Below are 144,179 nucleotides of genomic sequence, written 5' to 3'. Positions count from 1 at the left end.
TAGCATACTTGCTTGACACAGTTGCTCAATCTCTTTTTAAACGATTTCTTCCCTTGCCTCCCAGGCTTCCATACTCTTTTGGGTTCTCTTCCACCTTACTGGTTGCTCCTTCTAATTCTGCCTTGCTTGCTCCTCCTCATCTTCTTGACCTTGTTGGTATGTCCCAGGGATCACCCTTTTAACTTCTATCCACACTCACTGTATAGATGATCTCATCTAGTCTCATACATGCTGGTAACTCCCAAAATCATATCTCCAGGTTGCATCTCGAAGTCTTCCCTGGACTTCAGATGCCTTCCTGACATCGCCCATCGATTTTCTATTAGGTATCTCAATTGCAACATGAGCAAAGCTAAGCCTACGGTATCTCTCCTACCCCAAGAACTCTGTTCCTCTCACACTATTCCTCAACTCAGTAAATAGCAACTCCACCTTTCTGATTGCTCAGATCAAAATTTTGATGTCATCCTTCATACTCTCCTTCTCTAACATCTCATATCTAAATTATGAGAAAATCCTGTTGTTCCTACCTTTAAAATAATTACAGACTCCAACCACATCTGACTATTCCTACTTTCTCTACCCAGGGCCAATCCGGGCTAATTATTCTGTTAGCCCATTAACTCCCATCAGTTTATCCCCAGAACTTGGATCCTATCAAGTTTGTCAGAATGATCCTGGTAAAACGTAAGTCAGATCATGTCACTTCTTTGTTCAAACTCCTCAAAAGTTTCCTCCTCTTACTCAAAATAAAAGGCAAATCCTCACTATGACCTATCAGGCCACATATAAATTGCCCCAAGACCATTTAATTCTCAGACGTCATCTCCTCATGACCATGTCAGTTTCTTACATGTAAGCTAAAACAGGCAATAATATTGCAGATTTTCATGTTATTCATCAGTAAATTAATAGTTGGAGAAGTTAAGCAACTTGCACAGGGTCACACAGTGGTGGAATCATGATTTAAATCTGGGTAGCAACTGCAGAAATTACAGGCATAGCTGCTATACAGTCTGCCTCCAAAATGTAGCAGTGAATTTGACGGCAAACTCCACACAGCCATCCAGTTCACAGGGGCTCCACAGACGAGAGCTATCTGTTGCTCATACCTGAGTAGACGCGATTGGACAGCATGTTCGGCATATTTGCATTTGGTAGAACAGAGGATCCAAATTGGGAAGGAACACAAAACTGTCTTGGGTCAGTTGGAGCTACAGTGGAAGGCAATAAATCTCTAGGGGAAAAAGATATAAAATAGGTAAAATGAGGATGGACTTGTACAAAATTTCCCTTGCATGGGCAGTGAGAATTTTTTTTATTACTGTGCAGGATTCTATCATCTCTTCCCAAATGAAGTACAAAATCCTGCAATCTCTTAAAACTGGTTTAAGTAGAAATATGGGAAGAAAGATTAGGAGGAAGGATTCTACTAAGGATGGATTGACCCAGCTGACAACACAACAGAGAAAACAGGAAAGGAAAGTTTCAGGGATATCTAGAAAAAAAGATCTAATCAAATCACATACTACTCTCTGATTTTCCATGACCAACATACTGTTCTGGCCACAATATTCTTTTCTCATTTAATGGAGATATTTGGCTTGGGTTTTGCCATCTAGAATCAATGTTTGACTACTTGGGTAGATACTTTATTTATTTTGCCAAACTTGATCTGTAGAAGTCCAAATTTATTGTTCACACTCCATGAACAAGGATAAATAATAGATTTTACTTTCTCCTCAAAATGTCAAACTATTCTAAAGAAAAGATAGGGAACTGTCAGAGGGTGCAAGCTAAATACTGATCATGTCACTTTTATTGAAAAGAAAGAATTGTTCTGTCACAGAAAATCCAGGATACCCAATTGTTATGAACAGAACTGTATTCCCCTGCACCCCCCCCCCCCAAATCCATATGTTGAAGTCCTAACCCACAATGTGACTATATTTAGAGATAAGGTCTTTAAGGGGTATTAAGGTTAAATGAGGACATAAGGGTGGAGCCCTAATCCAACAGCACTGGTGTCCTTGTAAGAAGAGGAAGAGACAACAGACATGTGCATGCACAGAGAAAAAGGCCATGTGAGGACATACCGTGTTTCCCCGGAAAATAAGACCTAGCCAGACAATCAGCTCTAATGCGTCTTTTGGAGCTGATTGACCCAGTCTTATTTTAATATAATGTAAGATGGGGTGTGATATGCTATGATATGATATATGATATGATGTGATATGATATGATATGATATGATATGATATGATATGATATGATATGATATGATATGATATGATATGATATGATATGATACTGGGTATAATATGATATAATATAACATCAGGTGTTATATTATACCTGATATTTTTGCTTCAAAAGACACATTAGAGCCAATGGTCCAGCTAGGTGTTATTTTCGGGGAAACTCGAGGGCAAGAAAGCAGCTGTCTGCAAGCTTAGGAGGGAGGTCTCAGCACAAATCAACCCTGACGACACTTGGATCTAGGACTTTCAGCCTCCAGAACTGTGAGAGAGAAATTGTTGTTTAAGCCAGCCAGTCCGTGGTATTTTCTTATGGCAGCCGTTCCAGACTATACCAATATTCGCACCTGCAGAATGCCGGTCACATAGTAAGTGCTCGTCAGCTATTTGCTGAATGAGCATGACCAGCAGGCCTCAAAGGGGAAGAATGATGGGCAGTGTGTTGAAGGTACACTCAACAGAGCATTTTAACGTGAATTACTGTACCACAGTTCGCTGAACAACAGTAGGCAATAAAATAACACTGGGGTTAACATCATTCAAAAATTTGATAATTATCCATGTTCTCCTTTGACCAGAATATTATGTTCGTGAGAAATACCTATCCACGGTTGGGGGTTCAAATGGTGAGGGAACCAGTGGGATTCTTTGCTGCCCTGATGCTGTCAGTAAAGGGTTCACGGCCATTGTCGGATTGATCATCAATACCTCTCGCCACTGACGGAGTTCTAAGAAAAACCAGATAGGTATGTTAACAAATAACTCTACTTTTTGGGAACCATTTGAATTCTTCTTAAACACAATGAATACTTTGTGTATTTTCCCAACACTTGGGAAGACTAGCTATACCAAGCTTTCAGTTACACAAAAATCTCTCCCTGGTAAGACCCAGAACACAGTGCTTTATTTACGTGCCCTTGAAATTTGTTGCAGAGTCCACAGTCTGTAGCATAACATACTACAAGCAATAATAACATTAAACCAGCCTTGCAAGATTCTAGAAATACTAACTTCCTTTCTTACAACATATTTTGATTTTTATGTTCCCACAGGTGCAAATGCATATATTCTTCCATAGGTTCAGTTTTTGGAAAAATATTCCTGTGTTGATAAGATTAAAACAGAAAAGAAGGGGAAAATCTGCTTAATGGCTAAAAATATATCTAATTAGAGAAGATACAGGGTGAAAGCATGAGACTGTATTTAATGAAAGAGGTAACCAAGTTATATTCAAACATACATAAATTCAAGAATTCATAACTTTATCTTCAGAACGTATTGATCAGAAAAAGAGACCATTCATTGTTAAAGGGATATTTTGTCTTACATTTTCTTGTTAATTATGAATGTGCTTTGAATAATTTTAAATATACAACCACTGGTCAAGCAGGTCATGTTAGCTTCTCCATTATCTTTGACTGTCACTTTAAAATAAAAAGAAACCAAGATACCTACAACTATGTATGAAGAAAAGGAAATTAGGAAGAAAATATTTTGCTTTTTGAAGTAGCAATCTTTCATTCATTCTTTTTTGTGTATATATTTGATTTAATTTTTAAATAATTAATACACTCTTCTAATTCAAAAACTAAAAATATAATGGTATTTAAACAAGCAATCACTTCTTTAGCTTCTTTTTCAGACCTAAACCTACTGATTAAATTGGAAATTAAAGTCCATGAATCACCTAACATTTGCTTTCACCATTTATATATATATATATATATATATATATATATATATATATATATATATATATATAAGCTCTTTATGTTGATTTGTTTTTTCAATTCATTTTTGTTAGGTCAGTTAATTTCCTCTCTATCAGAGGCCTCAGCGAGTCTAGTGACCAGTTAGGATTAGAATAAAAATATCTGCTAGGCGCCTGCCAGCCATGGTGAGAATGCCAACAAAGCACACAGGCTCTGTCTACATCAGACAGGAGCTTGCAGTTCTGGCAAGGACACTGTCCTGTGCCTGAAATCTCAGGTCTTCCACCTGAGATGTGATGCACAGCCAACTCCTTCCCCCTAGTCTATTATACCCCAGAACACTGTGAGACACAACTTGTTTCATTTTGAAATATTACTGAACTTTGATGTCTGCCATGAATTGACTGTCTTTGGCATAAGTTTGAACTAAGTTATGCATGAGCTAGGATCTTTGAAATTATAAAAGACAGTACTCATCTTGCACTTTATGTGATGCCTGAGACAAATCGGGAGGAAGGAGACAGAAGAAAGGGAGAAGCGCAGAATTCCTCCAGAGCAAGGATTGCCCAGACATTGACCACCCCTCTTCCTCACACGTGCCAACTTAGGGAAATGCCATGGAGATTGGTCACCAAAAGTAGATGAGATTCTTATTTTGGGATTCCCCTCAAGCACGCCTTGAGACAAGGGCTTAAGTGCAAGTCGTTAATTTGGGAGGTGATCCCAAGAAGCCCACATGAGAGAGTAAGGAAGTAAAATCAAGAAGGGAAAAGCCAATAAGGGGTGAGATAATGTGTGGGTTACCATCGTGGGCAACTGGGGCTCAGCTCTTCTGGGGACCCTCTAAGAAACCTTGTGGTACATGTGTCAGAATTGCCCCCAAGGAAAAACAAAGTGTTGGCTATTTATTCATCAATTTGTGGAGGGCACAATTCTCTCTTGCATCTGGGTTATGCCCGAGCTAGCTCCAACAAACTCCTATGGTGCGGGAATAAGCCTTCAAACTGAGAAGCTAAGAGATGCAGGTGCTTGAGATGGGAAATAACCTTCGTGTTGCCTGTGAACTCAGAAGTAGGCCAAGGGGTACGGGGTAGGACAGCAGCGGTGTCTAGTGTTGTTAAGGCAATGTGGTTACCTTCCAATGTCATTCCACCAGATAATCGGCAGGGAGGCCTTTCTTCCAGGCTGCCAGGTTTGCCGGGTACAGGCATTGTTCTACAAGGATCTGTAGGTTCCATTGTCTACAACAACACAACGGGATTTTTTTCAGTTAGTCATGTGTTCAGTGAAATAAGAGGGGAACTCAAGGCTATCAGGCCACTGGATATGAAAAAATGAGGCCTCAGAGACAAGTTTCTTATAATTGAACTCTAATTTAAAGCCCTTCTTGGTACCGTATCTGTTCTGGACTTCATGGTTCTTGGGTGTGGCTTTATTTTTGCAATGCCAAGGGGGTTGAACGCAATCTACAAAATTTTGTTACTCTTCTAGTACGGTAGTTTAATATCTTTTAATCAACCCACCAAGTTTTTACCTAAAATGTAAGCTATTTCTAACATGTAGGGAAATATCCTTACGTCACGGAGGTCCCTGGGAAGGACAGTGAGTCATTGACATCTGCCCTACCTCAGGGTTCTGGTTCTGGGCTTCACGTGGCTGCCTTAGTTTCTTTTCATCCTTGCACTTGTAAGCCAGTGCTTCTTTACTTACCACTCGCATATCTATTGCTGTCCAAATTTTCCTTAAAAAAATTTCTTGCCTGGTGCTATAGACTGAATGCTTATGTCCCCTCTGCCCCCGAATTCCTATGTTGTAACCTAACACCCAATGTGTTAGTGTTTGGAGGTGGAGTCTTTTGGAAGTGATTAGGTCATAAGGTGGAGTCCTCGTATATGGGATCAACACCCTTAGGAAAGAGATGCCAGAGATCTTCTTGACCTTTCTGCCACATGAGGACATAGCAAGAAGATGGCCATCTATGAACCAGGAAGAAGGTCCTCACCAGACACTGAATCTGCTGGTACCTTCACCTTGTACTTCCCAGCCTCCAGAATTGTGAGAAATTTCTGTCTTTAAAAGTTATCTAGACTATGGTATTCTGTTACAGCAGCCTGAATGGACTAGGAGGCCTTTTTTCTTTTTTTCATGCCTGTTATCTTTTGATTGTCCCAAATTATATATATGACTTTATATGTTGTTATGGACTTTATGTGAGAAAACAGTACAGAGAGTTGCTATATGAGTATACTTCTCCCCCACAAATGTATAGCCTCCCCCTCTATCAACATCCTGCACCAGAGAGAGGCATTTGTTAACAATCAATGAACCTACACGGACACATCATTATCACCCAAAGTCCATGGTTTACCTCAGGGTTCACACTTAGTGTTGTATATTCTATGGGTTTGGACAAATGTAAATGACATGTATGAATCATTATAGTTTCAAAAAGAATAGTATCACTGCCCTAAACCACAGTATGTTTTCAATCAAATCCTATCCGGACACTTCCAAGGAAGTATCTGGGGTTGACTAGATCTTTCCCTTCATCAGCCAGGTAAACACTTGAAGCTCCAAATCTATGTAGCTACAAACACACAGTCTTGGGGATAATGAGTCATAGGATCAATCCATGAATCTTCAAATACTAACTTTCATATTTTGGGGGTATCCTCTTCTATTTAAAATATGTGTAGGCAAATTGTGAACCAAGGTCACTTTGGTATGGCTGATGAAATGCTCTTGAGTCCAAGCGCAGACTGGGGTATCTGTTTTAAATGCAGGGCGTGTCTGGTAAGCCCAAATGCGTTAGGCATGGGTGCTTAGGTTTGCATTCAGGCTGGATTTCTCTGACCCAGAGCTCTAATCCTGGATGCCCAGCAATTTAAAAGGATGAGGACTCCTTAATCTCTGTCTTCAGATTCTTACCCTCAACAAACCCCTTCAGACAGCACACAGGCGACTTAACTAGTGCTAATTCTGTCTCAACTGATTAGGGCAGTGGTAGTAAGACATGAACTTCATGAACTAAAGCCCTTGCCACATCAGCAGATATTCGCCAAACACTTGGCCTGTGCACGGTAGCCAGGTGCCAGTTCAATTCTATTTCAGTCTCTTAGTGGCGATACCGTGACCATTCATTAAACTCAGTGCAATTTGAGTATGGCTAATCCTGAATTTGAGCAATTATATATGGAATATTTGTCGTATGTGTGATGCATGAATTCTGGAATTATGGTCATCAAAATAAATTAATTTTAAAATAACTGCTCGTATTTGATAAGTTTTTACATTTGGAAGGCAGATCAGTAAGTGTTTCTACAATTCTGAGAAAAATAAATATAAATTCTTAAATTAAAACTAGAAGGAGATATCATTAGAGGTCTTTTGTTTAGGTATAAAACAATCCACAGTATCTTTACATACTCACTATTCTAGGTGTCCTATATTAGTCTGAGTTCTGAAAAGCATATGAATGCTAATGCATAATTCACATTTCCTTAAGTATATTTTAGTTTCTTAAAATAATAAATGGGAAATGCTTTTAGCCTAAAAGAGCTTCCACAAAGCATTTCAACATCAAATACTTCTAACAGGAAAATTAACTGTGAGAAGTGAGATCGTGCTAATTTCTTATAACTGTAGTTGGAAGTGTGAAAAGTTTATTTTTATATACAATAAGAATAAAGTTTTTTAAAAATTACATAAAACATTATATAAAACACAAATTATTGTATTGATATTCAAAATACATTTGTTAATTGAAATAAAATTTAAGATAAGACTAGATCAATAAATTCACATAAAATATTTGACTGTTCTAATTATAGACATGCATATTTCCTGAGAAGATTACAAGGGAATTCTAAAATTATCCAAGTACTTATTTCAAGTGGAAGAAATAGTTACATTTAAAATATCTTCAACCCAATTGTGCTTCATGGTCAATTATAATAGGACAAATGATATTGCTCCTTAAAGTCTGATATTGCTCCTAAAGGCTGGTATAAAAATATGGATGGATCTTGAGATTATTATGCTGAGTGAAATAAATCACACAGAAAAAGTCAAGAACCATATGATTTCGCTCATATGTAGGATATAAAACTAAAAGCAACAAAGGAACAAGACAAAGAAAGAAATAAAAACTCATAGACACAGACAACAGCTTAGGGGTTACCAGAGGGTAAGGGGGGAGGAGGAGATTGAAGAGGGTAAAGGGCATCAAATATATATATGGTGATGGAAGGAGAACTGACTCGGTGGTGAGCACACAGTGTTATATATAGATAATGTATTATAGAATCGTACACCTGAAATCTATGGAACTTTACTAATCATTGTCACCCCAATAAATTTAATTTAAAAAAATCTGAGTGGCTGGTATCACTTTCAGCCCCCATCCCACATCTGCAAGGCTTCTGCCCATCCCAGGGAATTTCATCATCGTGAGCACTCTGGCTCTTAGTTTTTGCTCCTGTGGAGCTCCCAGTCAACCCCATGGATGTGGTTCACAATGCAGTCCATTTTCCTCAATTTCCACATGAAACCACTCATACAAGCCAAAGTGAGTGTAATTGACTTTAGTAAGGTCTTGGTCAATTGATGGGGAGGGGAGTGTCAAAAACAATTTAAAATTGAACATTAGACTTCTCCGTTTTAAAATATTCCTTTGGGCAATTTTGACAAGTCAGGTTCTGGCTTATTGTTGTTTTCCTTGACCTTCTTTCAGCTGGTATCCTGAGATTTCCAAACCAATTCCTTCCACTTTGCTTTGCAGAGATCTGTTCAGACCTTCTCCCAGACTCTGTTCTGAGTTTCTCCTCAATGGGTTTCTACTCTGGGTCTCTTGGTACTCCCTCCCTTAACCCATTTTTATCCATGATAGGGAAAAAGTTTAGAGAGTTCTGTTCTACTGGTTTGAATTATGCCACTGACCTCCTACTTTAGAAAGCAGCAACACTTACTTAATTTTGGTTTTAAATAACAATAAGCACTTTTTCTGTTACACTTAATTTTGGTTTTAAATAACAATAAGCACTTTTTGTGTTATGCAAGCATGTATAAAAGAGAATGAGTTAGCACTGTAGTACTGCCAACAAAGACAGTTAATACAGAAGCACTTGGCAGTGGCCATAAAATATACTTCACTTTTACTAAAGGCATATGCTTTAGCACTTTTCTAAACGTATCACGTCACGGCACATACCCTGGAAAGTGTTGTAGAAGACAGATGGTATGTGCATGATTCCCTCACTTCTTATTTCTTTTCACTCTAGAAGCTCATTGTCATTAGATCCATCCATGCCTTCGTGACATGTAAAGTTCTAGGAACATTTGCAAACATTGTAACACAAAGGGATAAACCTTTGACATCATTAAGCAAGTAGAAACTATGTAGTTTCTTTTCTACTTGAATCCAACATAATTTATGTGCTACTGCAGTTTGCACAAGTTATGTTCACTTTCTTCAAAAGACTGTGAAGTAAAACCTATCATATATAAATTTGTACATAGACTGAAGTGAAATTCTAGCAGTACTCATATAACTGAACTGAATATTAGGCATTTTAGATAGTTTTAGATAATGACTTAAGAAATATTAATATGAGATTTTTTTCATGATTATCATTGATTGTTCCTCTATGGTTTTTAAAAAAATTACTTATTTTTTTCAGTTACAGTTAACATTCAACATCATTTTATATTAGTTTCATGTGTACAGCGTAGTGGTTAGACATTTATATAATTTATGCAGTGATTGCCTTGACTAGTACCCATTTGGCACTACACGTACTTGTTACCATATCATTGACTATATTTCCTATGCTTTACTTTACATCCCCATGACTATTTTGTAACTACCAATTTGTACTTCTTAATCCCTTCTCCTTTTTCACCTCCATGTTTCTTTCTGAAATTTTCTATTCTGACATTTCATGGTCCATACATCATGATAATTTTTGGAATATAGTTATCTGCAGTAATGGGAGGCCATTAAAATAATAATGTGTAATAAATGTAGAGCTCTAACACATTGAGGCAGGTACTTAACTTATTTGAAGACAATACACCATTTAACAATAAATTTATATGCAACTTTGAACTGACTATCTTTAAAACAAATTCCCTTTTACTTTTACTTAAAAAAGCTAAGGCAAGGCAGTATTTATTTCTTTATTTGGCAGAAGCAGTATATTATCTTTAGTAACTTCAGCCAAGTAAGAATTTATTAGCTAACATACTGTTAGTAATGGAGCCAATAAAATTTATAGATAAATCTTTATAAAAATTAATTTTTCCAAAGTGCAGTGTGTTTTATTTTTATATTGTACCCACCCAGCGATTTTGGGAGGAATGCTGTTGATGGTATTTACACAAGATTATTTCCTTACTTCTGCATTTTTCATTAGACCCCTAGGACTGTATTCCTTTTAAGATAAAATTGTCCCTTTATTTTATTTGTGCAAATATTTTAGTAAGAGTAACTAGCCTCAGTTTGGACTCATCAATGTGTAGATGTGTGTACTTACAGCCTCTGTGAAGACGTGTTGGTTTTGACATTGCTCGTGGAAAAACCATCCAAAGACTTTCTGTCCTTCCGTTGCAGAAGCTTCTCTGGCTGCAGGTAGAAAAACACATTGATAATTGTTTTGGAAACTGTCTTAATTAATTCACCATGCCTTACATACGAACTTAACTAAGTTGATTAGTCCCATTTCATGACAGAGATGTTGCCCTCTGATAGCCTCTACAGAGAGACAAAAAGACGTTACGCCCCAGGAAATGCCCTCCACTGTACATATAAACCTGTCTCAGAGTTTAGCCTTTAGTTTAATCCTTTCTTAGCCTCTAAGATGCTTTGTGGGCATTCACTTAATGCCACTCTTCAATTTGACAGAAGGGTAAATACTACGTGAATAAGTCATAAGCTTTTCTTTTATAGAAATATAACCTATTTCATATTTCCAACAGGTTTTGAGTGGAAAAGTTCCTTCTGCAAGTAGAAAAAAAAATTAAGTTATTTTCCACAGAGCTACAAAATTAAACAAAAGATGGCAGTCTGTTTAAGGAAGAAGCTTCTAGAATTGACAACTGTACTTTAATTCTCAAAGACAGTGAGAAAAACCCTTCATAGTCCATGTGAGAGCTACAATCTGTATAAAAGAGAAAACATGGAACTTTGAAAATATGTCTGTTTTATTTACTAGAGAAATCATTTATAGCCTTGAAAAAAATGTCATTATTTTTTTATTCCTAGTAATTTACCAGTGGAAAGTACAAAATAAGAACTCAATATACAAAATTAAATTTGTGTTACGAGTATTGTTTTAGACTTCTACGGTAGTTTGAAGATAATTCGTTCCTTTGTTGACATACCTTTTTATTATTGGCTATTGAGGTCATTATAAGAAATGCTACATAGAACTTACTGATTTCACGCTGAGGTTGTTGTTCATAAAGCAGGGACTTCAATGACGAACAGACCCAGTCAAGTCCCAGGCCCACCATTTAGGAGCAGTACGACCTAGTCAAGTTATTGAGCTTCTCTGAGCCATGGTTTCCTCATCTCAGAAGAGCCTCATAGAGTTTTTCTGAGATGTGGGGGCAACAATGTAGACAAAGTACTTGGATAGTTCCCATTAAGTGTTAGGTGTTGTGTGAGATAACTACATTGCATGGAGTCCTCTCTTGAGGATCCATAGGGAAAATTTTTCTCTGCCTGCAGTACTAGGAGTAATTAGACGTTTTCCAGAGAAATCAGACTAAAACAAAATATCAGGAATCATATAACTAGTGAATTTCTTTCTTTGCATTGGCTAGTTGGAAGCTCAACCTGCCTTTAGGCATGCATTTTAAAACTAGAAACTATCTATGCTTTCATACTGTTTTTCCTAACATTATTTTCCCTTCACCATGATTTCTTTACTAAACTGTCTCTCTTATTGTATTATATGTACACTTTGAAGTTTCTGCTAATCAATTATAAACGCATGGAGATTTTCATCATTCTGGTAGTCCTCAAATTAGACGAGCTTGTGTCTGAAATGTTTGTTTATACATTGCTCAACGAGAACATATAAATTCATCGTTTTCATACAAGCAATATGCTAAAGGGTAATTAGTTTCCTGGCCAGCCCATAAGAACTCATCTAACAGTGTAACAGCGGTCCTCATTTCAATATGGAGCTACCATTTATCATTCTGTTCTTTTGGAAATGTGATTAGAGTACCATGGGGTTCATGAATGACATGGTTTCTCCTGATTCAACCCTGGATGAGTTTCTAGATCCCCACTTGCAGTTGTTACTTCTCTTACTCTCTTACACCAGCTCCTGCTATGAGCGTGGGGCTGAGACTGCATTAAAGAAAGAAGGGAGGCTAGGAGGCCTGACATGTGAGGAGTAGGAGAAACAATGGCTTCTGGAAAATCTGGGCTCTGATTGGAAGTGGCAGAGAAGACATAGAAGCTTCTGGTATCCTGGCTGTGTTGATTGTTAAAATACTGAAATTATCCCACTGTGGTTGGAAAAAGCCACTGCCCTGAGCCCCCAATCCAGTTGCTCCAGCATCAACTCTGAGACACTCCACCCCACAGTACAGCATCTAAAGAGATAGCTGCTGACACAGAAGGGGGCCTGCAGGTCCTCACTCCATCATCTCAGCCAAAATCCAATCAAACTGGTCCGTACTGGGAGTGACTGCCTCTGAATGAGAGAGAAAGATCACAGTGCTGAGAAGCAGTGGGTTCTCTGAAAGCGATGATTGCCAAAGGAGAATAAGTGGAGGGTTCACAGGCCCTCCCTATTTTGGGAATGGACGGAAGGAGCTCCACAGGAAGAGAAGAACAGGGAAGGATGAGAGACCAGCAATGGCCTTGGGTGTTATTTATTAATCATTCATCAGTGTTGTAAATTTGCAACTTACACTCAGCACAAGGAAATCTTTATTTTCTTGCAGCTGATCTAGTCTGCTTCAAAGATCCTACTCTCTGTATAAGAGGTGAGAAACTATGTTTCGTTCAATCTGGTAAGTTCACACCTATCCAACAATGTAAAGTATCAGTATTTCTCAGGTCACTCAGTCTACTCCGCGATTAAATGGCCTCCTTTGGGTTTTTTTGTCCATCTCCTTTCCTTCCTGGAGATGGCACGTAAGCTGAGGGGTGGACAACTTGTAGGGTCCTTGTGGGGGAGGAAGGAGGGAGGGGATCTTGGAGCATGTGGAGGAACCACGTACTGCCCTTCGGCTCTCCTTCCTGGTGCTGCCTCAGGCTGGGGGCTCTGCTGGCTTCCCATTGCGACATCACTGCATAGTCTGCTCGCAGGAGGCCCTTTCCTGTTGCCTCAGCATCTAACAGAGAAGAGCCCCTGAGGTTTGGTTATTCATTCCCTGGCTTATGTGGTCCTCCCTGTACCCCCTGACCACAGAGCTACTTTTTCCCTGGCATTGATGACCACCTTTAACAAGCAACCCAGGCAGATTTTCTGCTATTCTTTTCATCACCCAAGAGGATGCAGGCACTTTTAGGTCCTTCGTCCCCTACCTCTCAGGGTCACTCAAGAAAGCTCACTCAGATTCTCTCTCTGCCTGGCCTCTTGGCAATCCTAGGTTGTACCACAGCCCTCTGTTGGGAAGTCTTCTTCCAGGAAAACAAACGAGACGTGCAGCAAGAGTCCTTTTGTACTTAGCGTCCCTCTACTCATCTACACAGCACCCCTCTCCTGGACTCTGTGATACCCTGCATGCCCCCGGAATCACAGTGTAGGCCACCGCCTTCTTGACTTTCTGGGACTTTCCTGATGTACAACTGTGAGCAGGTCCTCCAGTCCTGGCCCCTGATATGCTGACCAATGGGGATGATCTGGAATTAGGTTACCCATTCTCTCTGCACAAAATCTAGTTTTAAGGACAAATGTCCCAACTAAGGAGGTGAAGAAAGGAAGTGTGAGACTCAAAGCCAGTCTACCCCAGCCTCGCGGATGACGAAAGTTCTCACCCCTCCCTTCCTGCTGCAATAGGCTTCATAGTCCCACCTCTGAGCCTACGAAGTGGCTCCTGCCTTTATATCTTCACATCTTTGTATCATCTCCATCTATTTAGAGAATATAAAGTTAGCTTTCAAATTTTGTTTATTACTAAAAAAAAAAGATTTGTTTATTACTGAAGTTCTTACTGACTGACATCAGTGCCTTCTCTGAGTGTGGCGAGGGTACACTGAAAAATAAAGGTTGCTTTCAGCTACTTTATGACATCATTTGTTTTTGATACTGACACACTTCTGATCCACCATGCACTTGAAATTATTTTCTCCTATAGTGTTGAGAGCTCTTTTTCTGGAAATATAAAAATGGAGTGTGATAGCATTTATTCTAAGTATACTTTTTTCATGTAAACAAAAGCCTTCCAAAGAAAGAACAGGGAATATTCCTTCCTCATCTGTCTTCCCTTCCTTTGCCCAGAATGTAGATGATAATTATTTCCTGGTCTAAGGAAATTGTAAAAAACTTGGGATCTCTAGCTTAATGCAATTATGATTCATTTGTTAAAAATATGGCAGCATTAAATACATTCTTCTAGTTGTTACATGTTATTTTAATGCTTCTAACAATTAACAGAAGACTGTGTTTGGTACAAGCCTTGTATGAATTAAAGTATTTGCTTCTACAAATAATTGAATTGGAAATGACAAACTTATTTTATTGCAAATTGTTGCATATATTTATATCTATGAAGTATATTACTATATTGTTAAAATGGCAATTCCATTGAATCAGTGATCTTTGGTTCATCTCTTGTTTATATGCAGTATACAAGTGGACAATAATTTAGAATAGTAAGATAAGAAAGACAATTAACAGAGATTTTTATTTCTTTAGACACTAGTTTTTTTTTTAGACACTAGTTTTAATAGTCGTTTTCCTTAATTTTCTTAATTTTAAAAAGTCTCACTTTCTTTAATGTTTTTATTCAACAGTAAGATTACTTATTATTTTATCACTTAAAATCTTACTAAGATTTAGAAAGCCATGAACCCTGAAAATAATAATATTTGAAATTATTTCTTGCATGGCAAAGTGCTTTTAAAACAACATTTGATTTTAATGGCCATAAAATGCTGAGCCCATGAGAACTAATTGCTGAAAACATGGGTCTGGCTTTTAATTTATAATCTGTGTATTTTTGTGTGTGTGTGCAAAAGACCCCTGTTTCTTTTACATGATTCCCCTGTTCCTCCCTCTTCACTACTGATACAGCATAAGAACTAAGCATGAAAAATAATTGATAAGCTATAGAAATAAATTAGACTGGGAAACAAAAAGACATGACGTTTTATCTTCAAACAGGAAAATTATTTTTAAAGGATCATTAAAACAATTGCACTTGTAAATTTCTAGGTGATTCTTTTTCTTTTTCTTTTTTTTTTTTGGTACAGGATAAAAATTCCTTCTGTGACCAAGTAGTCTAGAATTTGAACACATTTTTGTTATGTGGGTATTAATTATAATGGAATTTGATTCCCCAAAATTATTTGCATTTCTCCAAATTATAAAAATAATAAAAATGGGAAATACAGCTATCATGCTCTTATGGCTCTATAAAATCTTGAGCTCTTCTCCTGAGTGTCATTTTGATTCATGGGTAACATATTTTTACTGCCATTAGAACATTTGCAAAATTAAACTAGAGTTACCTCAGTTGACTGCCATTACCCAAAGCTCCAGGACCTAGTGCCAAAAATAAGTCCTTGTAATGATAGACTTCAACAGTTGTACAAAGCAGGCTTTTAAAGATTGGTTTCTGGAAACTGAATATTACTTGCTGTGACAAAGGGTCTATCATTAATAACTACCTAGCCCAGACCAGTCAAGTGGACAGATTTCCTTTGAACAATGTAACAATGTTTACAGAAGTAGCTTAATAATACTAACGATAATGTATTTTTTCTTTACTTAAAGTCTTCTTTTTGGTAAAGAGCCTCTATAGCTTTATAAATATTACCCCATCCATGCCTGAAACATCTACTTTTTCTTTTTTAGAAGGCAGTAATAGCATTTGATCAAGTCCTCAAAAGGTACAATAACTGCATTTCACACACGGTGGGTCATTGATGAGATCAGAAGTGGCCTCAGGTTCCCTCACCCCTCAGTGTAACGCTCTGACTCCTGGCATGAACAGTATCCTTTTTCAAAGCAATCTCAAATGTCAATATTTTATACTTAAATAATGAATCACTTTTATGAATACCACATGGCATGAAATATCTTTTCTTAAAAAATTGTGGTAAAATACCCATAACAAAAATTTACCACCTTAACCATTTTAAAGTGTACAGTTCAATAGCAAGTTCATTCACACTGTTATGCAAGCTCTAGTTCTTCTTTCATCTTGCAAAACTGAAACTCTATACCCATTAAACAACTCACCTTTCCCCATACCCCCCAACTCCTGGCAACTCCCATTCTACTTTCTGGTTCCATGATTTTGATTATTCTGGGCACTCTCATGTAAGTGGAATCAGAATATTTATTCTTTTATGACTGGCTTATTTCACTTAGCATAATGTCCTCAAGGCTCATCCATGCTGTGGCATGTGTCAGAATTTCTCCATTTTTAAGGCTGAGTAAAATTCCATTGATAGACATTTGGGTTCCTTATATCTCTTGGCTATTATGAATAATGCAACTATGAAAATGAGTGTGCAAATATCTCTTCAAGACCCTGCTTTCAATTCTTTTAGGTATATACCCAGAAGCGGAATTTCTGGGTCATATAATTCTATTTTTAATATTTTGAGGAACTGCCATATCGTTTTCCACAGCAGCTGTACCATTTTAGAGTCTCATCAGCGGTGCACAAGGATTCCAATTTCTCCACATCCTCGCCAACACTCGTTATTTTCTGGGTTTGTTGTTGTTGTTTTGATAACAGTGACCCTATTGGGTATAAGGTAGTATCTTATTATGGGTTTGATTTGCATTTCCCTCATGATTAGTGACGTTGAGCATCTTTTCATGTGCTTGTTGTCCATTTGCTTATCTTCCTTGGAGAAATGCCTATTCAAGTCCTTTGCTCACTTTTTAATTAGGTTGCTTTGTTTTTTGTTGTTGACTTGTAGGAGTTCTTTACATATTCTGAATATTAACCCCATATCAGATATATGATTTGTAAATATTTTCTCCCATACTGCATGGTATCACTTATTTGTGGAATCTTTAAAAATTCCACAGGAGCCGGCTTGGTGGCTCAGGCGGTTAGAGCTCCGTGCTCCTAATACCGAAGGCTGCCAGTTCGATTCCCACATGGGCCAGTGGGCTCTCAACCACAAGGTTGCCAGTTCAATTCCTCAAGTCCTGCAAGGGATGGTGGGCTGCACCCCCTGCAACTAGCAATGGCAACTGGACCTGGAGCTGAACTGCGCCCTCCACAACTAAGACTGAAAGGACAACAACTTGAAGCTGAGCAGCACCCTCCACAACTAAGATTGAAAGGACAACAACTTAACTTAGAAAAAAGTCCTGGAAGTACACACTGTTCCCCAATAAAGTCCTGTTCCCCTTCCCCAATTAAAAAAAAAAAAAGTCGAGCTCATAGAAATAGAAAGTAGAAGAGTGGTTACCAGGTGCTGGGGGTGGGGAAAATGGGGAGATGTTGGTCAAAGGGAACAAATTTTCAGCTATAAGAGGTCTGAAGATATAATATAAAGCATGGTGACTATAGTTGATTACACTGTGTTGCATAATTGAAATTTACTAAGAGAGTAGAACTTAAATATTTTCCCTAAACAAAGGCAAATATGTGAGATGATGGATAATTTGATAAGGGAATACGTTCACATTGCATACGTGCTCATATATCAAATAATCATGTTGTACACTTTAAGCACTTTATAATTTTGTTAATTATATCTCAATAAAGCTGAAAAACACTTATAAATATTGGAAGAATATTTCCTCAATTATTTTGTACTATTCTCTAAGTAACAGCTTAGAGACATGACACACTTTTAAAGTTTTCATCTAGATTATTAACATTTTTCTCCATTGCCTTCTTAAGTCCATAATCAACAAAACAATAAGTCAAGCTCTGATTCAAAGCATTTTCAGATTTCAGTGGTGTCCATTCTTCCACCACAGCTGATTTCACCATCACTAAAGAGACACATAGCAAGTAGCACAATGTTATACATCATTTCTACCCTTCTGATAAGTAGATGTAAATAACCTCAAAAGCATAAAAAGCAGTGAAATGTGGTAAAACAATTAGAAAGTGATGAGCTTTGAGTATACATTACCTTTATTTTTAATATAATTGATTCAATTGTGTGTCTATATAACTTGATTTTTAATAATGGCTTTGTTTACAACTGACTTGCAAAATTTCTAAAAGTTTAATCATCAGCTCTTGTGTGTTGGTACAAGCTGGCCTCAGCACATCACTGCTTAGACCACTTCTGCCCTCAGCCATCCACACCCTCAACAATGTAAGCACTTTGCTTGGGTTTCTAAAATAGTGTCTAACTTTGGCCTTCCTTTAAAATCTTTCACATGAGTCTCAACTAATTGGTATTTGAAGTCCTTCTAAACCTGAGCCCTGCACACCTAACCACAGAGTTCCCACATCTCCTTAGTGTGAACCTGGTTGCACTTCCAGTCAAGCCAGGTGCCTCACTGCCCCATTCCTCACACAGACCTCGCTCATACTTGATTCTGGGCCCTGCATCCTCCCAGTTTCTTGGGAAGCCTCCACCCCTTTCTCACCCAAGTTCAACCCTGTGTCATGCGGGAGACCCTGCTCGCTGCGCCATTTGTCATGCGGGGAGGCCTGCGGGGTCTCTGTTCCCACTCCCCATACAAGAATGCAGGACATGGTGAGGCCAAAAAGGAACACCCACGGAGCCATAGGTAGGGGAGTCATACCACTATATTCTCTCTGGCGGCACTATACTCTCACTGGAGGCTGGATCCACACTGTCCGCAAACCGCCATCCACGCTTGCCAGCCCAGCCGCCATCTTCTTGCTAGCCTCCATTCTTCCTCCTCTCTGCTAGCATAGCCACAGCAGTTATATTAGTGGCCAATGGCTCACTGGTTACAGCTGACGGCCAAGTAGCCACAGCTGATGGCCATCCCATCACAGTTGATGGCCATTTACTACCTGAGCCAGCACCTGTCTATGTGAGGCCGAGAGCCTGGAAACTACTTTCTGGGGCTCTGTCCCCACACCTTGCTTCAGTGTCTAGCTCCAATTCCAATGACTCTACAAAACCTTCTCTGAGTACCTCAGTAATCTCTCTTACCACATTATGACACATACTGCTTCTACCATAAGATGCACTCCTTAATGATGTATTATTATGTACTGATCTTTTGTTGTCACATCCTGTTCTTAATTTCCCAATTAGAATGTATTGGAAAGGCATGACATTTCCAATTAGAATGTAAGGGAAACATTCAGGTTTTATACTTCCTAAGTATCCTCCCTATGTGTATTTATACATTCAAAAATATTTATTGAGCATCTAGTATGTATCAGGGTCTGTACTAGGCATTGGGGATACATTTGTAAAAGTCTTCCTAAAGGAAGAAGACACAAGTTTATTGTTGCCTACCTCAATGACAAGGCACACACTAGGCATTAAAAATAATTAATTAGATTACGTTTGGGGGTGAAATATAGAAATAGAACCATGGAATGTCAGAGCCAGCAGGGATCTTAGACCAGAGAGTCTCACTGGAGACAGTAGTGCCTCCTCAGGGGCTTTTTGAACTCTGTGGAGGGTTTTTGGTTGCTCACTTGTTTAGAGAATGTTATGGGATGTATATGCATGGTTATAGGGGTAGGGGATATCCTACAATGTGTGCACCATCCTCCTGCTCAACAAAGAAGTGTATTGCCTCACATACAATTTTAAAGTGTTTCGTTGGGAAATCATGAAGATGAATTATAATTGGCAGAGCTTAGAACTGAACTTTACATGAAGCACAAAGCTTTCTTTTGTGTGGTTGTTGGCATATGCTGAATTTTCCAGGTATTCAACTACGATATAAATTGAAGAAAAATGTCTTTCTTATATTCCAAACTTTATTAAGAGCTGTTCATCATGACAAAAAAAAAAAAAATTACATCATGGACAACAAAGCCATTCATGTTATTTGAGTCACAAATCAACACACTGTATCATTCTGCATTCTTGGTCATTATATATATTTATCTATCTATTTATCTATATAAGATCTCACAGCATGTATAATATACTCATTTAGTCCTGATTTCAAATATTTTAAAAGTAAAAAATATTCCATTGACAGTAAATAACAACACATTACTATATTAAATACAATATAAATATTTTGATGTATAATAAATTAAATGTTAAATAAAGTAATATAAACACACATAAAAATTAAATATTTTCAATGTAGTAGGTACAAGCAGCTGATTTTTCATACATCTCAATATAGTTGTGTGGGGATATTTGCATATTAAAATACATATGACATTTTCTAGATCACTTTCCTTGCTTTTCTCCTTTATATTAGTTACGGCATTATACCTATTTTTTGAAGTGTGTAGACAGGTCATATTCCAGTAGTACCTCGGTTTTCGAACGTCTCCATTGATGAACATTTCGGTTTACGAACGCCGTAAACTGAGAAGTAAATGCTTCGGTTTTCGAATGTGCCTCGGAAGTTGAACATGTCACGTGGCTTCCACTGAGTGAAAAATCCTGAGGCCTTGCTGGCGGCTGTTTTCGAACGTTTCAGAACTCGAGTGGTCTTCCTGAATGGATTACATTCGAAAACCAAGGTACCACTGTATCTATAAATTCCACTTCAGGAAGTTAAGGGGGTGTTTCAAAACGTTTGTTATGAGAAAGAGCTTTGGGTCAGAGGAGAATGACAACTGCTCTGCTGGACTAAGGGGATCTGAAATCACTAAGAGGGTTTTTATCTCTATTTCAACCCTTGTTTCATTGCTGGGAGGTTTTTGCTTACCCTCCTGCCCTCCTTGAGAGCGTCTGTGCCCCTGGAGGGCCAGGGTCTGTGTTCTTTCGAATCTCAGAGTGCTGGCACACTGAAGTCAGGTACTAACATGTGAGGACATGGATGTCGAAACAATGGTGATTGCAAACTGCAGAGAAATATTGGGCAAATAAAGCGAGAGCTTGATTTACATGTCACTTAGAATGTCATTTTAAAGATGCTCATGGGGATGGTGTCTGGAAAGGACAATAATGACAAAAGGAAATCATATCTTGGTATTAGGTGTAGTTCTAAGAACTGGAGTGCTGACCTCAGGGGAATTAAGCTAAATTTTAGTGTTGCCTGTTGTCGTGCGGGAGACCCTGCTTGCTGCGCCATGTGTCATGCGAGGTGGCCTGTGGGGTCTCTTGTCCTGCTCCCCACACAAGAATGCAGGATGTGGCTAGGCCAAAAAGGGACACCCATGGAGCCATAGGTAGGGGAGTCATACTACTGTAGTCTCACTGGTGGCACTATAGTTTCACCAGAGGCTGGAGTCACACGACCTGCAACCTGCCATCCGCTTTTCTGCCTGCCAACCCACCGACTCCCCTCGACTCACCGACCAGCCCAGCTGTGGCAGTTACATCAGTGGCCAATGGCTCACTGGTTACAGCTGACGGCCAACTAGCCCCAGCTGATGGCCATCCAATCACAGTTGATGGCCATTTACTACCTGAGCCAGCACCTTTCTGTGTGAGGGCGAGAGCCTGGAAACTGCACTCCTGGCTCTGTCCCCACATAAGGTGTAAGCACAAAGGTAAAGCAAAGTCCCTGAAATGATCCATCTCACAGACTCTCCTTTCTTTAGGGGCAGGTACAAGGAGACAGATGGGTCGGCTGCTGCGTGGCAACACTTTGTAGTGTCTACCTCTTAGGTCTCTGGTCAAAACTGCAGTTGAGATTCACAAAAAATTAATAATCAAATATCCCCACTATTATTAGCTAATCTAACTAAACAAAATCACCCTTGACGTAAGAGGGACAAACCCTGATCAAAGATATGTGCTTTGTGCTACACCCTGAGGACTGTAAACCCAGGTTCTCTCAATTGGAAGAGCAAACAGGCTTCAGAGGGAAAGCATGCTGCAGCGGGTCACCACACTGATTAACCAAGGAGCACGATATCCCCCAGTTCACCCATGTAGGGAGTGTCCAAAAGAGAGGGGCAATCAGGGATCAGCCGTGTGAGCCCAAACCAGTTAGTCAACAAGAGAAGTTAATTGCAAATGCAAGCAACTGCTGGTATGTCAAGTGATTTTCTGGTAGGAATGATGAATATTTAGGCATAACAGAAACATAAGTCATGTTTCTCTTTTGTCCATAGGGTTAACACATTAGCTTTTCTTCTCACTAGTATGTCCTATTTTCTATTCACCTGCTGTTGCCCTTCTAAAGACACACTAAGAGTGAGATCTTATCTTTCCCATTAGTGCAAAAATGGTATTTCTGTCTCCACTCCTGTCTCAGAAACCATGGCGACAGCCTTTTGACCTGGGCAGCTGCAGCTAGAGTTTCACCCTTGTTATTCACTGAGGAAAAGGCTGCTCATGTCATAGCCTAAGTCAGAGAAAGCTTTGAATTCGAGTCCTTCCAGCCATGCCTTTTGGGACACAATTCTATTTGTATGGATGTTTATTTTATTTGGTGAGATTGACGAACTAGCCACATTCTATTGAATTGTTGAAGATGTGAAGAGAGGGTGATTATGAAATGTAATTTTGTAAGATGGAAAAATGAGGCTCCATCTTTAAAAAATGCCAAAGACATTCAGTAGTTCTGCCCTGGCCTTTGGGAGAAACGTGCCAGCATATTTTTTCATAGGGTAACACTGAGCTGAAGGTGCTAATGAGTTTAGAGAGTGGGAATTTTTCATCCATAAATGTGGTGGCTAAGGCCAACGGAGTTATCTTTGTTCCTTGAGCACAACAGAGCTTTAGAATGCAAGGGCACCTCAGACTTAATGTAATAACAATGACGACAGCTGACATTTACTGAGTGCTTACTCTGTATTAAGCCCTATGCTGTGTACTTCTTACATTGTATCTCACGTATTCATCACAACAGAACTGTGAGGCAAGTATTATTATTACTTACATTTTACAGATGAAGATTCTAAGGCAAAGATACAATTAGGCTCGCATTACTAGTAAGAGATGGAATTTGGGATTTGAACCCAAATCTGTCAGTTTCATAAGCTTCTCGCCCGCACCCACTGCCTTAGGTCAGAGTTTAATGGACTGGAATAGAACTTACTTCCTTCTACACTGCACCCCAGGTATGTGCCACTGGAATTTCTTGACCGTTTCTTGATTCTCCTGTTCCTGGTCCTGTCTCTCCAGGTTACTCACTTCTCCTTGCCACCGAGGTCTCAGCATACAATTATTACTCTTGTCTGGTGACCTGGGATATAACTGTCCACTTTTAGAAAACACAGAGAGAGCATAAGTGTCTTAAAGTCCTGTGTTAACGATGTCTGGCATTCTATAGCTAAGGGAACAGGAGCTGCTAATTTTCTAGCTCTAATTTTGGAATCGCCGTGATTAATAATCCAGTCTAGCTGGAAGTCTACTTTACATATCTGAAAGGGTAAGGCTTTCCTTTGTTTGCTTGTTCTGGGCACAGGTTTCAAAGCAAGTGAAGGTGTTTGTCATATAGTGAGAGCTAGACTGAGTCCTTTGCAGATTGGCCATGGGAAATCTTGAGTATCATGGCAGGCGACTAGAACTCCTATTTGCATAAGAGCGCCTCAAGGTCTTGGGAAAATGGGGTAGTGAATATTGGGAAGTTACAAACTCCTAGAACATCAAGACGAAGAATCTCAAACACCTGATGAAGGCTGCGCTTAATTTAGGGGTTCTGGAGTTCCCTGAAAAGCAGAGAATGTACAATATATTGCATGAGAGAAGGGAAACCGATCCCTGGAGAAAGGTTCAAGGGCATTAGGGAAGAAATACTCTACCATGTTTCCCCAAAAATAAGACCTAACCGGAAAATAAGCCCTAGCATGATTTTTCAGGAGGATATCCCCTGAACATAAGTCCTAATGCATCTTTTGGAGCAAAAATTAATATAAGACCTGGTCTTATTTTCAGGGAAACACAGTATTACCTGCTCACATTTCTTTAGATCTGAGAAATATATCCCAGTTTCTCCCATAGGAGCAGGCTACCTTTTGAAGAGGGCTCAAAGAATATAATAGCAGTAACAGGCCAGGCCAATGGAAATTTAGCCCCAAAAGCTGTTTGCTGGCAGGGAAGAAACTCTTCTTCAGCTTTAAGTATTATTGCAGTGAAAGAAGAGAGAGATGAGAACCATATTTCAGCGATAGGGAAGTAACAGCCATAAAACCAGGCCACCAAGAGCCAGAATAGACAACATCAACACAGCTATGTGGAGACAGCTCCAGGAGCAAGACCTGGATGGCTGCTTTGGAGCCAAGAGGAAATGGAGGAGAGCTTGGGACCTTGTAGCCCAGCAATTTCCTTGGAAAATTCAGAGTCCAAGGTAGTGCAATCATCCCCCAGGAAAAGGGAGGCCTCGGGAAATAAAGGTCACCCAATGTTATAGGTTGAATTGCATCCCCCCACCCCAGAATTGTAATGTTGACGTCCTAACCCCCAGTACCTCAGAAATGTGACCGTATTTGAAGATAGGGTCTTTATGGAAATAATCAAGTTAAAATGAGGTCATTAGGGTAGATCCTAATCCAATGACTGGAGTCTTTATAGAAAGGGAATTTTGGACACAGGCATGCACACAGGGAGAACACCATATGAACATGAAGGCAGAAATCAGAGTGATGTTCCTACAAGCCAAGGTCTGATAAAGATCGTCAGCAGACCCTCACAAGCTAGGGGAAAGGCATGGAACTTGTTCTCACAGCCCTCAGAAGAGACCAACCCTGCCAACACCTTGATCTCTGACTTCCAGCCTCCAGAACTGTGAGATGATAAAATTTTGTTGTTTAAGCCTCCCCATTTGTGATACTTTGTTATGGCAGCCCTAGCAAACTAATAACACCCAGTAAAGCCTTCAGAGCATCAGGTATTGGACCATTTTACTTATAATATCAGGGAACTGAAAGGATGGCCGCTCCCACTATCATGCTGAGGTTATGCCCCTTAAATCGTGCTCTCTGTCCAGGCTATGTTCTGGTGAATGACTAGAATGTCCTGTCTTAGTGTAAATCCTACGAAACACTATATGCACAAATGTTCATTCAATGAACACTTACAGGCAACTACTATATGCCCAGCAACCTTTCAGATTTAAAACATATGACAAATAAAAATTGGATTAAACAGTCATCTCCTTTTAAAAATACTTTAATGGACACATGCGTTGAAACGCATCTCCAGCACTGCTGCCTAAGTCAGTTCTACAGAGGTAAGGTGGGTGGAGAGGAGAACTGACTTAGCACAAGGGGCCATAAATCAAGGTTTCATTTATTTCAACAATGCTTTATGCTTCCTGTATGGAATATTTAATTGTGAGCACTAACCCCTACAGGATTTCCCTTTCTAGAGTGGAAATCCTGTGTGGAAAAATGATCGAGATAATCATGGCCTCGTTTTCTTGGCTTTTCCTTAGAGGTGCAATTGGATTTTGCTTGATTCCACTAGAGCATTTGAAATTTTTGTTTTTGAGGAACATTGTCCCTGGTGTGTAATTTAGGAAGACAAAGGAGCATGGTGGTTGGACAAAAGCCTTTTAAAAACTTTTTATTATGGGGGCTGGCCCGGTGGCTCAGGCGGTTAGAGCTCCGTGCTCCTAACTCCGAAGGCTGCCAGTTCGATTCCCACATGGGCCAGGGGGCTCTCAACCACAAGGTTGCCAGTTCAATTCCTGGAGTCCCACAAGGGATGTGGGCTGCGCCCCCTGCAACTAGCAACTGGCAACTGGACCTGGAGCTGAGCTGCGCCCTCCACAACTAAGACTGAAAGGACAACAACTTGACTTGGAAAAAAGGCCTGGAAGTACACACTGTTCCCCAATATAAGTCCTGTTCTCATTCCCCAATAAAATCTTTAAAAAATATAAAAATAATAAGCTTTTTATTATGAATAATTTCAAACTCACACTACAGGAGACACACTAGAACAATCAATCTGAATGTACCAATTATGTAGCTTCAACAATTATAAACCCATGCCTACTCTTGTTTTATTTTTGCCTTCTGCTTCTCCTTCCCTACACTGGATTATATTGAAGCAAATGCCAGCTATGATATCATCTCATCCACAAATATTTCAGTTTGTGTCTTTAAAAGAGTAAGATCTTTAAAAAAATTACTATGAAACTAGAAAGACAACCTAAAAGGTTAACAATTTTAAATGTCATCTATTGTCCAGTCAGTGTTCAAGTTGCCCTGATTCTGTCATAATTTTTTTAAAAGTTTGGTTGAAAAAGAAAAAAAAAAAAAAGAATCAGTATGACTTCATATAATACCACAAAAATAAATACATACATACATACCAGATTTGTTGTGGTGATAGATGGGAGTGGGTTTGGGGAGCAGGGTGAAGGAATTAAGAAGTACAAATCGGTAGTTACAAAATAGTCATGGGGATGTAAATACAGCACAGGGATTACAGTCAATAATATGGTAATAACTATGTGTAGTGCCAGGGGGGTATTAGACAAGTCAGGGGGATCACTTTTTAATTTATATAAATGTCTAAACACTATGCTGTACACCTGAAATTAATGTAAAATAATATTGACTGTCAACTGTAATTGTAAAATTTAAAAAGGGGGGAAAAGGTGAAGAGGAATAAGAAGTCCAAATTTCCAGGTATAAAATGTACAGCATGGAGAATATAGTCAATAATATTGTGATAGCATGGTACGGTGTCAGATGGCTGCTGGACTTATCAAGGTGGTCACTGCTTTAGGTACATAAGTGTTGAATAACTATGATGTACCCCTGAAACTAATGTAATATTGTACATTAGCTATATTTTAATAAAAATCTTAAGATAAATTTTTTAAAAGTTGAAATAAACAATGTTTTAAAAATGATAGCCACCTAGGAAGTCACTGGACACAGTTTTCTTACCCAACACACCAGAGGGTAGGGAAGAATCTCAGCAATGGCAGAGAGTTCCACCTTTGCCTGGAGAGAAGCCAGGCATCTTAAAAGAGACCAGGCTGCTGGCCTCCAGCACTGGGGCCTGGAGAGCTCAGCCCTGTGTCCTGCCAACAGTTTGGCCAGAAGAACTGCCGAGATTCCTAAAGTGTCCTGGCAACCCACCAGGCTTTTTCCACGTCCAACAATCTGGAGAGCAGGCCTGAGTTGGGTAAATGTTCTAGAGAGGAGACGGTAGGCTGGCTTTATAGATGTGGAGACAGAACCATCCTTCTCTCTGAGAAGGAAAGATCTGAAGTTAGAAAAGGGTGACTCCCTTTAAAAAGGGAATCAGCTTTAATTAAAAAGAATTGATAAAACAAGTTACTGTAAAAGTACTTTTCCATTGTCTTTCTATGCTGATAAATGAAGTCAGAGGATACACAAATATTTATGACTCAGGCTGCTAAGCGAAAGGACTTAAGTAACCTGGTTGAGACAAACTGTCCAGTGAAGACTCAAGTAAAGATTTTGGTCCAGCACCAGTAGCAGATTTCCTCGGTTGTGTTTTTATGACATTCATTTTAAAATGTAAGGATGCTCTTGCTGCCAAATTGTTTTGATTTCTATCTAAATTGCAAACCTTTGTGTTTGTCAGTAACTCTGAAACATGTTTAGAAAATCATGAAACATCAGAAAGAAAGGCTGGTGTTGGAAGTAATGGTGGTTTATGCAAGGAACCTGTTGTTATCCTTTCTGTGTATCTGAACATAAAACCAACTCTGATGTTTCCAACAAAAAAAACAATCTTTTGTTCTCCAAAACAATAAAGGAGTCAGAAAAGCATTTGGCTTTTGAAATGGTGTCCACAATTCACTGCCTCTCTTTTGCAAAATGTTTAAAAGCAAATCTGAATAAAATAAAAATTTCTCTTCTGACAGTTTCTAAATTTAAACATGACATTTTGTTAATAATTTGCAATTGTAGCAAAGAAAGTTAATAGTAGCAAGGACCTGAGAGAGTAGATAATCTTTAAAGGGAAATAGAAACTTCTAAATGGTTCATCATTTGGAAGTTTACTCTGAGGTGGTCATTCCAGTGAGTTCAGGACAGCTGACCCTAGAAAAACGTAAATATGCCTGGAAAGCAAAACATTGTGTTGCTAACATTTTGGGTGAATGAGTTGTGTTTTTCTATTGACTGGCGGGACTCAGGCAACTTTGCAACTTGGGGGTAACAGCCTCTTCAAATGAAGGGAAATTGTTCTGCCTACTGATTTTTCTTCGATATGAGCATTTAAGCCCTGTTTTTGCAATGCCACCCACCATTACTGAAAAATAAAATCTCACCAATTTTAGGATGTATAGTAGAGATTTATCCCAAATGTTCAGTTCTCAAAACTGGAAACAAAGCGCCAGAGCTGAAACCTGAAGAGCCTTTATTTTATCACCATCACCTTCACCTGAAAGAAGGGCTGGCTAGCTCTTCAATTATGTGGTGTTAACCCACCACGGTTGTGCTGCATTTATAAAATACCTTAGGATTCTAAATGATTTTTCTGCAAATGTTCAGCATCAGCAAACGATCCAAAAAAGGACACAAATAGATTACATCATCATGGAAAAATCTCCCATTCCCTTTGATTTCCCAGCTGGATTAAGTTCTTAAGAGGCCCTGTGGACTTGAAAAGATGACAGGGCTCTTGCTATCAGGTAAACAAGTAAAAACAATTCCAAATTATAAAACACTTGTAGAGAATCCAGCAAAGAATTTATATTTCTCATGATGACTACTTCAATTTTTTTTTTTTTCAAATACAATTTTTTTTTTTTTAAAGGTGTTTTTTTGTTTGGTGCTTGTCTTTTGCTGATCAGTTTGCGCCTGGCTGGTTTTCCTCTTGGCTGACAGTCCCACATTTTCATCAACAAAAGACAACTTGCTACATAAAGTTGGCTCAGTGCCAGGATTGCAGTCCCTTGGGAACAGGCTTACCAGTTAATAAACAAGTTATTATTAGGCATTTGCTAATGCCCAGTACTGTGCTAAGTACTGTAAGGAACTCCAAGACTTATAAGTATGAAGCGGGTATTTCATTCAAGGAGTTTATATTCTGGTAGAGAAAGATGAGTTACACAAAAATGAAACAGCAACCAACTGTCAGTTGATGGGCCACATGGATCTGGAACTGAGTAACTGGGAGGCACTTTGGAAAGAAATTGAACTAAAAGTTGGACTTGTGGGTTGTATTTTTATTACTTAAATTTTATTTTATATTTTGAGTAAATAATGTATTCACAAGGTTCAAAATTCCAAAGATCTTCCTTTCTCCCCTGTCCTTCAACTCCAACTTCCCTCCACAATGGTAATCAATGTTACCGCCTGTTTGTGTATTTTCTGAGATATTTTATGCATACATCAGTAAATGTGAATAGATATTTCCTCCCCCTTTAGAATTACAAATGGTAGCTGCTCTATGCCTTGACACATGGAGCCATCATAGTGTGGTAGAACTCTTAAAAGCTGAGACTCGGGAGCCTGTCTTGACTTTGTCATTTTTTATTAGTGTGACCTTGGGCAAAGGTCACTGAGGCTGTTTCCTGACCTCTAAAATGGAGGAAATTATGAGTACCTGCCTCTTAAGATTGTTGTGAGGATTAAATGAGCTAATGTATATTAAATGCTTAGAACAGTGCCTGGCCTGTAGAAATCACTGTAATATAGCTTAGATATTACTATTTTCACTTAGTATATCTTAGAGATTTTCCATATCAGCACCAATAGAGAATTTATTTGTTTGTTTGTTTGTTTATTTATTTATTTATTTATTTATTTATTTTAATATCTCTTTGAAGGCCATATCATATTGTTCTTGGCCTTGAATGATGAATAATATTTAGGAAATTAGGAAAACAGTGGTGTTATAGGGCTCTCAGGAGCTAGAGCAAAAGTAATAGGTTATCACTACATACCGTCCATTGGCTAAAATTGAAAAGACTGACCATACTGTGTGTTGCCAAGGACACACAACACCTGGAAATCTCACACGCTGCTGATAGGAATGTAGAATGTTGTGATCATGTTGGAAAACAGTTTGGCAATCTGACAACTTTTTATAAAGTTAAACACACACCTGCCGTATGATTGAATCATTGTACTGCCGAGTGTTCACCCAGGAGAAATAAAAACATATTTACTCACAGACTTGTACACAAACATACATAGCAGCTTTATTTGCAATAGCCAATGTTCAGCAACAAGTGAATGAATAAATAAGCTTTGGTAAATCTATGCAATAGAATACTACTCAGCAATAAAAACGGGCAAACTATAAACTAATAATAAATACAACACGAATGAATCTCAAAATAATGTTGCAAATGAGTATATACTATATGATTACATTTATATAAAACTCTAGAAAATGCAAACCATAGTGAAAAGAAAGTAGATTAATGTTTGTCTGAGGATGGAAGTAGGGGGTATAAGGGTGAATTACAAAAGGACATGAGGAAGTTTTGGGGGGAATGATAAATTTGTTTATTATCTTATGATAGTTTCACAGGTATATACATGTGTCAAAACTCATGAGACTATGCATTCTACATATGTACAGTTTAATATAATAAAATATACCTCAAAAATTGGAGAAGAAAAAAGAAAATAATTGTATGTATTCAAAACAAAAAGATTAAACCACCCATAAACTAATAGAAAATTTAAAAAATTTTTAATGTCCAAATATAGTTAATTTTGAGTATTCATGCAAATACAGCAAAAAAAACCAAAATAATCTAAAAATCATTTTCACTTAGTTCTTATCTTTGTGTTTTTCCTTCCTGCTCTCATATCCAAACTAAGTATGTTTGCAGGAGAGGAAAAGTCTTTCCTTCTACCCTTCTATGTTCTTGGCTGGAGCCCTGTAACAAAGACAGATTACTAAGACAAAAACACACATAAGTTTATTAATATGTTATCTCATACACACGTGGGAGACACTCAGGGAAAGAGAAAGAGTAACTAAAAAAGGTGGCTTAGAACTCCTGTTTATACATTTTCAACAAAGAACAGTGAATTTGTAGAGAAATGACAGGACAAAGGAAAGCAGTTTTAGGCTTCCAATGGCAGCAAACTGTGGGAAGGTAAATCTATGGGAGGGAACTAATGGAGTAAGGTTTGTTTGCAGGGTCCTCTGGTGCCATCTGGTAAGAGTCTAGAGTCATCTCCAGTAAATGAGAATTTGTGTCCTGTCTTTGTCCAGAAAAGGCAGAGAGCTTTTCCTGTGCTCGCTGCTTCTTAACTGCCTTTCAGCTCAATATGTGTAATTTTGTCAAAAAGTTATATTTTGGTGTGACACATTCTGGTTTCTTCCATCTTCATTATTCAGTTGGATAATTTTTTTCTTTTAATTGCCTTGTTGAGTCACTGAATACTTATTGAATTAAAATGGTTTCTTTTTCTTAAGTAGGACATGAGAAAGCTTGATTGTGTGTGTGTGTGTGTGTGTGTGTGTGTGTACGCGCTAGCTCTTTGAAGGGCAATGTGTGGAAAGGTGGCTAGTATGGCAAAAATGTCCCAATTCAAAGCCATTGCTGTTACCCTTACACTGATTCTCAAACATTTTTGGTCTCAAGCTCCATTTTGCTCTTCAACATGTATAGAATGTCTCAGAAAACTTTGGTTTAAATGGGTATGTCTACCAATGTTTACTGTACTAGAAATTAAAACACAGAATTTAAAAAATATCAATTATTTTTTAAAATAATAAATCCATTGCATGTTAATATAAATAACACATTTTGGGGGAAAATATATTTTCCAAAAAAATTTAATGAAAAGAATGGCATTGTTTTCCATTTTTGCCAATCCAAGCACTGGCTTAAAAGAAGACAGCTGGTTCTATTACCTGCTTCTTCATGTAATCTGCTGTGACATCAGATGTCATGTAGCCTCTGGAGAACGCCACTGTACAGTCATGACAGTGTGACAGTGGATAAAATAAATAACATCTTAGTATTGCTATGAAATTGTTTTCCCTTCAAGGAACTCAGTGAAAGGGTTTTAGTTGGCCCACAGTAGGACCGCACTTAAGTCACAGCACACAGCTGAACAGCTATCCTATTTTACGAGTACCATTGTGTGGAGACAGAGCCCCAGAGAGCAGTTTCCAGGCTCTCAGCCTCACATGGAAAGGTGCTGGCTCGGTTATTAGATGGCCATCAGCTGTAATCAGATGGCCATCTGCTGTGGCTGGGTGGCCATCAGCTGTTACCGGTTAGCCATTAGCCACTAATATAACTTCCGTGACTACGCTGGGGGGTTGGTTGGTTGGTTGGCAGAGAAGCGGACGGCGGATTGTGGCTAGCAAGTGCGGTTAGCAAGCAGATAGTGGATTGCAGATCATGTTGATCCTACTTCCTGTGTCTCAACCAGCCGCCAACGAGAATATAGTGGTATGACTCCCCTATCTATGGCTCCGTGGGTGTTCCTTTTTGGCCTCATCGTGTCCTGCATTCTTATGTGGGGAGCGGGAGCTGAGACCCTGCATGACACATTGAAAAAGAGTCAACAACTTTTGAGTTTTACAAACTATTTACCAGATACAGCAGCTGGAGTCTCCGAAATGATTGGCTGGAAAATAAATGGATATGAGGCCAAAGATTTCAAGGAATGTTTATATATCTAATTAATATTTGTCCCTAAAGCCTTAAACAATATATCTAAGACTGGATTTAAAAAATCTTTATTATGGCCAGACTGCTCTGAAAATTGACTCACGAAATAAAACACCTGGAGTTGCTTTAGCAATCAAGGGAGCAGTGCCCTGGCCACATTTTTCTTGGCTGGCAATAGTTTCCATTGTTTTCCTGGACAACAACAATTAGTCTTTAAGGGCTCTTTTTGGGCAGAACAGTTTTCCAGTCATGGCCAAACCAGTGGATTAATTTAATGTAATTATATAGCAAGAAACTCAGTATTGTGTGTAAATGATACTGCTCCCTAGCCACATAATTTGGGAACTGGTGATGATTATGCCTCCAGAAATGGTCCAACTTCATTGAATGTATAAATTACATAAAGTCTATTTAAGGAACAACAACAAAAAATGTCAGTAGGCGTTGGCTGTGCATTGGTCTTGAGGTTAATTGCATACTTTCTCAGTGGGGAAAGAATAAAATACATTTAAAAAGCAAAACAAACTCCCTATGGCAAAATCCTTCCTTTCCCACACTCTGGGAGTTCTTTCAGATTGTTTCTGTTTCCATCCAATCATGTGTAATTTCATCCTGTACGTGTGGTGCAGAAGACGTGGTTAATAGGTATAGAATGCTATTCCTGAGGGCTTTACTCAAACCAACAGTACAGGACTTTGGAACTAAAGGACTGAGCCCATTGCTGTCAAGGACACCATTTGCCATTGAGCAAATTGACAGTTATTCCCATTTTATTTGATTAAATAACTTTCTCAGGAAAGAAATAGGATATTATTAATTAGATGTTTCCCTAGAAAAATTGAACGGAATTGATTCTGGTTTTGGTGTTGTGTAGTGAAGAATCCAATGTTTATTACAAAAAGAGGTCTGGCCTTTGTCCTTGGCTTCCTGATAGGAGTGTCGTTGTTTGCCCAGGGGCTTTGTGACTAGTCGGACAGTTACAAAGTGATGTAGGTGGTGGTTTTGAGTCATGTGGTATCAGTTGACTTTCTGAGAGGCTAGAACCTGAGATCATCCTGGATGAGGCCCCAATAAAGACTCTGGACACCAAGGCTTGGGTAAACTTCCTTGGTTGGTGATACTCAATGCATATTGTCACACATCAATGTGAAGGAAGTGACAGTGTCAGGACTCCATAGGGAGAGGACAGCAGAAGCTCAGGATAGCATACTTCCTTGGACTCTGCCCTATGTTCTTCATTTGCCTGATTCTAATCTGTATTCTTCAGCTGTATTAAAGCATAACCATCACATAACACCTTCCCGTGAGTTCTGTGAGTTATTCTAGCAAATTATCAAAGCTGAGGGTGGTCTTGGGAAGCCTGAACTTGCAAGTGATGTCAGAAGTGAGGGTAGTGTCTTGTGTGGACTATTTATTCTAACTTCTCAGTTGGCTAAACTCTCACAGGTATAAATGCTCATCTGTATGTCCTGCGAAAGCCCCTACCAGCTCAGCTTTACTGCCTGGAGTCCATCAATCCTGGCCTATCCTGAAAAAGTGCAGGCTAGGATATTTCTCGCAACATTTTGGTCAGGAGAAATCACGTCAAAATGAAGGTTAAAGGCAGTTCGGAAAACAAGATACATATACACATAAAGATGGCCATTGTAGTATTTATCGTAAGAGAGGATAGAGAACTGATTATATAAATTACGATATTCCAGTCAGTGAATATTATTTTAAAACTCAGATAGATATGTGTGTGCTAATATGAAAAGATCACTAAAGTCGTTTATTAAATTACAAGGGTGTCAGACGGGACACAAAGTTGTCTGGTGGAGTGGGATGCTGATAATAATCCAAATGCTGAACTTCCTGAAAGACATAAATTTCTGGAATCCCAGGTACAATTATGACCTGAAGAAGACCTGGAAGTCAGAACTGAGATAACTGGAGCCAGGGGAGGCCGCCACTGAGCTAAGTTCCCAGCCTTCAGCCTTTCTGTCCTGCCACTCTGGCAGCACCCTCCCCACGTCCACTGATGCTCTCTCCTCCAACACTAGGGCTGATCATTTTCCTCTCACTCCTCACTCAGGCTCTCCCTAGAGCAGCCCAGGCCCAGGAGGGAGATCCACACTCCACTCCCTGACACCTACCAGTCCCTAAGCCCTGCTAACTCTTCACATCCTCCAGAGACCTGAACTACACCCCTCAGGAGGAGCTTTCTTGCCTCTGAAATTCTTTTATTGTCTGACCACTGATTCTGTATTTAAACATACACAGCCATGAATTTTGGTAATACTGGGGGGTTTACATCTTGTTTTCTCATCTGAAAGATTATTTCCTTGAAGACAAGAGCCATGAACTGTATTTCTTTGCACCTATCAATTCCCGGTAAAGAAAGTATAGGCAACAGACATTAAATAAATGTGTGGTTGAGTGTGGATGCAGGCCATTTCTGCAAAGCTTCAACTACAGCTAATTTCAAGGCAAATGGATGAGACCAACAGCATACCCAGGGTTCTCATGTAACAAAGGGACTAAATCTGCTTGTCCTCGTTAAGGCAATGAATAGATGACGAGCCAGCTTGGGTAAGCAAATTCTGCTGTTGACTTTCACAGGGACATTTCTGGTAAAGCCCTGAGCTTAGAACTGCCAAGGTAAGAATGCACATTAGCCAGTAAAGAACGTGACCATAAAAGTGAAATGGGAAAAATATTTCTTAGAGCCAAGAATACAATGTGCTTGCTTTGCGAAGTAAAACTCAAGTCACTTACAGAATAGTCAATACTTCCCTCTAACCCAACCTTAATGTTTAGGTCAGGTTCTTGGGTAGGGGGCTGCAGCAGGCCAGTGTTTGCAGTTCTCCTCCCTTTCCCAGATCACCCTTGGAATGTAGGTGCCCTCATGACAGGCTTTGGCCAACAAAAGGTTGGTGGATATGATATGTGTCACTCCTAAGCAGAAGCATTTCAGAACCGGTGGCCAGTTCTCCAAGTTCTCTTTCCTTGGGGCAATAATCATAGGAGTAGGTATTCAGATTGAGATGCAATAAAATTGGAGCAGGAAGATACAGTGCGTTCGTTCCAACCATATTTATTGGACACCAAGCATGTGCAAAGCACTGTTAGACATTGGAGATATGCGTGAACACAGGGCGAAGTCTTTGCTCTCATGGACTTCCTGTGTCTGCAAGGCAGACATCTGTTTTTAACTTACATAAGTAAGTATTTCATTATGGTTGTGACTCATATTATGAAGGGAGACAGGACACGTGAAGAGAACCCATAACGTGGACAGCCTGAGATCTGAGACTTGATGGGAGGGTTGATTTACGAACAAGTAGAAGTTACCAACTAAAGAATGTTCCAGGCTGGGTTTCTGAGGCATAAGAAGGGCAGAGTGCAGCTGAAGAAGAAAAGGCCAGCATGGCTGGACTAAAGAAAACTGGGGGACAGTCTATCAGCCTTGTGAAACATGTAGAAACCACATTGGACGGATCGTGTGGGTTTTGTTAAAGATTTCAAGCTCTTTTTCTAAAACTTATTAGTGCATTCTCGAAATGAACAATTCATTAATTAATGGCCACGTATCACCCTCCTATGACCCTCCTATCATACTTTACCCCAGCAGCCCTTGAGGAGTGGCACTGAATTCCTCCTTATTGGGAGAAACTTGAGCAAATGAGCACATAGCCCTGTCATGAGGTCACTGAGTGGTGTGTCTCCCACCTCTCCAAGGTTATCACCACCTGCTGCCATCCCAGGGTAAGAGGCATGGTTCCTCAGAAGAGCCCAGGGTCTGCTCTAGCCAGATTGACAGAAAGGGACTGGTTACAGGTATTAAATTGCTTATGGAATCTTGGAGACATGGATTCTAAGTGGTGTTTCCAGGAAGAACTCAAAGCCACCACACACATTTAGGCCACCAAGAAAGCAGCTGTCCTGTCACGATGAGGACACTGCCTGGTGAAACTGGAAGCAGCTGTCACAGCTGCTGGCTAGAAACCACACACATCAGGAAATTGGATGTCACATGACCTACCCCTCTCCCCGTGGACCTCAGTTGCAAATTCAAGGCTTGCACAAATGCAAGGGATCCGCGGGACCTAAATCACACCCAGAACGCAGCTTCAGGGGAGGCTGGGAAGTTCTTTTAACTTTGTAGTCTCTGCAGTAGGGAAAACAAGCGGGAAGAGGATGGAAAGAGATTTTGAGTGTATAATTCATGGTGTTCATCACACCACACGTCAGGAAATCAAAGTTAAGTGAGATCCTGCTTTTGAGAGTACTCAAATTCTCACTTCAGCTCTTTAAAACCCTACTCTCATCTACTGCCACTCTCCCTATCTTTCTGTTGCCTTTCCCCCTGTTAAGAATAAAACCACTATAAAAGTGTGTGTCTCCACATCTTTTGCAGGTGGCTAAGTATGTGCCTTTCTGTCTATCTGTTCCTTGCTTTAGGAACGTTAAAAGCTCTAAGAGGCAAGTTCTCCATCCCAGAGGAGCTTTATCAGAACCTAGCACTGTGTCATGTACATAAACATGCTGATTACACAGATGTTATTTGTCTTACTAAGTTCCTCTCTAAGGCCATTGCTCTACACTGTTTGGGGAAGGTTTAAAAGGTAGCGTAAGCAAAGCAATTGGGATGAGCTACATTGATCTTCCAGCTTAGGGACCAGAGGAGGGTAGATGTCTCAAACCATTACTTTCTGGGACTAATTGGACAGTGAGTTTATAGCTCTCTAATTTTCTTTATATTTTCTTTATCTTAGGCTGCTTTGGTGATCAGGATATGTCTGGATAGACCTTGCATTCTCAGGATTTGTGTGAGTCTCGATGTTCTCCTGGTGCTAGGCACATTTTCCATGTTAGGAAAATGTTCGGAGCATCTAAACCCATCAGGGACATTTGGACCTCAAATGGTTACATGTTCCTTATGTTATGATTTGTCAATAAAGAGATAAGTTCACTGCAGGAAAACAACTCAAGGCCTATAATATCCCCAAAACGGGAGTGAAGCTCCCATGGGCAGGCTTGTTATCACATCCTTGGTGATAACTCACTGCACAGTAAGGGATGCATGGCCGTATGGTGATGGGGGGCTGAGTGCTAAGGGCTGTGGAGAAGCCACACTCAAGATTATCCTGCCCTGAAGACTGGGTAATTCTGCCACCTGGGACCCTAGGGAGGCCGTGGGTATGAGGGTCCTGTGCTGTTCTTGTCTTCCCTGGCTGCCGGCCCTTCCCATTCTGCCCTGCAGTGGACTCATCTGCATAGAGAAACTGACAGGCCCTCACAAGCTGGGTGGGGTTTCACTTGGGTAAATTACCACATCCTGGAGCACCATCCAGCAGTGTTTTCTTAAGACTTGGGATTCAGAGTTAGGGCTTTTAGGGGAAAATGAAACCATTTACTGGGATGGCTCTCCAGAGAGTGGCTCTGTATAAATCTCCAAAAGGTGAAACTGAGTGAAAATGACCATGGAGGTAAGTCTCGGGTAGGGGCAAAGGGAGAAGGTCCTATGGGGGGTGGTGGAATCAGGATGGGCAGCCAGAGCTGCGGGTTGTGGCTGGATTCATGAACTAAAGGTCTTTCTTTCTTTGCCACCTAACCCACTGAGGTTCTGGTCAGCTGTGGCGCAGTGGTGTGGGGAAAATGTCCGGTTCTATTGCTGTCTTTTTCTGGGTAAATCTGAGCTGGACCCTGCTCTAATTTGAGAAGAAAATTAAGAAAAAAACAAAAGCGATGTCCGTTTGTAACTTCTAAAATAGTACTCTAGGTGTATAGAACATTCCATCCCCCAGGGGTGAAGGTGGGTTGTGAGGTCATTTTTAAGAGCCTCCATACAAAATGTTTCTGGAGCCATTCTAGAACATAATATGACAGAAAGATCTATTTTATACGAAGGAAGCCATGAAGATTGTAATTTGAAAAATACCTACTGGGCTCTGGCCCCAAGGACAGGATGTAAATTCTATTAACAGAATCTGAAATTCCATTTACAGTCTCATTTTTTCAGTTTAAATCTTTAACCCCCACTTAAAATGTAAGCAAATCCCAGGAAGGATAACAGACTGACCTTCGTGCATCTTTAGCCTTAAATCACACCAGAACCTTCCCTTACCTCCCCACCTCCCCCCACACATCCCTTTCTACAGGCAAACTAGAATTAACTCCTGGAGCCAACCACTAGGCTTTTTATGCCTGGAAATGTTTGAGCCTGCCGTTTTTTTCTGCCTGGAACACTTCCCCCTCTCTTTTCTTTTTAGCTAACTCCTAGTGCTTTAAAACACAGGCAATGTCACTCACTGCTCAAAGTCTGTTCTCCAAGGCAGGCTTAGTCTAACTGTGGGTTCCTGATGACTTCGTCCTCTCCTCCCTGATGGTCTTAGCCACGTGTAATCTTTGGCATATAGGTCTATCTTCCTATCAGGTTAAGACATGAGCTATATCTTGTTCTTGACTGAATCTCTTGCATCTAGAACAATATCTGGCCCATAAGAGGTTCTGTTTGGGGAATGAATGAATTCTTTACTGTTAATGTGTTTTTAATAGGGTGGTGGTGCAGGGCTGGAGTAGACAGTAGAAATGCCAAGAGAGAACAAAGCAGTATACAAAGAGAAGAGACTGGTATCACTGAAGGCAAACTCCTCTGGGTGACAGTTTTGCAAAGGTCCAGAGACCGCTGAAACGCATGCTAAATCCTCTTTTACTACCTCTCTTAGAAGAGAACTCTAATTGACTCCTGAAATTTAACAGGTGTGGACACATTTGAGGCACTTGCCATAGTGGTGTTTCATAACCTGTATCTCACACAATAAAATAGGGCAAAGTTAAAAACTCAAATTTGCCTCTGTTACCATCTGTTGGTTCCCGGATCCTGAGTTACATCATTCTTATTTTTACATTAAACATTACCAGTAATAAAAACAGAAGGATATGGGGAAATAAAAACTTGTGTAGGAAAGTTCTGACTTCACCCAGGCTTGACAGAGTCTTTTTTCCTTCTCAGAAATCCTAGAAAATGGAAAACAACAGGAACACATCTCATTCAGAAAGACCCCCTTTCAATTTGACCATGAGTCAAACAAGGAAGAAAACTTCCTCAAATGAAGAAACCAAACCCCAGACTTCGTTTGTCAACAAATTTCTCAGGGGCTCAAAACTCAGGTCCTCCAAAGCTGAAAGCAGGAAAGAGAGCAATGACCTTAAAACAACTGATTTCCAACCCAGTGATGCGACACAGAAGACTCCCACTGTAGACACCGGTAAACTTCTGACTGCTGTTATTTGTTTATTTTTTAGAATAAGGTTTTCCCCTAAAGAGATCATTGGGCTAAACTAAACCTAATATGAGTCTCTGTCTCAACATTTATTATGTTACATAAATACTTTAAGTACATGGTTAATTTTACTTTTAAATTATCAAAAGTACTATAATACTACAGAAAGGTGTAGCGAAAATATATAATTTCCTTTCTTTCTAACACAAATGATCATTTCTACAAGATTTCTGTTCAGTCTTTTGTCCATATGCATGTATTTACGTTCAGTTGACTGGTCCATAACCATTGACTGAGTGACTACTATGTTCCTGCCACTGTATTTTTGCATGTTCAAAACACAGCCATGAAAACCAGGATCTAATGTAAACAAAGAACCAAATGCAGGTCCAGTTGCAGTGTTGATAAGTGATATGAAGAAGCAAAGCGGGCTAAGTAGAGAATGATAAGATGGAGGGCCTATTTTAGATGGGGTTGAAGGAAAGGCGTCCCGTGTGGTGGCACTGGAGCAGAGATCTGAATAAAGTCACCCATGGAACGAATGAATAAAGCCAGTCACATAAGCATTTGTGGGAATAGCTTTCCAGACAAAGGGAACAGTACATGCAAAGGCCCAACATGAGACTGAGCCTGGAGTATCTGAGAGGGAGCCAGGAGGTCTGGGATGCTGAAGCACGGTGACAGATGAGGAGAAGAAGAGAGTAACAGGACACAAGTCAGCGACATCGCTGGAGGCCAGGACAGGCACCTTCTGTAGATACATTAACTTACAAATCCCTTTTGAGCTTACATAGAGCTGTGATCCTACTTCTGTGACATACTATTATGCTGTTCAATTCCCACATTGCTTCATGATGTTCCCAAGAATAGTTTTAACCGCTGCATAATATTCCATTGTATGTATATATCTTAATTATTTAATACATCTTTTTTTGTTTTTTGCCCCTCAATGAATATTTTTGGCTTTCTCTCTTCCTTATTCCCTGTTTCACGGTATTTCAGCTTTTCTTTTTAGTGTAAGTTCCCAGAACAGAGATTACAAATTCAAGGGTTATGAAAATAAAAAGTGCGAAATCTCCCTCCAAAGTTACATGCTATATACAAGGCCATTAAGTTAAATGTATTTTTAAAACATTTAAAACTTTTTATACGAACAGACAAAAGTAGATAGAATAGTATGAGTCCCCATGATGACATCTCTCTAACAATTATTAACCCATGGCCAATCTTGCTTCATTTATACCTACCCTCATTTCCATCAGATTATTTGCATTAAACACCAAAAATAATATCATGTTAGCTGTAAGTAGATTAAATGTACTTTAAATATATTTTTGTAAATAGAAAGTGAAAATGTACTTTAAAGGTAGACAATCTCTATAAGAAAATTGTTACTATTTGTTCTAAAGTCTGCTTTGGAGCATCAGGAATGTGGTTAATGAATACCTGTAATGATGATTGGATTAAAAGTGCAAGACCAGGCAGCAGGCTATCCCTGCTGGGCAACATTGGCTGCTCAAGCCATTACTGGCTTTTCTGTTTCCATTTCTCTCAAAAGTCAGTGGCTCCTGGTGTCCTGTTAATGCTGGGACCTGGTTCCTCCCCTCTGTTACTATTCTGGCTCTCATCTCGTGCCTGGACCACTGCCACATCTTCCTAACTGGTTTCTCCCCTTCTAGTCTTGTTCGCTTGCCAACCTGTCCTCCACACTGCCACCAGATGTGGTGTCTCTCACCTGCTTAAAATCCTTTACTGAGTCCCTCTTGCCTTGAAGAGAAAGTCTACACTCCCAAGCACGGTCTTCAGGGCATGCATGACCCATTGGGTATCTCTTCACGACTTTGGCTTTCCCGCAACCTCACGTTCATCCTCTACTGACATTCTGATTTACTTGCAGTTTCCTAAACTGGCCACGTTCTCCAAGTGGTTCCCGACGTCTAGAAAAACCTTCCTTTGTGTCACCATCCTCCCTTTGCACCCCTATCCCTCCTTCACATGCCCCCACGTGGCTAACTCTCACTCATTCTTTAAGCTGAAATTCATGCACCACTTTCTCTTGGAAGCTTGCCAAGACCCGCCCATCGGACCAGAGGAACTTCCTGTCAGTACGGTGTGCAGCCACGCACCCTCTGCACACCTCGACCATTGCACTTCTCCTCTGTGTCGTGACCGTGGCTTTCCTGTCTGTCTCTTCCATCAGACAGGCAGCTCCTTGCAAACAGGAACTTGATATCTTGGTTCCCCCTATAGCACCACCCAAGTTACAAACATGTAAGGATGTTTTATGAAAGCATTGGGATCCCTGGTCATAAACAACAGAAACCAATCCTTCCAGGTTTAAGATGGAAAAGAACTTAAGGAGAAGATACTGTTTAGTTCACAGAATTGCCTGGAGAAGCAAGAGCTTGGTTCAGTGATAGAGCAGCCAGGAAAAGGCCCAAATCACTCCACAGAACTGATCATGTGTGACCACAGTGCACCAGCCTTCCCACCTCAGCCAACCTGTACCAGCCCGTACTCATCGGTTTTATATACTGAGCTGTGACATAAAACATCCTTCAAAGAAAGGGTTTCATAGACTTATAAAAACTGAAATACATGGTCTGGGAGGAGATATCCCGGGGTCTCATAAATTGGTACCCATATTTATACATAGATTTTTTTTGATAAAGATTTATTATGTACGTTTATTTCAGTAATTAAAAAACTATAAAGTTAATATTTATTCATTCATTCAATTATTTGTTCATTCAACAAATATTTACCAAGCACCTGTCATGTAGACGACACTGTGGAGTCCCACCTCCCTGGATGGCCCCAGTAAATTTAAGTCACTATACTCCTGAGAAAGGAACCAGGCAGGAATTATAGTATCCATTTTATAGATTCGTAAACCAAGGCTCAGAGAATTAAGTGACTTGCTCACTTGAGGGACCCATGATTTCAACCAAGTCTTCCAATTGTGCTGTCTTGGACTTGCCAATCGTATCAAACATTACAGAGCACCCAAATAGAATGTAATTTGAGAAGAGATTTCTGAGTCTGTCAATTGGTAGGTGATTGTTGGTGACTTTTGAGATAAAATTTATCTGGATAGGTAAGTATGGCAACCAGAATGTGGAAGGTTAATTGGTAAATGTGATGAAGTGGGGGGGGAGCAAGTTCAAACAACTTTTTCCAAATACTTGACAGGAAAGAAAATGATTGATGACACAGAGGCTTAAGCAGAAAACAAAGAAAAAGTTTTGGTGGGGCTGGAATTTGAGCATGATTGTAGGCTGAACTTTTGGAGATAAAAAGCTTAAAAACAAAAGAGAAAACACAGTAAGATGTCATGCAGAGAAATTTTTTTAAACACAAAAATTTTAAAACCTACACATAAGGGGCTTTGGAGCATACTGTTCTGGGTTCAAATTCTGGCTCGGCGACTTAGTAATTAACAGGCTCTCTGAGTCTCTGTTTCCGAATCTATGCAGTAGTGTGATTGTGACTCCTTAAGTTTACACAAAATGTTCTGTACTCACTGGTGAGTAAGGGGCAGTCCCTCCTCATCTCCCACCCACGACACTCCCAAAATTAGGGTTGCCACATAAAATAAGTGAAATTTTTGGGACATAATTTAACTAAACAATTCCTTGTTTAAATTTAATTGGATGTGCTGTTCTTGTTTTTCCTACATCTGGCAACCCTACCCAAAATAAAATATCTTGTATTCAATGTGCCATGATAAAATTGAAGTCCAGAATGAAGAGGTAAAATGGGGGTGGTGTTGCCTCCTACTGGTGGAATGTGGCAACACCAATCATCCCAGTAAAGATGTACACCCTATGGATGGTTTTCATAAAAATAGCAAGTCACATGGCACCCTGTGGAGAAGAGGTGGAGTTTTTATTATCCTGCTAATATTTTAGTTTGAATTTATTACTACCGTCATTCCACTATCTTTTAATTTTCATGTATATAAATACATATATTAGCTATGTGGTTTTATACATTTTTGTCAAGGTACTAGGACATTATTGTACATTTATAACTTATGTTTTCCTATTGGATTCCAGCATACTCTTTGTATATTTAAAATTTTATGTTTCCACTTACAAAACCTCTTTAATGTCACTGTCAATACATGCATATATATTTTTTCTTACAAAAATATGGTGTGTTTTATGTGTCAAATGCTGGCACAAACATTAGGTAAAGGTCTGGTACATAACAGGTGCTCAAAAAAATGATAGGGGTTTTTAAAAATTATTTTAATGATATCATGTTAGTATAGTGTTACTACAGAGGAACTAGATGAGGGTGCCACACAAGTAGCTGCTAATAACAAGAGGACAAATGAGACTCTCTGAATGTATTCTCTGGCAGGCGTTGAGAGAACACAAAAGGTGCGCAGCCACTACTCTCTCGGGATTTGTCAATTGACTGAATAGCCCAGGAAATGAGCAGCAAGTGTTTCACCCGCTGTAGCTCATCCGCAGTGATTGCAATGCTTCCCCTTCTTCACCTATTTAGTTAGGAGGCAAACACCTGTGCTTCCACACACCTGCCCACAGGCCAGCAGTTGCATCCACCAGAGCCATCTCTGCTCCCTTCCAGCCACACTCCTCGTGTTAACCGCTGTGCTAACAAGTTTACCTCTTGGTCAGGAACACAAGGCCATCTCAACGCTGAGAAGCACAGGTCAGACCATGAAAGAAAAACCATCGAGTTCCTCAGGCTCCTTTGTAAGAAAAGGATCACGGGACTGGCCGGGGTAGAGCACCTGGAAGCTGGAACAGAGATTTTGTCCCTGGTAAATGCTTTCCTTTCTGAGTTGAGGTTTCCCAAGGGACCAGTTCAGGGTTGTTGTCAGTCTTCTTGTTTTTTGTTTGTTTGTTGTTTGTGATCATTATGCATCTTCAATACTATCTGTCATTAACAGCAAATTCTTCTTTGTTCTTATAATCTAGCTAAGCCTCTCACTTCAGAAATGGAATTGGGACCCAGGTTGGAGAAAAATGAGCAGTTCCTGCAGAAGCTGGGCAAAAAGGCTGTGGACAAGTGTCTCGATCTGAACAACAGCAGATTATCAACAGCAGATGTGCGGGAAGTGGGTGTGTTTGCAGTTGACTTCGCACTAAGGAACAACACAGGGCCGTAAGGTTGAGATGAGCAAGCAAAACACTCATTACTTATTTCATAACCCAAGGTTTGCAGGGTGGCCCCAGACAACTCAGGCACAGCAGCTGCACCAATAATATTTTTTAAACAAGTTTATTCATCCTTCCCCCACTTTCGAAGACTTGAGCTGAGGTTAGGAGGAACAGTCATTTGTTTGTTTTTCCTGAGCAATTTTACCTTCCTACTGATTGCTTCTTGCTCCCTGAAAAACATCTGTTCTTACATATGATATAAACTCATGAAACTCAGCCATAAAACTGAAGCTTCTTGGGAATTTTAAGGGTGTTGTGTTGTTTATCTGTGGAATGAATAATACAACTACCAGCAATGATTGCTTATACCTTTTTGTACACAAAAGTATCACTACCCTTTGTTACACCTAAGCAGGAGTTTAATTGTGAAGAACCTCCAGCCCACACCACCATGTCACTTTTCTGCCTCACTTTTTCTCAGATACTTTAAATTAAGCCTTTAAACAAATAAGATGTGTCTACCAACAGAAAGCAATAAAAAAACTGTATTTTGAATGAGGGGTACTTGACTATTTTCATTAAAATCCCTGCCATTATATTTTGGACAATTATCTGATGGGGAACTCTCAGCATGCCTGTGGTTCTCAAATCTGTGTGTCAGAATGACTTGTCGAGCTGATGGAAACACAGGTACTTGAGTCCAACCCAAATCCCTTGAATCGGAATCTGAGTGGGCCCCAGGAACCCTGGTGTTTTTCTTATTCCTTCTTAATGTATTCAATAGACTTATACTTTGTCAAGTTAGGATCGTGGTGAAAAGATGCAATTGCTAACATGCTTTGAATGCTAGTGAAAAGAAAACAATTTTTCACTCCTAAGCAAGGCCTCAGAATTTTGGAAGGCCGGGAGTTGCTGTGCCTGTAACTAACGAACTGCTGTTTTCTGACTGCTGTCACCATTTTAACATTCAAGATAGATATTTAAAAGCAAATACGCCTTATGCTCTCTATGTTGGCATTTCCACTCTTATGGTCTCGTTGCTGCAGGAGATAAAGATGGCCTTTGAGAATCTTTTTCACAGAGAAGAACTTCACTTGTTATGATCAATGGCAGAAACTCAGAGAAAGTTCCAATCAGGCTTTGTGCCTGTCTACACCTCCACATGTTGGTCCATTTAAGTATAATAGGAGCTTTTTAAGGTGGTGATACCCAAGTAATCCAGATTAAAGTAAAAGGTAACAGGCAGCCTCAATCTCAGCAATCCTGGCGCATCCAATAGGATGACAGGTAACGAACCTCAGAGGGTTTTGCAAAATAAAAGCACTAGATACACTTTACAGTGACAGTAATCATGGGGTTACCACTCCCATGACAATGAAGGAAGTCCCATGTAATCTTATGGAGATACCACTGCATTTTCAGAATGGAGTTCTTTGGCAGAAATGGAAAACCACCCCAAGAAATAGGAAATGGAACTGTCCCAGTCTCTCCAATTGCAAGGCTGAGAGATCCTTGCTTTGCTGAAAGTCCACATACCTATGGCCCCTCTATCCTCTTACAGTGCAAAACTGTATCTTGTGCATGTAGGCAATTAATCCTATTTACTACACATCACAAATTACATATGCAAATCTATTTTCTTTTGTTCGTGTCTAGTTGCTTTGCTGCCTTCTCTCCCAGACTTGGAAAAACTGGATATTTCCTGGAATGATTTCGTAGGTGGAACCCTCCAGTCAATCACCGAGCAAATACATCTTGTCTGCAAGTTAAAAAGCCTGAGGCTGGGTAGTTGCAGACTTACCACGGATGATGTTCGAGCACTGGGTATGATGAATGCTTCCCACGAAACACTTCACTTACAGCACCTTTGCAGCCTGACTCTCAAGGGCAAACCACTCTCAAGGGTCACCACCCCTTTGGGTGCTCATGGATGAGAGCACTGCACACAAGCAGTGCGGTGTGGAGCAGGAAGGAGCACAACTTCTCAAGAGCTTTGTAACCTGTACCCAGCACTGTGCTAAGCCCTGGGACAGAGAAGGGAACAGAACTGACTGGGAGCCTGCTCTCAGGAAGTTTAAATGGAGAGAGTGTAAAACTTGCTCACTCTGTTAACCTCTTTCGTAAAATAGAGGAGTTGAGGTAGATGATGATTAAGTTCTTTTCCAGTTCCAAAATCATCTCCTATGGTTTTCTACTCCCATGTAAAATAATGATCAAAACTATTTTTCAACTAAAAGGAATGGTTTAAATGGAAATAGAACCTCAATTAAGTTAGTTTATATGCCGAACATAAAATAACACAGAACATAGGATAAAATTTGTCATGCTACTAACCCAACTGCTTTACTAAAATGCTTGCTGGTTTTAGATGTCATTAATACTTTTTTGTTCTTTTGATCTGAAGTTTCTTTCGATGATGTATTTTGATCATTTATATCTCTGCAGAAATTTCTGTAAAAACAACATAATTCATACTAAATGTCTTCTCTATAATTGGCAAGTCCAAGATAGTACAATTGGAAGACTTGGTTGAAATCCAAATGACCTTCCATAGAAAATGGGGACCAGCGAACGACCCCAGGACCACCTTTCTTATAGCTGAGGAAAACATATATCTCAGAGCTGGCCAAATCCTGGTTCAAATCCTAGTCCCACTTCTAACTAGCTTTGTGACTGTGGACAACTTACTGAAACTTTCTGAGCCTCAGGTTTCTTACCTTTGAAATGGGGGTGATATCCACCTCCAAAAATTGTTGTGAGGATTAAATAATTTCTGTAAATCACCTACCACATACCTGGCACATAATAGGTGCTCAGTAATTGATAGTTGCTCCTTTCCCTATTCCCTCATCCAAAATGACCTTTCTGTGTTTTCACTTGAGCAATTTAGCTGGTTAACAGCTGGTTATTGTGTAGCAGAGTCACAAATTTAACACACTGTTACTCAGGCATGAAAAGAAAATGTAGTTTCTTTATTTTCTTTGATTAATCTTTTTCATGATCCTTTATCCTTAAGAAACCAGGAACTGGAATGTCTGCCCTGGGACACACTCCAAACCAATCTGGTCCAGAAGAGACTGTGCACCTTTGTCACTCTGATGTCTTGTGTCCTTTGCCCTCTCCCAGAGTCTTTTTGCCTCTCTGGAAGGATTTCTGCATCTTCTCATTTCAGAGCAGCTTTCTTTAGCCTTCACGGCGGATGGGGTACAGGGATAATAAATGGTATACTGATGGAGAACATCAATCAGGGGCATTTCCACATCATTACACTTGTTACAATTGCTTAGTGCATTACGGCAAATGCATAGCCCTCCAGTACCATGAGCACTGCAGACATAGCTAATCAGTCTTACACTCTTTCTCCCTGTTCCTGGGGGACACTTCAGGCCTATAGAAAGCCACCCCCAATTGACTGGCGATGAACACCTGTGCTGGGAGAATGCTTATATTAACAGGGGGCTCCTGGACTCCTAAAACCTTAATCCACACAATGAATAAGCACTGGTAGGAGTCCAAGCCCAGTAGCAGACAGTGTAAAGAGGCTTCTGGATGCAGGGGGCTGTCCAGCACTCTTGTTTGGTGTTAAGATTGACTCTGCACATTGGAAAGTATATTTTCTGTGTGTGGCTCCCCATCCTGTTCTCCCCAGGGCAGTGAAAATCATTCCTAAGGCTGATCTCCCCTGTCACCTCCCCTGTTTTGCCCAGCCTCCTTTCTATAGCCCGTGGATACTTTCCTGTGTGAAATGATTTCAGAAATGTCAAGTTTTCCTTCTTTCTCACTGCACCCTCCTCTACCCCCAAAGTCTTCATGGCTGTTACGAGCTGCTAGTGCCTGATGCTCTATTATTAGTTCTTTTCTGCACTGGTCAGTTCAGTTGTATGTGACATTCCTGATGTCAAAGTGAGCTTTACCCCCGTGGGGGCCAGGGCCTGGCTTTGCCTCGTTTCTACCTCTGGCTAAGCTTCTCAGCAATGCCACTTCCAGAGAGGGTAGATGAGAGAAAGTAGATGGACTAATCAAATGTTTACTACCACAAAAACTCAGTAAAACCACCCTACTGACAGGTGGATTATTTTTTACAATAAATTTTTACAATAATTTTACGTAAGCATAGCTTCAGACCTTTGGAGGGACTAGATATATTGTGGCTGTAAATACAAGGCTCCCCCTGCTGGGAGCGGGTGGAAACTGGGTCCTTTTCTTTGTTCCTTGGCAACTAACCAGTACCTGGCCAAGCTTCCATTCTCCATAAATAATGGTTGGACTGGTTTTGAAATGAACTCCCTGCTTGCGGACTAGTGATCAATCTTTGCGCCGTTTTGTAACAGGAGAAGCACTTAAAGCGATACCTGAACTTGAAGAGCTGAATTTGTCCTGGAACAGTAAGGTGGGAGGAAACTTGCCTCTGATCCTCCAGAATTTCCAAGAAGGGAGCAAGATACAAACGCTGGAACTTGTGGATTGTGCCCTCACAACAGAAGATGGGGTGTTTGTGGGTAAGTGAAGTTTGGAAGAGTCCTTTCCAGAAAAAAAAAATACAAAAATGCCCATGATTGGATAGCTTGAGAGTCAGAGTTGGCTATTTTCTCTTACCCTGAATTGAAAAAGTGACTCACTCACTCCATCCCAGGTCACACGAGGCTGCACTTCTCTCCTGCCTGCCCCAGCTTGCACACCCTGCATTTTTACTGAGTTGCTCTGTTTGTTCCGATTCTCTTCCTTCCAGGTCAGTTGCTACCTATGCTGCAAAGTCTTGAAGTACTTGATCTTTCCATTAACAGAAACATCGGTGGCAGTCTAAACAGTATTGCTCAGGGATTAAAAAGTACCTCAAATCTGAAAGTATTGAAGTTACATTCATGTGGATTATCACAAAAGAGTGTCAAAGTATTGGGTGAGTTAGCAATGACTGAAGTTTATGTATATATACATATATATACCGTGTTTCCCCGAAAATAAGACCTAGCTGGACCATCAGCTCTAATGTGTCTTTTGGAGCAAAAATTAATATAAGACCCGGTCTTATTTTACTATAATATAAGACCGGGTCTTATGATATGATATGATATGATATGATATGATATGATATGATATGATACTGGGTCTTATATTAATTTTTTCTCCAAAAGACGCATTAGAGCTAATTGTCTGGCTAGGCCTTATTTTCGGGGAAACATGGTATAAACTTATTTTATATATAATTTTATTTTATAATTGTATATACAATTTTATTTCATATTTAATTTTTTAAACTGTTAGGAAATACAATACAATGTAAATAGTAGTTATGTTGGGGAATAAGATTATAAGTAATTTATATCTTCTTTATGTGTTATTTTCTTTTACAGTGAGCATATACTTTCATTATTACAAAATAACCTTTTAAAATCGCTGAATTGGAAAAGACCAGGATATTTTAGGTCTGAGATAGATACTTGGCAAAATAAAAAGTTTGTGCTATTAACACTCTCCATTTTTCTCTTACTCTTGACAATATCAGCATTAGGTGATGCTCAGTAGTAGGAAGGACTTGTACTAATAAAAACAATGGCTTCAGTGGCATCTGTAGTTAAAACTTATTTCCCTATATAAAGCATCCACAGTAAGGGAGACTATGAAATGAAGTTGTGTTTTTTCCCTTCAATTTACAGGGCCTGTAATATCCTTCTCACTGGCAGTTTGAGTTAATCTAGAATTCTATGAAAACACCAAAGCTCAAGTGTAGTAAGAGAGCCATCAGTGGCTGGATACCTGTCAAAACTTTTATGTGTTTGAAGCCATGTCAGGTCCAAAGAGGTCTAGATGGTAGGAAGTCTACAGTTATTCCTCCCTCCTGGCTTTTGTAAACATGGCGTATTTTCTCAGCCTCCCTTCTGCACACCTGCCCCCTCCCCTGCTCCACACTTTCCTACCATCTTGTAATATGTCAGAGTGGGATTTTTACTTTCCTTGTAGATGCTGCTTTTAAATACTTGGGTGAGCTGAGGAACCTCGACCTTTCCTGCAACAAGGAGCTAGGTGGAGGTTTTGAAGACTCACCAGCTCAGTTGGCCACATTGGAGCATCTGGAAGTCCTGGATCTTCACCGGTGCTCACTAACGGCAGGCGATGTCATGTCGCTGAGTAGGTGCTGCAGGGCCAAGCAAAGAGTTTCGGAGCGTTGGCATATGTTTGGAAACGTGGCAAATTTAAGATGTGCCCTTAAACTTACTGTTTACGAAATTACTGGGAGGATCAGATCAGAAAAGTTCTGTGAATGCCCACAGTAGAGTATTTGGCATGTATTAAGTGCCCAGTACATGGAAGTGAGTTTGAATTCCTCCGGCACACATCTGTAAATGATCAGTGTGGCACTTGAAGGATAAATTTTTAAATTTATGCTGCTGTTCAGAAATGAATCTGTTGGTGTCACAAAGTTTATTACAAACAGGGATGTAGAGAGAAAGCCAGTATGAAGGGTGTTGAGGCTTTCTGACTAATAAGTGAAGTTGAGCCACTTAGATACAAATGAAGTTGCACAAGAAGTCAGTTGGGGTGGTGCTTAACCGGGGTACATTAAACCTTTAGGTAACTACACTTTCTACCCCAGATGTAGTCCTGTAATGACAATAACATGAGATGTATAAATGCAGTTTCCCGTAACAAACAGCAAGCATAGCCTTGAGATTAAGCGTTTTATTCCATCTGTAGCCACAATGAACCATCAAAATACATTCGGAATCTGATCACGGCTCACCATTTCGACCTCTACTACCCTGGCTCAGGCCATGGTCATTTTATGCCTAGATTATCGCGACAGTCCAAATGGGCACCCTCTTCCTCTATCACCCTGACGTCATTCTCTACCCGTTCCCCTCATTGACACCACTCTAGCCACACCTTCTGTGCCAATCCTCCCGCACACTAGCCCTGCTCTGTCCCTGAGGCCTTTGCTCTTGAGCTTTCTCCAGACCATGTGCTCCTTCCAGGTAGGGGTGCGTCTCCTTCAGCATCTCTCCTTTGCTCAAGCACAGGGGCTGGCACAGAGTTGGTACCCAGTAAGTAAATGGTTGTTGAATATGCTATTGAATGAATGACTCAATGGCCAAGAATAAAAAGAATTTTTAAGTTGTCTTTAGTACAGTTTGGGGAAGAAAACAGTAAAATATGTTTTTAGGTCTAACATCTGTCTATTACACCTGCTAAGTTATTTCTTAAGCTCTTATTCCTCAATTTGGGAAAATGAGAAGTGTTCAAGCTGTTCATGAAGATTTTAAAGTAACAAAACAATCCCTTTTTGAGCTCCAGGTAGAGTTTTATTGGGGTATCATTATCCCCTTTATTTATGTGTGTCATACCCAGGGGACACACTCCTGAGTCATCAGTCCACCAGATTCCAAATAATGAATTTTCCTTGGTACAACTGAATAACATGAATATCACATCTCATCTTGTTACTCAGAGGAACATTAAGCTGCTAGAGGACCTCAGTTGTTACCACTGGTGTAATGGGCGGAATTAGCCTCTCATCTCCATTCACAGCCACCAACATGGGTGAATGGTCCTGGAAAGCTAATGATTACTTAATAACTGTAGCAAATTGCACTGTTCTCCTTCTGCTTAATTTTGAAAAGATGGAAATGAAAATACATCCTGTTGATGTATTATGTATTAAGTACATAATGCCTTATAATGTCATGTAATTAAACATTCTTCTATCTGCTCATTCTACATAGTGAAAGGGCTGGTTTCTGTGGTGTGTAAGACTGTGTAAGGGAGGGCAGGGCTCAGGCCAGGGAGAGCTGGGCTTGCCAATCAAGTACATTGTGGGACCCAAACACCCAGAAGACTCTTTACGAGATGGTGCCTAAAACATGTCACTGTTAATATTTTAATAGCCCAGGTTATCCCTTTACTCTCGAATCTTCAAGAACTGGATTTGTCCACCAACAAAAACATGGGCAGCTCTTCTGAAAACCTACTCAGCAGGCTCCGATTTTTACCAGCATTGAAGTCATTACTAATCAACAACTGTGCTTTGGAAAGGGAGACTTTTACTGCCCTCGGTAAGAGAATTCCCCAGGAGGCCACAGTACAGTAACACCTGAGGTGGGGTTGAGGGGGCGGGGTCTCTCTTTCCCTACATGTCAATTTCTTTCCAAGACTCAGCCATAGGCAAAGGTGAGAAGTACTAATTTGTCTTCTTTTCCGGAAATATGCTTTTGTAAAAGTGACCTTCTGAAGGGCACATAAATGACTGGCATTTGCACATTGAGCATTTAAAATTTAAAGTGTATATAACCAACTCTGGAGAACCACGTCCATGGTAACTTGTAATTTCAATAAGGCACCAATATAAATTGGAATTGCTGTCTGATGGGAAAAGGGAGGCAATTACTAGTGTGTAAGCCTAGCATCGACTTCCCAACAGGATTTGTTGTTCTCTCAGGGCTCTGGGCATGCCTGAAGGTCATGGATACAGCCCAGCTTACCTCAAGGGTCTAATGAATTTGACATTTCTGCCTAGTCAGGGGCAAAAGCATCGCCAGCTAGTAGAGAGAGTCTTTTTGAGGCAAAGGGATATTGCAGTATTTCCTCAAATATACTATCCAGGCAGCCAGCACTTTGGGCACATGGTACCTTGTGATGGGGGGGGGGGTCCCCCTACTACGTTCAGTGATTCACTAGAAGAACTCACAGGTCTCTGCGTATAGTCATACCACTTTTGAGATTACAATGAAAAGATAAAAAGCAAAATCAGCAAAGGGAACGGTGCATGGGGCGAAGTCTGGGGGCAACCAAACACAAGTTTCCAAAAGTCCTCTCCCAGTAGAATCACACAGGACACACTCCATTCCTCCAGGAAGTTGTGATGATATGTGTGAAATACTGTCTACTGGGGAGACTTGCCTGAACCTTCAAGTCCAGGGTCTGTATTGGGGTTGGTCACACAGGCACCCTCTGCCTAGCACATACCAAAATTCCAGATTCACAGAAAGAAAGCTGACGTTCAGCATAAATTATTTGTACACAGACACTTAGGCACAGTGAACCACCCTTATTCAGGGAATGGTGGGAACACTTCCAAATTCCAATTTCCCAAATGTCACCGAAGGGCCAACCTTGCAAGTCAGCCTTTCTAGGGAGAGCAGTCTCAGGCCTGGTAGGTTCACTCTTTTTTACACATCTGCATAAGACTAGAGTGGTTGGATTCTGGTGCTTCCTGGATTATCATGAAAACAGTCCTTCCCTTTGACCTCCCGAAGTGTTGTCAGTTGACACTTCCTTAAAAATTGTACCATGGGCCAGACAAGGGCTGTTATTAATGAAATAAATGTATTCTATAATAAGTAGCTATTTATTAATATCTATTGATAGAAATAAATACATATAATTTATCCCAAATTCTAAGAGCTCTATATTTAAGGTACTCTTGTGCCCATTTTCAGCCCAAATATTTTTTTCAGCCCACAAAAACTTGGTCTTTGTCATGTACTGCTCCCAGCTTTGCTCATCTCATTGTCCACACGTCTGGATGACACAAAGTTGCAGATATGTACCTTTCAGATCAGGAGTTCTTAATGTGAAGACCATGGACCACCCCCCACCCAGGTCAATCTGTAGTTAATCTATAGTTATACTTGGGGAAGAGGGCTGTGAACTCCCTAAAATTGATTGCAATTATTTTATGGGGGGAGTGCATGGTACCTTTCCTGGCTCCAGTGTACGTGGAATCAGGTTGTCTGAAATCAAATCCTGGCACTGGCTCTTGAGACCTGAGGTACTGAACATCTCTGTGCTTTGGTTTCCTTGTCAGGAAAATGTAAAATGAAATACTAATATCCTACCTCATAGGGTGTATGGATTAAATAGGTTAATGCATGTAAAGTTCATGGAAAGATGCCTGGCACATAGTAAATGTCCAATAAGTGTTAGTTGTTGATATTATTATGGGGAGAGAGTCTATAAATTCCATTTAAAAAATATATTGGATCTTTTCACTACCCAATGGCTGCCCGTAACACCTCTGGTAAAATTCAAATTCCTTCATATGGTCTAAGAGGCCCAGATGATCTGGCCCCAGAAACTCTCAGCCGCTCTCCCCCTTGCTCCCTGAACTCAGCCTTAGTTGATTTCTCTCAGTTCCTTCATATCACCAAGCTCTTTCCTGCCTCTAACTACCCCAACCCCCATTCTTTCCTGAGGAGCGCTGACTTCAGGTCTCAGTGTAAACATCCCCTTCTAAAACACCTCCTTCTAAGACTTTAGAAGCCCCTGTATCTTCTTTACAGCCTTTATCAAAATTTATAATTATGTGTTTATTTGTGTGGTTTTTCAATGTCCATATTTCTCTCAGACTGTAACCTTCTTCAGGGCAAAGACTGTATTTATTCTTCACTGCAGATCCAGAGCACTTTTTAGGTATTTTGACATATTAGTTAAGTACATAAGTAGATGCATAGATAGACAGATTAATTTCTCAAAGGGGTCTGTAATCCTTAAAATGGTTAGGTAAACACACAAGCACACACCACCACCACCACCACCACCACCACCACCATACATTCCATTGCTCAGATTAACGTTCAGTTAGAAAAGTTCCACAAAAAATAAATTTGGGGACAATATAATGTTTCATAGATTTACTTCCCAGTTGGAAAATGTTTAATATTTTTTTAGAAAATTGGGATTTTAATTTTGTGTCTTCTATCATCAGAAGACACAGCTCTTTCCAATTATAGCTGTACAATCAATGGATCAATCATAATCAAGCAGGTATTACACTAAATTACATCATCTAACAAAAATCTATCATTCAATTTGAATTAAAAAGTAAGTCAAGTAAATATATATTTCTCTACATTACTTTTAGAAGGAAAAAAAAGTTCCATTTGTTATTGACAGGTCTCTGTACCAAATGACTGGAAGGGGTTTTCTTACTAGATATTATAAAAGAATATATATTTGCCCTTGAATGTATTTTATTCTTTAGAAAGAAGGCAGAGTAACTTAAAGTGTAATTAACTACTATACCTTGTGAATTAGTTGTTCTGATTAATTTTAATGTTAGGGGAAACTGAGAATTAAGCAGAAAAATATTTTAATTTCCTTTTAGACAACTTCCCAAACTATAATATTTCTTTTTGTCTCTGTAACTGCAGTTAAGTAAACATAAATATATTTTTGTGTTTTAGTCCTAGAGAGGTTTGGTCCTATCTCTGAATTACAGCCGTTGACCATACAGTGGAATATGTAAAAGTGGGACATACTCTGGAAATCTTGACTATCTGTCCAAACTCTTTTCCTCTTTCTCCTTCTTAAATGTGAAAGAAAGAAGTCCCAGTTGATAGTGAATTCCATTTCATCAAGTCTTAATTTTCTAAGGTTTCTGACATTTCTCCCAAATAGAAATATAAATTGAGGCAATGAATTTCAGGCAGGAGAAAAGGGTCCCTGCGACTTTCTCAGCCTGAGTTATGTCAGTACATTGCCCTAGCCTAGGTTCCCCAAATTCAAAGCTTATGACCTCTAACGAAGCCTAAATTATTGCTGTTCTCATTGCTATCATTTTAGCTGAAGCTTCCATTCACCTCCCTGCTCTGGAAGTAGTCAACCTTTCTTGGAATAAATGTGTTGGTGGCAACCTGGAGCTGCTTCTGGAAACACTCAAACTTTCAATGTCCCTTCAAGTGCTGGGGCTGAGCAGCTGTTCCCTGGTGACAGAGGATGTGGCTCTCCTGGGTTTGTATCTCTGGCTTCCAAAGCTGTCCTGGCAATCAGAGCCCAGTGTGCCTGCCCAGCAAGCCCAGGGGAGGGAGGTGGAGAAGGCAGCGAGGCCTGGAACTAAGCCCTCTGCTCAGCAGCTGCTTAGGAGAGATCTGGTTAAAACAAATCAGGGAAATTTTAAAACTGAAAAGACAGTGGAAAGTGTTTCATAAAAGAAGACAGACATAGATGTGATGGTGGGAGATTCCTGCGGGGCAATCCCATACATGAGAACCTTTGGTGTTCTCTAGCCAACTCAGTGTCAACCAAACTTTCGTCATCTACGAGGCCTGACAATTAAGTTCGCGAACTTGTTGCAATATGTTGCTAAACTTTTTTGATACCAGAGGGATTATTCATTATGAATTTGTACCAACTGGACAAACAGTCAACCAAGTTTACTATTTGGAAGTGCTGAAAAGGCTACATGAAAGTTAGATGGCCTGAACTTTTCACCAACAATTCATGGCTCTTGCATCACAACAATGCACCAGTTCACACAGCACTTGGCCTGTGAGGGAGTTTTTAGCCAGTAAACAAATAACTGTATTGGACACTTTCCCTACTCACCTGGTCTGGCCCCCAATGACTTCTTTATCTGAAGATAAAGAAAATATTGAAAGGAAGTTATTTTGATGATATTCAGGACATCAAGGGTAATACGACAGCTCTGATGGTCATTCCAGAAAGAGTTCCAAAATTGCTTTGAAGGGTGGACTAGGTGCTGGCATCAGTGCATAGCTTCCCCAGGGGAGTACTTTGAAGGTGACCGTAGTGATATTCAGCAATGAGGTATGTAGCACTTTTTCTAGGATGAGTTCGCGAACTTAATAGTCTGACCTCATAAGGTACTCGCATGATTGGAAAAGTCAAACTGTATAGAAAATGTAAAATGATGTCTGGGATTTGCTTTAAAATATTTAAAAAAGAAAAAGAAAAACAAGCAGAGAGGAGGGGACTGGAGGGGACTAGATGAGCCCAGACTGGTGTAATGAAGGTAACTGTTGAAGCTAATGTTGGGGACATGGGGGTTCACGCTCCTATTCTGTCAACATTTTGTGTGTTTGAAAATTCCCATAATAGAAAAGTTTCTAAAGAGAAAAAGTATGCATATGGTGTTTAACAGTTAGGTCTTGAGGATATGTTGCCAGACAGACAGAAAGAAACAGCCATCGATATGGACAGCTAGGGACCGAGTGCAGCTGTTGAGTATACATACTGCTAAGCTCTCAAGTGCACTGTAGAATCAAACTTGTTGCAAGTGACAGTGATGGGGATGGAGCATCCCAATGGGTCTGGAAGCCATGATATATGAAAAATGATTGAAAGACTAAGGCACATTTAATCCTAAAGGGGGAAAATCTGAGAGGACCAAACTTGTCCAACAGTGCAGGGCTGGCACGAGGCAGAAGCTGAGGTTTCCAGCAGGCTGAGGTGGGCAATGGGGGAAAGTCACCAGAGGGGCAGATGGGAGCCCAAAGGAAGGGCTTCCTCCTGCTGGAAGCTGCTTCACTCTGTTGGGGCAACCTGAAAGTGCGCTTCAGGCAGAATCAGGCTGGTCACCACAGAGAAACTGTGAAAGGAATTCTTCTTAGTCTGGAGGTTGAATGAAGAGATCTCCAGGGTCCCTTGCAACTCAGCTTCTGCACTAGTCATTTCAACTCTGTAATCCATTCTGACTTTTGGCTGAAAAGGAAAGCATGTGCTATTTGTCTTGCCTGTCTCCCCTACCTGCTCCTACAGAAGTTATCTTCCCTTAGCTTCATCGTTAATTATTATTTATTAAGTACCATTGTAGGTAATACTGTGTGATATGTGCTATTCTAAGGGAAAATTGTTCTGTGTATTAGAGCTATCTCAGTTGAATTAGAAATTATCTATGTATATTTTGCACATGGAGAGTGCTCAATTAAATAATCATTGACTAAAGAATGACAGAATGAATGAGCAATGAACAATTAAACAATATTAAGCAGCAAGAAGACTATTTATTAATGGTCTTCAGTTAAAGCCAATGAGCCATCACTTCTGACATTTAATTAGAGGTTAAATTAGAGCTGGGACCCCGGTGGAGTAAAGAGCAGAAGCTTGACCAAAAAGATATTCTCTGGGTTGAGATTTGGAAAGAGAAAAAAACCATTTTCAAGGTGTACGTGAGATGTACAGAGAGGAAATTTTTTACTAAAATCATTTCAGATGCCCTGAATGAAGCTGCTAGATACCGTGTCTCCCTGTAAATAAGACCTAACTGGAAAATAAACCCTAGCATGATTTTTCTGGATGACATCCCCTGAACATAAGCCCTAATGAGTCTTTTGGAGCAAAAATTAATATAAGACCCGGCCTTATTTTCCGTGAAACACGGTAATAACAAATCGTTACTAATTCCCAATCTTGTTATTACTAATCCTGGAGCTAGTGTTGTGTTATAGGAAGTGGGAACCGCCATGGTAGAAAGTATTCTTGTATTTTAGCATTTAGAGTGATTTTGTTTTTCAGCATTGGTAATACAGACCGGTCATTTGGCCAGGCTGCGGAAGCTGGACCTGAGCTATAATGACAGCATCTGTGATGCAGGATGGGCCCTCATCTGCCAAAACCTGGGGCTCCTCAAGGAGTTAACCGAGCTGGATATTAGCCTTCGGCCATCAACTTCTCGGGACTGTGGGCAATGGTTTAGACACTTGCTTTGTGCCGTGGCCAAACTCCCTGAGATCACTGAAATAGGAATGAAAAGATGGATCATCCCAGCTCCACTGGGGGAAGAACTAGAATGCTTTGGCCAAGATCACAGAAGCAACATTCACTTTAACCACAATGGCTTTCAGTAAGTTGATTTCCCAAGTTCACATATGTGACTCCATTTATATCACATTCTTGAAATGAAATTATAGAGATGGACAACAGCTTAGGGATTGGGGGAGGGGTAGGTGGTAGGTGTGTCTAAAAGGAATAACACAATAAAGATTTGTGATGATGGAATAATTCTGTATCTCGATAGTGGTGGCGACACAAAGCTACATGTGACAAAACTACATTGACCTACACACACACACACAAACACACAAATGAGTGTATATACAACTGATGGAATCTGAATAAGTTCTGTTGATGATACTAATGTAGATTTTCTGGTTTTGTCATTGTATTATAGTTATGCAAGATGTCAACACTAAGGGAGGATAAAGAGTACATGGACCTCTCTGTACATTTCCTTGGAACTTCCCGTGAATATGTAATTATATCAAAATTAAAAGTTTTTAAAGCAGACAGAATAGTATAAAGAGTCTCCACGTACCTATCGTCTGCTTCCGCAGTTATTAACTTATGGCCAGCCTTGTTTCATTTTGATCTCCCACACGGACTTCTCCCTGATTTATTCTGAAGCAATTCCCAGGCATCATATCATTTTATCCATAAATGTTTCAGTAAAAGAATCTTTATTTTTATACATAACCATAATTCTATGAATAATTTTAGTGTGGTAGGCATCTAACTCCTATGCATTTTGCCTTCTTAATCCATCAGGGTTCATTACCTCAAGTCATTCATTTATAGAATTATTTCTTCTTTCCCTTTACAGGTTTTTCTTTCACATCCTTCTTTCCTTTCTTATCTTTTGGAGAACCCTTTCCTTTCTTCCGCAATTTTGCCAGTTCTTCAAATCTCCCAAGTCCTTTCCGTACCATCATTGCACGCCACCATGCCTGAATCTGAAAATGAGATAAACCCAAACAGCATCAGCTGGTTTCACTATAGGCTGGGCTAGTTACATCTCTTTGTTCTGACATGTGGTTTTAAAGATGTGGAGAATGCAATATGATTAGAACTCTAAACCTTGGCTGTTTTTTTCCTCAATTGGCCAGTCATCCAGGCAAATTTTTTTTTTTTAAATTAAATTTATTGGGGTGAGGCAAATTTTTAAAAAAGTATTTAGTGCTTCTATGCAACGGTCACTGTTCTAGACCTTTGGGAAACAGCAGTTAACTACTGATATCACTGACTTTATAGAGTTCGCATTCCAGTGAGGGGAAGAAACAATAAACACATGAATGTATAATTTGATAGATGGTGTTACGTGCCCTGGAGATGACAGTACACAGGAAGGGGAATCAGGTGCCTCTACCCTGCCTTCCCTCGTGTCACTGGACGTTCTGTGCTCCTATCTACAGCCAGTCCTCACTGGTCCTTACCTGATCCTATTTCCTCCCACACACTCAGGAACATCCCTCCTCTAGTGGACATTTTGAACCTCTAAATCAGGGGTGTCCAAACTTTTTTCAACGTTTTTCACCAAGGGCCATATGCGGTAAAATACACAAACAGCCGGGCCACTCACTCGAGGTGGGGTACGTATTGCCTCACCTGGTTTATTTAAGTAAACTAAATATATTTTTGGAATTTGCTGCGGGCCAATTAAAAATGGATTGTGGGCCGCAGTTGGCCCACGGGCCGCAGTTTGGACACCCCTGCTCTAGAGCCTCCAGAACTGCGAGAAGATAAATTTCTGTTGTTTAAGTCAGTCTAAGGTATGTTGTTATGGTCTCATGAGCTAATAACTAAGGCAGTCATTTTTCCAATGAGCCCCACCTTGACCATCTCATTTAGAGTGAACTGCCCACAACACACACACACACACACACACACACACACACACACACAACCTCTGGCAATTTCTCTTCCCTTTAGCTTGAACTTTTTTCCAATACCACTTATCATTTTCTAATATAGTATATAATCTTATGTTTTATTTTTCATGTTTTTATTCCCATCACACTAGACTTTAAGTGATATGAGGAAATATTTTTCTCTTTTGTTCACTGCTATATTTCCAATGTCTAGAACAGTGCCTGGTACATAGTAGAAGTTCAATAAATATCTGTTGAATGAATGAATGAGTGAGTGAGTGAGTGAGTGAGTGAGTGAGTGAGTGAGTGAGGTTGCTGGGGGTATGCTGTTTTATATAAGGTAGATCAAGAGCCAATATGAGGATATTTGTGCAGAGACTGAACTAAGTGAGGGCAGAGTCTTGTCCATATCTGAGCAGACGGAGGAGCCAGTTTTAAGACTCTGAAGCAGGAGCATGCTTGGGCCTTGGAAAAACACCAAGGATCCTGTCTGTGACTCATGTAAAGTGAAAATGGGAAAGATGAGACGGGGAGTGAAAGCAGCAAATCAGTTAGGGTGATGATTTTCCAGGGGAGCACTATTGCCCTCTAGAGGTATTCTGGAAATTTACAGGGCTTTTTGTTTTAAGGTTTAGCAGTCTTCAATCACATGCCTGGTCCACAAAGGCTTTTCCAAGGCTGTGCAGGCTTGGACAGTTTGGAAGCAATCCATTTCCAGAGCTTCCACTTCCATATGTACCCCTTCCTAAAATGTATCTGCCTAGGAACACAGCTGCTAATTCTCCATTCCCGCTTCCCATTTCACAACTCTCCCTCTGGCACACCTCTCATCCACACCAATCTGACTGCAGTGTGTTGCCCTGGACTCCAAAAACTTCGGGGACACCAAAAGAGGGAACAATTCAAAATAGTATTACTGATGTTGGCTCTAAGGAAAGGGTAACCAATCCTTTTGCCTTCCAACTCCGCCTTCAAGAAAATTGAAGGAAAATTGATTTGTCCACTAAGAGCTTGTTATCTGTTTTGGGGGGTATACATCTAGAAAAAGTTCAAGAGATGTGTAAGGCATTGTCATTTAAAACAAAATATAGACAATGAAAACAAGGCTTCTGCCATTCTTATTAACTTATCTATGTGAACAAGGATTCTCAGCACTTCATCTATTAAACAAAAAACGGGAATAGAACTGATATCAAACCCTGTCCTTCTAGCAATAAGCAATATTTATGCAAGGATATGTAAACTGTGAAAAAGTCTCTCTCATTTGTATATGTAGTTCCCCCAAATCCTATAGGTCTAATAATTAAATATCAAAACTTACAATAGATTTTATATTGTTTTGGTCAATTTTATACTACTAATAATTGCAATATGATTAATAAAATGTAATAATCCAGAACATTAAAAACCCTGTGGTCACAGAAAAAAATTTCAATTTTAAAATGTTATTTATATAAATATTTTTGTTGCCTAGAAGTATGAAAGGTGATCTATAAATGACTTAGAATTATATATATACATAACACTAAGATTACCTGAAATTAATAATAAAATAAATTTAAAAAAAACATTAAGATCAATTCTGACAGGCAAATGAAACAGAAATACATATCAAAAAGAAAAAGATATGGCAACATTTCTGCCTGTAAAATAAGAGCTTGTTCAAGTATTTTGTAAATTGATGTTGACTGACATATCAAATAAAATGGTATTTAGATCCCATTGGATATATTTAAAATATTGATCTAATAACTCTGTTGGAAGCTGTCAATACTTAAAATTCACTGGAAAGTAAATCCTTTGCAATGATTTAAACTTCGTGGCAAAAAAATTTTAAATATCAACTTTAAAATGTGCAAGATACATGTTTTTTTCAAAATGCTTTTAAGAAATTTCCAAAAAGTATTATTTTCATTCTTCCAATGTAGTCATTCCTGAGTATATACATATTAAAATAAGTATTTTAATATAAGTTAGTGTCCTTTTCTTTTTCCTTTATGTTGCAGCGCAGGCATTATCTTCATTTGTTAAAATTATGTGGTTTTGGTAGGTATTGTCTATGAGTTTAATTTCAGAAAAGTAAAAGAGGTATCACATAATATTTATCATAAAAGGGAGGGCATTGAGTCTGATGCAGTTGAGCACCATCGATAGTGGGTCTTGCAGATAAAGACTATCCCTTACTCCAGGGAAAATGGAGAAAGTGTCGATTTTAGCACAGGAGCAACTGATGGACCTATGTTTTCACAGCCTCAGTCTGATTATCGAGTTGAAGGTACATTTTAGGGAGAGCAGGTGTGGAAGTAGGAACACCAGTGAGAAGACTCATGCAGTCATCTGGTGAAACGATATGTGAGACGATGCGGGGGCAGTGGGCCAACTGAGTAAAGAATAGTGACCATTTACTGAAATGGACCCATTCCCGGTAGGTGTAGGGTTTCCTCATGTCTCCATGGGCTTGCGGGGCAAGGAGGGCAGTGATAGGGTTCTTAGCCCTTTGATCCTAGTTAGTGGCGGAGCAGAGCTCTAGTCTTTAGACCACGGCTCTTTGTAAATGCTTTCATTTCTAATTTTTCAGCCTTTTCTTACTGACTTTGTTAATCTCAGCTCTTTACTCCAGTGAATAGCCCAAGAATTTTACATCGTTTTGGAATTTGAAGTTTTGGCTTCTCTTGTCTCTTTGTTTGCTTCTTATCTGACAAAGTGATAGGGAACAATAAAAGACAAAAATGCTAGGATGATGTTCAATAATTCTCTCTCTTCACCCTGGGGATATAAAAGTAAATAAGAGCCTCTACTTGCAAGGAAGAAAAGGTAGAGATGTGTAAAAAGCAGCCCCACTGGGTAACCTATAATGTGTTTAACACTAACCCCTCTCCAAAGCAACTGTGAATATATTATCCAGATTTTTAGCTGTTTTTACCTTTGTTGCCATTATTTTCATCTTTCTTTTCTCCTTGAGATATGTCAATATAGCCTCTCTGCCTTCAGTGCACACGTCTATTGGGGGGTCTTCCATGGGATTGTCCATCAGTGTCAGAACCTTTAGATTCACTAGATAATCTAAATTCTCCGGAAGATGGGTGAGCAAGTTGTCCTCAAGCAGTAATTCCTTCAAAGCTGAAAATTTTTTTTTTAAATGATGGGTTTATCTTAAAAACAGGCAAAATTAAAAACGTGCATTCATTAGTCCAATCACTTTGAAATGTTTGTTTCCTACTGTGCCATGTTACAAAAGATATCAGATTTAATGAGGCAAACCCAAGTTCTCTTCTTTATAACAACTCAAAGTTGTTGGAGCTGGTGTAAAGGCTAAGTATTAGGGACAGGAAAATAGTAAACACTAAAAAAATGTGAGAATGTTTCGTTCCTCCAGGGACCAAGGACAGGATAAAAATGTACGGTCAGGAGCATTACTGAGAAGCATGGCATACCCACTCCCCAGCCTCTCATCTTTGAATGTCTTATGGGTAGGCAACAGCTTCCAGTCATATTCTTGCATCTCCCTTTCATTAAAGAATAGTCCTAGTTTTAAAACACATCCATAAACCTGAAGATTCAGCATATTATGGCAAAAAAGTTGTTTTGTTCTGACCCAAGTAGGAGCTCAGAAAAAGCTTAAGTGACTGGATGGATTGATGGATGTACAAGAAAAGAATGATTTAGCCTCGTGGAAAATGTTTGCGTGTTTAAATATGAATCATGTATGACTTTTCATGTCAATGATGTAGCTCTAAAAGCCTCTCTCCCCTTGCTGATTTCACCACTCTGGTGAAAATATTTTTTCCTTTTATTCAAGTGACTTAGTGACCTAATACAAACGCACTGCCGGACCACCAAATCCAAATTCTGGCATGTAGTAGGTATTCAGTAACTTATTGTTGGTGGTGTGATGACTATGGATGAAAGCTAATTTCCTTAGGAGTGGCTATTTACTTTTCAATTCCTAATAAACAATCTAGCTGCCTTTGTGAGGCTCCTGGCTGTACCGGTCAGGTACCCAGCCTTCCCCACATCACTAACCCTGCAAGGCTCTTGGGGTAGGTCCAAGCTCTCTAAACAGCAGATTGGTCTTTAGTAAAGCAAGAAAGCCCTCATCATGGGAAATGCTGGCCTCAAACGACTAGGCTGCGGATCTACTAAAATTCCTTACCTTGTGCTTGGCAGATGGCATCTGGAAGCTGCTTAAGCAGATTATGGCGGCAATCAAGAATTTTCAGATTAGGCAATGCCCTTAAGGAAACTGGCAGATACTCCAGATGGTTGTTCTCTATGTACAGCTCTTTAAGATTCTGAAACAACATAGAGTATTCCATAATGATCCTTACAATACATGAATTATAATAACCAGAATCACCTGTGAGTTCCCATGCTCTTTCAATGAGGGTTAGTACGTATTGGAATAAAGGGGAAAACATTTTTAAAGACCATTATCAAAAACATAAAATTATTTTTGAGTTAGCTATTAGATGTGGTTCCCATTTATGCAGGGGGAAAAGAGAACATGGGACTCTAGTGTTTGTTTGTTTCACAAGAACTTTACGGAAAAATAATTTGGATCATTTAACTACACATACCCTTTGTTTCCTTTCAATAGCTAATTGACTGTGGCAGTTGCCATAGAAGTGTAATTTCCTCAAATATCAATCCAATAGCGCTCAAGGGGAGTAGCCAAAATGTACAAATAATTAACTATTTTCAAATTCACTGGGCAAAAATTTGTTTGCATTTTACCCTAAGATTTTGGAGTGTGGCATGATATATACAAGAAACACAATGATGAACAGAGTTATATGAACATAGGTCAAAGGAATGGAAAATTCGGAATAGGAACCATGTGTCATAGGTGAGAAGTTATCTGTGCTGTGCGTACGCACCATCACTCAGGTCCATGACTGGGGCTTACGCAGTGGCCCACACCTATTTTATCAGTATTAAGAGTGCAGTACCAGGAACATGAAAAAAGTAACAATTCCTTCAAGTATGTGTCTAGATAAAAACACACTGGTATGGCTACTTTGAATAAAGTTATTTTGTTGCTTTGCCAGCATTTAGGACAGTGCTGTGGACCCGTCTTCAGCGACCCTGGTACAAGAGTGAAATAAACCATGATGTGCCTTTCACCGTGCAGGGCGGGAGATCACACTGGCCCATCCAAAATGCAGGCTCCCAGGCATGTCACCTGTACGATACTTTAACTTCAAAATAGTACAGTTTTCAGGGGCTCCTTTTAGAGGATAGAAACTAAATGGAAAGCAGTATGGCTCAATTTCTGCAAATAAAACATGCCAAACCATACTATGGAAAGGACATAGCCAATAGCAATCACAGTAAAATTTTCTTTGGGTATAAGTCTGGGGTGGGTGTTCAGGAAAACAGTGGAAACCTCAAAGTGTAATAATGACTGCTTGTTTGGAGCTGGAAGTCTAGTATGGTTGATTCCATATGCAGCCTGTGGAGATACCGCCATGTTTTCTCAGGATCAGCCATCTTAAGGAATGAGTAGACAAGTATTTCTTTGCCTGCTCATTTGGGGAGGCTTACCTGTAGTCTCCAAATGTGTTCTGACACATGGGTGAACTTGGATCCCTGATCTTGCCCAATGTATAATTTCTCTAAAGACTCTAAAGAAAGGATTTCTTCTGGAAATGAAACAAACTGATTCCCGGTTAGTCCAAGTATCTTCAGTTTTGAAAGTGAGCCAAAGTCTGAAGGTAACTAGAAGTATTCCAAAAAGATAAGTTTCAGGTCAAGATTATTTTTAACAATAAGAAAATAAATTGGGCTTTTAGTTTTGAGGCAGATTGTTAAGTAATAGAGCAATTTAGCAATTCCTACTGATGACAAGTTTGCACATATATTTGCATATATAGTATTTATACATATAGATCTACTGTCTGAAGTTCCAGTTTTTCTGGGAGACTCTCTGCTCTTCACTTTTATGCACTGCTTTAAATTGGGGCGATTTTTTAACATACTTTATTGCAAATTTTTGAATTGTATTGCAGTAAATGCTTGACACTGCTGAAAGAAAAAGAACTAAAGTAATATTGCAATTACCCATAATTAATTCAGTCATTAGAACTGATCAATTTAATGACATGACCTCTCACCCTAAAAGGCTTTTTAACTCAGCAATTTTGAAACTTCTGTTGAAATCAAAGTTGGAAGCAAACAATGAAGACTATTAAATCTTGTCCTATTTCTTCCCTCCAGTGAATACCAAGGCTTATGTGCCCTGTGCAAGTTTTAGATGGGTATTTTACAGAGTCCCAGACTTTCAGTGTTGGAAGGCCTTAAAAAGGTTCTCTGTTCTAACCCTCTACTATGGTGGTTGAATATTTTCCAGAGCTAACCATCCAGTCCATAGTTAAATACCATCTCCTAGAATGAAAAGCTCATTACCTGAGATGGAGACCTCTAATCATCAGATTTCCTTTTTTTTTTTTTCAAGCCAAAATCTGTGTCACTGTTATGTCACCTATTGGTCTTTTTGGCCCTCTGGCCAAACTTTGTCCACTATAAAAGGAATTTCTTACATCAGTGATGGAATGGTTAGGGTTAGCGGAGGGCTTCTCAAGGAATGTCTAAAACCTCCAAGGCCAGTTGCTACCTAAGTAGACATTAAATCCTAGATTCTCTTCCTAAATCTTAAAGTTACCATCAAAATATTTACATCTTAAAAACAATTTTAAAACTCGATGGCAATTAGGAAAACAAAAGACTCCCCACAAAGTTCTAGAAGTTGAAAATCAAGTAAAAGATTTTAAAAAAATAATAAAAAATACCTTTCAGGCCTAGGACTTTTATAATGTATAGTGAACACATGAGACTGGTGTCTACTGCCAGAAAAGACAGCCCTATTATTTGGTTACTTTTCTCCTCTACAGTTGTCTTTTGCTTTTGACAGTAATCTGTTCTTTTTAACTTTCAAATATTAAAATGTAATAAATGCATGTGTACCCACTGCCCAAATCTTTGTTAATAAAATGAAATACTGCAATTAAAGTTGAGTTTCTCTACAATCCCCTCCTCATTTCCTTGACTACCTACCTCTTCTCAGAGTTAGCCATCATTAGGAATTTAGTGAGTTATTCTAGTTCATATTTTTATACTTTTATAACATATAAATATCCATAAAATATGTGTTGCGTATATATGTATGTTTGTGTGATTAAAAATTTACAAATGGTATCATAGGGTTTTGCAATTTGGTGTTTAGTTTTTAGGAAACGTCACAATTTTGAGATTTATCCACACTGGCACATATAGCTCCAGTTCACTTAGATTAGTGTATAATATTCCATTTTACAAATACACCACAACTTATTTGCTGATTCCTCTGACTGACGTTTAGATTGTCTCCCATACTTCATGATTACCAATAATGCTATGATGAACATTTCTGAACACGCCACCCTGAGCGCATGGGAGAAAGCTTCTCTAGGGATAAATCTGGTTTTGCAGTTTCCCATGAATGAAACATTAAGGCCTAAGGTTGTATGTGTCAGAAAAATCTGCTGTTTAAGGAAATCCTATTAGGAGGAGCTCTTTGTTAAGAATATAGATACTGGAGCCCAGCAGCTCTGGGAGGGAATTCTGGCCTTGACAAGTTAGTTAAGCTCCCTGTGCCTCATTTTCCTCATATGTCACTGAGGATAATATTACCCACGTCAAAAAGTCATTGTGAGGATTAAATGACATGTGTAAAACACTGGCCAATGAAATATTTATAAATAAACATTAGCTACTATTTGATTACTATTGTTATTTTAGGGGAAATAACATAAAAGATCATCTTGTTGGATATATTTGTTAACGCTGGATTTTCATCCATAAAGTCGGCTCGAATGTGCTGATGCTTCGATTCAGAACCACACCAACTTAGGAGACCTTGAGGAGAGCATAGTGACAGCCAGGAAGGGAATCAGTACCTGCCGTATTTTATTATCATCCAGTGCCAGGATTTCCAAGTTCTTCAGTGCACAGAGCTGCAACGGGCAGCTTTCCAGATAGTTCTGGCTGAGATCCAGGAAGCGCAGGTTGACCAGCCGTCTGAGCGATCGCCGCAGCCCCAGCAGGCCGGTGTTACGCAGGTAGAGCAGGTGCAGTGAGGTCCACTTGCAGACGAGACGTGGCATCTTCTCCAGGGGGTTCCCACTCAGCCCAACCTCCGTCATCTCCGAGAGCCCCTCCAGGGTGTGCGGGAGGGAGTGGAGGCGGTTGTCGGATAAATCCAGCACCGACAGTTTGCTACACTGGCACAGCGACTCGGGTAAGAAGTGCAGGCTGTTATGGGCCACGTAGAACTTCTGCAGCCCCCTTAGGTTCCCAATGTCTTCTGGGATGACCGTTAGTTTGTTCTCATCGAGGTCAATGACCTCCAGGTTGTAGAGAACACAGAGCTCCGGCGGGAAAACTTCAAACTGGTTCTGCTTTAGGTAGATCTCCCTCAATTTGGTCTGGTTCACAGTTTCCGTGGGCAGAGACTTCAGGTGGTTTTTGGACAGCCCGAGCAGCTCGAGATGGTGCAGGGATTTACAGATGACGGTGGGGATCTCCCCCAGGTGGACGTTGTAGAGGCGGAGCTCCCGCAGCTTCCGGTTGCAGCTGAGAACTTGAAGGGAGGAGGAGAGGAGAGGGTTGTCGCTCAGGTCCAGGCCCTCCAGATTGCTCAGATTCCCCAGCTCCGGGCACAGCTTGCTCAACTTGTTCTTGTTCAGGTAGAGGATTTTGACATTCTGTAAATGCTGAATATCCTGGGGGATTTCTTCAATCTGGTTATTTTCCAGATGCACTTCTTCTAATTCTTTTAATTCTAAGATCTTCAGTGGAATGGTAGTCAAACTCTGATTAGAAGCATCAATGAAAAATGTTCTATCAAAGGTTTGCTGTGGGTTGTTTTTCTGATGTGTTTTAGAATGTTCTACTAATTTTATGATGTCGTTTGACATTATTTTGATGGAAAATTCAAATATTCAAAACCTGAAATACAGTGAAAAGATAGAAGAAAAAATCAGTTTACCTGTCACCAGACTTGGTATCCTTAAGAGAGATAAAATTAAAATTTAGTTGATTTAGTGCTTCACATTATGACACAACAGAAAATGTAGGTTTTTTTGTTCCATGTTGGGAGAAGAATTAAAGTGTACATTCCACTTCCTCCTAATAGATTGACTAATATCCAAACAAAGATTGTCTAATTTCCATTTTTTTAAATGCCTATTTTGATTCTATTTCTAGGTAGAATGTAGACGTTTGCAAAAGATCATTGCTCTTACCGTAAACACTGAGAAAACACTAGGAAAAAACAATATTTTAAAATATTGTACTTTTCCTTAAAGCCACCAGAGTTATGGATGCAAAGAAGGCCAAGAGAATTAAATTTGAGAGCTACACTAGCCCTTCTTCCTAAATAAGTAGAGACCAGTGGGCACTTTGCGTGGTGGCATTTTCAAGTTTGGCGACTGGCAGATAGAGAAGCAAGCCTTCCAAAGTCATAGGCAAAGGACAAGGAGAAAGCAGCCAAACGTTTAACAGCCATGTGTGAGCCTGCATTGTGGATTAGAAACTGGGGGAGCCTCAAGTACATATAGAGTCAGTTCTCCCCACGAGCTGGTTGTCCTCCATTAGACTGCCACGACTCAGTGGTTTTGGGGAAGGTTACAGGCTGGACTAATAAGCAGAAAGAGATTTTGTTCACAAGAAGCCTGATTTTTATTAGAATCATTATTGGGTGAGAGATTTTTAGGCTTGACTGTCTTTCACAGCCTTCCAACAGAGTCGACTGGGGGAAATTCCTATGGACCAGCCATGCTGATTAGGGTTAGTTAACACAAGTGCATCTGGGCTTCCAGACACGTAAAAAAACTTATTTCTCCTAACGTTCATCTTGCTCCATGATGAGACCTACCTAGAATTTCTGAATATGTGTGTATATATATTATTTCACCTTAGCCAGATATTCCACATGTGTCTGGAACCAATTTGATGGCCCTCTGAAAGCTATGTACAGCGTATATCTGTTAGTGGGGTTAATAAAGGAGGTTGTACAGCCAGGATGGATTTGCAACAGCTTTGCCAGTAATTCAACCACTGTAAATAAGGCTGGGGAAGATTGATTCCTTATTGGCTATTTGTTTCCTAGAAAGTGCTACCTGAACATGGTCAATTTAATTTATTGCAATCCAATATTACTGTATAGTTTCTAAGTGGAATAACTTGTTGCGTCTTCATTTTAAGGAGCCAGAGTTGGACAGTTTAAGAATTAGACTTTTTTTTTTTTTTTTTAAGGAGGGCGCAGCTCACAGTGGCCCATGTTTAAGGAGGGTGCAGCAAACAGTGGCCCAAGTGGGGATCGAACCAGCAACCTTAGTGTTATCAGCACCACACTCTAACCAACTGAGCTAACCTAACCGGCCACCCCAAGCCCCTCTTTATATAACTTTAAAGCCTGACAAAACCATTTAGGAAAATGATCAACCCTCTCAAATTTACATTGATATTTTTGTTTCCATATCTAATTACACACAAACTGGATAGACAAGATTAGGATCCTGAGGTTAATATGGTGTGTGACTCTGATTACATTCTAGTTAAAATAATTTCAAGATTTTGCTTAACACTTTACCTTCTTTTCCCTCTAATACAGATCAAAGTAGCCTTAATTGACCTAGGACTGGAAAATCATGTAATGGTAACACTACCCTTTGCTTTGATAAAAATTTCTGGGAAACTGTATAATCCCTTGAAAAAATTTTGTCAAATAATACTGAAATGAAGTCCCATATAAACTTCAGACATCAGTGGAAAACTTTTTATAAGCAAGCAAATTTAGATTTTTGGCAGGGGCAAGGGAGAATCTAAACAGCTGAGTCAACAATAAAGGCAGATTCCGGGCATGAAAGACTACATATGTGGTCTTTGTTCCCAAATTCCTGACACAAGAGCTTCTTAAAACCCATGGAATTTTCTGATTGGAGTGATAGGAGCATCTTTTGTTATTCATAATAAGCCCCCTTTCGACCACACCCAAATTTATGCTAATGAGGTAATTCTTGTCAGTTTCCTGAGAGCTTCAGGATGGGGTATGATTGCCAGAGGAACCAGCCACTTAATTAGAGGGATTGAACTTTCAGCTCCAGCCTTCAACCTCTGGAGGAGAGAGGGGCTGGAGATAGAGTTGATCGCCAATGGCCAATGATTTAATTAGTCATGCCTACATAATGGAACCTACATAAAAACCCTAAACAATAGGGTTTGGAAAGATTCCAGGTTGGTGAGTACATCAAGGAGCTGGGAGGGTGGTGTGCCCAGAGAGAGCATGGAAGCTCTACACCCTTTCACCATACCTATCCCTATGCATCTCTTGCATTTGGATGTTCCTGAGTTGTATCCTTTGTAATAAGCAGGTACTAATAAGTAAAGTGTTTCCCTGAGTTCAGTGACCCATTAAAGCAAATTACGGAACCTGAAGAGGAAGTTATGGGAACCCCTGATTTATAGCCTATTGGTGGAAGTACAGGTGACAAACCTGGAATTTGTGACTGGCATCTGAATTGGGAAGAAGTTTTGTGGGACTGAGCAGTCAACCTGGGGGTTCTGTGCTAACTGGGTAGTGTCGGCATTAAATTGTAGGACGCCTCGTTGGCGTCTGGAGAGAACTGGAGAACGGCTTGTTCTGGAAAACCCATACATTTGGTGTTAAAAGTAGCCTGTGATTAGAAACTGATCATAGTTTGTACTGGGATATTGAGATGCTTGATTTGTTTTCTTAAGGGAAATGGTAGAAGGAAAAACAAAATCTATAATATGATAATGAGCTCTGAAAGTTTTGTAGAGTGAAGTGTTCTACCAAGCTGGGATCCAGTAACCCTGTCCTTTTGAGAATCTCCGACCAGTCATCTAAAGGTGAAAAGGGCCTTGAGCAGAACATCCTTTTGCCAGAATTGTTAGCTCACAATGTCACCAAATTACTGATCTGAAATAGATTCTCAGGACTCGTTTCCTTTAAATAGACTCAAGAGTCACATCTTATCCATTTAAAAATATGTTTTTACCCTCATTGCCTTACTTTCTACCACCAAATTTTAGATCTAGTAATTCGTTGACAAAGCTTTTTTTTCTTTTTTCTTCTTTTCTTAGAATTTGGTTATTCAAAATGTTACTTGCAGGAAGACTTCGGGGACTAGTCCAACATTAGTCCCTGCCATATTTTCTCATCAGAAAATAAGAATGTGAACTTTTTATGCAACTCACTCTTTTACCCATGGGCCAAAATCAGTTTTTTAAATAATAAAAACACTAATTTTCCCATCTGCCTATTCAGTACCTAAACATTCACACACGAAGAGCAGCAGAAATCAGCATTTCAGATACTTCTCAGAAAATCCAACCAGGAATTTACTGTTCCAGCACTTGCTAGCGCTTCAGTTAAGCCATTTGATAGTCATGAAAAAATAGCTAATGGATATGTTAAATATTAATTCCCCCAGATCCTTTAAGTTCTAGCTCCATATTATCAAGAAAAAATTACCAAGACCCTATTATCTTTGTTTCCTTAAGACATGACTTCCTTAAATCATACATAATTAAACACCATGCTGTTGGTTTTTTAAATAGTTACAATAAAAGAAACAATCATTTGAGTAGTATTTCGGGAGTTTCTACAAAACTACAGTCAAAGACATGTTCGTTAAATTACTTACATGAAGATACACCTACTAAACCTTCCTACAACAAGGTGCCAGATAAATATAAATGCTGCCTTTTATCTAAGCAAGGGGACTACATAACTTCGTATATTCTCTTTGGTTCTGACTTGTAGAAAGCTCAGATTCAAGTTAGACCTTTTCTCTGGGTTCTTGACACATAAGCACCCAGTGAATTCACTTTAAGCTTCCTTGAAGCCAGCTCAGCAATATCTACCCCCTCCCCTTGCCCCCATCCTCCAGGGTTCTCAAAGGGAGGGGTGCTTTCTAAACAACATCCCTCCATCTGGAAATCACTGGGGATAATGAGAAATATACTGATGGAAATGAGTTGTACATATGGACAGTCTTTTTGAGCATATATTTGATATGCATTTTGACATAACATGCTGTATTTCTGTGTAAATACTTTTTTGGTTTTGTTAAGGCAGATAGTGAATGAGAACAGTGCTGTAGGTGCTATTTGGTTAAAGCAGCTCATTTCTGTTTATTCTGTTCTGACCCTGTTTATTAGTCACTTTCTAAAACAAAAGTCTGATTTTGAACTCTTGCTCCCTTGGCTGACTATCCCTCCCTTGCCCTGGAGCAGTAATTAATTAACCCTCAACCTCTCTTTACTTTCTTCTATCTTCTCATGGTGGTAGAACATGGGGTAAATGAACACATAATTGTTTTCTATCTTCATAATGTTTAACCCGAAGAAATATTTCAAGTGATGCTTAAAATCTGTGGGCTACGCCGGGTGTCAAGAGACCCCTGCCTTACCTAGCACAATTTCTTGGCAGTGGGTTGCTGACTAGTGGGGTAGCATGAGGAAGACAGGATTCAGACATTTTTCACCTTTTGAGACAGGTTAGTGAGCATGTTGTTAGGCAGACAGAAAGGTCTATGGTGGAATAAACAAAAGACAGCCATATCCTGAAATTCTAGGTTCTGAAGTAGCCCTGAGGTTAATAAGTCATCTCATAAATTCCTTTTGGCCAAACGGAGCAGATCTGATACATAGGAATGGGTTATTTCGTTAATCCCTTCAAGGTGGGCAAACCAGGACAAACCTGATAGATGAATTCTATTAGAAGGGGCCAGTCCCCTTCACCAAACAAGCAAGGGAAGGTATAAAAGTAAGAACTTTTGCCTCAGTCACAGGGCATCACATTTGGAAACCCCTCCCGCTTGGGAGTTGTAACCCTTTACTTTTAATAAACTATCCTCTTTTACAACTCTGCCTCTCCTTGGTCCCTGCTTCCATTCTTCGGTTTCACAAGACACGATCCCGGCACTCATTCACAAAGAAAATATTCTACATCACTTTGAACTGTGTTAATAAACAACCTGGTTTCACATCGAGGGTGTCGGGCTGGCTCCAGAGTCCTCTGCAGGGCCCTTGACTTGCCTCTCTTGGGTCAATAGTAACCCCACACAGAAAGCCTCTCCTACACTCCTTCCTCTTCTCCTTCCCATGTCCAAGTACCAAATCCTGATCTTGTTATTCTGTAACTATGGGTTCTGTCCCCTTCTCGTTCCCCTAAGTTCAGCCTTAGCTAAAGCCTTATTCTCCCTTCCCGGCTGCTGCAGCTGCTTCAGCCCTCATTGCCCCAAGGGCTGTCAAATCCACTTTCTATCAGCTGTTCCTGATCTCTGGGCTCCTAGCATCCTACCCCATAACATCTGTGTTTCTCAGAGGATGCACTGGGCTCCACGTGGATTATGGCCCTGCCTGTCCCCCAACTCTGAATTCATCTGAGCAGACCCACGTACCTGCCTGTCTCCAAAAGGCACCAAGCAGTTCCACCCTCTGGCAAATTCACCCAATCAGGATGTCACTTCCTCCAAGAGGCCTTCCCTTATGCCCCTTCACCCCCAAGACTGATCTACATGCCCCTTTATGCTCCCTTAGCTATCTGTGCTAGTGCTGTCATCTGTTTTTGTATGTGGCCTCCGCAGCTGTGTGCACACTTTGGGAGGGGGCTGTGTCATAATCATCTTTGTAGTCCCGGCCCAGGCCCAACAGGGATGTGTCCTAAATCTGGAAAACTCCCTGCAAAGGAGCTGGTCGCCCACCCTCCGTGTGTCTTTAACACCGGGCAGGGTGATCTGGACCCAGACATGATGACTAAGGAACCGCCACAACAGGGGCAGTTACGTCCTGCCCACTCAGGCCTCAAGGCCCATGTGAGTAAGGGCAGGAATCCCACAGCCAACTGGATGCGACGCTCAGGAGACTGGGCCGGCGCATGCGCGTGGTCGTCATGACAACGCGGCCACTCGGCCGTAGCGTCAGAAGAGCATGTGGCGCAGCCGGGAGGGTGCCGCTCCAGCCAAGTCCTCAGCTCCCCCTCGCATCCCCACTCCGAGCCCTAGGCCGGCCTGGGTCCTAGCGAACCGTAGGGGTAAGAAAGGGTGACCTTCAGTGCTCGCCGGGCCTGGAAAAAACGCGCAAGGGGTGCCAGAGCCCGAGCTGCTGCGGGGTCTCACCAGCCGTTTCCTCCGAGTAGGCTGGGGGTCCGAGGCAGCGTGGCGGGAGGATGTCCTGTGAACCCCAGCAGTGGCCGGGACTTTGGGGTACCCCCCAAACGCAGGCAGAAAGAGAGCCCCAGGGCCCCACGAGGGATTCCCCTCCCTTAGGGTGGTAGATTGTCCTGAAGGAAGATGTGTCTGTCGCTTTGCTCTTACGGTCCGGTCTCTCGGAAGGATGACCGGGTGCTCTTCGCGGGCCCCCTTTTGTGGAGAGAGCAGGGCCCAGGTGGGCAAGAGGGTCTTGAGACCATTCTGACTTTGCACCTCTAGGCCACCTCCGTTTTAAATATTTCTGCACCCATGAATTATCAATAGCAGAGGAAACAGCCTGCACGCCCCTCTTCCCCCCACAGTTTACATTTTGGATGCTTGTTTTTTTTTTTTTTTTTATTAGTTTCAGGTACACAAGACAAAATAATACTTAGACGTTTATCATTTATATCCCTCACACTGTATGAACCCGCCTCCCCACATCCACTATCCCTCTGACATCGAGGATGCTTGTTTTAAAGTGTGTGCTTGTAGAAATGTAACTGTGCTAGAAGCCTTACGTCTGCCTCACTGCACCCGTGAGATGGGCTTTGTTATTCTCTGACTTTAGCATAAAGAGGAAATTTAAGCTCTGAAAATTGAAGTAACATGTTCAAAGTTACATAGGCACCCAAGTCTGACTTACTTTTGACCCTTGGATTTCCCAGTACTTGGCTGTTCCAGCATAGGAGGGCATAGGGAACCTCCCAATGAGCCCTGTCTCTAGAAATTATAAAACATGCTGCTAGGTGAAAAACTGTTTGGAATTCAAGGCTTAGGCGTGGAGGAAAAATGAAATTTGGGTTAGATTCTTGACATTTACCTGCATAGCTGGTTTTTCCTAGTTTTTGCTGTACAATTTGAAGACTGATTTATTATTTTACTTCTAAAGTATAGGAAATAAATTATTGGTGCCATAAAATCCTGAAACAATACATAGGTGAATTTTAAAAGGATAGCAGAAATATATAGTAGACTTTTAAACACTTGAAAGCCATGGCCAGGTAAATAAATATTCTTGTAATTGAAGATTCCTTCATTCCCAAAAATGTAAGTTGTGAGTCTGATACATTTCTTCACATCCTGGGTGTGGTACACCCAGCTGAGGGCAGGCACTGAACCTCAGAACTTCAGGGCAATCCTCTTCAATTTTTAATACCAAAGAAGGTAGTATCCAGAAGGGAGGAAAGAAGCCCAACTCCAACAAGTAAACTTGCTTTGTTTCCTGTCTGAGATGCTGAAGTAGCATTTTCTAGATTGCCTTCCATTTGAACCCTGGTCACATACTTGTATGTCTGGCAAATAGAGCATTTTTATCCTCCCTCCCCTCCAGGCTCAACAATTTGAAGAATCTTTGTTCCTGAGTTTTTTAAATGTCTTGAGAAGTGTTGTAGATAGGAATCTCTTTGACTTTGTTTAATTCAGCACTTCTCAAACTTATTTGACAATAAAACCCATTGTATTTAGAACATCTCTGATCATCTTGTTGAAGATGCAGATCGCAGTTGGGGAAATATTGTGCTAAGATATTATTTAAATACATGAAAATTTACTAAAATAAGTGAAGGATTTCTTATGTACATACATCCACGAGACAGAAATTATACTGACATTAAAATTTTTCAGAGAATATCTAATAACTAGGAAAAACTGCTCATGATATGTTAACTGAAAACAAAAAGGATACAGAGCTATACTTAAATATTCCAATTTTCTTTAAAAATACATATAAAAGAAAAACAATAAGGAAATATCCTCGGACCTCAACTCTGATGGTTCCTTGGTAGTGGGATTGCTTATGAATGTTTATTTGATTTTTGATACTGAAATTTGCCAGTTGTCTGGAATAAGTGTGGGTTATTTACTATTTTTTAAGCTTATTTTAAAAAACTAAGAAAAATTTATTTGCTGTCATTTTTAGTATAAATATTACTCACCTTAAATATTATTTTGCAAATTTGTTTAGCAAACTCTGGTTCATATAGTGCAGAATCCACTCAGCAAAGGACGTCTTTGAGATGTAGAGACTTAGAGAAGCTGGCTCCTAAAAATACCAGCCTAGTTGGGTAGTGAGATGTCTGAGCACAGATTTTTAAAGACACATACACAAAAGGTAGGACAAAACAAAGATAGTGGGAGGCAGCTTCCACCCCAGCAGGCCTGGGCATTGAAAAAAGATGCTTTTAAAGTAATATCCCAACAGTAAAACCATAAAGAGAGCTGCAGGTTGTAACAGAGGAAGGAGATCTCAACTCCTGCTTTCTTTCTGTCTTCTATGTTAAGGACTGAAAGGAAAAATCACCTATAGAAAGAGAAACTAGAAGGCAGGGTAGGTGAAGGGCGTCTGTGAACCAGGCCTCAGCTTAGTGTTAGAAAGAACCAATAGAACTGTATTCAAAGATGCCATCAGCCTACATGGTGCAAGTGTATTCAAGATGCCAAAGGAACTTAGTGATTTTTCAGCTTCCTTTTGAATTTAGATTCTCTGATAAAACTGTTATTATTTGAAGCCATCATAGAAAACTTGAGTCACCTTAATCCAATGTGGCAGAGTGGAAAGAAGCTTTGCAGTCAGTTTGTTTCTGTACTGTACCCTTATTAACTGCATAAGTTTGGACAAAATATTTAATTTCTCTGATATTTTCCTCAGCTGCCAGGCCTGTTACATATGGAGGTTAGTTCTTTTATGTCTCTTCCAAGTTAGTGTTTGTCACCCTCTGTGGGTGCTTCCATGGCTCTAGTTCTCCAAACAACATTTTTATTCTCTCCCATTCCTTCCGTTTATCTTTCTCCTCTTTGTTCTTAATTGTCTCCTTTTCTTCCCCACCCCCAACTCTATACACATACACACATTTATATCTTTGAAAGATGTGTAATTGAGGGAGGGGGGAAGTTCCTGGGGTAATTTATGTATGATGAAGGATAATGGTAATGCATTTATTTTTCAAAAGCTCCAGAACCTATTGGCAGTCTCCAGGAACATTATAATAATCTATGTAAGGAAAAGTCCAAGAAAATGAATCCTTTTATATTGCATATACTCCAAGAAGTGGATGAAGAAATTGAACAGGGGTAAGGAAGACAAATACTTGGTTATATCAGTAATGTTCACTGATGTTCATCTGTGTGAAAATCCGGGAACACTGAGTGATTTCAAAGCCATTTGCAGATGCTTAGTAAAATGGACATACCTTTTGATTCCGAGAAGTAGATGACTGACACTTGTTAGTAGGTCTTAGAGGTAGTGGAGTACACTGGGAAGGGCGTTAGACCCGCAGCCTTCAAACTGAACTCTGGATTTCTCCTTAACTCCTCCTATGAGCTGGGTTTATACAAATCACTGAAATCTTCAGTGTCATTATCTATCAAGTGGGGATACTTTTTGTGTGTGAGAGAGAAATTAGATAATATAGTATATGTTAAAGTGTTTTGCAAAATTTGCGATATACGTATTTAGTAGTTTAAAGTTACTCGATGTAACTGTATTGTGGTGCATGCTAACCGTGATGTTACTATTTACACATGAAGAAAAAAATACTTTTATTTCTTTACTTGGTTTCTTGTTCGTATTTTAACAGATTGGAAGGAATCACATTAAACGTTGCTGGTAACAATCAATTAATACCAATGGAAAGAGTAACGGGGGATGATTTTTGGATTCTTTCCAAAGTTTTGGAGAAGAATCCCTATATTAAGGGTATGTCTCCTTAAAAATCATTACTCCCGCTTTCATTTTCCTGATTTTAAGTATTCATTATAAGGAATATCAGCTTCTCCATCTGTGTTCTTCAGGTTTGGATGTTAGATATAACGTCCTACATGATGTTGGCGCATACTACGCTGCAAAACTGCTTCAGGTATTATTTTACTACAAAATGTTTTAGGTCATTTCATTTTTTTCCTCCCAGGAGCCAGTTAAGAGCCAGTCCATTCTTTGGAATGTGCAGGGTTTGAGTATACTAAGCCTAAGTTCACACTTTATTGCAGAGACACCCAAGCTGAAATGCTGCATTATAATTGCATTTTTTACGAAATAAAGTACACCAATCAGAGAAGGTGTACTTAAAGAAAAGGCCTTGTTTCAACCTCAGAAGATCAACAAATATGTGTTTGTATTTTCAGTTAAAATGTTGAACGCAGCATATGTCATTTTTCTTTTGAGTCCTCCCGTGCATTTGGCTTTTAATTTCCTGACTACTTGTCCAAATCTCTCCTACTAAAAGTGCTTCGAATGAGCTTAAAATGATCCTAAAATTCTCATATTCATGAAATGGTGCACAATGCAAGGGCGGAGTGAAGATAAAAAAATGAAGTAACCATGTTATTCTCAGCAAACAAGTAAAAATGCTGCAAAAATCATCATCAAAATGTTCTTAGTTCTGTTTACAGTGAAACCAACTAGTCTAATGGCGCACAGACAAAACACTAGTTTTGCAGAATGTCAAGGGTCCTGACTCTATGCTATATTTATACTTAAAATACTATACTGAAAATCCATTTGTGCATTTGGTCTCGGTGGAGCTGGTAACTAGAACTCCCGACGTATCTTTTGCAAACTTGTACATACTATGATTAAATACATAAAGCACAGCCATACTTTGAATCATTGGTCAAAACTAAACATAGTCTTTTTCTTTCATATAGATTGCAATTATATTTATTTTTAAATGGGAATAGTGATGTTTTTCCTTAATGGTAGTTTCTTTTGCTAAATTTGCAGATTTTCTGGTTTACAAAGATTTTTTTTTGGCGATAAATACTTAAATAAAGCAGTTCATATATTATTTATTGATTTCTAATACATATGTAATAGTTTCTTTTCTCTTCTTATAGAAACAATACAATCTCATTTACTTAAACCTTATGTTTAATGATATTGGGCCTGAAGGTGGAGACTTGATTGCGAAAGCACTATATGTAAGTAGTTATATACCTCAAACTAACATTGCATTTGGGAATTTTAACTTCTGATAGCTTGAAACCAACAGAATCAAATGTTAATGTGAACTTACTTTAATATTGTAGGAATGTATATTTTTATTACACTTCAATTTATTAAACTGGACATTACATGAGCACTTTTGAACTCCTTTTTAAAATGGTTTTGTTAAGACATAATTCACATATACAAAATTTAGCCTTTTAAATTCACCACTCGCAAAAATAAATAAATAAATGAATGAATTCACCCCTCGCAGCTTTTAGAACATTTTCATCCACGAGAGAAGTCATGTGCCCAATAGCAATCCCTCTCCATGCTTCTCTCCTTCACTCCTTCATTCCCCAGCCGCTAATCTACTTTTCATCTATGAATTTGCCTATTCTGGACATTTCATATAAGTGGAATCATACAAAATGTGGCCTTTGTGATTGGCTTAATGCTTCCAAGGTTTATCCTTTTTGTCGCCATTGTAGGGGTATAGCACATTTTGTTCATCCATCGTTAGTGGACATTTGGGTTTCCACTTTTTGTCTCTAATGAGCAATGCTACTATGAATATGTGCACACAAATGTGTGCACATTTTTTATTTTCTTGGGCATATACCTAAGAGAGGAATTGCTAGATCATTTGGTAACTATTTAATATATATATTTTTTATTAGTTTCAGGTATACAAAACAATGTAATAGTTACACATTTATACACTCCTCACAAAGTGATAATCTCCCCAATCTGCTACCCCTCTGACATTGTATGTAGCTGTTACAATTCCATTGACTATATTCCCTATGCTGTACTCCACATCCCATGAATGAATACACACACACACACACACATACACACACACACACACACACACACATATGTATTTAATTATAGTTGACATTCAATATTTTTCAACGTCAGCTTCAGGTTTATAGCACAGTGGACAGTGATCAGGCATCTACAGAGTCTATGATGTGATCCCCCTAATAAGTACAGTGCCCGTCTGGCACCTTACATAATCTTTACAACATTATTGACTATATTCCCCATACTGTATTTCATATCCCTGTGACTATATTGTGACTAATAATTTGTACTTTCTAATCCCTTTACCTTCTCCCCCATCCCCACCCCCCTCCCATCTAGCAGCCATCAATTTATTTTTTCCCTATATCTCTGAGTCTATTTCTGTTAAGTTTGTTTATTCTGTTCTTTAGATTCTACATATCAGTGAGATCATACAGTATTTGTCTTTCTCTGTCTGACTTATTTCACTTAGCATAATGTTCTCTAGATCCATCCAGTCATTGCAAATGGTAAGATTTCATTCTTCTTTATGGCTGCATAATACTCCATTGTATAAATGTACCACAGTTTCTTTATCCAGTCATCAATCGATGAGCATTTCGTTTGTTTCCATGTCTTGGTTATTGTGAATAGTGCTGCAATAAAAATAGGGGTGCATATATTTTTTTGAATTAGTGTTTTGGATTTCTTTGGATAAATACCCAGGAGTGGAATTGCTGGATCATAAGGTAGTTCCATTTTCAATTTTTTGAGGAACCTCCATACTGATTTCCATAGTGGCTGCACCAATCTGCAATCCCACCAACAGTGCATGAGGGTTCCCTTTCCTCCACATCCACACTAGCACTTGTTGATTTATTGATGACAGCCATTCTGATTGGAGTGAAGTGCTTGTTGTGGTTTTTATTTGCATTTCTCTAATGATTGGTGATGTTGAACATTTTTTCATATGTCTTTTTGTCATCTGTATGAGAAATGTCTCTTCGTGTCCTCTGCCCATTTTTTAATTGGGTTGTGTTTTTGGTGTTGAGTTGTATGAGTTTTTTTTATAAATTTTGGATATTAACCCTTTATCAGATGTATCATTGGCAAATATCTTCTCCCATTCAGTAGGCTGCCTTTTTGTTTTATTGATTGTTTCCTTTGGTGTGAAGGAAATCATCAGTATTTTTTCTTTTGCTTCCCTTGCCTTAGCATAATGTTCTCAGGGGATATATCAGGTAATGTCTGCAATTTACTTCCTGTATTTTCTTCTAGGAGTTTTATGGTTTCGGGTGTTACATTTAAGTCTTCAGTCCATTTTGAATTTATTCTTGTATATGGTGTAAGAAGGTGGTCCAGCTTCATTTTTTTGCATGTGTCTGTCCAGTTTTCCCAGCACCATTTATTAAATAGAGTGTCTTTACCCAATGTAAAATTTTGCTTCCTGTGTCATTGAGTAAATGACCATATAGGCATGGCTTTCTTCTATTTAATATTTTGAGGAGCTGCTAAACTATTTTCCAAAGTGGCTGTCCCTTTTTACCAACAATCTATGAATGTTTCGATTTCTCCACATCCTCACCAGCATGTTATCTTTTTTATTTTTAGCCATCCTAGTGGGTATGAAGAGGTTTTGTAGTTTTGATTTGCATTTCGCTAATAAATAGTGATATTGAGCATCTTTCCATGTGCTTTTTAGTCATTTATGTATCTTTGAGAAATGTCTATGCAAATGCTTTTCCCATTTTTACATTGGATTTGTCCTTTTGAGTTGTAAGAGTTCTTTATATATTCTGGATACAAGTATGTATTTTGCAAATATTTGCTCTCATTCTGTAGATTGCCTTTTCATTTCTTAATGGTGTCCTTTGAAGTACAAATTTTTATTTTTATTTTTTTAATTTTGATAAAGTTCAGGGTTTTTTGTTGTTGTTTGTGCTTTTGGTGTTATATCTAAGAATGCTTTGCCTATTCCAGTCACAAAGAGTTACACTTAAAGTTCCTTCTAACAGTTTCATAGTTTTAGCTTTTTCATTTAGTTCTTTGATCCATTTTTAGTTAATTTTTGTATAAGGTTTGAGCTAGGAGCCTAACTTCATTCTTTTGCCTGCGGATATATCCAGTTGTCCCAATGCCACTTACTAAGACTATTCTTCTTCCATTGAATTTTCTTGACACCCTTGATGAACATCAATTGATTATAAATGTGAGAGTTTATGTCTGGGCTCTCCATCCTGTTCTGTTAATCTATATGCCTGTCTCCCTGCCAGTCTCACACTGATTACTATAGTTCTGTAATTAGTTTTTCAAGATCATGTTGGCTCTTCTGGTTCTCTTGAATTTCCATATGAATTTTAAGATCATTTTATCAATTTCTGCAAGAAAAGAAGCTGATATTTTGAGGGGAATTGCTTTAAATCTTTAGATCAATTTGGAGAATATTGCCACCTTAATGATACTGTCCTCTGATCCATGAACATGGGATGTGTTTCCATTTATTTAGCTCTTTAATTTCTTTCATTGATGCTTTGTAGTTTTCAGTGTGCAATTCTTGCCCTTCTTTTGTTAAATTTATTCCTAATAGTTTATTCTTTTTGATAGTATTGTAAATGGAATTTTCTTAATTTCATTTTTGGATTGTTCATTACTACTGTATAGAAGAAATACAGTTGTTTTTACTCATATATATTGATCTTGTGTCCTGCTGAACTCGTTTATTAGTTCTAACAGCTTTTGTTTTCCTTAGTGGATTCCTTAGGATTTTCCACATGTAAGATCATGTCATATACAAACAGAGATAGTTTTACTTCTTTTCCAATCTAGATGCTGTTTTTCGTCTGTTTATTTTTCTTGCCTAATTGCCCTGTCTAGAACCACCAGTACAATGTTAAATAGAAGAGTTAAAGGGACATCCTTGCCTTCTTTCTGCTTTTAGAGGAGTTTGAATTAGTTTTAAAGATAATTATTTGCACTTACATGCCCTAATATTTATTCATTAGGACAATAAAATGTCTGTAATTTTCTTTGTGGAAGATTTATTCAAAGAGTGGAATAAGAGAAGGCGTTAAACTGCAAATGTCTCAGAAATATCTCCTTAAAAGTAATATAAAGGGAATAGGAAGTAACTGCTGAATTGGGTACAGGGTCTCCTTTGTGGGTGATGAAAATGTTTTGGAACCAGCTGGAGGTAATGGCTGCACAACATTGTGAATATGCTAAAAGCCAGTGAATTGTACACTTTAAAATGGTTAATTCTGTGTTATATGAATTTCATCTCAATAAAAAAACAGTGGTATAATTTTCTTAGAAGAGAAATTTATAGATTTCTCCAATGAAAGGAAATGTTATTAAAAATCTGCTTCATTGACTGTTCATTGTTTGGGCATGTTTCCTGGACATTCTTTCCACTAAACTATTAAACTAGATTTTTATCTATTTTGGGAAATTGAATGTTACCTTTGAGGAATATATCTTAGCTCCATGAAAAATTGATGAGTCTGCAAATAGTAATATAGTCGCCTAACTACTGTAATCTAAAGAGAATTCTGTGGATGAAAAATTTAGCCAATTTATGATTCTTTTCCTTTTCAGAAGAATGTAACTCTGAAACACCTAAGAATGACTGGAAACAAGATTGAAAATGAAGGAGGAATGTCTTTTGCTGCAATGCTACAAATTAATTCATCCTTAGAGAAGTTAGACCTGGGTGACTGTGATCTGGTGAGTAAATTGGTTATGAGAAAATCACCCAGATAGTGGATCATTCTCCCCAGAAACTATTACAGAGAATTGTTAGAGTCCAGCTAAATGACAGCCTTATGAATGATTTAGCTTGCCTCAAATGTCTAATATCAGAGGAAAAGTTTTTTTTTTAAACCTAGGCATAATAATGGTGACTGTTAATAAAATCAGATTATAGTAAATAATACTATAGACTATCCAACATAATAAAAATCTTTCTAAATGTCCATCCATAATGCTTCTTAACCTGTATGGGATTTTAAAAGGAAAAAGATTGTGTTCATTTTAATTAAACAAATACTACTTCATTAGTATAATATACATTTTGTTACTTTTGAAAACATTTTGGAGTAGTTATTGTAGCATACAAACCTAAAATTATGATGCTAAAGCTGCTCTGGGCTTTCATCTGGCCTGATAATGAGAAGTGTGTGTTTTTTGCATGTCTTTAAATTCCAGGCTTCAATTTCTCCAGCATGCTTTCAAACCTTGAGGCCAGTTGGGAACCTGTTGTATAGATTAATGCAAAATCAATGGGACATGCAAACAATAGGATGGACCAGGAGGCTCTTTGGGGTCATAGGTCCTGAAGCTTAAAATAGTAGTAGTTGGTGGCTGCAGGTTAGCTCAGTGGGATAGAGCTTGGTGCTCTTAACAACAAGGTTGCAGGTTCGATCCCCACATGGACCACTGTGAGCTGTGCCCTCCACAACTAGATTGAAACAACTACTTGACTTGGAGCTGATGGGTCCTGGAAAAACACACTTAAAATAAATAAGTTAAAAAATAAGATAGTAGTAGATGCATCCATGATGGTCTGGGAAAGCATTGATTCAATATGTATCGTCTATACATACCAGTCACAATCCTGGATTCTAGGGATATAGATTCTAGGGATACAGGAGTGCATCGGATGTGGTCTCTGCCCTTACAGAGCTTATATTTAGTTGGGAAAATGGTCAATAAACAAATAAAGTGCACAGAAGATGGCCAAGTACTCTGATAATGGGGAGAAGATAATTTGCATGATAGGATGGTTGCCTAAGACCTGAGGAAGTAATACCTAGGAATCATGAAGGATGAGAAAAAACTACATTGGAGAGGGTCCATGGCAGAACATTCTAGGCAAGGGGTCCAGGTACAGACTCTAAGACAGTGCTTCTCCAAGTGTGGTATGGATACCGTTACTGATACAGATTGACATGATTTTAATACTCCTGTAGTTGCTTTGTTTACTTCAAGAGATTGTGGTTTTCCATTTATGGTAGTGATACAGAGTTTTAAAATAAAGTGAGAAAGTAAATTGATTTAATGGAAAAGTATTAGGTAAATAGTAAAACTGATATTCAGATAGGCAAAAATCATGAGGGAGGGACATGAATAATATCAAGTCTGGGAGGTTTTAAGAACTGAAGAGCCAGGTGGCTGGACAGAGGAAGTTATAAAGAGTGTGTCACAGTGAAGGTGGAGAGGTTCACAGAGGCCAGATCCAGCAAGGCTGTGTGGGGTGTGGGTGTAGGTCATGGGCCAGGGGAAGAAGAGGGGATTTTGTTATAAACACAAATCATGGAAAGGCCTTAAGTTGAGGGGTGACATGATGAGATTGGTGCTTCTAAAACATCATTCTGGTTTCTTTGTGGGCAATTAGAGGGTTGCAAGAGGAAGCCCACTGACCACTTAGGAAGTTGCTGCAGTGGTTCATGTGGGCGATGAGAACTGGGGGTGGGGTGGTGACCATAGAGATGACTAATTTGAGACATCTTTTGGAGGCAGAGGCTGTGAGACTTACTGATCAACTGTATGGGAGGGTAAGTCGGAGGACTTGCGTGGTGAGAGGAGGCACAGGTTTTCTGGCGTAACAGGTGGGTGTGGTATCCATCACTGAGATGGGGGAAGGTTAGGCTCTTCCGGTGAGGTAGAGAAGGAGGTCTGTGGGAACTGTGAAAAATGTGACTAGTAACCCTTACCCGTCACACACACTTAAAGTACAAGTATGAATATAAGGATATGTGTTCTCAGTACTATAGAGCCCTAGCTGGGATCCACGTGTGTGGGTATCTGAGGTCTGCATCATATAAAACTCTGAGGGCTTAGGAGCAAACCTAGAAGCAAACACCCTAGGAAATGGATACTGAAACTTTAAGAAAAGTCCCCATGCATGCTGTAAATAGATGTTAGGGCAGGGAGACAAGAACACAGTAACAATTCATTTCTGAATTTGATCAACCTACATACAATTGAAAGAGCAGGAAATGCTTAAACTTTTTAAAAACACAATTTTGATTTATCAGATTCCAGATTACTAATCTTGAATATTTATGTAGGGAGATTAATTTATAGGATTTGCCGGTTTCCTTAATGAATTTACCTGTTTTTAGGGAATGCAAAGTGTGATAGCATTTGCTACAGTCCTAACTCAGAACCAAAAAATTAAAGGAATAAATCTGAACCGACCTATACTGTATGGTGAACAGGTATGTATTTAAAGTGATAGTAGTTAATATTACCACATGTGAATAAAACAAAGGTACTACTTAATGTTATGTCAAGATTCCCAAATGCATTGTAGTTTTAGAATTGTAAACTACTGTTTACAAAGAAAAACTTTGAAAGGAAAATTACTTCTTGATAAGAGTTTTATAACTAAATATGATTTTAGATGTTTACTTAAGCAGTAAACATGTCATTTTTTTCTCGTAAACTCAAATTCTCATTGAGTAAACCTGTGATGGGCAAAATAGTTACGACGAAAACATAAAGTTTTACAGGCTGGATAATAAACATGGTATGAACTGTTTTCTTGTGTCTGTTATATTGATGTGACTGAACCATTGTATCTTTGAAATGATTTTTACTTTTAAGGCTTCTCCTTGCTCCTTAACATTAAGTAGCTTTTCTCTTATGAGTTGTAAAAAGCTAAGGAATAAGATCTCATTTTATTGATTTAAAGAAAAACAGAGTTATCTACTATTTTAAAAAAGGTTCAAAGTACTTTATATAATCTTTAAACTATCTACCTCACTATTCCCTAGTAGTAATTGAGAATTAACCATATTTTTAAAGTAGTTTTCATATTCACAAGTGTTTTGCATGCTTTGCCCACATAGATCTCTCCCTTTGAATTATCTCTGCACTTTTCTGTATCAAAATTTTTGGAATTTTACATTATGTTAATTGTTTCATGCACATAAATCTAATCTGTTCAACAAGACACCCAGAATCCTCGAATACAATAGCCCTACTTTAAAGACCAGCAAAATGCCTGGCTCAAAGTAAGCGTTCAGTGATTGCCCCATTCATGATTCACTCACTTAATTCATACTTGAATGCAGCCCTAGACCAGACGCAATGCTGCGTGCTAGAGATGAGTCACAGAAAGCACATGGCCCTTGTCTTCAAGGAGCTGTCAGTCCACTTGGAGGGAGATCAACAAGTTTGGAGGGTGATATGCTCAGGGAGCCTTGGGGGCATGAGGAAGGGCATTGCAATCGATGCAGGGGCCGGTAAGGTTCTCAGATTGAGGATCACAGGAGATGTGAAGGCTAAAATAAACATTTTCCGGGTTAAATGAGGAAGCATGTTCAGCTATATGAAATTACACTAGAAGCACGATTCCTCTCTTCAATATGTTGAGTGGTGTCATTATTCCCAAATCCGCCTGAGAATAGTTATTAAAAGCCCAGGCTCTTTCTCAGGCCCAGGCCCTCGTTCTCAGCCGTGTGCTCTAGGCAGTCAGCTAAACTCCAGCCGGCTTTCTCTTCCTCCCCCAGGTGGCCCCCACCCTCTATCACTGAGTACCATTCTCTTCAGTAGCCGTGGACAGGAATCCTGTGTGCTTTCTCATACTTTGCTGTCCTCAGATGTGGCCCTGCACACTGATTCCATTTAAGGGTTTTACTGTTCATTATCTGGGGAGCTTGGAAACGTAACGATGCCAGATAAATTAAGTCATAAACTCCATAAGTGAATGGAGCTAAAAAATAAAAAAAAAAGTCCCTTCACTATTTGACACTAGTTCTCTCCCTTAATAAGCATGGTCCCTCTTTCAAACTTCTTGACCTAAAACTGTCATCCATGTAAAACACAAATATGTATTGAGTATGTTCTCTGTTCCAGGCGCCATGCAGAGCAATACTGGTCTCCTTTTGTGATCAGTTTGCATTTGTTAAGATCGCACACTAGTTTCCTTTTGGGTATACATTTCATTGCCAAAGCAATAATTTAAACATATCAGATACAGGATTATAGAATACTGAACTACAATAAATGCTTTTTAGTTTTCCATAGGACACTTATTTTGTGCCAGGTACTTTTTTATTTAATTCTCTGAGGGAAGTGTAATTTCACCTATTTTACAGTGAAAAATAACTGAGACTCAGATGAAATAATATGCCCAAAGTCATATAGCTAGTAAAAGGCAAAGTTAGCATTTGGACAGTTTAATTATAAAGCTCATCTACTATCTGCTATTGCTGTGTGGTTCCACTGAACTTTTATTAGTTTTTCTCAAAGTACTTGTACAGTATTTTGACATTTTACATCACTTAGGCCTTTTACAAGTGCCTGTTGCCTGTTTCTAAGACAGTAAAGATATCATTTATGGCAAAAATGATATTTTTTTAAAAGCCAGGCCAAACAAATGCAAATTGTAGACTAATCATCTTAACCGATATAATCTTTTTAAAAAGCTAATTTAAACAACTTAGCATGTTTGGAATGTACTGCTTCAAAGTTATATTTTAGAAAAAATATTTTATTTTTAGGAAGAATCCACAGTTCATCTAAGCCACATGTTAAAAGAAAATCACTGCCTTGTTGAACTACACATGAGTAAGCATGGCGTGAGAAATGGTGGTATAAAACAGTTATGTGACGCTCTGTATCTGAACAAAAGCCTGCGCTACCTTGATGTCAGCTGGTAAGTGATAATTTGGACATAAAGTAATTCAGAAGTTAAATCATAGGAATAATCTACATAAATATTCATAGTACATAGGATGTTTTGTTAGAGACTAATTCCAAAGATTAGAAAACGCAACCACTGTTGTCAACTTTTTATCCTCAGCCTTATAATTTATTTAGTTTATACTGATACTAATCTTGTATTAACTTGAATGAGCAATTTAATTATGTAAACCAGAATGGAAACAACATTTTATGGCAAATTTTCACTAACTTTTTTGGAAACTGAATGATTAAAATAAGTCTTTACTAAAATAGAAAGTACTGTTTATTACTATATAACAGTTTTAAGCATGCTAGCTCTCTGAATAAAATAATGCTACATATTTTCAAATATAACTACATATTTTTCCTTTCCCAGCAATAAAATCACTCGTGATGGAATGGTGTTTTTGGCTGATGTACTGAAAAACAATACTACCCTGGAAGTAATAGATCTTTCTTTTAACAGAATAGAAACTGCAGGAGCAAAGTGTCTCAGTGAAACTCTCACTTCACACAACAGGAGTCTCAAAGCGTTAGTATGGTTTTACATTTAACCAAAATAACAGAAAAACTTACATTTTTAGAATACTAACCTCACGCCCCTTAACTCTTAAGATTTGTGATGAAATATAAAAACTCAGTTTCTAAACTGACATAATATTAAGTTTACAGTAAACATTTCCCTTTTCTTTTTCAAAAGTAGTATCTTTTAAAAATTAGATTGATGCTAGCTGATTGCTTAGGATTAATGAGAAAATTCTTTTTCTTATATTACTTATCCTGAATTCTAATAGAAAAATCATAATCATTCAGTGTGACCGACTTAAAAATAAAAATGAATCGAAGAAAATATTAGTAGGATGGCTTTATCTTGACAAATGTATGTGTAATACACCCCCAAATATTTACTGAATATAAAATGAAAATCTATTTAAGTGTAGGTATATGACGCATGTAATTCGAAAACTGTTATGTGGATATTAGGAATTACATGGTCGATATTTTGAGTACTACATTAAATATATTTAAGAAGAACGCAAAGACTTTACACAATAAAATGTAATAAATGTTGTTGCTAACTTATGCATTTTCTCTTTGTGGAAGTATTGGTTTCCAGGGTTATTACTTTTCCTTTTTCCATAGTTTGTCCGTAGTCAGCAACAACATAGAGGGAGAAGGACTTGTTGCCCTTTCACAGTCAGTGAAAACAAATCTCACTCTCTCTAACATCTACATTTGGGGAAACAAATTGGACGAAGCTACATGTGTGGTAAGTTTTTTTCTTCACTGAACGTATTTTCTGGGATCTTCTCCATAACGTCAGACATTGTTTACAATCATTGACAAGTGCCTTAGGAATGATTAGCGCATAGTGAAACACGACAGTTTTGATAAATCTTCACATTAAGTCCTGAAAATTAGCTACTGGAAAGTTTTATGTTTGAAATAGCAAAAGATACCAAATACTATATATGATTATAAACATCACACACTGGAAGCTGTGTAAGTTGAGTGTAGAACTAATATGACAAGCTAAAGCAGAAAGCAACTAGACTTTTAAATCTTTTATTGTTTAAATTTTTGCCTTTCTCTATAATTGCAACCTTACTGACAAACAAGTATAACATGTTTGTATGACACATAGGTACCAATGATCCATAAAACATAGACAAAGAAATGTCTACAATGAAGAAATAATTAGGTAGCCAGCCAAGATAGTATCAAATACTATGGGATTGTCTCTGAGCCTAAATCTGTAGGTCAGCTTCAGGGGGTTCATGAACTCCATACAGTTGTCTGCAAAATCTGTGGTTGTTTACTCTTCTGAGAAGTGGGTCCCTGGCTATCATCAGATCTTCAAGAGCATGTACAATAGTCCTCCCCCGTCATTTAAGAACCTCTGTGGGACTTGAAAATTTTGACCTTGGGACCTTTGGTTTACAAAATTGGTAATACAGAGAATTGTTAATTCTGGGAGTCATTAAAAAAAAAAAGAAAAACATGCCTAATATATTAGAAATAAGTTTTACAAGATGATAATTTCATTGTGTGAAATTAAATGAATAAAAACCTAACCACAATACTTGGAAAATATTTAAAAAATTCAGCAATGTTATTCAGAATATTTTATTTTAGACTGCAAATTAGCACAGCTAATTTGTTTAAGCACTGTAAAATGAATATTTTCTTAATGATATAGTTTCTTTTCTTAAAAATCTTAGGCATATTCAGAGTTAATTCAAATGGGCTGTCTAAAACCAGACAATACAGATGTGGAACCATATGTGGTGGATGGACGTGTGTATCTTGCAGAAGTCTCCAATGGCCTTAAAAAGCACTATTACTGGACACCAACTTATGGAGAAGCTTGCATGCACTCAGCTAATGCAGGTTTTAATCTTGTACCAGTAGGTGAACATCTATGAAAAACAAGCTGTAAAATAATTTTTACATATTTGTTTTACTACGTTCACATAGATTAATATTTTATTGCCTATTTTTTCTTTCATAAATTAGAACAAGTTATTTTAGTCAAATGCATAATATATGAAATTTTGTATAAACTGTCCAGTATGAAAAACTGAGTAGTGTAAGTTTTTAGAAGAAATTTTACAAAACAAAGACTAAAATTTGAACCCTGGAGAAAGAAATCAAGAAACTAATTTATTTTTATAAAGAAAATATAGCCAAGTAGTAAAATAGTATACAAGGAAAGGTCATTACAGATATACTGACTGAAAGTTGTCATGAACTGGTAAAAAGGTTTCAGGTGGCAGATTCCCAGGGAATTCCAAGGGGTTTAGAGGTTGAAATTTTTATGTCTTATTTATGTATTACAGATGGGTATTGATACACTCTCACAAATACAGGCAAATACATATAAAATAGACATATACAAATAAATATAAAAGTATACTTTCCAAACAAGTCAGTGCTGCCAGGGGACTTTGTAAGATCTCTCTTTTGGAAGATGCCAGTAACACTTCAATGATTTGATGACAAATGACTGTTGCCTGCAGCCAATCGTGTTTGCAAATAAAGATTTCTAAGAGGCAATTGACACTATGACACTTCGATTATACACCTATATTCACAAATTAATGAATTCATACATACCAAGAAGAGGCTGCTTATCTGAATGACTTATTACTGCTCAAGTCAGGCCAAGTGTGAAAAATAATATGTGAACAGTTTGAAAAAGGTACTTTAAAAATTAAGCTGAGGTTCTGCAGTCTAAAATACCATCTATCTCTAAATGTTGAGAAAAGAGGTGAAATCAAGGTGATCAGCTTTATAGTTGTCAAAATACTGACCTTCACTTAAAGGATTGTGAATTCCTCGGATAGCAGCTGTATTTATTCTAAAAATTTAACATTAAAAAATACAAACATCTGCCATTGCCCATTCCTTTATCAAACAATTAAGACAAGTATCCCCTATTATTTCATTATTTTTAAAGTTTTAACAGGTCTTTCCTTATATTTAGCACCTAATACCACTTTTCCATACTCCCTGGGAAGGGGGCAGGGGGCGGGTATAAAATGGGAAAAACATTTGAATAAATTATGTAAGGCATTATTTTCATTTAATTGTTAGAGTCACTGAGCTAGGAAAGACCTAAATGCCTTCCCAACTCCATTCTCATGCTTTCAGAGATGTATTTGAATCATCCAGGACAGATGGTTGAGTCTATCAGGTTGAGTCTGTGCTGAAAAGCAAAATCTTAAAACATCTGGGATTGGTTGAAAAATACTCAGTAGTTTGTTTAATAACAAATATGTGAAAAGGTGGTGGTTTTGTTTTTGTTTTTTTTTAAGATATTGTTTATATGTTATTTTAAAGAAAACTACCATAATCTGGTAATGGAATTTTAGAAATAACATGACCTTCCATTGATGTAAGAAAAACTTATTGAAGATTTGCTATCAACGAATGTTTACAATGGAATCAACAAAACTGTAGAGACCACAGAATTCTATAAATGACTTTATGTATCCTGACACTTAAGTTGACTGATTTTACTAGCTGTTGATTTTACTCTTCGTTATTAGGTTTTATCAAACCTTATGTGACAGTGTTCTCCTCTACATGTTTTAAAGCTTATTTTCTCTCCATTTTAAGATCTCTCCTCTGCAGATATAGACTAGTTGGTTTTTTACTAAGTTCTTTTACATTACTACATGTTATATATATCTAAATATCTATCTAAAAAGCTGCATGTCCCAGAAAAGTCAATGTCTCTGTAATATTAAAAATGCAACAGGAAATGAATAAAATTTTGTTTTTTAATTAAATCTGAAAAACTGCAGAATCCAATGGATGCAATAAAACCATGCTATAGAAAAAAATATAAACATTTAAAAAAACTGTCATTACATTTGGAAAAACATTAAGCTAGTGAGGAAACGCTACTCCTAGCAATTAAAGATCTACGTAGTAAATGCAAGCTTGAATAACAATATGACAAACTTCTTATATCTGAACCAGAGTTAGGATAGTTTGTCAGAACTACAGATGCTCAATCAGCACTTTTTAAGTGTGGAGTATCAGAATCACCTGGGGCAAATGTTAAAAATACAGATTCTTAAGAGTCAGACCTACTGAATCAAAATTTCTAAGCACAGTCTGGGGAATCTGCATTTTTACAATCCAGGCCATCTTTAATCTCATTAATGTTTAAGAACCAGTGCTCTGTTTTTCTCATTGTTCAAACTTTTGGTTTTTTAAATATACACATGTACTTGTTTTAAATGGAAGTATAGCCATCATACAGAAAAGAACACAAATCTTAAGTGAACAGCTAGATGAATTATCACAAAGCTACCCACCTACGACGAGTATAACACAGAGAGAGTAAATACCACACGCTTCCCAAAAGCTCCTCCAACCCTCTTCCAATGGACAACCACTATCCTGACTTCTAAAACCAAAGTAGTTCTGCCTGTTTTCGTATTTTATATAAATGAAATCAAACAGTATATATGTTTTGTATCTGACTTCTTTTGCGCAACATTATATGAGTATGATTCATTTGTCAGACCAATGTAAAGCTTAGTAATGCAGCTGGCTTTTCCAGGCTACTTTCTGGTCCTGTGTGCTGTGGAGGGGACCCACAAATTTTCCCATTCTCCAAGAGGAGACTCGGAAGATCAGGAAGCAAGTAGGTTTGCCTCCAGCCTGCAGTGGGGTGGTGTGGGGACTAAGTCCCAGAGAGTGGTTTCCAGGCTCTTGGCCTCATGTGGAAAGGTTCTCGCTCAATTATTGGATGGCCATCAGCTGTGATCAGATGGCCATCCGCTGTGGCTAGGTGGGCACCAGCTGTTACCGGTTAGCCATTAGCCACTAATATAACAGCCAAGGCTACGTTGGTGGGTTGGTTGGTTGGCAGAGAAGCAGACAGCGGGTTGCAATTAACAAGTGGGGGTTGTGGATTGCAGACCATGTTGATCCTACTTCCTGTGTCTCGCCAGGCCACCAGCAAGACGGGGGTGCAGGAAGACCCCTCGTTGGGGAACTGGCGGATGTTTGGATTTGTGTCTCAACCAGCCGCCATCGAGAATATAGTGGTATGACTCCCCTATCTATGGCTCCACTGTTGTTCCTTTTTGGCCTCACCATATTGTGTCCACTGCCGGGAGCGGGACCAGAGACCCTGCATGTGCTAAACCTGTAACCTGACCTACATTGGACTGCTTGAGACAGAGTTGCAGAAGTCTGAGTTTTCTACACCTAAGAGAACCATGAGGCCAATAGGATGCCCAGAGAATGAAAGAGCTGAAGACAGACTTCCCTGGTGCCATTATCAGGTAAGCCCCCTCCACATAGCTGGACACCATTTTAGAAGACAAAGCACAGGAATATGAGCAACACTCCAAGAGTTTAAGCATTACCTTACAATATTATAAATTATGTCTCCTATGTATCAGGCTGGGTTTTAAAGTGGTTAGGACTAAAAGTTAATTTTTCCCAGACTTCCCATTGGTGGGAGCTCAAGAAGCAAAACTCCGTTTCCTTTGTACATTTGAACTGTAATGAGTAAATATGCAACTATATATGTTGTTTCCTTCCATTTTCCTCTTAGCAATCATCCTTTAAGAACCAAGTGTCGTATTGCAGTGCTGCAGATCACATTATGCTCAATTTACAGTGTTTCAAATTTGAAAGCAAAAAAGCAAGATATAGAGTGGTTTATACTTTTTAGATATTTGATAAAATAATCTTGTTCGCACCACACACTCTGCTTTTCAAACTAAATAGTACACATTATGTCTTATCTACTACTCAAACCATACCCACTTAGCTTCTACTCCCCATTACCCAACACAATGTTGTCTTTGATTGGCGTCTATTTCTCTGTACCATGTGACGAGTACAAAACCACTTGTCTTCACGAAACTTGCACCACCCTGTTTTTTTCCTGTTATCACTTTCCATCGCCTTTTCTCTTTTGCTTTTCTTTAAATGCATTTCCCCCAAGATTTTGTTCTCATCATTTTATTTTCTTCTGTACCAGCTCCCAGGCCTGCCTTAATAATTCTTCTCACAATACTTATTAGCCTTATGCTGCAAGATCTGTATCTCGTGTTAACCTCTCCTGGGTTTCAGGCCCGTTTCCAACTTCTGCTAGACTATTTTCATGTGGCTATCTCACCACCAAATTCAGTCCATTCTAGTCTTCTCTTCCATTAACCTCCTCCTCATCTTCCTATCACAGTAATGGCATCATTTCAGTAAGAATCAAAACTTAGGTGTCTAAGTTGGGGCTGTCTAACTGCAAGGAACAGAAACTGACTCAAGCCTGTTTTGGAAAAAGGGGATTTACTCTAAGGATTTAACAGGCAATAAATAAATAAATACATAAAAATAAAAATCAGTGGCATCCAGGGACAAAGAAATGAAGCATAGCTGTGCCACCTCAAGGACTGCAAAACTAGAAACCCAGGCCACAGGGCCTCAATTTGAAATAGGTTTGGTTCTGCAAACCTATTTCATCTCCTTGCTCTATAGATCAGTTTTCTCTAATTCATAATTTCCTTTAGACTTTGTCTTGCTTCACTGACTCTGGGCCAGTTCTAAATTATCTTTTCACTTACGTGTATACCTAAGTGTCAGAATTTCATAGTTCAAATTCTGGAGAAAGAACCTAACTAGCTCACGGTGGGTGTGTGCGAACATAAGTTATAAACTTGGCTATCTAATCCCATTCCTTCAGCATGGGCTAAGGGTAGAGTACAATTTCAAGTATGATGGGATAGAGAGCTGGGCATGCCTTGGGCTTCCTTCTCCTTCCCGTTTCATACTTTCCATTCTGCCTGTCTCAGTCAGCTGTGTGCAAATTGCTTCCATCAGCCATCTGGTTCGCCTATCCACGAGAACGATGGTCCTTTCTTTGTCCATTCTACTCCCTTTGACTGCTCAGCATTTCCTTTCTGCCTTCTTTCCCTATAACTGAACATTCTGACTTGTTTTATTCCAAGTTACATTCAGGCTTGTCTTTCCCATTTGACTGTAAACTTACAGGTGAAATTTGTTGTATTTATCTTTGTAGCTTTATGTATTATTACAATAACTTCCTAGCATTTGAAATACCAGGTATTTTAATCCAAGTATCTGTTCACAACGATGGTGTTTATTGTAATATATTCTTCTTGAAACTGAATACCATATTTCTGGATGTTTACTATATTTATATAATTACCTAATTCCTTAAATAAATACACCAAATCTCTCTCGAATGAATGCATGTAGGGGATGCCGAAGACAGAAGATCAGACCATTTTACTGTCTCAAGTAGTTAATGATCCAATAACAAAATCCCAATATTGTTCATAAGTAATGAGTAAAAATGTAGAATTTACAGAAACTGCATTAAAACATATCTCTTTTTTACTTAGTGGTATTTCTAGCTAAGTTCTAAAGACTTAAAATCTCTGAGTAAAGATGGAAAATTTTATCAAGATCTTCATTTTATAAATGCTTGGCAAAGGAAGAACATCAAGAAATGTTTAGGATAATAGTTCTCAATGTGTGGCATACATTAAAATTGGCCGTGGGGCTTTGCCAGCATATATACCATGTTTCCCTGAAAATAACAGAAACTGCATTAAAACATTAGACTTTTTAAAAAGTCTAATCTCTAACAAATACAGTAGGAAAAATATACAAGTATAAAACAAAATTTAGAAAACAATTTGTTTCTCAGTAAGATCTTCAGCATCCTAAACACTAAAAAAACTTAGGTCGATTCTTAATTATTTATCACTTTCTCAAAACACTGCATTATAACAAATGTATTTAATGAGGGCCTTAACTAAAATGATAAGTATGAATGTTAGAATGATACCAGATACAACTAAAATATATGCATATTATGATAAAGAATAGGATGGCATTATGAGAAGAATGACAAGATATGATATTCAGTCTTCAGTCTTTCTTTACCTGTCATTCTGGAAGAGCATCAAGCCATGTTAATTTAAAAATGAAATTATTGTAGTTAAGAAGCAGGTGTGATGAAGAAAAGCACAGTAAATCAACCTTAGGCACTCCAATACAATAATACTAAAAATAGATTTGAAGGCTAATCTATACAAAGGCAAAATGCTAATTACCATCATATTAGAGGAAATTTGGTAACTACTGCTCTCATAGAATTATGGCATCACTGTAGTAGTTTTAAAAAGAAATTTTGTTCATTAGATGCTTGGATTAATGAAGATGTGAATTAAATATAACCTCTCCATTTCAGCAGTCTTCTTAAAGAGGCTGAGTCTTTAGTTTTCTTTAATTTCTTCACATTCCAATAAGTTGCTATTAAATTTAAGCCAGAATAGATTAGTTGAACATTTTATAACTATAAATTGTATTTAAACCCAGTGTATTAATACACATGCATAATTAGATTTCTTATATGAATAATACTGTTTGATGGAAATATAAGGCAATATTTCAAAGTATTCAATTAAGTCTATCCCACTGGTGGCAATTTATTGTGAAAATGTTGAGTGTGCTGTGATATGGTGACGATTTCTCTAGTTTGTAAGAATTATGTAGTTTTATTATGTCCTCTAGTTGGCTCCTATGACTAGGACCTCAGAGAAAATACAATTAAAGAAATCAATACCAATAGAAAATACATTAACTTTATTACAGGTGTAGTTTAAAACAAAAAACAAGTCATAACTAATGCATGGCAGAAATAAGAGTCACCATGGAGTTTGATCAGCAGTAGAAATGACTTTGTGGAACTGATAATTTAATGTCCAAAGATCAGGCAGTAAAATAAATCAGTCTGTGGGAAAAATGGGATGGGGAAATACCAGAACAATACTGAATTTTCTACGTTCATTAGGAAGGAAAAGGACTACTGTGAAACTACAACAACAACAAAATGTGGTATAATTTATAAAATTTTAAAACTCAAAACTTATAGAAAACATAAATATAAAATGTTTAATAAATTGGCTTTCTGATAACTCAAATGTTTACTTGTAATTGAAATTAATTTCTTAAATCTATGTAATGTGTCAAATTCAGAAGCCAAGTGATTCATGGTATGCATTAAATTTATATTTAGAATATACTTATATTTAAAATATTAAATTTTTAGAATTTAATATTTTAAAAAGTGCATGACAGGTATGAGAGGCTTATGAAAATTTTTAGAAACTTAGTATATTTTCCTCATCTTCCGTAATCTAGAAAACTGATCAAATTTTGAAACTGTCTTTTAACAAGGTAAAAACACCAAATATCTATTTAAATTCATGTAAAATGTAGTTTCAGATAACCCAAATCAAAAGTACTGACCACTGGTTTTCTCCAGAATATTGAGTTCTAAATTTTTATATACTTTTTTTACCTTGTAAGAGAAACACATATTTTTGTTTCATTAGAAAAGTTACCTTCAATGAAGTATATTAATAGCGAAATAGCACAATTCTTACTCAGTACCTAAATTTTCTTAGGCAGAAATATGAAATTTTATATTTTCCCTCATAGTTTACATTATTGGTCTATGGGGCTTGGTAACAGCAACACTCTTGGACTGATACCATCATGGATTTTGCTTCAATTTTGAGGGGAAGAAAAATTTTAAATGCCACAGGTCAAAACTGAATTGTATCAACTGACAGGTTCCACTTTTAATAAATGAAAGGCAATTGTAAAACGCAAAATAAAAATGGAATTAAGGCAGCTCTAAGAGAAAATCAAACGTAACCACCTAAAATAGTGCTACTGTAGTATAATTCAGTCCTTAAGAAGCTGTGTGTATAAGCTAGACATAAAAGCCAAAAATCAAAACAGGCATTGCACAGTTATGATGCAGCATCAGGTACTTTTACTTCAGTGAATGAAAAATAATGGTCACAACTCAAATGAAAGGTAATTTGAGTATATGCACTTTACCAGAAATATTTGTTTACTACCAGAGATGTCTTAGCAAGTCCATAAATCCTCACAAAGTCAGTACAATTGCTGTAAAAAAATCAACTGTGGTTCTGAATATCCATTCACTGTTGACCTCAACAATGTATCCGATGTAGGAGACTGGTTATCTGTGACAGGCAGAAGCACGTGGTGATCCTCAGTCCCAAGCGGAAGAGCTAGTGGTAAAGTCATATCAGAAGGCTTCACATCCAAAGTTTCTGATAAAGGGCTTTTTTGTATGGAATCTTGTTCACTCAAGGGATGATCCTCTACACTAGAATCTAGAATTTTATCTGCCCCTGAAATGGAAGGGGAAAAAAATCTGTATTATCTTTAAAAACAAAACAAAAACCTTGAGGTAGAATCTTACCATTCCCAGAACTTGCACTCCAACCACCAGACCTTTTACTCATGCTGTTTCTCTTTGCTGATTTGCCCTCCTCATTACCTATACAAATCCAACATGGACCTCCAGACTAGGTTCAAGCACCAGCTCCATTATAAAAATGGACTTAATATTCTAGACCAGGGTGAACTGTTTCTCATCTGTTTTGTCACACATTTGTCAATGTTTCATATAGTGCCTTGTGATATCTTCCCCCCCACCTTTCTTCTGTCTCCCCTCCACTCTGGTTCAAGCCCTTGTTTCTCAGTCTAGCTGTGTAGGACACAGCTCCCTGGCCCACGCTGGTATTATGAGCCTTGCGCTCCCCCAGGCTGAGGCAGTTGGTCGCCAGTCGTCAGTCATCAGCTCACGGCAGTTCTCGCCGGCTGCTGGCCACTCATGCTGGCCACTGGCCGCTCATGGCAGCACACAGCAGCCCAACTCCAGGGAGAGCCGTTGTTCACAGTCTTAGCTGTAGAGGGCACAGCTCACTGGCCCATGTGAGAATCGAACTGGTGACCTCGGCGTTAGGAGCACAGCTCTCCAACCACCTGAGCCACAGGGCTGGTCCTCTCTCTCTCTCATCGCTCTTTAACACTCAGGTATGCCCTGAATTTACGGTTACTAGACTGTAAATTCCTTGAGGGTAAATGTCAAGTTACACTTCTCTAATTTCTTCAAAGCACCCAAGAGTGCTATACACTTAATAAATACTCTATTTGTTCACTGACTGTATTAATGAGTTGTTCATACTATTCTCTAAGTTCAAGTTCAGAGGTATGGCACTTTCATATGTTTTCAGAGGTAACAAATTCTGCTCTACTTAAAGGAATAGTTATCACACTGACTAAAGGTACAACCTTCAAATTTTCCACTAGCTTTACTATACTCCTGACACTGCAAAGTACTGACATTTCAATCTCACTGTCCTCATTAGACAAAACTGTGATTTGCTTTCATAAAATTGTAATTCTCTCTGTTCTTGCAGACTTTTCAGTTTAACCAGCCAAGAATATAGCCTGTGCTTTCTCATCCCAGTGATTCTCTTCACAATGTCCTTTTTGCTTGGAAGGAACCCTTCCTTTCCTATTTCCATGCTCTGAACTCTTTTCCGTCCTGCAAATTCTCCAGGATTAAGACTTTCAATACTCGTCTCAGAAGTACTTAATCTCTTCTTCAGCACTTCTGTGTCTCTATTATATCCTACATTTTGTCTTGTAATCATATTTATGTAGATTTCTGTTCTCCCACACTAGATTATAAATTCTTGGAGGATTAGGACTATGCCTTATTCAACTTCATATACCCTGCAGTTATGTGTACACTAGAGGTGTTTAATAAATGTTTGTTGAATTAATGATTCAATACAATTTTCAGATGTTACTAATTAAATCTTTATATTTATATTTACTATCAAAGACTTACTATCCTCTCTTCACACTAAAGAAGTGTGTTCCTAATCATGATGAAAGAAAATGGTAAACACAATGAAACTTTTTCAAGGATTCATTTTAAGCAACAGACTTAAAATTTTGTAGTCTGGCTTTCTATTTTTATATATTACAACATTTTGGGACTACCCGTTTCCTTATTTCCTCTGATATATTTCTGGACTAGTGTTCACGATGCCCTTCTTCATATAACCACAGTAAACTCTAGGCAACCCAGACTCTGGTGTGGGGAACGTGATACACAGTTTGCCTATACAGTCCTTCATTTTTGAAACTGTTCATAAATCAGATATTTAAAGGACAAAATATTTCCTTATTTTAATATTATTTATTAGAAGGTCAATAAGAAAAGAAATTCAGAGTGAACTTATGTGCAAATTATAAAACTACCTTCCTCATATGTATATCTAGTTTTTAAAAAATCTAATTTAAACTGTTATAATGTGCATCTCAACATTTTAAGAAATAGCACCAACATGAGAGCCCCAAATGTTTTAAGAAACATAAGCATTTACCAGAATGGACTTTTGTTTTGTGCTTCTTTAAATTTTTAATATCTGTGTAAGAATTTCCACATAATTCACAGATAAATGGTCTTTCTCCTGAAAAACAAGTTAAAAAGTTTAAAACCTCAGTATTTTGGAAGTTAACTAAGACAAAAATATCAACGTTTATGAACACATTGCAAACCTTACTATACTGTTTAGATTTAGTTTCATATTACCATTTTAATCACTTGGTTTTAATATAGTGAAATGAAAACTTCTACATACACTGGTACTCCTTTACTTTACATAAAGTACATAAAGTATCGCCATTTCAGGGAAAACCGAGCATTTTTATTAACAGAAATTTTAAACTAAAAGAATAATATTTTATTTCTATCAGACATTTAGTGAGTGCCAATTATATGCCAGACCCGGATGAGAGATACACTGTGTTTCCCCGAAAATAAGACCTAACCAGAAAATAAGCCCTAGCATGATTGTTCAGGATGACATCCCCTGAACATAAGGCCTAATGCGTCTTTTGGAGCAAAAATTAACGTAAGACCCAGTCTTATTTTTGGGGAAACACAGTACCTGGGGGGGAGAAGGGGAGCATAATTACGGTTTCTGCTCTCAGGAGGATTACAAATTAGAAAATCCTTAAAAAATACTGACAGAATAAAATGCTACAACATAATTCTGTTGAAATAAGAACAATGCTTTATAATGCAAACTAAAGAGCATGAGAATACAGAAGTTGCCAATAAATTTATCAAATGTCTCCTAGGTGCTCACACTATTCTAGATAGGAATTATGAGGAATAATTTTTAAAAAGAAAAGTCAAAACAACGTATTTTCAAAGTGGCATTTTCCTGTTTAAAATTTTTTTTACCTTCAATATTTTCTTCATACTACTTATTACCTTATAATAAACATGTCACTATTAAAATTTATTCCTAAAACTTGCATACTGAACACTGTTAAAAATATCTAATATTATCTTATTATCTTTTCCTTTTCATTTCTTCCTATATCTGTGCAATTTAATCCAAATCATTTTTAAAAACTACTGATAATCTGGCATATTTCTTAGAAAATCTACAAAATTCTCAACCAAATTTAATTCACACTCTAAACAACTAAAAAAACTAAAGAAGCAAATAGAAAGTTGATATTATACATTAAAATATTGATATAGATAGAGTGTGACTAGATACCATATAGTCCAAAATGGTTTAAAAGTCAAGGTTTACATAAAAAGAAATTAGAGAGAACAAAAAATAATACGTTCTCCCTAAACACAGACCTGTATGGGATCGAAAGTGTTTGTTGAGTTCTCCTGAGGAAATAAAACTTTTCCCACAAATACCACATATGTATGGTTTTTCACCTAGATGGAAAATAAAAGATAGCGAAGTGGTGTACTATACCAATATAATATTTATCAATTACAATATCTAAGTAAGCTGTTCTAAAATATTAAATTAAAACCTCTTTATATTGTACTTCAGAGGTATTTTCAGTGTGATCCAACCTAAATGAATATTAGTAATTATTTTACCCTGTTCATGTAATCTGATGCTTTTAATATAATAAAACTTTATTTCTGCAAATGTCCTTCTAGTTGGGCAAGAAGTTTGATTTTTATATGATTAAAAACACATACATTCATCGATCCGTATTTCAATTCTTGCTGTCTATTATATTACTAAAAGATGAATAAACTCATTTAGAATAGATCTATTAAAAATGTACCTTACAAAAAGCTAGAATCTTTGAACAGAATTTTTCAAAACTGATACTTAGCATTTGAAGTATCTGTTTAATTTGCAAATCTTAGAATGTCTGTATGAAAAGTCCTAAGAAGTTATAACAAAATCAGTGTTCTACCCAAACCCACCCCCACCCCTTAATTTCATCCCATAGTTTTATCTAAGGAAAATGAAACTTCAAGAGGCTAAGAGTTTGTCTAAGGTCATAAAATATCTCAAATTTATACACTATCAAAATTAAGTTATATGATAAAAAATTTCACCCACCATGTATTTCACCTACTAGAAATAAGTCTGTTTTTTAATCTAATATATATCTGAAAATCATAAACATAAAAAGATTCAAGAAGTGCAAACACAACAGATATGTAACTACAAAGTCTGCAATATACTTTCTATAAAGGCTTAACTTCTTTTTCTTACAACTTTCCTTATTTTAAGCAGTCTCTCCATGTCAAATTCTTACCTGTGTGTTTTCGAGAATGAGTGATAAGAGAACTAGAGACAGCAAATGCCTTCCCACAAGTATCACATACATAAGGCTTCTCTCCAGTATGCCTACGCACGTGATAGGTCAGTGTGCTGGCCTGGGCAAATCTCTGTCCACACCTATCACAAACATATGGCTTCTCTCCACTATGCTTCCTGTTAGTAGGTAAATATAAAGTTTTATGTTGGTAAGTAAAACAATTTGGAGGTCAGTCTATATAGCAAGCATTTTTCATACAATATTTTATTTCATTTCATCTTAACAGATCTAGCATATGTATTTAAAACCAAGTTTCGATGTATACAGTCAAAAATAAATGTTTTGGTTGTTATAAAAACGTTAGCTCTGAGACCAGTTCCAAAAGTTTTGCCATCATCTTTATATGGTTGTCAAGTGCATCCCTAATACTGCAGGCAATTATTTTTGCTTGTGCATTCACTGACTCTTCACAACTCTTCCCTCAAACTTCCAGCACCTCCTCACCCATCTTCTCTTAGCTGATGTCCTTGCTTCCGGTTTCACTGAGAAAAATTTCAAGCAATCAGAAAATTCCTATCACCACAACTTTCTATCTAGACATCTGTACCTATAGATTTTACTTTCCTTCTTGCTAATTCTGAGGGTGACAGTTCATCTGAATCCACTACTCCCATTTTGTATACTTAAGACACTATCCCCTTGCCTACTCAGTGATATCACTCCTGCAATTTCCTCCATTCTCCATCACCCATTTTTCCCACCCCATTGGATTGTAGCATACAAATATACTGATGTTTCCCACCTTAAAAAAACAACACAATACAGACCCTTGACTTCACTTGCTCCTTCATTTTTCTGTTCCTGCTTACCAAAACCTTGAATTTTCAACTGTTCTACTTTCACTTCTTCTCTCTTCTCGCCTCTGCTAAAACACTGCTTTCATCAAGAGCACTGCCGACCTCTCACTTTGCTAAATCCAAGTCAATTCTCAGTCTTCATCTCCCTGGCATCAGGATTTGACACAGCTGATCATTCCCTTCGGGAGTCATTTCCTTCACTTGGATTCCAAGGCAACCCACTCTTTTGGATTTTCTCCTGTATTGGCTGCTCCTTCCTAGTCACCTCTGCTGGTTCTTGCCCATCTCCCAGAACTCTTAATTAGAATGCCCATGACTCAGTCCTTTGATCTCTTTTTCTATCCACAATCACTCTCTTGGTGACCTCATCCAGTGTGACGGCTTTGAATATTATCTGTATGTTGATGACCCCCAAATTTATATCTTTAGCTCAAAGCAGCCCCCTTAACTCCAGATGTACAGAACCAACCGTCTATTGTATATCTCCACTGAGATCTCCACCAGTCATCTCAAATTTAACATTCAGAACTCCAACGACTCCTGTACTCCTGCTTAAACTGCTCTATCCACAAAATTTCTCCATTTCAGTTCATGGCAATACCATCTTTTCAGGTGGCCAGGCTCAAAACCTCAAAATTATCTTTGATTTTACTCTTTCATACGCCCCATCCAATCTGCAGGAAATTCTGTTTGTCCTTCATTTAACAATATGTCCAGAATCCGACTAATACTTATCTTTTCCATTGCTACCTCTCTGGCTGAACCATCACTTTTACTTGTGTTTTATCTAGAACTTCCTAACTGGTAACTTTACTTCCACTCTGTGACCCTATAATCTTTCCCTAATATAGCAGCCAGAGTCATCCTCTGAAGAGGCAAGCAAGATCACATCACTCATTTCTCAGTCTCACGAGTGAAAGCTTTATAATGGCCTACAAAACCCTACACCATCTGGACGCCTTATCACCATTCTGATCTTATTTCCCTCACTCACTCATTCCCCTCCAGCCCCCACGGACTCCCTCCTTGTGGTTCCTTGACTGTGCTGAGAATATTGGCTGGTGGAACCACAATTGGAACGCTACTGCCCTGAATTCTAATACAGTAGTCTATTCATAAGACTATGATGAATGCCAGACTCAGAGATCAAACAGTTCTTGTTTTTGTTTTTTACCTTGCATGAATCTTGAGATTGCTAGAAGTTGCAAATTGTAAGTTGCATACATCACATTTATAGGGTTTTTCCTCACCATGATGCATGCGACTATGGAAGACTAGCTGGCATTTCTGAGCAAATCCTTTATCACACAATTCACATTTGTATGGCTTCTCACCTAAAAGAAGTAGTAAATAAAATCTATGTTTAGAAACAAATATTCTGTTTTATTTGCATAAGCCATATAAGCTTTCACAAGAGTTCCTCAACAGTACTAGTTTCGGTGTTCAGAAAATGTCAATTGCTAGAAAAAAGCAAATAGGATCGCTTCTTCCTGATTGACTATTGAAAACACTGGTGGAGTTAAAAGAAACGAGTGTTTCTCAGTTTGTAACAGTGAAAAGTCATCAAGGAAAGAATACACATTGCATCTTAAAAAGTACAAACGTAAGTACACCAATAAAGGTAAATGTAGAAGCTGAGGAAGGAATGTATGTGTAATGCTAACAAACATGTTCTAGAAGTCAACAAAGTCTAGGAAGCAGGTGGTGAGATACGTTGGCAAAAGCTGAGAATTGGCCTGGGTTGTAACTACTTTTACTCTTCACCAATTTTAATATCTTTCTCTGTTAAATAGTAAGCTAGAACCAAATTTATGCTTATTTTAACTATGACAGAAAATGGTATAAAGAGCTCATGTATTAGGACTTGAGAGTACTTATCACAATAAAACAGCCATTAAATACTGGGTCCCAATTACAAAGAAATTTTCAACAGTCTAACATGCTAAATTCTATTATGAATACAAGTATGGATCAAATTTTGGTCACAAATAGTCAACACTGTATATTAATATGTTCTCTAGAAAAGTATTATTATTTCAGTCACAGTATAACAAAAATTATATCTCCCACAAACCAGTCTTACCTGTGTGCGTCCTTACATGCGTTTTCAGCTGGTTACACTGGGTAAATGCCTTTCCACACAAGTGGCAAACATAAGGTTTGACGCCTTTATGTATTCTCATGTGCCTTCTCAAGCTGCTGGCTTCTGAAAACACTTTCCCACATGTGTTACACATTGGCTTGGCCTTGGAATACCTCTGATCCAGCTCTTCCCCAGAGCTTTCCAGCTCATAAGAGTTCTTGACACTGGCTATATTAGACATAGAGTGTTCTTTCAGAGCACAGTTTGGCTGTGATTTTCCACGTTTCCGTTTCACTGTAACAGTTTGCACAATATCTTGTGCTGGAAAAGTATTTTCCACAACTGATGTCAACTCGAGTTCTGAATTATCATTTCTTTGTGCAACCTGTTCTATCACAGGTGTGGATAATTTAGTTGCATCTAGGAATAATTCAACAGATGCATTCTCTAAAACGTCACTGGGATATTGCACTGTTTTATTCTGCCCTGTTTTCTGGGAATTGAAAGCCTTCTTTTTCCTTTTAGTTTGAGATGACTTCTTTGCTAAAGCCACTTGTTTAGGATTTGCCTGAACTAAATCTGCAGACACTTCTGATTTCTCCCGACTGTTATAATCTCGTAGAGTAAGGAGACAAGTCTGTTGATTCAATTCAATGTTTCCAGTAATACTAGATATCTCTGTAGAAGAGGGATTAGCAATAAAAGCAAAATCTTCCATCTTTATTTTACATTTAGTGACCACCTCTTCCACTTTGAGATAGTCAGCAGCCTGATGAATTTCTTTAACATTCCAACTGTAAGGAAACAAGGCTAAATTACAATATTCTGATCAAAGAAAAACTGTTTTTGAAACAGAGCTGCACATATATTTCAAAATCTTTTAAAGAACTAACAAAGCAGAATGATGAAAAAGGCATAACTAAAAGAAATAACAAATTTACAAAATTCATTCACTCACAATAATGTTTAGGCAAAAATTCCCCCCTTTACAGAACTTGAAAAGATGAAAAATAATGGTTATTCACAGCTACCTATGTACTACTACAGACAAATAAAATGTTAAAGTTTCCACCTGTTTTAAAAAACTCTTGGAACACAAATGTACTACTGGCAACTTACTGCCTCTTCCCATTCATCCTGAGACCTCTTCAGATATCAACCAGTTTCTGGACTGGCAACAGGAAGAGTCTAAAAAACTTGTTTCCTATTGTCCTCCTGTGCTCCCCTCCCTCTGCGAGGGACTTTAACGGTGCTTCTCAAACTTTCCTATGCATGTGAATCAGCAAGAGATCTTGTGAAATGTGAGATTCACTAATTCTGTGGTGAATGTCTGCATTTCTACCGCACTTCCCGGTGTGGCCAATGTTGCTTGGTCCATCATCACTCTTGCAGGAACAAGGTTTTAGAATGTGCTAAGTTCTCTCTTGCAACCCTCCCACTTTTGTGTGTGTGTGTGATATCAACCAAAGTTAACTGGTGAGTTTGCCGTGTTACAATTATATAGAACAACTTAAGTCACCTGAGCAACATTCCAGTCAACGTTTACTGACCCTCTACCACGGATGGTACTAAGAGGGATATTAAGAAACATCAAACAGTCCCTGTGCTCCAGAAGTTTACGATGTAGTGAAACGCTGATTAGCACTGGCTGTCACCATACTTTGGATGCTTCAATTTTCTCAGCTGTAAAATCAGCAAGTTGAGTTGCTATTACCACTAAAAATATGACCCTTTTAGTGAGGACACACACACACACACCTCTCACTCAAGTAACCTTCCTACTTGCCATTTTCCCACATATTCAATTTTCCAGGGGAAAAAAAATCTCTTTTCACTATTTATCATATGTATGAACCAGAAAAGGGTTTTAATCATAGCTAATAATATATAGTGCTATTAATACATCTTTATTAAAAAAGGAGTAAAATTTGAAATGAAATAAAAAATAACCAGTGTCATGTATCTTTCAGGTCATTTAACGTATACATATATACACACTATAGTATCTATAAATCTCTACCCATTTTCTCATCTAGTTAAACCTGCTTTTCCTCAAGTACCACCTGTGTTTCCTCTTTTTAAATTTAGCATTACAATGGCTTTTAAAAATTTGTCTTTTATTATAAACATAATCATTTTCAGCTGATTCTCGAATAGATTTATAGGCTAGTTTGGAAACCTAAACACCAGTTTAAGGAACATTTTATTCTCTAGGAAAATTCATCCCAAGTTCCTAAACATATTACAAATAAACTTTTGGAACATAATCTGTTCTTTCCCCTAGGTAAGGAAACATTACTTAAGATATTCTTTTCTTATGGCCCTTGCCTTAATTTTGTAATATATATAATGAATGATCTCTGTAAAAAAGTTAATTCTCTATCTGCAAAGATATAGCACAAATGCCCAAGATATAAATACAATCTTATTCATCTTTTGTATGTTTCTTCCATGTATATAGCGTTATCATTCTCTAAAAACATTATATTTCTTAAGCATTTTTATTAATTGTTACATAATCTATTAAGTTACAATAAATGAGACACCACTAGAATGAAAGCCAAATTTACTCTATCATTTTTTATACTTAGGTCTCAAATTATAATTGTGCTTAGTGCTCCATAAAATGAACCATCAAACAGATAACAAGGTCAGGTAGTCTTTAAGACTAATATAAACTAGCATTGAGTCACACACTAATTAACTGTTCAGTACTAAAACAGCAATCCATATAAATTACTTATCTATTTCATAGACAGCCTATAATCTGTTACAGTTAAAAAAAACCAATCAGCATTTGTTTATGACAATAAATGATCTGCTTTTGTTTATAACCATGAAGTTACCGTGCATGAAAACTTGCTTTTACCTTTTGAACAGTCATTGAAAGTCATTTAATTACAAACTGCAGATATATGGGTGGCTAAAGAAATAACTTTTCCTAGATCACAGTGTTAGAACTAAAATTTGGCCAAGGTAATCTAGCTCTTGGGTCTACTTAATTCTCTATTATTTTGTTTTCTTAATCACTAAATCACAGACTTTCTATTTTTGGTATAAATCTTCTATTTGTGGCTGGGCTCAATTAGCTCCCCAGAAAAGATATGTACCAAAAATGACTGAGCAAAACATCTGGCTGTTCTTCACATTGGTTCTTTGCATGAAAGCTCAAAGTAAGATGCTCCTCAGTGTGTTGAGATCAACTCAAGATTTTCCCAGCGAAGTTAATTCAGAAAGTGAAAAAACTAAATTGAAGAGCAACCAAAATTTACTGGTTTTGTGGTTATTTTATATTAAGTATTCTGAATTTTTAATCAGTCATTTAGTATAGTCAACTATTCAGTAAATTTAAATAATTTATCATGTGAGATTAATCTATGACACTGCTCCGTTCCTTTAATCAACTTATACAGAACTGATTCAAAGATTGCATTACACCATTTAAAAAACAATTCCAAAACAGCATGTTTGCTTTTCAAAAGTAATAAGGAACATCATGATTCTAGGTTTTTAAAGATGAATTATTTCCATGATAAGCTGCAATGTAAAAGGGAGGGGAGGATTTTGCTTAATGTGCATGTGCATATATCTTAGAGATCATCTGGAAAAGAATGAAAGAATATTTATCAAAATGTTAACAGTGGTTATCAGTAGGTGGCAGAATTTCAGGTGTTTCCTTTATGTCTTTTTCTAATTTTTCTCCAAGAAATGTGGAATTAATCAGGAGAGGAGGGTGCAGAAGAGACTATAAAGGAAACTAATGTTCATTGGGAGATGGGCCTTCAAGTAAATCCTTAAACTTAATAGTAACACCAAGGTAGTTATTACCATCTCATTTTTACAGATGGGGAAACTGAGGCCCAAAGAGGTTGCATCTTGCTCAAAGAGACAAAGTGACTGACAGGCAAGATCTAATTCTAAAGCCCATAATCTTTCTATGTCAGAAAATTATGACCTATTCATGTTCACACTTTCATAATAAAGAAAGAAGACGGGTAATTTGAGTGGATTCTCTTTCCTTTTATCCCCTCCCTATTTTTCCCCCAATGCATTTGTATTAAGCTAATTATATATTTCATTATGTGTGAGATTCCTCAGAACCTACTTCTTGTTAGTGCAGTGACAGCATTAAGCATCTTCGAGAAGCATTCTAACACCTTGAACCTAACTTAAACATTAGTATTGGTAACTTTAGAGAGGTAACAGGAGTCACTGCCACTTACACTCCCATGACATTATTTTCCTGAATCAAGATCAGGAAGAGGCCCTGAACATTGCTATTCCTAGTTCCAACTATAAGTAGCACCATTAAATGAACACAGGTTTTTCCTTTGTTCTCCCATCTACACTCCCTCACCCCAAACACCTTATGAGGAAGGGGACAGAGAGTGAGGGGGAGAGAAGACCTGAGGAATATAAAGACCAAGAAGCAGGAGAAACTGGAATTTACTTAGAATTCATTGTGCTTGATCTCCAAGTTTACATAACTGAAATCACAGACTTCATTTCACTAGGTAAATCAAATGTGAGTGAACAAGGCTTTATTGGTCTTCTCTGTTCTTTTGGTGCTTAAAACTGTAGTCTGTTCATCCCAAATCAGTGATACTGACTCCTTAAAATAAATAAACAAACAGAAAATAGTAATACTGCACATCAATATTTGAAGACTCTGAGTTCAGGGGCTGAAAAATCTCCTTTGGCTCCAAAGACTATTGACTAGCTTTTAAAAATAAAATGTGTACTTTACCTGTCAAGATTTAAAGTTCCTGTGTATATAAACTCCAACAGTTTCTTAAATCCATCAGCCTTCACCTGACTCTGATCAAGAAAGACATTGTTCTCAGAAGTGCTTCTGTAGATCGCACCAAAATACTCACTAAACGACGCAAGCACATTCCTATGAGCTTTAAACTGGAATTCCCCAATCACTATGGTGCAGTCGCAAAGAAAACCTGCTTCCCGTTGTTTGTTCAGTCTCTCTAAAAGGTGCTCACAGTGGTGCGAATACTGCATTTTGATATCAGAATGGAATTTTACCCTTGTTCTAAAAGACAAAAAGAAATAGTAAATCAGTAATCCTAACTTTCCATCAAACGTTTCACCCAAGGGGAGAAGGGACATACCGGTAGGACGTAACATAAACAAGAATAAGAGTTCTGATTTTATCCTGCCCCCCCAAAAAAAATTCTTATCAAACAGATATGGTTAAAAATGCTGAAAAGAAGAGTGCCTTTCTATCTCTGTTTCATCTTGGCCAATTAACACAATCCTTCGGACACATCAATAAATAGCGATGAGTGAAAACACTACCACAAGCTGAAAAAAGCATTGCAAAATTTCATGCTTTTGCACCAATTGAACCTTCAGACTTTCAAGCTCAGTAGGCATACAGATGTTAAGAAAAAACAGAAAAGATTCCTTGGGACACATGGAGGAAAAACACGGTACAAGTTCAAGACTGCTCTCAAATCACCGAAACCTGTTAGCTTCCGCGGTGCACACAGTTGCTCCGAAACGCAAGGCGTGTGTCCAGGGGACGGAGAATGAACAGGGCCAAAGGCTGTCAAAGGTTCCGTCCCTCGCCCCGCAGAGGCCACACCCCCTCACTTTCCCCTTCTCCACTACAGTTGGCCTCGGAGAGTGGCAACCAAAGCCAGTCTCTCCTGGCTTCTGCCGCCCTGCCCTTCTCCCAGCTCCAGCTCCTACTCCCCCGAACTCCCACAACAGAGGCTGTAGCCAAGGCCAACAGCAGGGCTGCCTCGCACAAGCCTTCCACGTTAACACCGTCGCCCGACCCGCGCTCGAACGTCATGGTGCGCGCCCCACAATGGCCCAGGGTCTGGAGAGTGCCGGGATAGCGCGCTGGGAGTGAAGACAGAACTCACTTAAACAATCCAACGGGGATCACAATTTCTTCACTCTCTCTCCGCCATCTTGGGAGGACGTCACCACGCCACGCTCCTCCCCTCCTGTCCTCCACGACGACGTCACATCCGGCTCCAGGCATCCAGAGGTAACCCTGGAGGCTATAGGATCGTGGAGGTCCAGCGCCAGTCTGGGCTGAACAGACTGGCCCCCAGAGACTGCACTCGCTAGCATGCCAAGCACCCTCTCCCCCCGAAATAACGAGCGTCAAAGATACGAGACCTGAGGGCTCGCTCACAGCGCCCCGCCTGTGTTCCTCATTCTCAGCATTCTGATCGCCCGACAGTCGGCGTCTCGCGCTTGGCCCGCATTTTGGGCTCAGGACAGGTAGCGCTGCATCGCAGGCCTCTTTCCAAGAGCCAAATTGCGCACTGCATCCTGGGGCTTGTAGTTGCTTGTCTTCTCCCATTATCCTCCCCTTCCTCAGGACCCCACGAGTGGAAACAGCTGCACGTGTACTCGGGCTCTCCGCCATCGGGAATTTTTGAGTTGAGACTGATCACCCCTTTTTAGTTTACATGCTCGAAAGCTGTTGGGACTCCCTGGGTTTTGTTTGCATCAACCAACGATAGCCCAGTTTCCGGGATACTCTTAACCTGGTGACAGACCTCTAATGAACTAAAGCGGAGCAAAGCTATAGGGCAAACTGGGCGTGCGCAACGTTGGAGGCAGGCGGTCATTATACCGAAAAGGTTCTAAGTCTGAGCTCGAAAAATTTTAATACAATTATTTACAATGAATTCAGGTTTTGTACGGTGAAGGAAAGGGACGCCAGTTAGCTGCGTAATATACAAGAGGCGCAGGAACAATAAGATAAGATAAGCAGTGTTATGTTAGGGTGGATTCTTCCCTAGTGCCCGCGGACAGCATAAATCTCAGAAAACCAAAACTTCAACATTTTTTATTGATAGAAGTTATGTCAGGATCATAGGAAATTTACTCGCGACTTTATTTTAAAGGACAATCTCAACTTGAATTTATTCGTTTCTTCTTTCCTGAGATTTTTTTTCCAGATTCTGTTTGCTCTTTTTATAACTTATTTGTCTACTCAGTAAGAACCACATTTGTGCATAAAGCCGTTGTTTATTTATAACGAAAACATTTGAGGCTCGTTCTTTCTTGATTTCATATTTCTGAGTTTTCTTTCTGATTCCAGTTTCATTTTTTGTTGGAACCCTTTTAGGTAATTTATTAATTCAGAAATACAAATTTATGAGTACCAGGTGCCAAGCATGACACTAAGTATATAGAATAAGAATAAAGCGTGGTCTCTGGCGTTTAGAGAAATCTGCAATTTCAAGGGAAAACTAATGGAGAATCAAATGACTTGTAATACAGTGCTCAGGAGGACACAGGCTGAGTTTTTACACTATTTGATATCCCCTTCCAGGCTGTACATCACATTTTTCCAATATCAGGTTGTAAGTTGAACTCAAAAAAATTTTTAATTCTGGAACACTTCTTGCACATGGCAAGCCGTCAGTAAAAACATTTGGTGAACAAATAAAATATCACCCAAACTGAAAGTTCAATTTTCCAAGGATTGGCAAGTTATTATCAAGATTATATCTTTTAAAATGCCAGAATTCATTTTAAGAAAGAAAACGAAGCTTGTTTCCGCCCGGTTTCGAACCGGGGACCTTTCGCGTGTTAGGCGAACGTGATAACCACTACACTACGGAAACTTTGCTGGTGGCTGCTTTTCAGAAACTCCTAGATATAGATGTAACACGCAGTTTATGAACTGTAAGTTAAGATTATTGTCCCTTCGCACAGAAGGAAAAAATAAACCCAGACAAGGGAAAATAACGTATGTCCAATTAAGTAGTGCTACCATATCAAAATTTGGAATTTGCGTGACTTTTTCAAAGCCCCGTAGGTACTGCTGTAGAAACCAGCCACCCGCTAGTTGCCCTTCGTTGGGGTACACTTTCTTCAATGGGAAAGAAGTGTTTGATTATGTATCTTTCACCCGCATCGCGCTGCTGAGAATCTCAGGCGAGTTATGGGGCTTCGGTGGGCCTAGGAGAGCAGGAGGCTCGCGGATCCTGGAGTCCCTGCTCCTGCAGCGGCTCCTGTTCGGTTCGCAACACCGAACTCCAACACTGTGTTTTAGTCAGCAAGAAAGCGACTCTTCCAGCCCCTGGTGGAGGGACTTGTACATAAGTTTTTGAATTTCTTTCCCTGCTTCTGTAGACTAACCAGGAATTTCTAATTTGCATACTTACTTTAAAATTCGCTCTACAAGGTGTACAAAATTGAGAAGGTAAAAAAACCACACACCAAGATGCACGTTTTGGCACTTAAATTTTTAGGTGCTTAAATTTTTCTAAGCCTGAACTTCCTATGACTTAAGGAATATCACTTTTCCTGCAAAGAAGCAGACACATTCTTAGGCCTAAAAATCAAGAATTTTTAGGGAATGAGAATGGGCTTCCATACTACCCCGGGAGATAACCTGATGAGATTGCTAAAATAAATAAAAAGCGAGATCCTACCATTTTGGTTTTGAATACATTTTGCATGGAAACCGCAGGAAAGAATCACGACAAAGTACTGTCCACTACATAAAAACAATGATAAAAGTTTTTTAAAAACTACTTTAAATCCTAGCATTTCCCTACCTCCTCCCCCTTCTGTTCAGAAGTTCACGAGGGTTTCAGAAGCACGGACCGTGCTTCCCCTCTGCGACAACTTTCCCCTGTCAAATCTCCACCTTTTCCCAATTTCAAGGGCGTCTTCCAGAGTTTTCTGCAGGTCCTTGAACAGACACCTGTAATAACCAGAATTCAACCAATGGCTTTGGGAAATACAATTTTCATAGCTCATCGAAGTATCAGAGAAAGCCTTTTGTTAAAGGTTAGATTTGTATCTTTAGGGAGGAAAGTCGGGTTTTCCTGATCATGGCATTCGGAGATTCCAGAGCGCAGGGAGTCACCCGGCCCAGTGAGACCCAAAGACCGGCGGTGGTTTGGAGCGCTCCGAGCCTCGGGAGAGTCTATGGGCCCTGAGTTGTTTCTGCCTCGATCCGTACCAGTTGGCCTCAGTCCCCGAGGGGCCATGAGGGGGCCTTTGTGACGCGGCGTCCAGGCCTCAGCCCCCCGCGCATCACTGGAACCTTGTAAGGCTTCCCAGGGGCTGCGCCGCGCACTGTGCGCCCTCCTTGGTCGGCGAGGACAGCGCGAGCGGCCAGGGAACCAGAGGCGGCGGCGGCGGCATGAGCTACTACCAGCTACCGGTTGTGATCGACAACGGCTCCGGAGTGATCAAGGCGGGCCTGGCTGGGTCCCGGGAGCCCCAGTTTGTCTACCCAAACATTATCGGCCGCGATAAGGGTGGGAGCTGTGCTGCCGAGGGCGCGGGGGAGCTGTGCTTGGGCCACCAAGCGCAGGCCAGGAGAAGCTCTCTGTCCATCAGGTACCGCCTTCTTCCGGCTGGCAGGACCCCGCGTGGAGGGGAAGGAGGGAAAGCCCAGATGGGGGATGCCAGGGTGAGAGAGAGGGTAAGGAAGCCAGGCAAGTTTCTACAGGCCAACGTTATTGCAAACGCGTGGGCCACAAATCTCTGAGGGTGCCAAACATCTGAGTGAATATCACTTGCTTTTTGACTACACTAATGTACTCAAACGTGTAAAGTTATCGTTCAGAAAATACACGTTCATTTAAGGATGTTACTTAATTATGGTACCTTTGTCATTTGGGTGTTTTTTTCTTCAATTAACTGACATTAAAACTATTATGTGAAGATTTCACCCCACCCTAACCCCCAATTTTTTTAAAGTCACAAAGGGTCTTCCAAGGAGGGTGGTGGGGGTGGAAAGAAACAAAAATTGCAGAGGAAGGTAGCTGTGGTAAGTTTTGCTGGCAGTTACCTTCTCTGTGAGGCAGTCACTGCCCATAAATGGATACTGGTAATAAATATGGAGATAAACCCAGGTTTGAAGGGTAGAAACTGGAAAAATTAAAGCTGTCATTTATGTTATTGCTCTTCCTACAGCTACCCAGTGGAGCGTGGTCTCGTTACTTCCTGGAGAGACATGGAAATCACATGGAAACATATCTATGACCATAACCTGAAGCTAAAGCCCTGTGATGGCCCAGTCTTGATTACAGAACCAGCACTAAACCCACTGGCCAACCGACAACAGATCACTGAAGTGTTTTTTGAGCACCTGGAGGTTCCTGCCTTCTATATGTCCATCCAGGGGGTGCTGGCTCTCTTTGCTGCTGGCTTCACTACTGGCTTTGTGATGAGTGCAGGTGCTGGAGTTACCCAGTGTGTGCCCATCTTTGAAGGTTACTGTCTGCCTCATGCTGTCCAGCAGCTAAATCTGGCAGGCCTTGACCTCACCAACCACCTCATGTTGCTGTTGAAGGACCATGGAATCATGCTGCTTAGTGCTGCAGACAGACAGATTGTGGCAGACATTAAGGAAATAGCTTGTTATGTGGCAATGAACTATGAGGAGGAAATGGCCAAGAAACCTGCTAGTATAGAGAAAGTTTACCAACTACCTGATGGGAAGACGATCAAGCTCCATGACCAGCTCTTTCAGTGTCCGGAGGCCCTCTTCTCTCCATCTCTCATGAACATTGCAACTCCTGGCATTGATAAGATGTGCTTCAGCAGCATAATGCAATGTGATACAGATCTGAGGAATTCCTTTTTCTCCAATATTATCCTTGCTGGGGGATCAACCTTGTTCTCTGGTTTAGAAAAGCGACTAGTTAAAGATATAGCAAAGGTGGTGCCTGCCAATACCCCTGTGCAGGTTATAGCTCCCCCAGAAAGGAAAATATCGGTGTGGATGGGAGGCTCTATTCTTGCATCCTTGTCTGCCTTCCAGGACATGTGGATCACTGCTGCAGAATTTAAAGAAGTCGGACCCAACATCGTACATCAAAGATGCTTCTGAATACAGATAAAATGGTTAGAAGAAAATGTTTTGAGTATGGGAGAGAAAACTTTGGATATTATGTTTCTGGGCGAACAGAAAATATTTCAATTAGTGGAATGTCCATATCTTTGTTGCATTTCTGTAATGGGAAATAATGGTGAAGCAGTCAAACAGATGTTTCTTGAGTAGGACCAAATTTAATACTAGAGGAAGCATTATTCTTGACTTTGTAGATCTTACATTTTCCTTGGAGTGAGAGCAAATGAGTGATATAGATTTAAGTTTGATAACATTTAAGGAAAGAAGGTTGCTATGAGGAAAGATTTCATAGTGGAGGTATGCCAACATGGATATGTAGAGGGAGAGGGGAAGAGGGCAGATATCCAGAAAAGCATAATGGAAATGAGCAAGGGGCTAGAGATGAAAATGAACAAAGCATAGCCAAGGTATGCTCAATAGAATGGTTTTGTTAAAATGAAGAGCTTATATGGAATAGACTAAGAGCAATAAGTAGTATGGAGATAAATTAAGGCCAGGGAATGGAAGGCTTTGTGTTCAGTGTTCTGTAGGCAAAGGAGAACAATTAAAGATTTAAAAGCAGGAGATATAAAGAAATTAATGTGGCAATAGTTTGGAGGATAAATTGTACTGGGAAGGCCCCGAAGATTTGGTGATCAGTTAAAAAGTTATTAGTCTAGACATAAAGTAGTCAAGTCTTGTACTTGAGATTATAGGCAATAGGAATTATAAAGAAATTACGAAAAACTGACAAGTCTTGGTGCCTAATTAGATAGGTGTGAAGGGGGAAAGAAGGGTCTGAAATGACCTGTGTGATTGAAAGAATGATGGCAGTATTGATATAACTCAAAGTATTTAGTATCTGCTCTGTGCAAACCACTGTGCTAAGAGCAATTGAGTGCTAAGTCAGCAGTCAGATCCTGTCCCAAGGAAAGCCAGCGGTCTAGTATAAGTGGTGAGATTCATACCTTAATTACAATAATACAACATAGATAATGAGTGTGTCCTAAGAGAAGTATGAAATGCTTCTATAGGGGTTCCTAGGAGGAAGAATACCTTGAGGGCTCAAGAAAGACTTTTTGATAGATTTGGCTTTGGGAATGGACTTGAAGGACACCTGGAATTTAAATCTAATGGAGTGCCCTTCCCTCTGAATTTAGGAGCAGCATATCTGAGTTTAGATGCAGGCCCTGCCACCTACCAGGGGCACGATTTAAGCACATTGTTTAAACATTTTGAAAATCAAGTTCCTCATCCATGAAGTGGGATTGCTAATCCCTACCTGTCTCACAATGTCATTGTGACGTTTAAATGAGATAATGTCCCTAAGGCACTCTTTTGCTTATAGAATTAGAGAATTCATAGGTCCAGCTCAGGTGCTACTTCTTCCATAGAGTCTTAAATTATGTCCTCCAGCACATATTCCTTGTACTTCTATTGGCCATTTAATTTATGCAGCCTTACCATTTGGTTTGCTTGTTTTTATTCCTCACTAGATATGTTCTTAGAAGACAGGGATTGAGGCTTTCCCTTTTCATCTCTGTCCCATTCCCTGATGCCTTCTATGGTGCACTCCCAGTAGGTATGTATGGAGACTTCACCAGAAGCATATTCCTGCAGAGGGAACATTAGGGAAAGGCTCCAAGGTGTAAAAATAATGGGTATATACAAGTAGCAGTAAGTAACTCAGTTTGGCCGGAGTCAAGCATTTGTGAAGATGTGCATTTCACTCCTTGGCATGTGTCTCCCATTTTAGTGATTGTAAAGCAAGACAAGATCGGATAAGGTGTAGAAAATGAGGGCAGTTTGAATTGATCATGCACTCAATAGATTCATAAGCACTGTAGAGAGATTGATCCCAACCCCTCACTTTAGAATTCTTAAAATGTTATGGAACTCAAGGGGTTCACCACTTGGGGTGTCCCATTCAAGAGGGAGACATAGTTGTTGTGAAGTAGTTTTATTTACTTGCAGCAAGTAAAGGAGACAACTGATTCACAAAGAGAGCTTTGTGTCTCAGAAAGGAGCTTTAGCCACTGCTTACATAGACTATTTGGTTAATTACATATTGATTTCTTCTTTGCAGTTTGGCTACACTAATCCCTTGGTTTTTGCAGTTTGGCTACACTAATCCGGTTGGGTTCCTGTGCTCATCCTATTTATAGCTGCCTCTGCAAAATACTGTGCTACATTTTAACATTTAGCAAAAAAAGCATTTAATGAGAACTGCCCAGACTTTTTTGAGACCCTTGTCCTATGTAACAAAAGTGCTTTTTTTCCCTAAAAGAAAAATAGAGCTAACCGTATATTTATCTAATTTAAACATGAGCCCAGAAAGATGGACAGGTGTTATTCCCATTTTACAAATTAAGAAATTGAGATGTAAACAGGTTAAGAGATTGAAGTCTAAGTGATTCCCAGGTAGTTTGCTAGATTAGGCAGGCACACAATCCTTAACTGTTGTCTCTTAGGTAGTTAACCCAACACTCGTCCAGGAACATCCTATACAGACTCCAGCCTCTAACATCAGGTCATAGATGATCCTTTTCAGGTAATCTAGGGATAGGGAATAAAGTGAAAATTCCGTTCATATTTTCACTGCCCTTACAATCATCAGAACCCCCCGCCCCCAACATTTTACTTTTCTCTTAGATTGAGGCGCCAATAGCAACTCCGCGGAGTTCACCCAACTGATTAAGATCAGCCAGTTATATGTAAAACAGCATTATACCCGCCATTATTAAAACAAAAAAACCCCACAAAAACCCCACTATTTATGGTAGATTGTACCTTTTTTTAAAAAGCTAATCTCGACACATTAAAGCAAAGCCAACGATTGTGAACATTTTTTTCCTACTAAAAGGTAGATTCAGTTCTTCAGGTTAAGATAAAGAATGCAGTAGTCAGAGTGAATAAAACCCATCCTCTTCTCAATGAGATGAAGAGAATGCATTCTAAGAAGAAGGGAGCAGGTCAGGAAGTCGGAGTCTGCCCAACGAGCCGAGTCAGGATTCTGATTTAGTCAGTGCTGCCGGGGAATTCATTTTTGTAAAATTCTCTAGCAATTGTGACGATCAGAGTTGAGAATCACTTCTGTGTCCCGGCCGAAGACTTTTTCTGTGAACTCCATTTTTTTTTAACGTAGTGCACCGCGCCTGGTCCATAGCGTATGGAAAAGGGAACTCTGAAGCACAAATCAAATTTTTACCTTCCTTTAAAGTACTCCGGGAGACCCAAGGGCTCCCCTAAACAGACGTGGGGGAAGGGCAGCCACTGACCTCATGGCCGGAAATAGAACTTTGGAGGAAAAAAAAAAAACTTTTTGAGAGGCCAGATATCGCGAGAGCCCCGGTGGGACCTCGGCCAATCGGCTCCCGCGGCAGCCGCTCCTTTATAAGGAGATGCCGCGGGTGCGCGGCTGGTCTGGGTCGGGTGAAGGTCTTTTGTCCCTAACCCTAGTATAGAGGGGTGTAGGCGCCGTGCTTTTGCTCCCCGCCCGTTGTTTTTCTCGCTGACTTTCAGCGGGCGGAAAAGCCTTGGCCTACCCCTGTCCACCATGCAGTCTAGATCAAACAAAAAAATGTCAGCGGCTGGCCAGCTCACCCCTCCCAGCAACCTGTGGTGCTCGCCTGCCCGGTCCCCGCGCCCCGCCTGGAGGCCGCGGTCGGCCTGGGACTTCCCCGGATGTTCCCGATGCCGCCGCGAAGAGTTGGACTCTGTCAGCCGCGGGTTTCTCGGGGGCCAAGGGAGAGGCTCTGGCCGCAGGGAGAGTAACGGAGCGGGTCCCCGCGCGTGGTGCATTTCCCTGAGCTGTGGGATTTGCATCCGGGACTGAGCTCAAACATACGGAGTTTGCTGAGGGGCTCCGGTGGGGGGGTGGGGGCTGGCGCAGTCGGCTTTCCCACTGGAAGGCAGCTCTGATTGTGCGCGTCCGTTTCCTTTCACCGTCAGCGGTGGGCCTGTGGACCCAGATGGGACCTGGGTGCGTGCAAAGTGCAGGAGGACACGTGAGGGTACTTCCAAATTGGCCCAAATGAATCGGCAGTGAATTGAGCTGAGTAGCCTGCCACCGGTCCTACATGGGGCTTGTTTTCCTAATCCCCCTCGTCTGGTTTTGTTGCCTCTTAACCATATTATCAGTTCCTGTTCTGGGGATTTTGTTTAGGTTTTTGCCGCTCGCAAAGTAGATCCTGACCAGTCCCCTGAATCGTGTGTGGAAGAGCAGTGATTTTGTGTGTGTGTGTGAGACCATTAAACATAAGTATTCGTTAACTAGAAGGTCTAGTGTGTTCTCAAAACTGAAAACTGTTTCTTAATGGTCGTTGATTTTCATCTTTGCCTTTGGACGCAAAGTACTAAGTGGTGTCAGATAAAATAAGTTTACAAGGAAACATATATACCCCTAGCCCCAAAGAATTGGGTCTGGTTTTTCCTTTCAGAAAATAAACTGATGGCTCACTAGGTACAACCCACAGGCCCTTCTGCCCACTCATCCCCAAAACCTCGCTTCAGGCTTAGTGTGGCTACATCCTAAGTCAGTGCTTTCACGTCCTTAAGGGAGCTTTTCTGGGGGCAGTTGTTGAGAGTAGCCCGCCGCCTGCATTATAAAGGCAAATTACCAGGGTGATACCCAGCCTGAGTCATGAATGGTTACTGGTAATGTTCTCAGTAAGGAGGAAAAAGAATTTCCCCAGTCAGCATGCTTTGCGGGAAAGAGCATGGGGTAACTGAATGAAGTTTTAGTTCTGATGTTATAGTTTCTTGAAGTAACTAGCTTCACTAAACTTCCTTTTACTCAGAAGGTGATCTTTTGAGATCTGTTGAAGACTGCCAGGGTTCCCTGAAATACAAATAGATGGCTTTTGTTCCTGCTCCATCTAGTGGTACTTTTGTTTCTCCGCATTTGGAAAGTGTGTGATGGTGTGGGGACTGAGGCAAAGGATGGCCATCTGGGAGTACTTTCCTCATTTTTAAAAAGAAAATAGTGATTTAATAAATACAATTAAAAAATAAGCCCATAGTTGTAGTCTAGTTCTTATGTTTGAAATCCTCCCTCTGTCTTGTAAACATTACAAAGGGAAATTCTTAGCATTACAAACATTTGATATATTCTGTTTTGGCAAAATTATTCTCTTAAGTTAAATAATTTTGGAGAAAGGAGAGGCCTTCAAGTTCACCCAATGAGGTAGTTTACATGAAAACCTTTTGCAGATAATAAAGAATTATGGCAAATGGAACTTCTTATTACCACAAGATTTAAATCCCTCTAGCAGATGAATACATTGATGCTTAGATGGGTTTAAATGACTTGCTTAATTATTTGCTGAGTTGGAACCAGCAACAAGACCTCCCAACTTCAAGTCCAGGGTTCTATTTACTGTGTGGTACCTTAATGCTGCTTTGATTTGCCTGGGAGAGATGACTAACATTAACTCCATCATTTCTGGTTTAAAATAACATCTATGATGGTTACTTGCCTGTGAGCTTAGCTTCGATCCCCAAACCCCTCCCTCCTGCCTCCACAACCTTCTTTGCTGTGATTTTTATACTGGAAAGGCCAATGTGTGTTTTAACTATTTTAAAAGGGCAGTTGATCTTTGCCATTTGTGGTAGTTATGTTCTATAAAGTCACAATAAACACTGAGTGAGTGAATACTGAATCATTTCTCCTAGGGGAAATACAGAATTATGTTCCTGTGAGCTTCTGGTCACATTTTCATCAACTGATCAATGCATAATCTTGTTTTATTTGTGTTTCTGTTTAAAGACACCTTATTTAATATATATTATTGATTCATTAACATTGAACTCATGTGCAACAGCATGACTCATTCCTTTACAAAGCTTAAAAGCTTTTCTAACCTAAGTATTTTCTCTATAAGACATATCACAGCCTTCTTGCACTTAGGAGCACCAGACAGCACTTCAGCGTTTGGCAGTCATTATAAACAGCAAAATCACCAACAAAAAGCACCAAAATGCAAAAAAAAAAAAAAAAAAAAAAAAGTCAGTAAACAGACCACAAAAAGGGCACTTGTTTACAGTGTTCTTTTTTGGAACAGGAAGATAGTGTTACCTTGTTTGACCTCAGCTGGCAACCTTCATATCAGGTGAGTCAAATGTTTCACTGCTCTACACATGTCCATAAATGATTATGAAAACATTGCAGGTATTGATTTTGGGATTATAAATAAATTTTAGTGAGTAGGTGAATTCACAGATACGGAATCCATGAATACTGAGGATCTGTACTTCCAGGTCTATGTGACACCTGTACCTGAGAGCGCCTGTAGGTGTCCACGTGGTCCCTGAAGTAGGGGCTTCTTTCATGCCTTTTATATTATTTAACAAGTGATTTGCGAAAGAGTGTATGGGAGAAGGGGTATATGGAGTTTGAAAATAACAATATTTATCCCAATTATTTTGTGTTACTTATGTTGAGTTTCTGTTAACAAAAGAGAATGTGAGAATTTTAGGCTTATGATGGAAGCTGTAGCTTTAAAAATATTGAGACACAAGTTTGTTTTGTCTTCAGAATGAGAGGCTTTTTTTCTACAGTGCTGGGTTGGCTGTAGTTCCTGACTTTGAAGATGACATGAGTTTTAATTCAGCCTGTCCTGCTTCTGCAGTCAAAAATTTCTTACGAGCCTGGCTCAAGATTGAAGAGACAGATGGCACAGGCATACATGTCTCACACATTCATCCCCGCTCACACAAAGTGTCAGAGGAAGAAGAGTGCTTCTAAACTAAGATGAGAATGAAAATGACAAAAGGTAATTGTCATTCCTTCTCCCATTTATTCTTTTAAGGTAGTAATGTGTGATGGAAGTAAAAACAGCAAAAATACAGAAGGCTTAGGCCAGGGTTTAGAAATTTAAATGTCTGCAGTGGACATGAAGGAAACAGGCAGGATTCACACCAAGAATAAGGAACAGAGACGATGGAGACAGTGGAGAGAATGAGCGTCCCTTTAAAAGGGGAAGCAGCCTGTGGGAATGGAGGCCTAACATTGCCAGTACTAAAGGAGAAGACAAAAAGCTTAGATTTTTATGTGAACACCGATTTTTAAATGTTGGTAGCTAATGTGAGCTAAAATTTGAATATTGTGTGGTTCTATAGTAAAGAATTTGGCTGGCCGTCATTCCTGCGTCCTGGGTCCTGGGAAGTAGCTTCCGTTCCCTAGGATTTCCCCAGTGATAGGAGTGCCTTTCTTTTTCATGGTGGGCCCCTCAGACTACATCTAATAGTTTATGAGATGACTTATGATGGGGCTGGTCACACCAGAAACACTAAACATGGGATTATCATTCTGACTCCCTGGGGGCCCAGAAACTGAGTTATGTGATTCAACCAATGATTCAACCAATCATGCCAATGTAATGAAGCCCCAGTAAAAACTAGACACTGAAATCTATGAGCTTCCCTATTAGCAATACTCTGTATTCTCACATATCAATGTGTTGGGAGGATGTGTCCCTGAGGACACAGGAGAGAACAATGGAAGCTTCCCATTTGGGACCCTCCCTGAGCTCACCCTATGCATCTGTTCCTCTGGCTGGTACTGATTTGAATCCTTTTGCTACAATACAACTGTAATCATCAGTGTTACACTCTCCTAAATTCTGTGAGTCATTCTAGTAAATTATCAAACCTGAGGGGGGTAGTGGGAACCTCTGAATTTGTAGCCAGTTGGTCAGAAGCAAAGGTAGACTGTGGACCCCCGAACATGTGGCTGGTGTGTGAAGTAAGGGCATTCTTGTGGAGGACTGTGCCCTTAACCTGTGACGTTGGGCCTAACTCCACTGTTGGTGTCAGAAGTCATTGCAATGGGCCGACAAAAAACCTTTTGAGATAAAATCTGGCCCTGTTTTAGGCTACTTATTTATGACCTTTGGCCTAAGGAAATTGAATGATACCAGAAGTCGAGAATGCCTTCCCTAGAAGTATGGGAGTTGGGCCATCCCACCAGTTCAAGGCCTACCCAAGATAAATTGTATTTGAGAAGAGGCTATGCTATTGGCATCTTTCATAGGCCCCTGAGATTATCACTAAAGACAGAAATTTCAAAATTAAACTTTAATAATATTCTGAAATAGTAGTACTACGCCTTCCCCACATATAGGGCCTAGCAGATTTGTTTCTGTGTTTCTGCCTGAAGGATAGGCCAGTCTTTCGGTGCCCATTCTGTCAGATCCTGGTACACCTGTGAGGAGGCTTCTACATCACTCAGTGGAGCTGAGGTTATTTCCCCCATACCCTTCCTCTATCCTAGTTGAGATCTCTCCTCCTAGAAAGTCATCAGGTGTGCAGTGTCTTTCTTCATTTGTGTTGCCTCAATTCTCATTTCTTCCTTGAGAAAAAAAAGAAACAGGAAGAAATGGGAATGAAGGTACCCTTGTGGATAAGCACTTTTAGCCTGTGTTCTGACCTAGTCGGGGAATCTCATGTAAGTCACCCATCTTCAAATTCCACACCTGTCAAATACATATACCAAGACTTACCTGGAAGGGTGCTATTAAAGAGAGAAGTAGGTCTTATGCTCTTACTTTTCAAGGAATGCTTTTACAGCACTCTGATGGCAGTATTGTTACTTTAGTAGGAAGAGTTGATTTGTGTTGGGTCTATAGGTAAGGAATGTGTGGATAAGGATGAAAGTGCTAATGGTTTGTGCATTTTTTATATAACTAACTATGAACTTGATGCACATCTGCAATAAGAAATGTTCTAGATGATGTTTACTATTTTTATTTTGTCTTAAGAGTTGTAGATGTTTACTTTGGTGATATTTGTGTGTATACCATGACTGTCTATAATAGAAATGTTAAAATGCATGTAATTGTAGTTATTAAAAGCAATTTTAGGAAAGCTTATCAGAACAAAAACCATCAATGAACAAATAAAAATACTGAATTTTTACGTCAATTTTTGAATGAGGATATTGTGACTAAAATGAAAAACATTTATACGTATTATTTACAGAAAATAGTTGTATTCACTTCATAATCATTTTTTTAGAATGCAGGTAGCTTACTAAAGTGAACCAAGTGACTTATTTTCAACCTTGGAAGAAAAACTCAATTAAAGCTGCAGTTGAACTGTAATGGCACCAAGGAGTTCAACTTGACCTCATATGCCAGATGATAATCATCTTTCAAGTGTACAAACAAGGAAGCATAGTTATCAAAGAATGAGAAATATATTTGTTCAAAGACCATTTACTGCTTTAACAAGAGGTGAAAGCTCGCCAGAAATGTATAAACACCTAACACGGTGCTATTTATAGGCTTAACATGTTCAAAGACTTGGGGGGCAATTTAAAAATATCTTTGAAGTTGTGGGTATTCATCATCATATCTAATAATGCTTACTTTCTAGAGCCCCTCTCCAAGGAGGGCAAAGCAATTTATCTGACTTATTTTCATGACATCCTTGTGCGATAAGTCAACTACCATTATCTCCCTTTTGCAAATGGAGAAACTGAAACACTGGGAGGTAAAATCACTTGAAGAAGGTCAGTAGCAGGCCCAAGAATTTAAACACACACATTAAAGCTTTTAACTTCCATCTCAGTTTAACTAAACAAACAAAGAATTAAAAAATAAGAAGCTCCTACTTTTTCTTTCCCTTTTTAAGTTAAAGAATAATTAACAGTCAATCCATTTTTCCTTGTCTGCCTTGGTAAGGAAAACTGTCTAAAATCAGGCTTTTCACAATAACTAGAATGAAATATTTGCAAAGCTGTGACATTTAACAAACGTTTACTAAATGCCTAGTCTGTAACATGTTGCATTATTCAGAATGTTGAGACTTCAAAAGTGAAAAAGATATTCCCCATCCTTAAGTCTTCCAGGAGAGGATTATTGTATAATATTATATATTGCAGTTCAGTGTTATTTAAATTTAACTAAATTCTTCATTTTATCCCCCAAATCTATATCTTTCTCACCTTTCCCATCTCTATAAGTGCCGCTGCCACATATGCAATTGCTCAAACTAGTAATTTGGGCCTGGTCCTTGACTCACTCTTCCCTCACCCGACCCTATCTTCTGGTCTATCTTGAAAACACACCCTGAAGCCTTTCAGTCTAATTCATCTCCATGGCCACCACCCTAATCCAGTTTACTGTCTCCTGCAAAGACCTGACTAGTCTATCAGCTTCTTATCTTTTCCCCTACTCACCACCAAATCATTCCTCACAATGCAGCCAGAATGATCTTATTAAAATGCAAGCAACAATGTTTCTTCTCCACGTATCCCTTCAATGGTTTCACATTGCACTGGAAATAAGACAAACATTTTACCAAGGTTTTGCCTGATCTGGTCCTGGCTTAACCTCTCCAACCTCATTTTAACTCTTCTTTCCCTCTTGCATCGTGCTTCAGCCAATGGCCTCCTTTCTCCTGGCTTGCCAAGTTTTCTTACTGTAGGTATAGTATCTGCTAAATTGCTCCGCCCTGGCACTAGGAGTTTTTGGCACTTTCTCATCCTCATCTCAACTTAAATACCACCACCTCAGAAGCCTCTCTGACCCTCTTTTAAAGTAGGTTCCCCTTCTTAGGATATTGTATAGATTACTTTTATACCATGTTTTCCTGATTAGTAATAAATTATTTGCTCATTGCCTGTCTTCTTCACTAGGCTGCAAGGATAGGGGCAGGGACTAAATCACATACTTCATTGATTTCCCTGGTGCCCAGTACATAATAGGTGCTCAATAATTATTTGTTGAGGAAATGAATGAATGCTGTTGGAACAAAGGACAGGTCACCTAATTGTAACTGGTTTTACCAGTGCAGAGGCAAACCGCTAAGTAGATACATGCCAAGTAATAATGCATTCTAATTTTTTCAGTTATAAAATTAATGTAACAGTATCACAAAATAAATTGAGAATAGAAAACAATCACATTTCAGTAAAACTCAAGTATCATTTGGTATATTCCTTTCCAGTCTCTTTTTACATGTGTATTTTACATAATTGTTTCTCAAAGTATTTTCATTTAATCATAAGCATTATTTTGTGACAGTACAGAGCCTTCAGAACCATTATTTAATATTCTTGCCTAATGTTCCATTGAATGGATGTACTATAATTTATATAACACTGCCTACTGATGGATACTTTTTTCCCAGCTATTGTGAATAATTATTATGTACATTTGCCATATTTTTATTTCTTTACTTCATTATTAAGAGTTCATGCCTAACACAAGGGGTTCCAGGACCCCCCACAGATACCAAAATCCTCAGATGCTCAAGTCTCTTATATAAAATGTGTAGTATTTACATATAACCTATATTTGCGTATAAGCTACAGCAGGGTGTGTCTATACATCACTTTATTCCTGTGGATTCAGTATAGTGCTTGGCACATGGCAAGTTCAAGTTTTGCTTTTTGGAACTTTCTGGGATTTTTTTTTTCTTCAATATTTTCAATCCATGGTTAGTTGAATCCACGGATGTGAAACACACACATACGAAACCCACAGATATGGAGGACCAGCTGTAATTGGTTTGAAGAATTGTCCAGGCTTGTATAATACCTCTGGTTAATCTACCTATTTTGCTTTCTCTTCTAAAATTTTCCAAAATAGAATTTTTCTTGATCGCCACGTACATCTGCTAATCTAGAGCACTAGATCTGGCCACAGCTGCAGACCTCAGGTAACTGCAGATTGAATCACTGAATATTTTCCAGAGTTCTTCTACTAAAATGAAAGACACATATCTTCCCTGTCTTATCTTTCCTGATCCTCTTTCCTACTTTGCTTTCACTGCCAATCCATTTTAACAAAGAAGGTAAAGATGGCAGGGAGAATGTGTGTGTGTGTTGGGTGGGAGGGCGGGAAGGGAGAGAGAAAGAATGACTAAAAATACTGCATGAATCTCTTTGCATGAATCTATCAATGCAAAGGCTGGATTTGGAGATATGGTGCCTCTGCTACATCACGCTCTCCTCCTGCCATGCATTGTAGGTAGGATGGATTGACCCGTGTCTATACTCAGGATCGTTCTAATCCCATCTCCCTTGCCATCCTGATGGGTTCTGGAGTCTTCCAGTTGGAGCAAGTCTAGCATTTCAGGTTATGGTTGCATGAATCAAGGGTCTCTCTCCTTGGATGGGAATGAAACCAATGTTGCTATTGCTATTTAATTGCTATTAGCAATTAAAAGGGAAGCCAGGGTGGCTGGTTGGCTCAGTTGGTTAGAGCGTGGTGCTAATAACACCAAGGTTGCCGGTTCGATCCCCACGTGGGCCACTGTGAGCTGCGCCCTCCTTAAAAGAAAGGAAGCCAGTCTGAGTGAGGATAGTCAACACATAAAGAAAGGCAGAATCCAGACAAACAGAAAGAGGTGGAGCCCTTAATGGACCTACGTAAAAGCTTTCTTTACTTCTGGACTTTTCAAATACATGAGCTGATAAATTTCTTTGATTGTTTAAGCCAGTTGGAGTTGGGGTTTTGTTGCTTCCACTGGAAAGTACCTTAACTGATGCAGGAGGGTTGGCATGACTGCAGTATGATTGCTATCTTGCCAAGTAATCGCCTTATGACCCTGTTCTAGAAGAGGGGTAAGATGGCTTTTGTCCTAGAAGGAAATGTTCTGTGCGACATGGGAGGCCTGCCTCAGAGACTTCTTGGATCTGCTCTTCTCCCACTTTGTACTCCCAGACCCTGGGCACCATGATAAGTGGCATTGCCATTTCTAAAGACAGGGCTTGCAACTTTCAGATACTATTATACATTTACAAGTAAATTTTCTCCTGTAAGAGATGTTTTGGAACTACCAAATACCATGGATGCAGTTTGTGATTGTAATATCAAATGGTAGAGGCACTGGGACTTGAATTCTGGGGCAGAACCAATCTTGACAACAATGTTACGTAAATGCAAAGGCGAGGGTGTTGGAACCACAGAGTGTGCTTGGAATATTCTCCTTAGAGATGAAAGACTCTTTCCTTTTGTGTGTGTCTGTGTTGTGTGTAGCTTTTCAATAATGAGACACACAATAATGAAAACTCCCAGTTCTTCTGCCCTTCTCCACCTCCGAGTCCCATTCTTTCCTTTTCCCGGCACTAGCTCTCACCTTATTTGGTTGTTTATTACATGAAGATTTATATGAAGAATGTTATAACTGAAGTGGGAATATCTGTCTAGTTTAATTTTTGTCTTAAAATTAATGTTTAAAAAGAGTTAATACTTTTGGATGTAGGGTGACTGTCCAACATATTATTCCTGTTATGGAATAAGTCCTCCTTTGGTATTTATTGCAACAATCTGACACTAGCAAAAAGTAGCAGGGCTGATCTTAATGGTCCTGAATGGTTGATTTCCATTCACTGATTCACAGATCTCCCCTTCTCTATCAGACAGAAAGGTGTTCCTGTGGGGGCTGAAAAAGAATTAATACTTTTCCTCCCACCGTCTGAGTTCTTCTAGCTGGGCTAATAATCAAATTAACAGAGACAGATTAACAGGAGAAAATCAAATTGTAATACATGTGCATGGGGAATTCACATATGCATGAAAATTTCCCACAACAGTGAGGCAACGTTAGGTGTATGTATGGCATTTTGGACAAAGGAGAAAAGGGGGGTGGGTAACAAGGTATTAGATTTCAGAAGTGGGAATGGGTGATTTACAGGTTGAGGAAGAGCAGAACACACATGGCAGGAAAATTCTTGCTGGGCAACTCAGAAACAATGGGGCACAGGGGTATCCAGCTAACAGACGCCTGCCTGAAGCGCTCCTGTTTACCGGACTTAATTCAAATTAAGCTAAGACAACATCCTAAGATTCACTTCCTGGAGGAGCTTTTTTATCTGAATCTCTTACGTAGGAAGAGAGAGAGTCAAAGGTTCATTCTGAGTCTTTTGTTTCTTAATAAACAGCCTAAAATCCGTATCCCAAAAGGCAGCTTAGGGGCAGCAAAACTTTGGTCCTCTTTATTCCTTAACCAGAAAAATTGTTCATTAATGTAATTTTCTCTGCTAGTGCAAAGTATGGAATTAAAACAGAGTTCTATAGAGAGCAAAGGAGAGGAATAGAGGGAATACTTTGAATTCACCAGTTCTCCCTACTTTTCTCCACATTTGTCTTCATTCTTGCCTTTTCCCGGCACCAACTCTGACCTTACTTGGTCTTTGTCTTGGAGACTCAGATGCTGATTTTTTAATAGGACCACAAAGAGCCAGCTAATATTATTCTCAATTTCACACTATGTATCTCAGTATTTCCCAAAGGCGTTCTGTAGGATGTTTCCTTATTTTTTTGATCTGGTTATTCATGCATTCATTCATGCAATAAACATCGATTGAGTACCTGCTGTGTGTTGGCGGTATGTTAGCTGCTATGAATGCCGGATAGCATAATGCTGGGAAACCCTCAGGGTCGCCGACAGTAAACTGGAGAGAAGACAGTGACAAGTAAACTAGCAAATATATAATTACCATCAAAGTAAGAAATGTCCAAACCTGTAGAGTATTTTATAAAATAGAGTTTATTTGAGCCAAACTGACGACATATGCCAGGGAGCAAGATCTCAAATGATTTGGAGAATAACAAACAGTTTTGCAGTTTCTTTTATGCATTTTAGATTAAGGAGGGAACATAATGAAGATGACATAAAGGTGGGAGAAAACAAGGTGGGGATTGGATTATGAGATAATTAAGATTATTTGCTCCCTTGAGGGAGGTTAGAAGGAGGGGTAGGCGTTTTAAAGTTGTGTTAACCTAGGGGGCGCCCCCTTAAGCTCAGATGGTTAGAGTGCGATGCTCCTAACAACCAGGGTTGCTGCTTCGATCCCCACATGGGCCAGTGTGAGCTGCACCCTCCGCAACTAGATTGAAACAACTACCGTGTTTCCCCAAAAATAAGATCAGTCTTATATTAATTTTTGCTCCAAAAGACACATTAGGGCTTATGTTCAGGAGATGTCATCCTGAAAAATCATGCTAGGGCTTATTTTCCAGTTAGGTCTTATTTTTGGGGAAACACGGTACTTGACTTGGAGCTTATGAGTCCTGGAAAAACACACTTAAAATACATGAAAGTTGAAAAACAAAAAGGGGGTTGTGTTAACCTAGATGCAAAGAAATAATGCACAGGGCTTGCTTAAGCAAAGATAAACTTTTACTAAAAAATTATATACTTGAGTCATGACTACCCACCATGACCTGCCCAGTTAGGAATTTATGATTTATTACAGCACCTCCTCTTTGTCCACATGATAGAGTGTGAGGGACATGAATGAGGTGTTGTGCTAAAGTACAATATGTGGGGGAGAAGGACTTAGGTGATGGATGGATGAGAAGAGAGGTATCTATTATATATTTGGATTATACTTTGCAGATAGTTCTATGATAGAGATTTTATGAAACGGATGTGATAGAGGGAAAGGGGGAATTGGGCATGATTCTCAGGATTCTGGCTTGAGCAAATGGGATGAATATAGATGGGATTTAATCATATGAGGAAGAACAGATTTTGTAGGAAAAATCAATGATTCAGAGTTTTTATGTTGAGTGAGATGTCCAAGTGGAAATATTTACAGCGTTACCATAAGTCTCAGTTTATACATAGGACAAGCCCAATTTCCCAGAGTAATTATTAATAATGCTCCCTTTCATGCTCAAAAATCCTGGTTTTACAATGTTACGTGGTCATCCTGTGTATTGGTAAGAGTAGTTTTGGTAGATTGGGAAGGTGTAATATTGTTATTTACAATAAGAAATATATATTTGGTGTTCCTCTCCATTTCTGGCAGAGCTCCTAAAACCCTTGGCATTTCCTAAATGAGAAAGGTACAAACCCCTTTCAACCGCTTCTGAGTTTATGTTAATAAGAAGATTTTTGGAAAGCACCTAAGGATGGAGGCTGGTTGTGAGACAGGTTAGTTAGTATGTTGCTAGGTAGACAGGGGGTCCCTGGTGGAATAAACAAAAAAGCAGCCACAGCCTGAAACTCCAGGTTCTGGAATGTCTCCTTCACTCTAGCACAGAGATATGAGAATACGCCTTGAGGTTAATAAATGATCTCATATCCCTTCTGGCCAAACAAAGGATCAGATCTGATAGATAGGAATAAATTATTTCCTTGATCCCTTCAGGATGGGCAAACAGGACAAATCTGATAGATGAATTCCATTAGAAGTCTCCAGCCCCCTTCCACAGGCAAGGGAAGGTATAAAAGTAAGAACTTTTGCCTCAGTCACTGGGCTTCCCAGTTTCGGGACCCCCTCCCGCTCGAGAGCTGCAACCTCTTCTGCTTTTAATTAAACTATCTTCCTTTACAACTAGTTGCCTCTCCCTGGTCCATGGGTCCATTCTTCAGTCTCACAAGACACAATCCCAGCCTACACCCAGAAACTGCCGGCAGATCCTACATCAGTTGCTGGGGGAATCAACCAGACAGTTAAGGGTTTGAAACTTCAATTGCCAGGAAGCAAAATCTCAACAGACTAAGAAAATGCTCTGGAGAATGGCAGATTTGCAGTTTATTTTATACATTAGAGTCAAAGGAGGATATGTAAGGAGGGTTACATGAAATCCTTTGGTGGTAGATTAAGAGGCTGGGAGAAAGCAAAGCAGGGAAATCTCTGGGATTGGATAAAAAGTACAATGGAGAGACACATACTTTTTTTACCTTGGTGGGTACAGGATAGTCAATAATTAACATTTCACAACACATAGAGGTGGTATTTGGGGAACAAGATAACAATGTGGGGCTTTTTTATCTCAGGCTTTGGTGTGATGTAGTGTGTTGTGCCCTGAGGGGTCCAGAAAAAGGGATTACTTGACATTCCAAAGGTATTTATCTTAGATGTAAAAAGACAATAGACAGGCTCACTTAAGGCAAAGACTGACCTCTGTCAAGGAAGTTACAGGCCAAGGATGTGACTACCGTCCATGACCCCCTTTTAGTTCTGGATTTTTATGTTCAGACCATCCTATTGGTTAATTTCAGTCTCTGAGTTTGTTGGCCCCACCATGTAGGACCCCCCTGAGCTCATCGGGTTTAGTACGGAGCTCCTTTTTCATCCACACTTCTGAACCTCTAAAAGAAATTTCTCGGATTTATCCTGGGATTAATACATTGTCCCATCATCTACATTTTGTGGCCACAAGGGGTAATGTGAGCCTGATGGTGGAGGGGAGGGGAATAGGGAGTGGACGGATGCCTTAATGCCATTGTTGTGCTGCTCTTTTGCTCTGGAATCCCCTGCCCTTGGCCTTTGTTATATGAGATTATAAATTCTTTATTGTTTGAGGCTCCTTCATTTGGGTTTAACTGTGATTTGCCACCAAAAGCATCCTAATACATTCACCCTATGCATCTTACATGAGGTAATCTCAATCCTTTAGTCTCATCAAAGGTCGGGTTTTACAGCACGTCTTTGATCTCATCCTGGCTGGAACTAACGCCCAAAGGCACAGGGCTTCACAGAAGCAGCACAGAGCAAAAAAAAAAAAACACATAAAAAGCAAAAATTTGTGTTCTAGAATCAGAAATTCACTCACTTGCTTTATCTATTCTGCTGAACTCCTGGTAGTTGGCTCTGGTTGCTCAGACTCGGGTATATTTTCTGCCTTTTATTGTCTCTGCTGGCCTCCTTGAACTTGGCCATATGTTGTCTAAACCTCTGCTTCCATTTGACATTTCCTGCTTGCCTAGACTTCCACCTAGAGCTGGCTTCTTTTAAAGGACTGCACCCCAATGCCATCCTCACCCCAACATGATACACCCTTATTTTTGAGCTTTAAACCACATGTGGAACATGAGTCATAATATTTGCTGAATTGATCATACAAATGTTTTCTCTTTCCCTCTGCTTCCACCCCTGAATCCCTCACTACACCTGTAGCTTTGAAAACCACCAGCAACCAGAACCCTGCTAGACTGAGAGTCTTATCAAATCACACATCCGATTTTTTTTTTCTCCCTGTGTGAGCCTTGGGACTGGCTTATTCTAGATTCTCCTGCAGCCGACCAGTTATAAATCTTAGTCATCTCCTCGCTCTCCTTTCCCATTTCAATCTCCAATACACTCCCTGCCCATCTTAACCTAACTATGAATTGCTTCATCTTCTACATTCTCAGTTCTATTCAGCCCAGCTTCCCTTTTCCTTAACCGGATAACAGGCATAATTATAAATTTCATACCTAGGAATCTTACCTGTCCTGTATTCAAAGAAAGCAGAAAATTATTCTGATGCCATTGAAAGATTATAGAAATTTACACATGAGAAAAAATGAGATATAAGCATAGCAGGGTTAATTGATTTACCAAGTCTCACAGCTGATGATGGCTGTGCCCAATTCAATCCCAAGTCTATTTGTCTGCAAAGCCTGAGCTGCTAATCACCATGCTTCTCATTCCTTACTTTCAAAACAGGAATAAAATCATTCTTAACTTGAACGATAAGCCTTATTCAATTTCTTTAAAAACTAAACATGCACTTACCATATGGCCCAGCAATCACACACCTGGACATTTATCCCAGAGGAATGAAAACTAACATTTTTGCAAAAACCTGCACATAAGTGTGCACAGTAGCTTTATTTTTAATAGCCCAAATCCGGAAACAACCAAAATGCCCTTCAGTGGATGAATGGTTAAACAAACTGTGGTACACCCATACCATTGCATACTACTCAGCAATAAAAAGGAAGAGACTAGTGATACATGTAATAACTTGAATGCATCTCCTGTATTTTGCTGAGTGAAACAAACCAGTCTCACAAGGTCATATACCGTATGATTCCATTTACATAACATTCCCTCATTATGGAGGTGAAGAACAGATTAGTAGTTGCTGGTGAGGACCAAAAAGGGGTTCTATGAAAAGTAACCTCACAGGGTGATCTGATCATAAATTCCTAGCTGGGCAGGTCATGGTGGGTAGTCATGTCCTGGGGACATAACTTTTTAGTGAAAGGTTTAGCTTTGCCTTAAGCAAGCCCTGTCCACTCTTTCTGTGCATCTAGGCTAACACACCTGTGAAGTACCCCCTTTCGACTCCTCCTCCTAAAGCATGACCACCCTCAAGAGAGCACATAATCTTAACTACCCTGTAATCCAATTCCCACCTTGCTTTCTCCCACCTTTGTGTCATTTTCCTTATGTTCCCTCCTAAATTTCAAATGCTTAAAACAAACTGCAAAACTGTATTCTCCAGAGCAATGAGATCTTGCTCCCCAGCATATATAATCAGTTTGGCTCAAATACACTCATACAAATTCTCTACCAGTTTGGACGTTTCTTTCGTCCACACCAGGAGTAGGGATGGTGGAAGGAAGGGGCAGGTAGATGTATCTATAAAGGGGTAGCACAAGGGAGATCTTTTGTGCAGTAGTTCATGTCTTGTTGCATTGCTGGCTACACAAATCACATTTAATAAAATGACAAAGGACTATTCATAGACATTGTACCAATGTCATTTTCCTGGTTTTGATGTGCTATAGCTATGTAAAACAGCCCCATTAGGGAAAACTGGGGGAGGGGCATATGGGCCTATTGGTACTATCCTTGCAACTTCTTTGAAGCTATAATTATTTCAAAATAAAATGTTTAAAAAACAGCCTTATTGTCTCTCACCTCCCTCCCTCCCCTCTCTTTCCCAATCCAGCTTGTCACTCAGCCAGAGACCAGGTAATGCTACACTCTGTCCTTTCCCTTCCCCCCAGATCTAATCAGTCTCGAAGTCCAGTCTGGTCCATCTCTGAGTGAGCGTCTTTCTGGTCGGGCGTCCTCCCATCCTTTCTGCCTCTGCCCTGCGTCAGAGCCTCTTGTCTGACTTTCTGCAATAGCCCCCTAGCTGCTCTCCTATCCCTAATTTACCTTTTATAATTCCAGTAATGTCTTTAACATACAAATCAGAGACTATTACTTCCTTGTCCAAGAACAGTTGGTGGCTCCCGGATGCCTGAAACTTCAAATCAACTCAATATGGCAAACAAGAGCCTTCAGTTCCAGTCCTCCCCTCCTCTTACTCTTAGGAGCAATAAATCTGCGTGTCCTGGAGATTCGTCTCCCCATGTCAGTAGACAGCTGGCTTAACAAGGCAGAGTTAGCGCACTACGAGAACAAGCTGATACCAGCCCTTGAACTTCAGAGGCCCTCCCTTCCTATCAAGGCCACTTCTCTGACCAGGGAGCATCTAGGGCACATAGATGTCCCCTGTTCCCTAGAGGATGACGGAGCAGGGCTCCTTTCTACTGGGATGTTAGCCGTGGGCATGTGGACCGCCTCTGCAGGGGCTAAGCTAAACTGGGCGTTGAGGGGATTGTGGATTGTGGACACTCCACTACTTCTCTGCTTATAAGCTCTTCTCCTCTAATTTTTATTTTATATCTTCCCTGCATATATGACACTAGGCATAAATGCTTGTGACTCCTGTGCATGACACTTACCATGCTCACCTACTGATGCCCGCTGAGCACGTCACATCTAACAGTGTGAACCTGAGGTTCTTAGGAAGTGTCCCCTTGTCTGATGCATGTACTGTTCAGTTTTCTGTCACCTACACCTTCCTGATTCCTGCCATGTCACCAAGTAGAAACAGACCTGCTGTCCTCCCTTTTCACCTAGCGCCCCTTCATTCCTCTATCAAGGAACTTCTAACACTGTTTCGTAAACCTAGCTGTGAGGTTGCTTCCTTCTGACCTCACTTGGACGGAGAAGCTCTTTGAAGGATGGGATGGTTTCTTTTTTAGCTTTGTATTCTGATGCTTGTGAGAGCCTTGAGTGTGGCTGATGTTCAGTCCACATTTGTTAAAAGAGCAAATAAATTGTGACTTGTGTAAGGTTGCCTTACAAACAGTAAATGCTATACCAATGTTAGTTATGAGGAAAACACCTTAATAAAGCCAGCAAAATAAGCCAGAATTCCAACCGGAACCAGAATTGTTGATATAGCAAAATCAGTTACCAATTTTTAAAAACATTGACTCCTGTGCTCATACACATACACACACATACACACCTTACATGGTGTATCGTGTGATCAGCTTTCACACTTAAGACTGATGCACAGCAAGATTAAAGGCCTTTCCTTTCTCTTCATAGACGTTCGTGGTGGGGCTTTGCTCTGCACCATCCACACATCACACTTCACATCCGATTTTCTCAACTGTGAGATAGTTGACACAGGACGTGGCGTGGTGATTGGCTGTTGACAGAGTTAAATAAATATTCTTGAAAGGGGAAAATGCTTTTTTATGTGCGAAAACAACTGAATTTCGGCCACCAAATCATTTCCTCTAGCTCAACACCAGCCCAGAATAAAGACAGGTCATTCTTCACATTGATGGATTTGGAGGCGCAAACTCTGCCTCCCCTTTCTAGTAGGAGAGTTGTAATGTGGCTGGATTCTCTGACCCAGATGCATTACTTTTGTGGGAGCTTTTTGCCCTAGTGGGGCTTTCTCTAAATTTGAGCTTAAGTATGTACTATTAAAGACCTAAAGAAGGCTAAGTGTTAACTACCCTATTTTTCTAAAAAAAAATTTGTAACTAAATTTAAAGTTAAAAACTGACTTTGTCTTATGCACTTCTAGTAGCTTTGTGAGAAAACAAAGAAAATAAATTAATCTATATCTTGAGTTAAATTTTGAAATGAAGTTAAGATAATAAGAAAAGGGTGCTTTACTTATATTTCTTCTTCACTGTAATATTTATAATAGTGGGGCAAATGAAAACCCATAGAACGATGATTTGCTTTCAACCTTTAATCAAGAGTAAGAATAATTGCACATAGCAATTTTTCTGATTTTAGGGAAGAAAGTTTTTTGGTTTGTTATATTTTCTATTCTCTTTTGTTTTCAAAGTATTTTATGGATATCCAATATTCAATAAGTGAGGAGAAACTGACTACTTTCATAAAGCCTTTTTTTTGTTTTTGTTTTGAATTTATGATCTGTCAAAACCTTAATAATAAGTCTGAAAACTTTTGGCCTAACCGTTTTATTTTTTCTCAACAGTAGGTGGCAATATATGTTCATCTGTAGCAAAAACCTCAATCACGGTAATAACTATAGACTTAGAGTTTTTTCTCCTACCCTGTAGAGTGAAACCAGTCTATTTAAAATTATAAAACTGAGAGAATATTATGCTAAGTAAAATAAGTCAGACTGAGAAAGACAAATACCATATGATCTCTCTTGTATGTGGAATCTAAAGAACAAAATAAACAAACAAACAAAACAGAAACAGACTCAGATACAAAGAACAAACTGATGTTTGCCAGAGAGGAAGGGTCTTGGGGAACTGGGTGAAAAAGGTGAAGAAGGGATTAAGAAATACAAATTGGTAGTTGCAAAATACATAGTCTTGGGGGTGTATGTAAAGTACAGCATAGAAAACACAGTCAATAATGTTGCAACAAATATGTATAGTGCCAGGTGGGTACTAGACTAATTCAGGGGATCACTGCATCAATTATATAAATGTCTGCCTACTATACCGTACACCTGAAACTAATATAATATAATAGTGAATGTCAACTGTAACTGAAAAAAATAATTAAAAAACTAAAATTGTAAAACTGAAGACAGAAACAGTTTGCATATCAGTACAATCTTACTTTTACATTTTTGGTTGAAGGGGTACAAAAGTACATGAGTAGATGAAAACTATGCCTCCTTTCACTCTAGAATGGGCTACTGTGAACAAAGAACCTAGAGGTAGACAGTCTGAGGCAAAAATGAGAGAGGTTAAGTTAACAATTTTTAGCTAGTTCTGTTAAAATTTGTGCTCAGATCTTGTTTCATACCCATAGAGGGTTTTTATTTTTTTTTGCTAATTTTTTTAAAATTCCAAAGTGTGGTTTTACCTCCAATTTTTAAACTTCGCACGTTTTTATTTTTGAAAAATAAAATAAGAAATAAAGAAATAAAACAATGCCAGTCTGTACCCAAGGCTCATGTTTACTCTTTCCTTCTCAAGGAAGTAAGGGGGACGGGATCTAGACGAGGATCTGACTCTCCTTCTGATCCCCTCAACCAGAGCAGTTATACTTCTTATAAAGTGGATTTTCAGTTAGTTTGAAGAAATATCTCCACGGCTTCAAAATTTTCAAAAATCACAGCTGATGGCCTAGCAAAGTAGTTGTTGTACAGGTTAGACAGCTTGACATCTGTGATAAAACAATAAAGGAGATTTTTTTTTTAAAGGGATAGATAGTATGTAGTGGTACCCCACCCCTCTTAGCATCTAACATCATCTATGACTTTGAAGCTGCTAATGTATAGTATTGTGCACTATGACGAGAGAAACATATTGACGTAATATAACTCTAGCTTTTACGTTAGGAATTTCCATAATGAGTGTCATCTTCACTAAAACCTATCTCTAAGATGTAACTTTTGATACTAATTTGATTCCTTGTTAGTTATAGCTTTCTCTTTTGTGTTTTAAAACAAGTCATCCTTTTGTCAAAATAGTTCCATTGATAATTTGGAGGCCTCGGTGGGAAAACAGCTGTTTTCAGACAGAACTTCTGGGAAGCAGGGCAACAGTTTGCTATTGCATCACCAAGCATCAAAGCACATACAAAATGCAAAGAAAAATAAAAAGTGGGTTATACACGGTGGCATCAAACAGGTCTAGCTTCCACGGCATCATACTCACCAAGACTTCAAATGTTTTCATGGCCCACGTTAATATTGGGCCAATTTTCATTTAAAAATGACCGTTTCCTTGTTTCTGTAGTGGATCAGATTCTCATCAGAATCAATATATCTGATTATATAAGCCCTTTTTTATTCTTTTTAAAAAGTAGTTCACTTTAAGTAGCTAGATTTTAAAAATAAATGTTTAGAGACACCAAGGAGGAATAAGATACAATCTATTTCTAGGCCAGTCTGTGTTGGTGACTGTTGAGTTCAGTAGAATATTCCTTAGGATTCTGGAGATTTACATTGATACATGAATTCCTATTAAAGAATGGGTCACGTGGCAGTCTGTCTGTCCCTCTCATTATTTAAGAAGGCTACAGCACACGTGATTAACTGAGCACAGTTAATGTATAAATAAAGTCACCACATTCCATGAAGTTTTGATGGGTTTATGGTCAAATGAAGGAAATTATCTTGGCAATTTCTTGGTGGATCTTTTCCATAGAGTGTGGCTGTGTTTCTCTCATTATTCCCTGTGAAGTGATGGGTTTCACAGTGGAAACTTACCTATTTTTGGGATCACTGGACATCTGAACAGTTTTACTATT

General features: G+C 39.1%; 6 protein-coding genes and 1 non-coding gene across 20 annotated transcripts in view; 3 read left to right on the top strand and 4 right to left on the bottom strand.

Annotated features, from left to right (window-relative positions):
* SAMD7 (sterile alpha motif domain containing 7) overlaps positions 1–2,945 on the bottom strand; it is an 18,887-nt gene extending 15,942 nt beyond the window's left edge. Inside the window, exons 1-2 of the mRNA XM_019735016.2 lie at positions 2,860–2,945; positions 1,113–1,237 (exon numbers count right to left, since the gene is read on the bottom strand). Coding sequence (XP_019590575.2) covers positions 1,113–1,237; positions 2,860–2,945 — 211 coding nt within the window. The remainder of the gene's footprint in view (positions 1–1,112; positions 1,238–2,859) is intronic.
* A 34,339-nt stretch (positions 2,946–37,284) lies between these two features.
* Positions 37,285–60,215, top strand: LRRC31 (leucine rich repeat containing 31). 2 transcript variants are annotated; one of them, XM_019735503.2, is made up of 10 exons: positions 37,285–38,210; positions 39,737–39,992; positions 44,960–45,103; positions 46,799–46,966; positions 49,474–49,641; positions 49,872–50,039; positions 51,101–51,268; positions 53,023–53,190; positions 56,699–56,866; positions 59,390–60,215. In XM_019735503.2, the coding sequence occupies exons 2-10, from the start codon at positions 39,749–39,751 to the stop codon at positions 59,719–59,721; spliced, it is 1,728 nt and encodes a 575-aa protein (XP_019591062.2). In that variant the 5' UTR covers positions 37,285–38,210; positions 39,737–39,748; the 3' UTR covers positions 59,722–60,215. The 2 variants fall into 2 exon arrangements, with proteins under 2 accessions (XP_019591062.2, XP_074183753.1); XM_074327652.1 differs by lacking the exon at positions 37,285–38,210 and having other exon boundaries at positions 39,779–39,992.
* On the bottom strand, positions 51,163–70,500 carry LRRIQ4 (leucine rich repeats and IQ motif containing 4). 2 transcript variants are annotated; one of them, XM_074327665.1, is made up of 6 exons: positions 69,453–70,500; positions 67,063–67,236; positions 65,672–65,810; positions 64,442–64,638; positions 60,429–60,603; positions 51,163–51,275 (listed from the first exon to the last, which is right to left on the bottom strand). In XM_074327665.1, exons 1-5 carry the CDS (start codon positions 70,470–70,472, stop codon positions 60,451–60,453), a joined length of 1,683 nt encoding a protein of 560 aa, XP_074183766.1. In that variant the 5' UTR covers positions 70,473–70,500; the 3' UTR covers positions 51,163–51,275; positions 60,429–60,450. The 2 variants fall into 2 exon arrangements, with proteins under 2 accessions (XP_074183766.1, XP_019591045.2); XM_019735486.2 differs by lacking the exon at positions 51,163–51,275 and having other exon boundaries at positions 60,312–60,603.
* Positions 69,656–98,415, top strand: LRRC34 (leucine rich repeat containing 34). Of its 9 annotated transcripts, XM_074327679.1 has the most exons (14): positions 76,157–76,618; positions 79,426–79,449; positions 79,727–79,847; positions 80,354–80,472; positions 80,568–80,632; positions 81,609–81,692; positions 86,083–86,211; positions 88,611–88,706; positions 90,996–91,150; positions 91,556–91,711; positions 92,323–92,449; positions 93,402–93,587; positions 96,257–96,340; positions 96,651–98,415. In XM_074327679.1, exons 1-14 carry the CDS (start codon positions 76,516–76,518, stop codon positions 96,750–96,752), a joined length of 1,551 nt encoding a protein of 516 aa, XP_074183780.1. In that variant the 5' UTR covers positions 76,157–76,515; the 3' UTR covers positions 96,753–98,415. The 9 variants fall into 9 exon arrangements, with proteins under 9 accessions (XP_074183816.1, XP_074183808.1, XP_074183788.1 ...); XM_074327707.1 differs by lacking the exons at positions 76,157–76,618; positions 79,426–79,449 and adding an exon at positions 69,666–69,793; XM_074327687.1 differs by lacking the exon at positions 91,556–91,711 and having other exon boundaries at positions 76,149–76,618.
* Positions 98,416–100,308: 1,893 nt separating this feature from the next.
* On the bottom strand, positions 100,309–115,550 carry MYNN (myoneurin). Of its 4 annotated transcripts, XM_019735543.2 has the most exons (9): positions 115,264–115,380; positions 115,002–115,142; positions 113,864–114,160; positions 109,117–109,910; positions 108,208–108,367; positions 106,174–106,352; positions 105,242–105,325; positions 103,962–104,048; positions 100,309–101,909 (listed from the first exon to the last, which is right to left on the bottom strand). In XM_019735543.2, exons 2-9 carry the CDS (start codon positions 115,121–115,123, stop codon positions 101,647–101,649), a joined length of 1,986 nt encoding a protein of 661 aa, XP_019591102.1. In that variant the 5' UTR covers positions 115,124–115,142; positions 115,264–115,380; the 3' UTR covers positions 100,309–101,646. The 4 variants fall into 4 exon arrangements, with proteins under 4 accessions (XP_019591102.1, XP_019591076.2, XP_074183745.1 ...); XM_019735517.2 differs by having other exon boundaries at positions 115,002–115,521; XM_074327644.1 differs by lacking the exon at positions 113,864–114,160 and having other exon boundaries at positions 115,002–115,550.
* A 1,103-nt stretch (positions 115,551–116,653) lies between these two features.
* TRNAV-AAC (transfer RNA valine (anticodon AAC)) lies at positions 116,654–116,726 on the bottom strand. The gene has a single exon. It is a non-coding gene; the product is annotated as a tRNA-Val (tRNA).
* Positions 116,727–117,748: 1,022 nt separating this feature from the next.
* ACTRT3 (actin related protein T3) lies at positions 117,749–122,084 on the top strand. Its single transcript, XM_019735557.2, has 2 exons — positions 117,749–118,458; positions 119,038–122,084. The coding sequence occupies exons 1-2, from the start codon at positions 118,259–118,261 to the stop codon at positions 119,954–119,956; spliced, it is 1,119 nt and encodes a 372-aa protein (XP_019591116.2). The 5' UTR covers positions 117,749–118,258; the 3' UTR covers positions 119,957–122,084.
* The last annotated feature ends 22,095 nt before the right edge of the window (positions 122,085–144,179 follow it).

Source organism: Rhinolophus sinicus, linkage group LG01 (assembly GCF_036562045.2).
Source record: "Rhinolophus sinicus isolate RSC01 linkage group LG01, ASM3656204v1, whole genome shotgun sequence".
Lineage (NCBI taxonomy): Eukaryota > Metazoa > Chordata > Mammalia > Chiroptera > Rhinolophidae > Rhinolophus > Rhinolophus sinicus.
Note: the sequence above shows the minus strand (reverse complement) of the source record. Positions and strands in the feature narration are given on the sequence as shown.

Excerpts from the sequence above, each read along its gene's own strand:
- LRRC31 (XM_019735503.2), top strand. The coding sequence starts at position 39,749 with ATGGAAAACAACAGGAACACATCTCATTCAGAAAGACCCCCTTTCAAT. Across the intron at positions 46,967-49,473 it reads GGATGATGTTCGAGCACTGG|GAGAAGCACTTAAAGCGATA; the intron begins GTATGATGAATG and ends GTTTTGTAACAG. Across the intron at positions 50,040-51,100 it reads AAAGAGTGTCAAAGTATTGG|ATGCTGCTTTTAAATACTTG; the intron begins GTGAGTTAGCAA and ends CTTTCCTTGTAG.
- LRRIQ4 (XM_074327665.1), bottom strand. The coding sequence starts at position 70,472 with ATGTCAAACGACATCATAAAATTAGTAGAACATTCTAAAACACATCAG. Across the intron at positions 67,237-69,452 it reads ATGATAATAAAATACGGCAG|TTACCTTCAGACTTTGGCTC; the intron begins GTACTGATTCCC and ends GAATACTTCTAG. Across the intron at positions 64,639-65,671 it reads TGCCATCTGCCAAGCACAAG|CTTTGAAGGAATTACTGCTT; the intron begins GTAAGGAATTTT and ends AAAAATTTTCAG.
- LRRC34 (XM_074327679.1), top strand. The coding sequence starts at position 76,516 with ATGTGGCGCAGCCGGGAGGGTGCCGCTCCAGCCAAGTCCTCAGCTCCC. Across the intron at positions 79,450-79,726 it reads CAGGCCTGTTACATATGGAG|CTCCAGAACCTATTGGCAGT; the intron begins GTTAGTTCTTTT and ends ATTTTTCAAAAG. Across the intron at positions 91,151-91,555 it reads CGCTACCTTGATGTCAGCTG|CAATAAAATCACTCGTGATG; the intron begins GTAAGTGATAAT and ends TTCCTTTCCCAG.
- MYNN (XM_019735517.2), bottom strand. The coding sequence starts at position 115,516 with ATGGCGGAGAGCCCGAGTACACGTGCAGCTGTTTCCACTCGTGGGGTC. Across the intron at positions 106,353-108,207 it reads AATCTCAAGATTCATGCAAG|GAAGCATAGTGGAGAGAAGC; the intron begins GTAAAAAACAAA and ends ACCTACTAACAG. Across the intron at positions 101,910-103,961 it reads CAAAACAAAAGTCCATTCTG|GGGCAGATAAAATTCTAGAT; the intron begins GTAAATGCTTAT and ends CTTCCATTTCAG.
- ACTRT3 (XM_019735557.2), top strand. The coding sequence starts at position 118,259 with ATGAGCTACTACCAGCTACCGGTTGTGATCGACAACGGCTCCGGAGTG. Across the intron at positions 118,459-119,037 it reads AGAAGCTCTCTGTCCATCAG|CTACCCAGTGGAGCGTGGTC; the intron begins GTACCGCCTTCT and ends CTCTTCCTACAG.